This window comes from Miniopterus natalensis, chromosome 20 (assembly GCF_054644295.1).
Source record: "Miniopterus natalensis isolate mMinNat1 chromosome 20, mMinNat1.hap1, whole genome shotgun sequence".
Classification (NCBI taxonomy): Eukaryota; Metazoa; Chordata; class Mammalia; order Chiroptera; family Miniopteridae; genus Miniopterus; species Miniopterus natalensis.
Genome location: NC_142100.1, coordinates 4,062,924 through 4,206,569, shown reverse-complemented (window position 1 = coordinate 4,206,569; position 143,646 = coordinate 4,062,924). Strand labels below are relative to the sequence as shown.

Here is a 143,646-nt window from a genome sequence, read left to right as displayed (position 1 = left end):
TCTCCGCCAGCAGCGCAAGGCAAAGGAGTGTTTCCCTGTGAATGCTCCGGGAAGGTGCTGGAGGGGTGTGGGGAGAGGCCTTGCCTGCAGGGCTCCGTCCCTTCATTATTGCCCCTCCTTCCTGCCTACCCCACTCCAGTTTTGTCAAGGGCAGTCAAACCCCCCTCTTCTAACTGCCTGAGGAAGCTGCATTTATCACTCAGGTCTTTCAGTGCCAGGCCTGCCTTTCTCCTCCCTTTTTAGTGGCTAATGAGCCCTCCCCTAATTAATTCTATAGTCACCTAGAATTAGGCCCCACTTGTGCTTCTTTATTTTTTTAATTCTCACCCAAGGACATTTTTTCCATTGCTTTTCAGAGAGAGTGGAAGGGGGAGAGAGAGAGAGAGAGAGAAACATGGATGTCAGAGAGACACTTCGAGTGGTTGCCTCCCACGCGCCCGGCCATGGGGAGCCTGCAGCCGAGGTACATGCCCTGGGCCGGGGCTGAACCTTGGGCCCTTCCGTCCGAGGGCCAGCGCTCTAACCACTGAGCCAAACCAGCCGGGGCCCCCCACCTTTACTTTTGAATAAGCTACCATTAATCTGTTTCCCCTTGTAATTGGGGGCATGCGCCCAGGTGCGCCCACATATGGAGCGGCACAGGTGCGGACAGAGGGCAGAGGGGCTGGGCCGAAGGCGGGGGCGGGCCTGTGTGCAGGCTGGTTGGGTGGGCGCAGGCGGGTGTCTGTGAGTGCCGCCGGTGTCCACAGAAAACTGTTGCTAAGCTCCTATTATCTCTCACCAAAAAAAGGTATTTATTTTTAGTAGATATTACACTGACATACATTGAAATGGTACAAAAGGTATAGAGTAAAACAAGATCTCCCTCCAACCATCCATCCAGTTCTCTTCCCAAAAGGCAATCATTATTACCAGGAATATTGTATACCTATACAGTAGATATATATTGTATATAAATTTATCTTTATTATTGAAAGTATTACAGGTGTCCTCTTTCTTTCCCCGCTGACCCTTCCACCCCGCCCCCCCCCGGCCTTCACCACACCATTGTCTGTGTCCACGGCTGTGCATCTATGCGTGTAAGTTCTTAGGCTAATCTCACCCACCCACCTCCACCTTCCCCCTGAGATTCTTCAGTCTGTTCCATGTTTCTGGACCTATTTGGTTCATCAGTTTATTTTGTTCTTTAGAGTCCACATATGAGCAAGGTCATGTGATACTGGTCTTTCTCTGACTGGCTTGTTTTGCTTAGCACAATACTGTCCAGGTCCCTCCATGCTGTTGGCGCTGGGAAAATTGGACAGGTACATGCAAAAAATGAAACTAGACCACCAACTTACACCACAAAAATAAACTAAAATGGATAAAAGACTTAAATGTAAGTCGTGAGACCATAAGAATCCTAGGAGAAACCATAAGCAGCAAAATCTTAGGCATCTGTCGTAGCAACATGTTTGCCGATGCATCTCCCAGGGCAAGAGAAACAGAGGAGAAAATAAACAAACGGGGCTGCATCAAAATAAAAAGCCTCCGTGCAGCAAAAGAGACCACCGACAAAAGGAAAAGGGAGCCACTGTGTGGGAGAACGTATTTGCCAACGACACATCTGATAAAGGTTAATACCCGAAATATGTAAGGAACTCATACAACTTAACAAAATGAAGACAAGCAATCCAACTAAAAAATGGGCAGAGGGACTAAATAGACGCTTCTCTACAGTGTATGTTTACAAACACCTTTTTCATAACGGGAGAGCTGAGTGTATACTGCGTTGTTCTAAACCTTGCCCTTGTCTGTCATGATCTTGGTCGGTTCCACATCTATATAGTTTCCCCCTCTCTTTTTAATGACCCTATAGTATTTGTTTCCTACCATTATCACTTAATTAACAATACTCTTGTGAAGTAAATATGTGTCTCCCCATCTCAAAAAATACACTTTCCTCTCACCCTCCCCCTAAGGAAGCTCCGTTTGCCCTTAAGCTCGCTCACCCGAGCACCCGAGGAGGGGATTCCACCTACGGGCAGGCAGAGGGCCCGGGAGCTACAGGGTGTGCCTCGGGAGAGCAAGGCTGCCTGTGTGGTTTGGACTCGGCTGCCAGAGCTGAGAGGCCTGCCATGCACCGGCTTGGTTACAGTTCCCTAGGGTGGCCGAGCAGTCTGGAAACGCGCTGATCACTGGCCCTACTGGTGACACGTCGTGTGTAACAAACCACCCCAAACGCAGTGGCTCACAACAGTGGTAGCCACTACTTTTCTCATGTCTGTGAGTCAGGAATTAGAGGGCAGCTTGGTTGGGTGGTGCCGGCTCCAGATCTCTTGTGAGGCTGCAGTCAGCATGTTGGCCCAGGCTGTGTCTTTGGAAGGCTTGACTGGGGCTGAAGAGCCACTCCTGAGAGGCTCACCCACATGGTTGGCCTTTATTAGAGGCCTTCCTTCCTTTTCTTGTGAGTTTCTCTGCGGTGCTGGTTGAGTGCTTATATTTGTTTATTTTATTTCGTTTTTATTACTGCATAACTAATTACCACAAACCTAGTAGCTTAACATGACACTCATTTATTGTCTCATAGTTCTGTAGGCGAAAAGCCCAGGCAGACTCAACTGGGTTCTCTTAAGTTCTTATAAGTCAAAATCAAGGTGTCAGCTGTTCTGGGCTCTGATCTGGAGGCTCTGGGGAAGAACCTGCTTTCAAACTCATTCAGTTTTTTGGCAGAATTGTTCCCTGCAGTTACGTGGGGCTGAGCTTCCCATTTTCTTGCTGGCTGTCAGCTCAGGGGAGCTCTTGCTTCTAGAGGCCACTTCGAGACCCAGTTCAGTCAGCAACAATGCAGTGAGTTTTTTTCATGCTTTGAATATCTTTGACTCTCTTCTGCCACCAGCTGAGGAAACTCTGCTACTGAAGGGCTCATAGGATTAAACTGGACCCTCTCAGATAATTTCCCTATCCTAAGGTCAACTGATTAGTAACTGTCATTACATCTGCAAAAGCCCTCTTGCCGTGCAACGTAAGTTAATGATGGGAATACACTTGACGGCCAAGGTTACGGAGGCCAGCAGAGTATGAGAGTTGCTCCACATAGCCCTAGCACTTTTTTTCTTTTTAAAAAAATCTTCACCCAAGGACATGTTTTGTTTTGTTTTTAAGATTATTTTATTGATTTTTAGAGAGAGGAAGGGAGAGGGAGAGAGAGAAACATTGATGTGAGAGGGGAACATCGATCAGCTGCCTTCTGCACGCTTCCTACGGGGACTGAGCCCACAACCCAAGCACGTGCCCTGAGTGGGAATCAAACCAGCACCTTTCAGTGCACAGGACAATGTCCAATCAACTGAGACACACTGGCCAGGGCCAGAGGATATGTTTTTATTGATTATTTTTAGAGAAAGAGAGGAAGGGGGGACACTGATGTGAGAGGGAAACATCAACTGGTTGCCTCTCATACACACCCTGACTAGGGATCGAACCTGCAGCCTAGGTATGTGCCCTGACCAGGACTGGACATGAAACCGTTTGGTGTACTTGGCGATGCTCCAAGCAAATGAGCCACCCAGCCAGGGCTGTCTCTTTCATTTTCATTATTCTGGTTGGACATTTAATACTATTCATTCAGCAAGCATTTATCAAGTCCCCACCACAATGGATGGAATGTAGTGCTAAAATGCTGTCTAGCACAAAGTAGGCACTCAAGTATTTTTTAGCTGGTTTCCAGATGGCGGAGATACAAAACTCAATTAGATATGAAATTTTCCCAAAGGGGCTTAAAAATATATATGTAGAAAAAGATTGATGACCAATATGTAAGGTAACCATTCCACAAGAGGAAAAGCAATAAGAGCCATGAAGAGGGTGCATCAGAGTGCTAGAACAATTCAGAGGAGAGAGAAATGTTTTTTAACTTAGAGAGAGAAAAATCAAGGAAAACTTCCTGGAGTAGTTGGCATTTAAATGGGCTTTGTAAGAATGAATTGGGATTTAGACATGCAGAGGTGATGGAGAATAATGGTGACAGCTCATATTTCAAGCAGATAGACAAATCCGAGCCAATGACAGAGTAGTCACAGAAGAAATTCAAGAACTGGAAACAAGAAGCTGCCTGCACACATTCAATGCCCAGAGGTATTTTGTTTGGCCTACTCAAAGTTTTTTTAAAGTTGAAATTTGAATGCATTTTAGCAGGCAGGCCATGCACTTTCTAGTTCTAGTTTGGTCAACACCACTTGCTGTTGTCTTAAACCAGCTGTTCAACATCTCCATGGACTTACCTTATCCCCCTGGCTCCTGAGAGATTTGTGTTTGAGATCATGAAGTTCAACAATCCCTTCCCATTACACATAAGAAAACCGACGCCCAGGACAGCTAAGGGACCCCTCAAGGAGGAAATGGCATCTCTATATGAATTCCAGCCCCTTGGTGTTCCCTCTAAGCCTCCTTTGCAGAGAGACAGATGGACCTAGGAACTCAGTCCCACTTATTATGGAGACTCCGCATTGCGGCTGTCAACAAACTCATATCTTTGTTTTTCTTTGGAGCAAGTTTTAATGAATGAAAAAGGAAAGGAGACCAAGGTTTTGGGGGAAAGACAAAGACAAGAGACTAAATGTACTTCTTTTGTTATTTTACTGAGAGCTGAACTGAAGATTCAGTTCAGCAAAATTTTCCTTGACTAATTACAAAATGCAAATAGTATGTCTCTCCCCTTCTCAGAAATGCGATTGCTTGCTAAAGTCCATCTAACCACTGGAGAAGCTGACTTTATATATATATATATTTTAAATTAATTAATTAATTAATTTATTTATTTATTTTAATTTTTAATTTTTTTTTTAAGGTTAAATGAGACTGCAGTAGATTCGGAGGCGCCACCTGGTGGCCTCTTTCAACCCAAGAGAAAGGAAAAAGCATTGGAAAGACATTTGATCCAGGTAGGACCTGCTATTGGCAGAGAAAACGCCCCACGTGTGAAAGTGATATTTACCAAAAGGTTTTATCTGGGCTGAGGCTAAAGCAGTGGGGAGCTCAGTGCAGATGGGCTAGGTGGAAATTCAGGACTTTTAAAGCACTTGTGAGAGCTCCTTCCCAGAGCACTCACGGAAGAGGTGATACGGGAGCAGAGAAGGGTCCTGGGGAAAGGAGTAACCAGGGCTTGAATCTCCCTACAGCCTCTGGAATGCCTAGCCTAGGAATATTTCTCCAGGGTTTCTGGGTTCTGTGAGAGAGGAAGAGACTGTCCCATATACATGGTGTTTTTCAAAATATTTTTACAAATGTTATTTACTTTTAAAAACATGTATTGGCTTTATTACAAATTAATAACATAACCACAATAAAGGGTGTGAGGGGGAAAAAGGAATTAACCTCGGGAACTTTGGACAGTAATTTAAACTATATACTTTAAGGTTGAAGAGTACATAGTATTGTACTCTAATTAGTAAGTTTATTTTTCAAATAGGTTATAGGTTAGCAATTCTGAAACTGCTTTATGTGTAATCTAGGGTTGAGCAAATAAGTAAATACATTGTTAATAATAAGCACCAGGTGTTTTACTGTCAGAGGAAGGAATTATAAATGAAAAATGGAAAGATTGCAATGAACCCTGAGTGTTGGAATGGAATTCGATGCATCAGTATAAAGTCAAGGTTTTCGATAGATAGACAGATGTGGAAATAAATAGAGATGTGTGTGTATGTCACACATGCACATATTTCCTAGCTCTGTCACTGATTGAAGAAATGACACCTGGTAGCAGTGAGCACCTAGTGGTAACATTTCTGTTTCTAAATATTAGTCTCCAATAAAAAGGAACCAGGCCTACTTTAAAAGATGGCTGATTACATCAGTGGGGCAGGGAAAGTATGGAGTGAACTTAGAACAGCTTGTAGTACCAGCAAGTAAGGAAGTGTTCAAAAATGATGGGGACACATTGAAATAAAACAAGCTAACTTGATGGGGCTCCACGATCTGGGACAATTTGGGCAATGAAATAAAAAATGATAATAATTGCTTGGCTGGGCATGGTTCAGTGACTGAGCATCCTCCTATGATCCAGGAGATCACGGTTCGATACCCGGTCAGGTCTCATGCCCGGGTTTCGAGCTCGATCTCCAGCAGGGGGCGTGCAGGAGGCAGCTGATCAATGACTCTCTCATCATTGATGTTTCTATCTCTCTCTCCCTCTCCCTTCCTCTCTCTGAAATCAATAAAGATCTATTTTTTTTTAATGATAATAATGAATTGTAGTCCACAGAATAAAACAAATATTCAAGTGTCAATATTGATATAAATAAATGATTAAATAAATTAGTAAATAAATGGAAGAAAAGGAAAAGTCCTTTCTTACTGGAGTACTCTTATTAATAATGTATAAGGGATGATGGAAATAGAAAACCTTCATTACAAACACTACAATAATAATTGTTTTAAGGAAGCATTATCAATACATGCTAAAATTTGTGGGTAAAAATATGATCAGAAACAGGATATTTACATAGTCTCAAAGTATCTCTCCATGATATACTTATTAATTACCATAAGAAATATAATAGTCTACAGTCAAAAAGCCTGATAGATATCTCCTTAACCAAGTAGTCAAAGTTAATGTCACCAGTAATGAAATATACAATCATGTATGTGGTATCCTTACCAAACTGCATAACCAAAATTTAATCATGGGGAAACAGACAAACTCAAATAGAAGGGTCGTCTACAATTTAACTCAGTTTTAAAAAGACTAAGGAGACATGGCAAATAAATGCAATGTGTAATCCTGCATTGAATCCTGGACCATAAACAGGACATTAATGAGGCAGTTAATGAAAATCAAATCATATTTGTAATTAATTAATGTAATAATAGCAATGTTAATTCCTGGCTTTATCACTGTATTGTGGTTATGTAATATGTTAACATTTGGAGGAGTTAGATAAAGACTATATAGAAATTCTTCATAATTATTTTTATAATTTTTTAAAAATCTTACATTAATTCAAAATTAAAAGTTTAAAAATGAAACAAGGATTATTGATCAACTACTACATATAAGGCACTTTACCAGGACATCATTTCTCACAATGTGTAACCTGCAAGTTAGAGATCTTTCAACATAATATTAAATATCAGAGCATTGTTCTACCAGCTAGAAACCCTATAACTTTTTTCTTATCCATCTAACATGTCTGTATCTTAACTGTTTTATTCATTCTTGATTTTTTTATTTTTTAAATTTATCTTTATTGTTGACAGTATTATAGATGTTCTCTGTTTTCCCCCATTGATCCCTTCTACCCTGCACCCTCCCCCCCATATTCATTGATTTTTTTTTTAAATTAAAAGACTATGGGCTAAGCTTCACACTGGGAATACAACAATGAATAAGCCTAACATAATCCTTACTTTTAATGAACTAAAAATCACATGGAAATATAATTAAATAGTCAATTATAATGTATAAGAATTTGCAGGCAGCATAATTTGCAGTCAATTATAATGTATAAGAATTTGCAGGCACCAATATAGACTCTGGTGCTATATTGTTGATTCAAATACAGGCTCTACCACTAGCTTTGGGAAAGTTACTATGCCTCTCTGTGCCTCCATTGTCTCATTTGTACAATGGAAATATAATAATAGTATCTACATTTATGGTTTTTGTGAAATTTAAATGAGTTAATTTTATAAAGCACTTAGAATGGTGCCTGGCATCCAGTAAGCACTATAAAATAAATGGGAACACATGAGTAAATGGGACTCTAATCCAAATGTGTGGAGGAGAGTATTTAAAAAAAAAAAAAAGCCCCAGAGCAAGTGACATGTAAGCTGAGATTCAGAATGATCAGCCTTTGCAAAGGCCCAGAAATGAGGTTGAGCAAAGAGATTTGCAACACTGAAAAAATATATAAATATTTGGAATGGTGGCCGGTGAGTAGAGAGAAATGAGATTAGATAAGCAGGGCCTTTCAATCTGGGTTAAGTTTGCACTTTACATTTAAGACTCTGTGACCAATTTGCCTTTCAGAAAGATCTCCAAGGCAGCAGAATGGAGATTTTACAGAGGACCACATTGGAACCATAGTTAGGAAGTTTTTATAGTGCTCCAAATAGGACATATGGAAAAGTGAACAGATCTAAATGATATTTAGAAAGTTGAATCAATTTGCAGGTGGTGAAGGATGTGACGGCAGGAGTGAACCTGTATAGCAACTTGCACAATGTGGTGAGTCAAGCCTCACAGTCAGCTAGCCTAAGGGTTGATACCACACATGAATGGGCCAACAGCAATCAAGACCCAATTACTACAACAGGGCCCACATAATCCACACAAGAGACATTCATAGAGCATCCAGCTCATGAGATCAAGGAGACTGCACCACTGGGTCTCACAGGACGCTTACTACACAAGGCCACTCCACGAAGATTGGGAAGCATAGCAGTTCTACATAATATTTAGAAACAAACACAAAGAGACTGCTAAAATGAGGAGACAAAGAAACAACTCCCAATTGTAAGAAAGAGCTCTAGAAAAAGAGATAAATGAAATGGAGGCAAGCAATTTATCAGACATAGACTTCAAAGTAATGATTATAAGAATGCTCAAGAAACAGTGAGAATTACAAGACACTTAGCGGGAACTACAACAGCATGAAAAAGAAAATAGAAACCATGAACAAGAACCAGTCAGAAATGAATAACATATCTGACATCAAGAATACACTGGAAGGAATTAAAAGTAGGTTGAATGCAGTGGAGAATCAAATCCTTGACTTGGAAGACAAGGTAGAAAAAAACCATCCAATTAGAGCAGCAACAAGAAAAAAGAATTTAAAAGCAAGATAGTTTAAGGGAACTTTGGGATAACGTGAAATATAACTACATCCACATCATAGGGGTAACAGAAGGAGAAGAAAGTGAGCAAGGAATAGAGAACCTGTTTAAAGGAATAATGACAGAGAACTTCCCTAACCTGGCGAAGGAAAAAGTCACACAAGTTCAGGAAGCACAGAGAGTTCCAATGAAGATGAACACGAAGAGACCCACACCAAGGCACATCATAATTAAAATGACAAACATTAAATACAAAGAAAGAATCTTAAAGACATCAAGAGAGAGACAGAGGCTACCTACCAGGGAGTTTCCATTAGATTGTCAACTGATTTCTCATGAGAAACACTTCAGGCCAAAAGGAATTGGCATGAAGTATTCAAAGTAATGAAAAGCAAGAACCTGAATCAAAGACTACTGTATCCAGCAAGGCTATCATTTAAAATTGAAGGGGAAATAAAGAGCTTCCCAGACAAAAAAAAAAAAAGGCGAAAGCAGTACATTATCACCAAACCAGCATTGCAGGAAATGTTAAAGGGCCCGGCCAGGCATGACTCAGCGGTTGAGCATCAACCTAGGATCCAGGAGATTGAGGTTCAATTTCCAGTCAGGGCACATGCCCGGGTTGTGGGCTTGATCCCCAATCAGGAGCATGCAGGAGGCAGCCGATCAATGACAACTCTCTCATCATTGGTGTTTCTATCTCTCTCCCTCTCCCGTCCTCTCTGAAATCAATAAAGACATGTTTAAAAAAAAAAAAAAAAAGAAATGTTAAAGGAAATGTAAGAAGACAAAATTGAGAGAGAGGGAGGGAGAGAAAGGGGAACATAGGTATAAAAGGAAAAAATGGCAATAAATAAGTACCTATCAGTAATAACCTTAAATGTAAATGGATTAAATGTTCCAATCAAAAGACACAGGATAGCTGAATGGATAAGAAAATATAACCCATATATACGCTATCTACAAGAGACCCAGGTCAGAGCAAAAGACTCACAGGCTGAAAGTGAAAGGATGGAAAAAAATATTGCATGCAAATGGAAATGAAAAAAATATATATGGGGTAGCAATATATATACCTGACAAAATAGACTTCAAAACAAATGCCATCAAAGAGGCATAGAAGGTCATTACATAAAGGGATAGATCCAACAAGAAAATATAACCCTTGTAAACATGTACCTAATATAGGAGCATCTAAGCATAAAAAGAACTCTTGGAGGATTTTAAGGAAGAGACTGACAGCAATGCAGTCACAGTAGGGGACTTTAACACCCTATTGATATTACTGGATAGATCTTCCAGACAAAAAAACAACAAATTAACTAGGTCATCTTAAACAACACACTAGATCAGATGGATTTAATTGACATTTACAGAACATTTCACCGCAAAGCTGCAGAATATACATTCTTCTCAAGTGCACATGGAACATTCTCAAAGATAGACCACATGTTAGGACACAAAATAAGTCTTAACAAATTCAAGAAGATTGAAATCATATCAAGCATCTTTTGGGAGCACAATGGCATGAAACTAAAAATTAACTACAATTTAAAAACTCAAAATGATTCAAAACACATGGAGGCTAAACAGCATGTTAGTAAACAATCAGTGGGTTACCAATGAGGTCAAAGAAGAAATAAAAAACTTTCTGGAAACGAGGAACTGCCAGTCTCTTTTCTAAAGAGACTGCACCATTTTACATGCACATCAGCGGTGTAGGAGGGGTCCGATTTTCAACATCCTCATTGGTATGGAATGGTATCTTGTGTGGAGTTGCATTTTCCTGATGGCTAATGGTGTTGAACATCTTTTCACGTGTTTCTTGGCCATTTGTAAAGCTTCTTTGAGGAAATGTCTATTCGAATATTCTCCCTATATTTAAATTGGGTTATTTTCCTATTTATTATTGATTTGTAAAAGTTCCTTCTGTATTCTTGATACAAATCTCTTATCATATATATGATTTGAAAAATTTGTCTTCCACTCTTTTGGCTGCCTCTCACTTTCTTGTGATATCTTTTGACATATAAAAACTTAATTTTGATGATGTCCCATTTAAATTTTCTTTTGTTGCTTTTGTTTTTGGTGTTATATCTAAGAAACCACTAACCAAATCCAAAGCCACAAAGATTTACACCTATGTGTTCTTCTAGCAGTTTTCTAGTTTTAGCAATTACATTTATGTCTTTGATCAATTTTGAGTTAATTTTTGTAGACAGTGTTAGGTAGGGGGCCTAAATTCATTGTTGGCATGGGGATATCCAGCTGTACACCTTGATGGAATTTTGATATGAATTGTGTTGAAATTACTTTCAGAAAGAGTAGGGAATGGGATCTAGGAAAGAACCCTGAGCAACACTATTAGTTAAGGAACAGCACAGAAGTGCTGTTATGTTGAAGAGTTTGGAAAGTGTGCAGATAGAAAAGAGAAAACCCAGGGGAGTGTGGTGTCAGAGACTCCAAGGAAAGAAAAAGTTTTATAGAGGAGGGAGAGTTAACAATGTCAGAATTCTCAAAGGGTTCAAGCAAAATAAAAACTGAGATTATTCATTGAATTTAGTGACCAGGAGGTCACTGGTAACAGAGAGAGAGCAATGTTAGTAGGTAGAGGCAAGAGGGAAGGAGAGGAGCAGGCAGAAATGGCAAAAGTAGACAAATCTTTGGCCCGGCCAGAGTGGCTCAGTTGGTTGAGCGTTGTCCTGTGCACTGAAAAGTTGCTGGCACGTATGGAAGGCAACCGATAGGTGTTTCTCTCTCACATCGATGTTTCTCTCTCCCCCTTCCTTGGGTGACAACTTTTAAAAAAGGTAGGCAAACCTTTGAAGTTTTTTAACTCTGATGGATATTTTGAAAGTCTGAAGTAGAGCAACTCACATTTATCATGCATTCTTATGTGTCAAGAGCTCTCATAAGTATTACATCATTTATTCTCTTCAACCACCCTATTGTGTCAAGACTCACTGCGTATAGAGCACGTCCCTGTTTTATAACAATCAGAATGGAAATTATACCTCATTCTTTTTATTGGTGTTAATTCTCACCCAAAGATATTTTTCTATTGATTTTTAGAGAGAGTGGTATGTGTGTGTTTGTCTGTGTGTGTGAGAGAAACATTAATGTGAGAGACACACATTGATTGGTTCCCTCACACATATGCCCCAACTGGGGCCGGGGACTGAACCTGCAAACCCAGGTCCATGCCCTTGACTGGGAATCGAACCCGAGACCCTTTGGTCCGTGGGCTGACGCTCTAACCACTGAACCATGCTGGCCAGGGCTATCCTCATTCTTAGTTACCCACTATCATCTTTCAAAGTCTCAGAAAAACTTTTTTTCATGATTTATTCTAGAATTTTGCCATGATCAATTTCAAGATTACTGGTCTATATTTTCCAGAATTTACTTTTCCCCTTCCATATTTACCTATCATTTGCTTTCTGGCACCAAATTTTTTCATAATTCTTTAGCCAGGACTGACACTGTTCCTATGATTAAGTGGATTCAAGTGTATGGTTTCAGAAATACACAAGAAAGACCTAGAATAAATACCCCTATATCTTTCTTTGTTTCCCACCATCTATAAATTCACATCCCCTATTCCCCATTAGCTCAAAGAACACAAATGCCACTTCACACAACTCTTACAGAAGCCCCCCAACTTCTCCTTTCTAATATTCAACACAGCTGGACATGAAACCCAAACGAAAAGAAACAGGGAAAATGTTCCATTACCCACATCCCCATTTCCCCACTGACTGGGTTTTAAATGGCGCCATCTCTGATTAATTTTTGGCACATGGGGCCAAGACTGATTTCTTTTTTTAAATATTGTGAATTTTATTATAGCATTATAATTTGACTGTATAGAACTTAAGAGTTCTGAAACCTGTTAACATAAATCCCATAAGGACTTTAATCATTAACAGATGACTGATATACATAAAGTAATCTTAAATATTTCTAAGGGCTGATTTTCTGAACTTGTTTTCAGCACAATAGACCATCCTCATTTCAAACAAAAAATCCCATCATGCTTTCTTCACCTGCTCAAAGATGCAGCCACCATCCCCATCTCCCTAAAAGCTTTCTGCAGCCCACTAAAAATATCCAGTGTTGACAGATGCAGGCTATCAATACAGAGACTCAGATCCCAGGGTGAGAAGTGGCCAGAGGCAAAGTCTTGATAAACAGCTCAAAGTGGCTCTTACTCCACAGGTGACTCCTAGTTTATCTGGGTAATTGTAAAGGGCATTTTACAGCAAATCAATTAAATGAAAATCTTTTAAACCCTTTTTAAATGGGGGACAAGGGGGAGGGTGGAAAGGGCCAGCCTTTGTAAGCTAACAGGTGATTTTAATTGGAACCAGCAGAGTTACACCACGTTTTTGACCCATTTGATAAAGGCAGAAAAGGAAATCAATGAATTTCCATCAGCATTTGCCCTCCTGGAGCCTTATAAGTAGGATGGAGACACGAACCCCACTTAATGGCTTCATCAAGCACCTCACTGATTCTCTAACAGAATTAAATAGGTTGCAGGTCTCTCACCGTTCCCCTCAAAATGCCCCGGTGTGCTGGGTGCTGCTAGGTGAGACGTGGGTACCACCGTCCCCTTTATAAGCAGAGGCTCCCCTGCCCTCCCCAGGCCCAAGCATGGCAAAACCTCCTGAAGCAGTCCCGGGGCAGAGATGTGAATCCATGCGCTGATCCTTTGTGAGAAACAGAACACAAGAGCTTCAAGTCCACTCCTGGAAATAGATCCACCGAGAACCCACAGGGCCTAACAGGCAGGCAACTTGACTTCAGCCACAAATTAGCTGTGACCTTGAGTAAATTATTTAACCTCACTCTGCCATTTTCTCATCTTTATAAGAGGGAAAAATGATACCAACCCCCTGCCTCATTGGGTTGTTGTGAGATTAAAGGTTGTTGTATATCAAAATACTTAAAAGTCCATGCAAAGAATTGAACAGGCAGAAAAAACTAAAGTGGCAACCCAACACACGAGAAGATGTACTAACTCACGTTTAATAAAAGCAACGCAAACAAACTGTACTGAGATGCTACTTTTGATCTGTCAGATCGGCAGAAATCCCAAAGTTTGTGAGAGTCTTCTATTAATGAAGTTGTGGGAAAACAGACATTCATTCACTGGAGTTGGGGTTCAGAAAGGCAATGCCCTGTTAGAAGAGAATTCTTAAATATCCAGAAACATATGTGCATTTACTCTTTGACCCAGAAATCTCACTGCTAATAACCCATTCTAAAGATACACAAGCTGACATCCAAAAGGACCTACACACAAAGTTCATCTTTGCAGCATTAACTGCAATTACAAATTTTTGGAAACTATTCAGGTGCCCATCAATGACTAGTTGCGTAAGCAGGTCCCGGCCTGCAGTGGAGTGGCCCAAGCTGTGAGAGCAACGGACAGAGCTGTGCTCATGGACAGTGCTCTCCAGGACGTGCTAAGTGGAAAAAGCAAGAAGTGGAACATGTGTATAGAGAATATGTGTATATAAAAATAAAATAGGAAACAAGTGCGAATATACACATGTATTCGCTTGTATTTGCAAAACCAAACATTGGAAAACTAGATCAAAAGCTAAAAAAAGTGGGGGAGGATTGGCAGGATCATAGTGGAAAACAAGATTTCTTTAAATATACCTGTAATGATTTGATTTTAGGAACATAAATATTTTATATATTCAAAAACGATGTTATATAAAAACATAATCCCTACAAATTAAAAATGAACAAAATTAACTATAAATCGACTTGATAAATAAACACTCAGAGAAAATAATTATTTTTGTTGTTGAGAGCACTACAGATGTCCCCCATTTCCCCCCCTTGCACCTCTACACCCATCTCCCACTCCACCCCAGGCCCACACCTGTCCATTGTCTATGTTCATGGGCTGTTCATACAGAGAAAATAATTATTCCAAGCAATTTTAGACCACAGTAATAGAGGAGTATATTCTAACAAGAAAAGTTGGAGAGAAACTTTGAACTTCCTTTGGTAGTCTAATTATTAGTAATAATATTAGTTTGATTATTTTAAAACTATTTTATTTGTTGTAGAATAATGCTAGTTATTATACTAAAGTTTTCAGGAACCAAGATTTTCAATGTATGGGAAAAGGTGTAAAGAATACATTTTTAAAAGCTAGTTAAGATCTTGGCAAACAGAGATTATGCAATAAATTCTAATTTCAGCCTTTTTTGGGGCGGGGGGAGGCATCCTCCACCTGGGGGACAGGGTACATTGAGAGTCCTCCCGTTCCTTGGTGCGCTGAGTGTTCCTTACAAGCCACACAAATAGGCTCTGGCTGCCTTGAGGGGGAAAATGGCCTATTAGGAAAATAGTCAAAAGATCAAAATACTCCGGGGAGAGCCCCTTGAGCAGGGCAGCCTGGGGCTTAAAACAACCACGACGGATTATTTCTCACAATTTTATGGGTTGGCTGAAAATGATTCTGTTGGTTTCTCCTGAACTCACTCATGTGCCAACATTCAGCTGGTGGACGCACTGGGGGCTGGCAACATGTTCTGAGGGGTAGGATGCCAGGGAATCCTGGCTGCAGGTCTGAGCAAGGCCTTGCCCTTGCCCTTGCCCTTGCCCTCTTGGTGCACTGTCTTTGCCACGTGAAGAAGCCTGGTCTAGACACCAGGCGGAGGCAAGACTTCATGAAAAGAAAGCCACCACAGAGCTCGGCTCCGGTCAATGGGCCGCCTGAGTGCAGCTGCGCAAGGGGCCCAGGTGTCCCACCAGCTTACAGAGTCGTGGGAGATAATAAACTGTTGTTTTGGACACTGCCTTATGAGGTTGTCTGTCACACAGCAGTTGGTAGCTGCTGCGGGGCCTCTCTGCAGCAGAAGTGTGCAAAGTCATGAGCGTGACTGCTCCAAAGTCTGGTGCCCAGATCTCTGGGCTCCAAGTTTGAGGCAGGGGTCTACCCCTGAACCAACCACCTGTAGCAGGGATGTGAGGGGCCACGTGTCCTAGCACAGACGGGGGACCTAGGAGTCACCCAAGTTGGTGTCGCCTGTCACCTCTATGCTGTGTCCCAAGGAGTCTCTGCTTTTATATATATATATATATATATATATATATATATATATATATATATATGTTTTTACTGATTTCAGAGAGAGGGAGGGAGAGGGAGAGAGAGACAGAAACATCAATGATGAGAGAGAATCATGGATCAGCTGCCTCCTGCACGCCCCCTACTGGGGGTCAAGACTACAACCCCAGCATGAGAACCCTGGGAATCCAATCGTGACCGCCTGGTTCACGGGTCAATGCTCAACCACTGAGCCACACCGGCTGGGCACTAGCTCTGCTTTTAACCGTCAAACCCAAGCCCAGGTAGAATAATTCTCCTCCCTTGCTTCCCGTTAACAGAGCTGAGAAACTCCGAAACAAACAAACAAAAATTGCCAAAACCTCAGGAGGAACCAAAGAGACTTAAATAAGGAAAAACAATAATATAATAATCTGAACGACAAGGTGTGCATCCTCAGTCCTTGCCTCTTCCCACATGTTGAGAATGAGTTTGCGCCTGTTGCAGATACGGGAGCATATAAATGTCTTGACCACCCAGTACACGCGCATATTGAACACTGTTCTGAGAACTTTCCATTTGGAAATTCCAGGAGGGGAAGTTTTATTTGGGGGGACAGCACTGCACAGTGTTGACTATAATAATTAAAGAGTCAGGCAGACGAGTCTCTTCATTTGTAAAATGTAGATTATGGTGGGGATTACATGCAAAAACACACCTCTAGTATTTAGCACGGTTGGCAAATAGTAAGTGCTCAATAAATGTTAGCTGTTAATAGCAAGCTGACAGCAGCTTTGCGCACAGGGACATTCCTCCTCGTGCCCCCAGTCTGCCACGCTGTCCAGCATACATTAGGGGTTCAGGGAGCTCTGAATAAGTCGCTCTACCGGGGTTCAGGGAACATGAGGACACCAGCAATGAAGCCATTTGCCAAGGTCACCCTGCCACAGTGCCACTTCCAAGCAGAACTATAAATCTCTACTGTGTGGGTTTCCCTTTAAGTCTTTTTTCCTAAGTGTTCAGATTGTACCTGACTGAGCATAAGTCTTGGGGAGAAAGATTCAATCAAAGTTCCAAGTCTGACTTCTATTCTAGCCAGAGATGAGTGAGTGTCTGTCTCTGCTTTTCCCTGGGCCTGTGACAGTCTCAACAAATAGGCTTTTAAATTAAGTAGTGATTTGGAATGTAAGTGAATGCATTTAAGATGATAAGAGACAGAGAGATCCTAATGGCTGAAATATTTGTCATATCACAAGTAAACGGAGTGTTTCGGGGAGTCACTAATGTAACTAATTTTTTCCAAACCCTCCTCTGCTCTGCGTGAGATGAGGTCAGTGCGGGTTCAGCCAGCCCGCGGCGAGCAGCTACCGGGGGACTGAAGAGAATACTGATGGATGGCTGAGGCGCCCGGACTGTTTTCCTCAGGAAACCACAGCCCAATTGTTCAAATTAAGCTGTAGCTGCCCAACAACCAGAGGCAGGTTGCTGCAAATGAACAGGGGGAGAAATGAACGTGCAGCCCAGGCAGCGTTTCCCCAGGCAGCAGAGACGTGCGGTGGCCCGGTGCTGCGGGTGTCTGAGGAGAAGCTGGGAGCAACCTGAGGCAGCTCCCTCCTCCCTACTCCCACCCCCCAGTTTTGAATCTCCTCTGCAGCAAACCCAAATTGTCTTAGTCAAACCTCTTCTTGACTGCTCCCAGAGCCTGGGGTCTCACTACCCGAAGGCAGCCCATTTCGATCAGCATGCCCAGTGGAGGCCCGGCCTCCTGCACTGACCCGCTGCCTGTGTCAGCGGTGAACTGAAAGGCAGGCGCCCTGTCGGCCGGCTGGGTGCGTGGGGTGATCAGGCTTAAAGCCGAAACCGGACTCAAGTCTTGGCCCGACCATCAAATTTGCTCTCCTGTCTTCTGCCAGGAACAGCACCTGCTGAGACTCCGCTGCTTTGCAAGCACGGGAGTGCTGTCTGCCCCACGGCCCTTTACAATGGGAAGGGTTGGTGGGAAGGGAGAAAGTCCTTTCACCTGAACCTCACGTTAATGAAGGGCATCGAATCTCAAAATAAACATACACCAGCCACAGAGAAATACGAATGAGGTTGAAAGGAATGTCCATCATTCCATTTGAAATGTGCCATTTTTGGACCACACCTTCTGCAGTATACCTCGAGGAATTTTTATTTATTTATTTGTTTGTTTGTTTGTTTATATATTTTTAATAAACTCTTTTATATATATATCTTTTTATTGATTTCAGAAAGAAAGGGAGAGGGAGAGAGAGAGTTGAAACATCAATGATGAGAGTCATTGATCGGCTGCCTCCTGCACGCCCCCTGCTGGGGATGGAGCCGGCAACCCAGGCTTGTGCCCTGACCGGGGATCGAACCTCGATCTCCTGAATCCTAGGCTGATGCTCAACCTCTGAGCCACGCCAACCGGGCCATAAGGAATTTTTAAAAATAAATTTGTCTGAGGTGGCTCGCTTGAATTTTATTATTTAATAGATTCGAGGAGAAACCTGAGATGATCTTGTCTTCCTTCTAAGTTTTCCTTTAAGTTTTCTTTTGGAAATATGCTCTTAAAAAAAAAAAAAAGAAAAAAGAAAGAAGTGAAAAAAGTATAACAGTAAATGATGTAACTTTTAAAAAAAAATTTGGAAAAGTAGATGGCATTGCAGTTTTAAAGCACTCGCTCATTGGATTTAAAATTTTAAATGTGCCACAATTTTTGTAATCTCTGTTTGGCATTTCTTAGCATCTTGAGAGCCTTAAAAAAATGACAATGGTCCAGGTCCTCTCTGAGAGGCTCTGTCCTGCCTGCTTATATGATAATTGTTGCAATCAAATAAGACTAAGAATGTAAAATTGGCCCGGCCAGACGTGGCTCAGTGGTTGAGCATTGACCTGGGATCTAGGCGATCGGGGTTCGATTCCCGGTTGGGGCACATGCCCAGGTTGCGGGCTCGATCAATGACTCTCTCATCATTGATGTTTCTATCTCTCTCTCCATCTCCTTTCCTCTCTCTGAAATCAATAAAGATATTTAAAAAAAAAAAAAAAGAATGTAAAATTGGTTGGTTATAAAAGGTGTTATAGGTTATGTGAGGTATCTGGAGTAGTCTAACTTTTAGAAACAGAAAGAGGAATGGTGGTTGCCAGCAGTGGGGGGAGGGAAATGAGCAGTAGTTTTGTGAATATAGAGCTCCAGTTTCCAAGAGGAAGAAGTTCTGGAAATCAGTTGTACAATGATACAAAAAAACACTTAACACTACTAAACTCCACACTTAAAAACTGTTAGGATAGTAAATTTCATGTTATATGTGTTTACTACAAAGTTTTAATGTAAATATTAGTGCTGCTGCTACTCTTAATACTCCTAACAGTACTTACATCCTCAGGCTTTCTTTAAATGGCCTACTCTGCGCAGCGCCAGAAACTGTGCAAGGTACCACAGCGCTTTTAACCTTGGTGGTGAGTGAAGATAACAGAAGCCCACGAGGCAGACACAGGAGCCGTCAAAATGCAACGGAATTCGCACCTGAGTCCGGAAGGTGGGCTGACGGGACTCTGGTCCACAGCGGCAGTCGGTCCTGCCGTCCGGGTAGCAGGGAAAGGGTGCTAGAAAGAAGTAGGTTGGCCTAGACTCTAGGCTGGGCACTGCTGCTAGTTAAAAACAATACAGAGAAAGTGATTAAAAGTAGGAACTCAAGCCAGGAATCTTTGTCCAAATTTCAGCTCTGCAATTTACTACCTGTGTGACATTGGGCAAGTTACTTAACCTCTCTGTACCTCAGTTTCCTACTCTAGGAAAGGGGGAATAATTACAGTACCTACCTGAGAATGTTTTTATGACATTTAAGTGAGCTAATATTTATCGTAGTGTTCAGAACAGTGCCTTATATACAGGAAATGCTACGTATAAGTGTTAAATGAAATAGCATACTTTTTAGTGAGCCACTTAATTTTCTGGACTTTGGTAAAATAATGGGGTGCAAATAAATAAATAATTATTCTAAACACACTTTCAGTTCTATAAATTCTGTAATTCCAAATGTTTAGCAATGAAGACTTTGTAATCTCCCAAGTCATGTATTTAGTTTTTAATGAGTCTAATTGGTTGTAGTAAAGGCTTTCTTGATAGTAATTATGTTAGGATCCAATTAAGAAACCAGAAACCACACTAAGGGTCTCAATGGAGAGAAATTCCTATAAGAAAGTGGTTATTGATAACTGACAAAGCTAAAAGGGAAGACTGAGACAATAGCTTCTGGAATGGTCACCCCTTCTCAGGCTGGGGCACAAAGGGAAGGAGAGGGGCTATCAGAGCCTAAAACCGTAGCGTCTAAAACCATGAGGCTGGGGCCAGCTCTCTGAGGAAGTGCTGCTGCTTGGTTCTTGCCGATGCCTCAAAGCTTGGAAGAGAGCTTAATGGAGGTGGGATTCAGACCTCTGAGGAAGCAATTTCACCCAGCTCTGACAGCTCTGAAGGGGCACAATTATGTTCGTTCAGGATGTGCTGGAAAAAGCTAGAAACTAGAACCAATGGCCACAGTCCTGGTGGAGGGCCATTGCTGGTGATGCTGTCAGTAACAGTAAACAAGACGGAAGTCCCTTGTCCTTCCTCCTGCTTTCTAGTCTCCCTCTGATGCCCCCTCAGGGGAACTGAACAGGGACCCAGTGGCAAGGAGAAATGCAGCTCTCAGAATCCCAGGCGCATCCAGGGTGGGTGGCTCAGTTGGTCAGAGCGTCAATCCAATACACCAACGTTGTGTGTTCGATGCTGGGTCAGAGCATATACAAGAATCAATCAGTGAATTGATAAATAAGTGGAACAACAAATCGATCTCTCTCTCTCTCTCTCAAAATCAATAAATTAAAAAAATCAAAAAATAAAATTATATATATGCAGAGTCTAAAGGAATATGCTTGGAGCTAGAGACAATAACTTAATACCTGTCATAATGGCTCCAAAACTGCTTCCTGCCACTTCAATTCAGCTATGGATGCCAGCTCTGACCTCCAGACTAATACTGAATATATTCACATTCTTCAACTATTCAAAAACAGCTATTCTACTCTCCTCATGCTTTCCTTTTCCAACCTAACAGAGCCTTCTGTTGATTTCTTCACCATGGTCTCCTTAGGACAGGAAGTCTATGCCGCTCATCTCACCACTCTGGAGTCAGCATAAACCCATGAACGCGCCAGGTGCTTTCTCAGCATTGATGCGAATTGACAGATTGCTCTAAATGTTAGGAAATCGGTCTTTGTGTTGAGTTCAAATGAGCCTGCCCTCAAGCAAGGGGCCTATCCAATTCAGCAAATTACTTCACCCGCTCCTTGAGAGCCAGACACACAGACATCTCCAAGACGTTTGAAAAATGCTGCTGAAGATGCACATTGTATAGTGAGCACTGAGTGGGGGAGTCACCAACTTTGCCTAAGAGCTCTGGAGGAAAAAAAGATGTCAGTTGGCTTTTGAAAAGTGAATAGATTACAGGTAGACAGGAAAAAGAAAGTCACTCTAAACCCACAGGATTTTATTCTCTCTTGGCTCTACCCACCGCCCTCCTTCCCAGGCTATCTCGGATGACCACATCTTACAACACTTACTACTTGAGATTCGCGAGTTTCCTTTAAGGCGAGGCCCTTCTCCCAAGTTTATTTGCACTAGCCTTCTTCCCCAGCCCTGACTCTGCTGGCAGTTTTGTTAGGGGTAAGCTGCCACGCTCAACAAATTTATCCTTAATGTAAACACGATACCAAACCCAATCTATGGGTATTTATGAAAACCCAAAGTTAACATTATACTTAATGGTGAACTATTAAATGCTTTCTCCTGAGATTATAAGCAAGGCAAGGATGTCCATTCTCTCCATGCCCTCCAGCAGTCTACTGGAGACTCACCCAAAGCAGTGAGGAAAGAAAAAGAAGTAAGAGGTGTACAGACTGGAAAGGAAAAAATAAACCATCTTTACTCACAGGTAACATTATTGCTTATAGGGAAAACCTTAGGGAACTCCACAAAATCATTACTAGGATTAATAAATGAATTGAGCAAAATCACACAATTCATGGTCAGTATTTAAGTTCAATTGTATTCCTACAAAGTAGAAGCAATTAATTGTAAATAAAATTTAGAAAACAGTTCTATATACGATAGCATAAAAATGTAACTAGGAACCAATTTAACGAAAGATACAAGATTTCTTCATTCTAAACCTCAAAACATTGCTGATAGAAATTTTTAAAGACCTAAATAAATGAAGAGAAATATACCATGTTCATGGACTGATACTCAACATTATTAAGATGTCAACTTTACCCAATTTAGTCTATAGAGTCAATTAAAATCACAATTTTAATTGAAGCAGGCTATTTTTTTAAAAATTGAGATAATTTTTTAAATTTACATGGAAAAGCAAAAGATCTAGAAGACTCAAAACAAACTTTAAAAAGAAAAACAAAGTTGGGGGACTCATAGTACCTGGTTTTAAGACTCACTATAAAGTCATAGTAATCAAACTGACTCAAACACAAACTTAGCCAAATATAACTGTGTAACAAATCACCCTAAAATAGTAAATTAAAACAATAATAATCATTTATTTTGCTCTGGAACTGGGAGTTGACTGGTCTCAGCTGACCAGTTCTCACTCAAGGTCTCTCATACAGGGCAGCTGACGACTCGTACAGTGACTGTCCAGAGGGCCAGATGGAAGCATCATGGATTTAATAACCTAGACTTGGAAGTTACCCAGTGTTACTCACTGCACATTCTACCCAGTAGAAGTCAGCCCCTGAAAATGGCCCACATTCAAGGAGAGAAGAATAAGACTCCATACCTTGATGATAACAGTGTTAAGAAAAATTGTGAACGTGTTTTAAGACCCCCACACAAACCAAACAAGTGAAGGACCTGAGATAAAAATCACTTTTGGCCTAAAAGAAAGTAGAGTGGAAACAAGATTGCATGTGATAAAATGATGGGAAATGCCACATGGGACTGGGAGCTTACTAAGTCTCCTAATGAGATTCATCACAATGGCAGGTGGGTAGAAGATAAGAAACTGGGGCTGGGGAGAGACTGTTTTCCTCCTGGTACTTAACTAGATGAGGTCCCCCAGACTTCATGTGCCTTCTCTCTTTCACTTCCAGGCCTTTGAAAATGCTGTTCCCAGTGACGAGGGTGCCTTTCCTCTTTCCCGTGACTATTCCTACTCACTCTTCAGGTTCAGTTTAAAATCCATCCCTCCAGCCCGGCCGGTGTGGCTCATCGGCTGAGCATCGACCTAGGATGCCTGAGTTTGGGGCTCGATCCCCAGCAGGGGGCGTGCAGGAGGCAGTCGATCAATGACTCTCTCATCACGGAAATTTATCTCTCTCCCTCTCCCTTCCTCTCTCTGAAATCAATAAAGATATATTTAAAAAATAAATTGCCTCCCCAGGAAGCCCCTTCCATCAGTTGCCACCGCTCTCTGTACTTTGCCCCTTCTCAGTGCCCCTTAGTGTCTTCTTTCTACCTATTCACCTATCGATCCCTCTACCCCTTACGAGAGCTGAGGCGACCCAAAGGCACAAGGCTTTGTTTTGTACATCTTCATATGCACAGCCCTCCAGTAAGATTCATGAATGACTTAAGTGAAGGTGTGCAATACTCCTGAGCTATAACAGGACTCAAAGCCACACAAGGAAGTGGCTGCAAGATCTCTTGCTTTGTGCCAAGGTCCTGGGCATTGCCTCCTTGCACAGGAAACCAGAACTGGGCAGAGCAGATCTGACCGGGTGATTAGCGAGCCCCTTAGTGTGAGTAGCCAGCAGTGCAATCTGCTCAGCCGTGGCCTCCCCAAATCAGCCCACTGCCCCTCCCAGCTCCTCTCAGAGAGTAGATCGACCTGCTTCCCACTAAAACTATGGACACAATAATAGGAGGGGGAAAAAGGGTTGAGGGTAGGACAATTGGTGGCAACGAGATGAACACAGATTAATGACGCAGACCTTGCCCTGGCTACCCCAGCCTGGGATGGGGAAGGTTCATAGTTGATACCCATTAAAGGGCTTAATGAAATAATTACAATTCACACCCCAGAGCATCAAAGAATCAATACTGGGGAACTCTGGGCCACTCTGGTGGTGGCAGCCCACTGGCTTCACAGCTCAGCACAGCAGGTGGAGCTGGGGGAAGGAAATGCAGTTGACGTGGAAGTTGCATTTAAAAGGACAATAATAGATTGAAAGCCACCAGGATCCTGGTGACTGGCCGCTATCCTTTATTCCCTGCCTCGCCCCATTCTGCCCCCTTGATGCACTATTAGCCCAAATCGATAGGCTGTCAATTGACATCACCAGCTCCAGCATTAATGCGAGCTCACAAAGGAAGCCTGGCCCTGTATTATCGCTTCTCTCGCTTCCAAATTACCACATAATGCAGGCCGCGGGCAGCTTGTGACATGTTAATACTACACACGATTTGCTGGGATTGGACTAAACATTTCACAGCTAAAGATTTCACCAGAGACGTGATGACAGAAATAAACTGCTGCCCACGGGGAAATCACTGGAGATAATAGAATTAGGCATTGTTTGGGGATCTGGAGGGACAGCAGGCTGGTAAAGGGATAGAGGGGAACACTGCCCACAGCTGGTGGTCTGTGGTGGGACCTGCTTCAGGGAACGAGACTGTAATTAAAAGGCGTTTTTGTTGGCCCCTTGAAAGAACAGGTATTTTTGAATTTCGTCTAGGGCTTACTTTCTATTTTTGTGCAAAAGCTGGGGAGAGGATTTCTCTTCTGTGATAACAGGCAATGTGATGTTTTGGGTTGAATTGTGTCTCCACCCCCCAGAAGAGATAAAGTGAAGTACTAATCCCCACTATCACAATCTCACAATGATTTGACCTTATTTGGAAATAGGTTTTTACAGACATAATCAAATATAAAAATGAGGTCATTAGGGTGGGGCCTAATTCAATATGACTGGTGTACTTATAGAAATAAGGGAAATTTGGACACAGAAAGAGAAGTACAGAGTGGAAACAATGTGAAAATACATGTGAAGAAGACAGCCATGTGACTGGACTGATGCATCTATGAGCCAAGGCGCACCTGAGCTACGCGAAGCTAGGAGAGAGGCGGGAGACAGTTTCTGCCCTGTGCATTCAGAGAGGGCAGGTCCCACCAATGCCTTGATTTCAGGCTAGCCTCCAGAGCTGGGAGACAATACATTTCGATCATTTTAAGCCATACAGTTTTGGGTACTCTGTTTTTGCAGCCTTGGGAAATTTTAAAATTATTATTTAATAGTTAATAATTAATTGTTAATAACTTTTATTGAGCACTTATTCTATGAGTCAGGCACAGAGCTCAATGCTCCACATATACTGGCTCACTTACTCCTAATAACAAACCAAATGGTTGTGTACCAAATCCCATTTCATAGGTAAACAAACTCAGCTTCAGCTCTAGCCGGTTTGGCTCCGTGGTTATTAGAGCATCGGTCTGCAGACTGAAGGGTCCCCAGTTCAATTGTGGCCAAGGGCATGTACTTTGGTTGCAGGATCGAACCCCAGCCCCGGTTGGGGCAGGTGCAGGAGGCAACGAATCAATGTGTCTCTCTCACATAGATGTCTCTGCCTCTCTCCCCCCCCCCCCCTCCCATTCTCTCTGAAAAGCAATGGAAAAAATATTCTCAGGTGAGAATTAAAAAGAGAAACTCAGCTTCAGAAAGAATAATTCGTTTAAGGTCACACACCTAGTAAACAGCAGAGCAGGTCTCTGCTAGACGGAAATATGAAAAGCACTAAGTCAGCAAACAAGAGAAGAGATTTCTGGTGACTACTTCTAATGTCTTTCCAAGTGATCACTTGCCTGCAGCCTGCTTTCTTTTCAGTCCAATCTAATTTTTTCAATCCATAGATATAAAACCTGTATCACCTTGGTATGAGAGTTCAGTGTCTCAAATGACACAGATAATAACAGCACAGGGGTTGGGGAAAATGGGGGGATGTTGACCAACAGGTACAGACTTCCAGTTATAAGACAAATGAGTAACTCCTGAGGATCTAATGTACAGCATGGTGATTATTGTTAACCACACTGTATTATATTCTTGAATGTTTTCACCACAAAAAAGGAATGATAATTTGTGAGGTGACGGAGGTGTTAATTAACCCCACAGGGGTAATCATTTCACAATAGGTAAGTGTATCAAATAAAAACTAAACTTAATACAATATTATATGTCACTTATACGTCAGTCAAGCTGGGAAAGAGAAAACAAGCCACAATTACTTCACTCCTTGAGAGCAAGAATCTTGTATCTCATCTCACATTTCCACTGTCCCTCCTCCCCCGCCTTCCCAGTTAGCACTCTCTCATCTAATTTATATTCATTCTCCCCCCCCTTGGGGAAATCAGCTTTGCAGCCTTTTCTTTTCTTTTCTTGGCTTAAAAAAAATCATAACGCTGCTTCATTGAGAAATGTAATTCGCATATCACAAAATTCACCCATTTAAAGTGTACAATTCTATATTTTTGGTATAGTCACAGGATTGGGCAACCATTACTACAATCAATTTAGAATGATTTCATCCCAAAACAAAACCCCATACCCATTTGCAATAACAGCATTTCTCCCCAGCCCTTCTTTCTCCCAGCCCTAGACAACCACCAACCTACTTTCTGTCTCAAAAGACTTGTCTATTCTGGGTATTTCATATAAATATAATCATATATAATGCAGACTTTTGTGACTGCCCTGCTTTCAAAGATCATCCATGTTGTAGCATGTACCAGTACTTCATTCCTTTTTATGGCTAAATATTCCACTGTATGAATGTACTACATTTTATTCATGCATTCATCAGCTGATGGACGTTTGGGCTGTTGCAATAATACTGCTATGAACATTTGTGTACAAATGTTTGTGTGGACGTGTGTTTTCATTTCTCTTGGGTTACATAATAGGAGTAGAATGCCTGAGTCAAATACTAATTCTATGTTTAACTTTTTCAGGAACTGCCAGCTGTTTTCCAAAGTGGCTGAACCATTTTACATTCACATGTCAGTGTGTGAGGGTTCGTTTCTCCACATCCTGGTCAAGGTGACCTTGTCTTTTTTATTGTAGCCGTCCTAGTGGGTGTGAGGCTGTTTCTGTGATTTTGAGTTGCATTTCACTGATGACCAATGATTTTGAGCAGCATTTCATGCACTCATTCGTTCTTTGTATATCTCCTTTGAAGAGATACCTATTCAGACCTTTTGTCTATTTTAAAAATTGACTTGTCTTTTTTTATTATCAAATTGGTTTTGGTGTTTTCTTTAAATCCTCACCTGAGGATATGTTCTCAATGCTTTTTAGAGAGAGACAGGGAGAGAGAAACATCGATGTGAGAAACATTGATTGGTTATCTCCCATTCACGCCCTGGCCGGGGATCGAACCCACAACCTAGGTGTGTGCCCTGACCAGGAATCAAGCCTGAAATCTTTTGGTGTGTGGGACGATGCTCCAACCAACCAAACTACCTGGCTGGGGCTCAAAGTGTTTTTGATATACTCTGGATACCAGGCCTTATTAGATATATGACTTGCAAATACTTTCTCCAGTTCTGTGGCTTGTCTCTACTTTCTTGATGGTGTCCTTTGAAGCACAAACGTTTGTAATTTTATGAAGTCCAATATATCTATTTTTTTCTTTTGTTGCTTGTGCTTTTGGTGTCCTAGCTAAGAAACCTTTGTCTAATCCAAGGTCAAGAAGTTTTGCGGCCTTTTTCGTAGGGCTCTGGGGCTGGCATCCTCTGAACATTCTGAACTGTGGCCTAGCTTTAGGGCAGCCCCCACTCCTCCGGGCAGGCTCTGCTTGTCCTCTCATATCGCAAAAACTAGCTGCACTGCCTCTGCTCACCCCACTCACTCCACACACCACCCGTCTGGGGGTGGCAATCTAAAGACATCAGGTGGTCCTGTAGGTCCAAGATTTAGGCAGTGGTTATTGCCAACTTCCATTTGGCCAGTGCTGCACAAGCTTGATCCACTTACCCCTCATTTCATGCAACTGTAATGCTGGCTCCGCAAACCTGCAAGGAGCACCTCTAGCAAAGATCTGTAGAGAGTCCGAGTTCAGCCAGCCAGCCAGCCACCCTGTCACCACTCCAAGAGCCACGACCATAACGGATTCATTATAAAGCCCATTCTTAGGTGCCTGCTCTCAACCCAACAAATGAGTAAACACACTTTTTATTTGTTTGATAATATTATATGCCTGCTTATAATGTGCCAAGCACTGGGAATACAGGAGTTTGTGAATATTCTTATATTCTTGGGTTTAAGTTTGGTGGGGAATGCAAGTGCTTCACACAAGTGTGATGAGAGTCCCAAGAGTGGAAGTTCAAGGGTGATGAGGGAAGTAATGGGGGAGCTTAAACTAGCAAAGTGGATCAGGAAAGGTTATTTCTCTTCCCATGGAGCTTTACCTTTTTTCCCTCCATGTTTCAAAGCTATGCCTGTATCTCCTCCACCCACACACAATGCATTTGGGTATAAAAGTCATATTCTCCAAGCAGGGCACTTGCTCAACTTGGCTGGGAATGCCTGGAACTCAAATGTGAATATTTGGGGCTTTCTTCCTCAGTTTTTGCTATCCTTCAGTTAGGCAATGTGGGAAACACACAAAAAGCACAAACCTCGGGAGTGGGGCAGGTAGAAGTTGGTAAAGGGGGGATAAATGGTGATGGAAGGAGACTTGACTGGGGGGTGGGATGAACACACAATACAATACACAGTGGGGCAAAATTAGACTTACAGTTGTGAGTGCCCAAAACAGAGTTTATTTCTGTATTATTATTGTATTATTTTCCATAGGAACTGTAAACCTGCTTTTGCCTCACCCATATACAGATTACAGATAATGCATTATAGAACTGTACACTTACACCTACATAATTTTATTTACCAGTGTCACCCCAATAAATTCAATGAAAATTTGAAGAAAAAAAGCACAAACTGTACTGGGGAAAAAAATGGTCCAGCAACTTCTCCCATCTGCCCTGGTAGTTGTTTTATAAACAGCTACTGCCATCTGGTGCACAAAGGTGTCCTTACACCCATATACAGACTTCCCAGCACTTTCCTATGTATGCCTCAGCAGTCACTCCATTCTATCTTCACAAAATCCAAAACGTTATTTTTGACTATGAAACCACAGGTCCTTGACCACTATAGGTACTCAATAAAAACTGTTTGAGAAAAGGATTGTGTAAAAGCATTATCATTAGTTCTTTACATTTTAAGTACATAAATATTACAGTAATATTGTTAGGGCTAAATGTGTTGCTGTGGCTTTAAAGATAAGTTATTTCCTGCCCTGGCTGGTGCTGCCAAGTGGTTAGCGTGTCAGCCTGTGCACCACCAAAGGGTCTCGGGTTTGGTTCCCGGAGGTCAAGGGCACGTATGTGGGTTGTAGGTTTGATCCCCCGCCCTGGTCAGGGAGTGTGCAGGAGGTAACCAATTGATGTCTCTCTTTCACATCAATGTTTCTCTCCTCTCTGCCTTCCTCCCTCCCTTCTACTCTATAAAAAAAGCAATGGAAAAAATATCCTCCGATGAGGGTTAACAGCTATTTTCTTAGTAGCTTAAAAGTGTAACAATTACTATTTAGTAAAACAAGTTATGGTACTAAAAACAGGTTAAAAGACAACCATGTTATTGCTAACTCTTAAAGCTGGACATGGAGGTTGAGGGATAGTGAAGTTTTTGCTTTCTTCCCAGCCCAGTAGTGCCCTGTGCAAATTTCAGAACCAGCCGTCTAGGCCAGGACATTCCCTTACAACCACCTCCTTACAAGAATTCATGCAAAAGTAAAATGGTTCTGTTCATGCCGCCCTACACAGACTTACGCAAGCAGAGCTAGACTATCCAGCCCATCTTCCCACGTTAAGGTTGTTAGAATCAAAAGTGGAAGCCATTTGTTAACACTAAAGTGAACGGAAAAGGGTAGATGCTGGTATTCCTATGGCCACCTTGCCTGCATCTTCAAGTTTTCGCCAATAAATTTATATAATACTCTCCAGGGACTTCCCACAATAATTAGACTATTTAATGCATCCTAATATCACTTTGTAATTGTCCTCAATTCATCTTGTGTATGTCAGTCTCTCCTGCTACCCTGTAGATATTTATGAGTGGAACATCTCTTTACTAGCTTTGTGTCTACTCCCTCAGCCAGGGCTCAGCCCACAGCAGAAACCTGATTAAAAGCAAAACAAAACGAAGTAAAAGACAAAAATTGATTTGAATCATTGGGATCCTCAAAACCCAATTGCTTAGACTTCTACTTGCAAAGGTAAACCTGCAATTGTGGATACCCAAAGCAGTGGGGAAAACACAATGGGAACGCAAACTCAACAGGACCAAACTAAGCACGTCATTGCGTGTGTACTTGACTTCCAATCGCAGATAAAAACAGGTTTTGGAGTAAATCTCTCAATTGAGATGAGCTGACACTTCACAATTCACTATACTATGTAGGAACAAAAATACAGGTTTTAGAGTCAAGTTTACCAGAATTTGAATGCCTGGATCTCCTCCCCCAGTTTGAAGTTACTCAACTTCTCTGAACCTGTGTCACCTGTAAACACATTCTTGTTCAGATTAACTGAAAATACAGCATACAGTTCCCACCCTTCTCCCAAACTCCAATTATTTTCTATTACACAGGCCCAGCAATGTGTTTTCCCCCATCCACATAAAGTGCCATTTTTCTGTAACTTCTCACTGATCAAACTTAATAATTATTAGCTGCAGCTGTTCTATGAATGGCAGCCTCTTGGTTATGTTCACTGAACTAGGCTAATGCTGAGAATTGTGGTTACTGGAGACTGTTTTTATGAAATCAGATTGTAGTCCATGAAATACCACTTGGATTTTACTCAAGAACCATGAGGGCGAGTGAGGAGGGTTCTCTAAGCCTTAATTGTGACACTATAATTCTAAACTGACCACCAGGGATGTTTGCTAGATCTACACATGGCCAGGTGGTGCAATTACCTTGGTTCAGGCTTGAGGAAATGGAAGCACATCAGGACAAAGTGACTCACAAGATTCTTTGCTAACATAACCCAGCAATAAGTGAACCATTAAGGCCTTTGCGCCTATGCAGTTACCTAAAAGCTGTCCACTAGTTAGAACACATTACCCACTATCAGCTTCTGCTTCTCTAGCCTACTTATTTTGTGGGTGAGGCTGTGATTATCACCAATTACTTGGGGTGGTTAACACACAATACAACATGTAAATTATAGAATTGTGCACCTGAGACCTATAGAACTTCAATTATCACCCAATAAATTCAAATGAGGAAAAATGGAACCTTTAGGATTTGTTCAGGGAGGTGAAGCATTTGAACTTTGGTGTCAGTTCACCTTCCTTCCACACAAGTACTCCATCTTGAAAAGCATTAATTATGGTATCTGTAGTTCAATTTTAGGGCTAATAGTGACTGCTATTATTAACAAGCCTAGAGAGGTCCAAACTAAATTTCTCCGATTTCCTTTCACTCAAAACCTTCCTGAGGAGTGTGCTGACGTATAGCAATCTGTATTTGACAACCCAAATACTGCTGTAGAAGTATTTAGGTGAGGGGAAATCCAACCCCAGGAACTTAATGCTGCCCTCATCAAACATGGAGTCAGACAAGTGTATGGTGCCAATTTCAAATAGTTTTATTTATGATGTTGCATTTTCCACTTTACAATACAGTGTTATAAAGTGCTTTATTTTTTCTCCCTGTGCACATAATCCATATTCAAGTATCAAGAATGCCCAGTTATTTACCAATACAGAAGCTCAACTTTTAAAACTGCCACGGAATTTGCTACAAATTTGGGTCCTTCAGTTATTTTGTGTGGAACAATGCTAAATCTACGCTCAAAGACGGCTTAATCAACCTCTTCAATGGTGGGCCCAGAGGACGCACCACCAGATGGAGGAGCTCCACCACCAGGGAAGCCTCCAGGCATTCCTCCTGGCATGCCTCCTGCGCTCTGGTACAGCTTGGTAATGATGGGGTTGCAGACTTTTTCCAACTCTTTCTGCTGATGTTCAAACTCTTCTTTTTCTGCAGTCTGAGAAGGGTAACAAAATGTTTTACTACCAAAATCCAGCTTTACACACCTGATGCAATCCGCTAAGACATTAGACACTACTGTCACCGTAACAAAGCCTATGTATGAAATCTCTGGTCACTCAGACATCCAAGGAAGGAAGCTAATTACCATCACAACTAATTCTGGTGGAAACCGCGAATGTTTGGACCATTCATCATTGTGACCCTATGAATTTGTAAACCCAATGAAGCATTTACTAAAGCCCTACACCCACCCACTACTCTCAATTTTAAAGAATTTACATACCTGGTTCTTATCAAGCCAGTTGATGATTTCATTGCACTTGTCAAGAATCTTCTGTTTGTCATCATCATTGATCTTGCCTTGAAGTTTTTCATCTTCAACAGTTGCTTTCATGTTGAACGCATAGGACTCAAGGGAATTCTTTGAGGACACCTTGTCCCGCTGCTTCTCATCTTCAGCTTTGTACTTCTCAGCTTCCTGGACCATGCGCTCAATGTCCTCCTTGCTCAGACGACCTGTGGAGTTATTTAGGCATGGCCTATTAAATGTTTGAAACCTACAACCCCCCATCTTGGCTAAATGCCCTGGGCAAGGGGCAGCAGAAATATTTCGAGCATGCAACCATGAAGACCCAAAGCATATCTAAGTCCAGATGGCATTGACACACTCAAAATTGTGCTTCCGCTTACCCTTGTCGTTAGTGATGGTGATCTTGTTCTCTTTTCCTGTGCTCTTATCCACAGCAGAGACATTGAGGATGCCGTTGGCATCAATATCAAAAGTGACTTCAATCTGAGGAACACCACGAGGTGCAGGAGGTATGCCTGTGAGTTCAAACTTGCCAAGCAGGTTGTTATCCTTGGTCATGGCACGCTCACCTTCATAAACCTTGGTAGAAAATAGAAATTACTATGAAATTACAAGATTTCTGTGCTAGTTTTTAGTATTAAGAGCTCAATTAGGGAAGACTGACCGCTCAGACATCCAAGGAAGGAATTGGCCAACACGAGACTTCTGGTGGAAACTACGAATGGTTTTGGAATCCATCATCATAGCGGACTAGTTTCCCCCCGTTTTATAGGGCCTCTCAGAATGTCAGCAAGATAAGAGAGAAACATACCTGAATGAGCACACCAGGCTGATTGTCAGAGTAGGTAGTGAAGGTCTGTGTCTGCTTGGTAGGAATGGTAGTATTGCGCTTGATGAGGACAGTCATGACTCCACCAGCAGTCTCAATCCCAAGGGAAAGAGGAGTGACATCCAACAGCAGCAAATCTTGAACATTTTCAGATTTGTCTCCAGAAAGAATGGCTGCCTGGACAGCTGGATTAAAAAGCAGTTAGTTTAAAAAAAAAAAGTGCCACACAACTCATTTTTTCACTAACAAGTTTCAATCGCTCAGACATCCAAGGAAGTTAGACCATCATTAGCTAAGCTTTTAGTGGAAACTACGAATGTTTAAGAATCACTCATCACAGCGAGTCAAGTTCAAGCCTCTCAGAACCATTCCAGCTAGGATAGTGGGATTACCTGCACCGTAAGCAACAGCCTCGTCAGGGTTGATGCTCTTATTCAACTCTTTGCCATTGAAGAAGTCCTGCAGGAGTTTCTGAATCTTGGGGATACGAGTAGAACCACCCACCAGGACAATATCATGGATCTGGGACTTGTCAAGCTTGGCATCCCGAAGAGCTTTCTCTACAGGGTCCAGGGTGCCACGGAAAAGGTCAGCATTCAATTCTTCAAATCGGGCACGGGTGATAGAGGTATAGAAGTCGATTCCTTCATAGAGCGAATCAATCTCAATACTGGCCTGGGTACTGGAAGAGAGAGTACGCTTAGCACGTTCACAAGCAGTACGAAGGCGCCGGACAGCCCTCTTGTTCTCACTGATGTCCTTCTTATGCTTGCGCTTGAACTCTGCAATGAAATGGTTGACCATTCTGTTGTCAAAGTCTTCTCCACCTAAGTGGGTGTCCCCAGCTGTAGATTTGACCTCAAAGATTCCATCTTCAATTGTGAGGATTGACACATCAAAAGTGCCACCTCCCAAGTCAAAGATCAGCACATTTCTTTCAGCTCCAACCTGCCATTAAAATAAAGATTACTTGTTATCTAAGTTCCTGATGACTCAACTTATTTTTACTAAGGTTCAAATTTAATGTTAAAGCAATGCAGGGTATGCCACACAAATGGTACATACCTTTTTGTCTAAGCCATAAGCAATAGCAGCAGCAGTTGGCTCATTGATGATTCTAAGTACATTGAGACCAGCAATAGTTCCAGCATCTTTGGTAGCCTGACGCTGAGAGTCATTGAAATATGCAGGTACTGTGACAACAGCATTGGTAACAGTCTAGAAATAGGGGGAAAAAAAGTAACTATTGTAGCCCAGAAGCACACTAGTCCCATGAGCACCTATTGCACCTGCACTCAGAATAGAACAAATTACAGAAAATATTCTGGTGAAAATAAATGGGCCAACTCCTGATAACTACAATTCTGTATATTCTTGGTCAGTTAAAACCCAAGTTATCCACTCGCCAGAAAACCTAAATATTTGGTGTTCTAATCTCCAGCTATACCTTATCCCTCTAACACTACATTACTCACCTTCCCAAGGTAGGCTTCTGCGATTTCCTTCATCTTTGTCAAAACCATAGACGACACCTCTTCTGGATAGAAACTTTTGGTCTCTCCCTTGTATTCTACTTGGACCTTGGGCCTGCCAGCATCATTCACCACCATGAAGGGCCAATGCTTCATATCAGATTGGACAACGGCATCATCAAATCTACGTCCAATCAAGCGCTTGGCATCTACAAAAAACATCAAATGGAAATCCTGATCAATTTACTTCTACTTTTTCAAATACCCTAGCTTTCCATTATTCAAGCACTAAGGCAGATGCCTACCAACTAAAGTTCATTTGACTTCAACTTCTACAAAGGCCAGCACATTTCATCCATGTTTTCCTGATATCCTAAGATACCTCAAAATTCAGCCTAAGTAAGCAACTATCTAAAGATTGTGGCTCAAGTTGATTTCATTTAAGCTTTTTGATTTTTCTAATTCTCAGGTTTTTCCTGGCTGCCACACTTAAATTTAAACTCGAGGCTCTCAAAGAGCATGCTTCCTAGTCTAGTTTAATTCATGCCATAATTTTTATTTGAAATTAGGAACTTACCAAAAACCGTGTTGGTAGGATTCATTGCAACTTGATTCTTTGCAGCATCACCGATCAATCGTTCGGTATCAGTAAAGGCAACATAACTTGGAGTGGTTCGGTTGCCCTGATCGTTGGCAATTATTTCCACTTTTCCATGCTGGAAGACACCCACACAAGAGTAGGTGGTGCCAAGATCAATGCCGACTGCAGGTCCCTTAGACATGGCTGCTGGAAAAAGAAAAGTTTAAGCACTTAGAAACGTTCCCTTTGTTAAATGTGAAGTCAGCCTTTTAGCTGTGACCACTTAGTAATGAGCCCCCCCAAAAAGGCCCTTGCGGGCGGTAACCACGTGCGAGGGTTGATGGCACCGCTGCAGTACAGGTTGCCTGTGGCCCACACGCGGCAGAGCCCGCCCCTGGCTTAAGCACCCGCCTGGAGGGTCTGACACTGGCGACCACGTGGTCCCGGGCCCGACCTTGTGTCCCTCCACTGCACTTCCCCACAACCCAGCTCCCGGAGGCCGCACGGCCCGCATTCAGAGCGCTCTCGGAAGGGCCCTCCCCCACCTTGGCCGCATGCCAACGACGGCTGCCTCTGAGAGCCTAGGAGGAACTTATCTAACCAGGGTGTCAGGGAACGAACGGGCGGCTGGAAGGCGCCCCACTTCCCGTGCCCGGAAATCGGATGCGGCCCCCTCCTCTCCCCCTCCGCGCAGGCCGGTCGCTGCCTGCTTCCCGAGGGTGCCGGGCCTGCGCCCCCGCCCGCTCCTCCACCGGGCCTGCGCCCCCCGCCCGCTCCTCCACCGGGCCTGCGCCCCCCGCCCGCTCCTCCACCGGGCCTGAGCCCCCCGCCCGCTCCTCCACCGGGCCTGAGCCCCCCGCCCGCTCGGCCACCGGGCCTGAGCCCCCCGCCCGCTCCTCCACCGGGCCTGCGCCCCCGCCCGCTCGCCTCCCCGCCTGAACCAACCTCCCCGCCTGGGCGGAAGGCTCGCCGCACAAGGCGCACAGGAGCCGCTGGGACCCCTCCGGCCGCCGCAAATCCGCTCAGCCTCGGCCCCGCCGGGTCCCCCGTTTCTCTGCCAAACTACCAAAGGCTCGAAAGACAGAGGCCTCGCCCTTACCTTGAGTGTACGCCCGGCTTGCACAGACCCGACCTAGGCAGCTGCTCCCGCGTTCAATGAGACCGGCTTCCGCCGCCACCCTGGCTCTTATACCCTCTCTCAGAACCTTCCAGAAGGCTCCCTCCCTGCCGGCTGCCCATCAAGGCTGCCTCGGCCAATGGGCGCGCAGCCGCCTACACCAGCCCCAATGACTAACGCGCCTCTGCCCCTGGGCCTCGCCCCCTCCAGTCCGCCTCGCGATGACGCACTCACCGCAGGGTTCTGGAACTTTCATTCTCGCCCCCACTCTCCGAACAGCCCCGGGGAAAGGGCGGGTGGGGCCGCGGAGCCCGCGCGCGGGAGTCCTCGGTCACCCGGGCGGGGGAAGGGCGCGTCCGCTTCTGCGCGTGCGCCCCGCCAGCGCGGGCGGGGGGGCGGGCGGGGGAGGAGGGAGAAGGCGGGCGCACGTGCGACCAGCCAATGACGGGGGCCCGGGCCGCGCCCCGGAGCGGGCGGCACCGAGGGAGCGCGCGGGCGCGCGGGGAGGGCTCGGAGGGCCGCGGGAGAAGACGGAAATCGGGCTAGGACAAAATGGCCGCGAAGGTTGTCGCGCCCCTCCCCCCCCGGGCCCTGCGGACACCCCAGACCCTCCCCCATCCAGAACCCCCCCGGGCCCTAGGGACACCCCAGACCCTCCCCCACCCGGACCCTGCGGACACCCCAGGCCCTCCCCCACCCGGAACCCCCACCCCAGCCCTGCGGACACCCCGGACCCTCCCCCACCCGGGCCCTGTGGACGCCCCAGACCCCCCCCCCGGGCCCTAGGGACACCCCAGACCCTCCCCTCCCTTACCCTGCGGACTCCCCAGACCCTCCCCCCTCCCGGGCCCTGCGGACACCCCAGACCCTCCCCTCCCTTACCCTGCGGACTCCCCAGACCCTCCCCCCTCCCGGGCCCTGCGGACACCCCAGACCCTCCCCCACCCGGACCCTGCGGACACCCCAGGTCCTCACCGCCCCCCGGCCCTACGGACACCCCAGACCCTCCCCACCCGGAACCCCGGCCCGGGCACTGCAGCACCCCGAGACCCTCCCAGGTGCCCCGGACCCACGTTTTGTGGCCGGGGTGCGTCGGGCTAGCGCTGGCCCCAAGGCACCGGGTGAAGGCTCCGGGCCCTGGGCGCTCCTAGGACGACTTATCCAGGGGCACCCAGCCTGCGGTTTGGGGTCCCGCCTGCGCGGGGTGCGACCGGCTAGACAGGCAGACCCACCACCGTCGTCCCACGAGGGCACTGGGGGCTCGCGCCCCGGGCGGAGCTCCGGGGGGCCTGCTCAGACCCCGGGGGAGCCCGGGCCCGCTGCCCTGCCCACCCCCGCCGGGACACCGGCTTCTCGGCTCAGCCCCTCCGCTCGCCCGCGCCCTCAACCTCGCGGTTATGGGGGAGAGGAGGTTCGCGCTTTTTGCCTGCAGGCCAACCGGCGCTGGGGGCCTCGGTTTGTGGGCGCCGTGCCCTTGCGTTAGACGTTGGGCCTCTAGGTGAGGTCGTACCTCCCCTGCTCTGACTTTCCAAAATCTCAGCGGGACGCGGCGCAGAGGCGCTGCGAGGCCTCGGGGAGGGCACGAGGCGGCGCCGAGCGTACCGGGCGCGCGGGGGCTGCCCGCGGGTCATTCGGGGCCTTGGCGCCCCGACCGCCCCCAGCGGGCGCCTCCGGCGGCGGGCGCCTCGGCCCGGGGCCGGCGCAGCCCGGAGACGCTCCAACAGATTCTCTTTCTCTATTTGCCTTTTGGGGGGAACGATCGCTTGATTCCGTGGAGCACCGCTCAGGAAGTTAAACTTACATGATGCTTTGACACGGTAATGCTTTCGTTTGTTACCTCATTTAATCAAAACAGTTTTCTGAGATATTTATCAGTCACTCCTGTTAGGAGAAAAATGAGGTTGAGATGTTATTTGTGGGAAGTAAACAACTAGCTGAGCTACAGTCAAACGTAGCTCATTGATTCCAGATTCTTTGGTCTTTTTTTTTTAGTTACGCTGTAAATTATTTCCTTTCTAGAAACACCCTAACTCCGACTCCCGAAAGAGGAAGGTGCGCGCTGGCAGGCGCCTTTCTTGGTGTCTGCAGTCTTCCTTTCCCCACCCGGTTTATTAAGTACAGCCTCTGAGCTACACCCTGTCTTTTGCAGTTTTTGTAATCCCTGAACTGCCTACGACGTTTTAGCCACTGAGCCAGGGGAAAACAGAACTGGGGCCCAACTCCACTGGTTTGGGGTAGTCCGTGGAATCACAGTGATTTTGAAAGCAGAACAGATAAACTCTGTTTCTGGTCACTCAAAATGCGTTCTAGGACGGACTGTGTTCTTATGAAATAGAATGATTCCGAATCTATATATTTAAAGTTCAGGATATGATTAATGTCTTGTCACCACCTCTAAATGCACAGGGTTTCAAACACGGTGTCTGCACTGACGGGGGCGGCGGTGCAGGGGTCTGAGGCCTGGGGTTGCTGACTGGGAAGAGGGTTATGATTAACGTTTTTGAATGCCTGTCACGTGCCAAGCGCTTTTCTCAGTGCTTTGTCTGTATTGTATTACCTCATATAATTCTGTGACTTTTTCAGAATTATTTGACTCCCTTAGTGTTTACTTTTCTGTTTGTACTTTACCTTGCATAAAATATTTGCATAGTAAATATTGGTGGTTATTTTGATAAAGTCGTAAGGGCGGGCTCGAGCATGAACTCCATCATCACTTGGTTATCTCCAGTACTATTTAGCATCTTACCTTGTGAGAAAAACGTGCTTGGTATATCTGTGACTGAAATCAATAAATAATAGACCATACTCAGTCTGAGTTCTTCTGTTCTTCAGTTGGCAGAAAGCTAATAAATTCCCAGTGTAGGTTATATGAGCTTCAGCCTCTCCTACAGTATCACCTTTACTTACTTATTTTTTAATTGCCCGTACAAATGCATCTGTAATAAATACTTGTTTTTTGTGATCAAAGTCCCAATTACAAGGCAACTTAGAAGTTAAGGTTAAAGTATAAATGGCTTAACAGAAATAAAGCAAAATTATTGTCTTTTTGCAACAGCAATTCTGAAATTGTTTTTATACAGTGTAACAACAAAGGCATCAGCTTTATTATATTACAGTTTTAAGTTTGGTTTATATATTTTATTGAAATGGTTATTCTCTAAATATTCACATCATTCTGTATCTTCCTCCTAACATATTTTTCTTCTCTCGTTTAGTGATTTTATCCTTTTTGTTTCATGTTCAAGAATCAAATTTATTTGACTTGCAAAGTTAATGGAATGTGGTTTGAAAACAGTAGTGGCTCAAAATGTATCTTAAGCCCAGAGCCTGACATAGAACCCAAAAGCCTGACTCAGAGAAGTACACTATCGTTGCTAAGGCATCACCACAAGCCCTAGAATTTCTCAGGTTTTAGGTAGTTACCAGTTTTGTGACTTTTTTGTAGATTTCCAGTGTGAATAGATTTCCAAAAGAATCTGTATTTAACTGGTATTTCAGTCTTCTGATAACTACATGTTTAAATAACCTAAACATCCTTTTCATGCAAAGGGGACTGATTCCTACTTTCAAAGGCGTGGGCATGAAACCTTACTTTCAAAGGTAGGAAATAATGATCAGAGCAAAACTGCTAGTGATGGTAGAGCAGCAGCCTCCACCATGCCCCCTTTTGGCTCAGGTACTCTGGGAATGAGAATTCTCAGTATTACATAGCAGAAATGATACAAAGCTGGATACCACCACCAGAAGAATGAAAAAGTAAAGTGAGGGATTTTATATCTTACAATGAGGCAGTATCAGTACAAGAAACATTCCAAATTTGGTAGCCCTCTTAAACTAACACCAGACATTCTTTACACTACTTCCTTAATGTCTCTTACTTCTTAACTTTTTTAGAGTAAGACAACGCAGATGAAAACTTTCACCCAAGGATAAACCCCTATTTCTTTTGTTGTTGTTTTGTTAATTTTCACCTAAGGATATTTCTTCCATTGATTTATAGAGAGTGGAAGGAAGGGGGGCGGGGAGAGAGAGAGAACATCGATATGTCACATTGATTGGTTGCTGCTATTGGGGCCAGGGATCAAACCTGCAACCCAGGTATGTACCCTTGACTGGGAATTGAACCCACTACCCTTCAGTGTGTGGGCCAACACTCTAACCACTGAGCCACGCTGACCAGGGCAAACACGTTTCTTAAAGGGCTTTAGAAAGAATGCATTTGCAGTATGTGAGGACACTTGTGAGAGTTAAATGTAGGAATGAAAAACCAGAGAAATGGGGCACAATCCTAGATCAACCTTTTCCCTTTAAACTGATTTAGAAGCAGTGCTTTCATCACCATGTTCAGCATTACTTTTTCTTTTCTGTAGCCTGTTGCCCTTCTAATAATAAATCTTTTGCTCTACTAGTGATCTGTTGACATTTGCACTAGGGTCCTCGAAGGGCTATTTCAGGTTTTGAATTCTTGCATAGGATGAATTTGAGTAGCATAGTAGTCAAAACTATTAAACGGGCAAGTTATTTTATTGGAGGCTGCTGTTTGTTTTTTTAATTTTTCAGACCTCTTTCTTTTCCCATGGACCAGCTCTTTTGAGAGCTATCCCGGTGAACCATTTCTGCTAAGCCTTTCCAAGATGCCAATAATCAATGTTAACTGGCATTAACCCAGACCTCTCTTGCCACTCACTAGAAATCCTTACCATCTCTTCCCTAAATGTTAATTCCATTTTCCTATAGCCCAGAGCTAGACTTCTTAGAGACTAAGCTGGTAAAAGACTGAACTTTTCTCTCTCCACTTCTCAGGCAGGAATGATTTTGACATATTTGCAGTGCCATTAGGAAATGTTGGCAACCCCTGATCTTTCTGGTAATTGAAGGCCTAGAATCATCAGAAGTCCCAGGTTCACATCCCTTTTCTAAAATGAAACAAATAGAGAATGCTCCAAGTTTGGTGCAATTCTAAACTTCCTGATGCCATTTTATGACATTAAGAAAATTGATGTAATCTTCCTTTCTAGTCCAGTCTTGAAATTCTGGTTTTGTATGTTCTCAGAAAGACTATAATAGTACGTCAGATGATCTTTCAGCATCTTTAAAAGATCTCTCTTTTGCTGTAAGACTTCTTTCTAAGGACCTTGGTAAATGACATGTAATGAATGTTTTCTTGTTCCAGAGAGGTCCAGCAGGGAAGTCCTTAGAGACATCTGATTTGAGGGAAAACCCACCGTTGTTCCAGTATACATTTCTGAATTGTCAGTGACCCTCTGAACATCATTCAGATGAAAAGTTTTTCAGTCCCTTGTCACACATTTTGGACACCTTTTTTAGTTCTCTAATGGTTCAATATAAGTAGAGGGAAATTAGTGCTGGACAGAGTGGGAGAAACTCAGTTGTTCTCCATCTCCCATTATTTCAATTCCCCTTGAGTTAATATCCAAATCTTAAGGTAAACGAGGTCAAGACAGATTAGGAGACGTTTCCTTTTTTGGAGTTTCTCAGAAGTGATAATCCCAGGACATGGTCCAGAGGTGTGATATAAGGCTGTGGGTTCTGCTTGACTCTCTGGGTGATAACAATAATCCAACAGGTTTGCAGAAAGGCATAGAAAATTTATGAGAAAACACTTCATTTCTTCTTGACAACTGTGACTTGAAGTGTTGATACAAAACATCTCAGGTGAGAAGTTTTACATGGGTTCACCTCCCCTTTCCTCAACCTTTCTCACGACCTGTCCTGGTCAACAAATACACAGACTTGGACCCCGGCTTCCCCCCACTCTTGTCTGAACCCTTTTGGGAGATGATCAGCTTACATTCTTTCTCGTTTCATGTCATGTAAGGAGAGTGCCCCTTTGAATCTGTTCCTTGCAGTGTCCCCTGCTACATAAGTGACCTCTCATGACCCAAGGGGATTGTGTGGCTGGTGACTGAACTACGGTGACTAGAAAAGTCCTAAGATTCCAAGGAAAGCATGGGAGTCAAAGTCCGCTGTAATTAGACAGTTTGGAGGGGTCTGCTCTGGCTGGGGATCGTGCTGGGTGCGGTTTCTGCTTTGGTCAGGGTAGCAAGGTGGACTTTCTTTGGTTCAGCACCTCTCGCCTCTGGCTCCACTAGTCTGTATACCCGAGTGGCCAGCCCTGGCTGGGGGGCTGCCTCGGTCGACAGTGTCTGCTGGCTGCGGGAGGCACTATTTGCTGTGGAACGAGTGGAGGAAGAGCCAGAGCGTGAGCTCTGGGAGCCTGAAGAAGAGGAACTCGGTTTCACAAGGCGGGCTTTCGGGGCCTCGGCATCTTCTCTGAAGAGAAAAAACAGCAAAGATAGAATTTAATACTGGTAAGACTGTGATAGTTTCCACCATGGTTGCTTCCTTCTGAGGGTTCCCAATAAACTCCTCAAGCTGGAAACCTCAAGTAATACCATTGGAAGGCAGTCATTGAGGCAAATGGGGACTTCCCCATTTTCTGAGGCTTAATGTTTGGCTTAGGCCTTTGTTAGCTCAGAGATCAACTCTGTTACTCTGGGAAAATACGCACTCCCCATTGAGATGGTCTAGACTGCACTCCCCTTGATTTGCGGTTTGTCTGTGCAAACCCTTTTGTGGCCCATAGGCTATGCCTGATGCCCTTTCTAAGCAGAAGTGAACCAGGAGTAATGTGAAGTTGAGCTCTTACGTCTCTGCTGAGGACAGATTGTTTCACTCTAACGTCCAGGTAAACCAGACCTTCTGCCCTAGGCTGAACTCCTTACCTGCCGAATAACCCTTTAAACAGATTCCTGGCTAAGAGGAAATAGAACATTTATGTGGGCTGGTCACTATGGAGCTGGCCTAGGAAGGAAGCCTAGTGGAAGAGGAGATTTTGGAGGGAGGCTTACCGAATTTCATTAGGTCTCTCTTCTTCCTCGTATCTCTTCTTGTCTTTCCTTCGGATTAGCAGCCACACCAAGAGGAAAATCAACAGGGCCCCAGCCACCATGCCTGTCACTGCTCCCGCAACCATGCCAATGCTTTGTACATCTGTTTTCTCAGAAACGAACGCAGAAATAAAATGAAACATAAGCTAGGAAATGCATGAACTTAAAAAAGCATAAACCCCAGACCGGATGAGTATCTCCAGATCTTTATAGCTATTTTCCCGAGTTCCTCATTTACCCACTCTTGGTGTATGACTATCCTGCTTGGTGTTGAAGGATAGTAGAACATGCCACCCCAAAACATGCCTCTTCGAGATTATTTTAAGCTGATTATTTTTGACAAACTGCAGATACAGGAAAAGCTTGGAAAACAAAAGTTACCCTTTTGTAAGGGAACTTTACATTTATAAAGGAAATCTCCACTTGGTCCCCTCCTGGATATAATGTTTCTTTAGGGAGCTGGTAAATTCACACAGAATTGTAAATACAGAGTTAACTACACTGCTGAATGGTCTTTGCAACTACTGAATTTATTTTAATGATAGCCATGTTCTTCTGGAAATAAAGATTTTTACCTTGACCTTACTCTCACTGGTGATTAAACATGTTTTACACTGAGCCACATGCAAAAAGAAAGAAAAACACAGCCTCGGACACTTACACTGCACAGTGACGCGCACCACGCAGCTCTCCTTCCCCGCCTCGTTGCCTGCTGTGCACCGGTAGAGCCCAGAGGAGGACATGGTGAGGTTCCGCAGCAGAAGGCGTCCCGGGTGGGTGTCGTCTACAGCAGCAGAAAGAGGGATGTGACTCCCCGAGTGGCAGGGTCTGTGCTTACTGTTTATTACATTAGTGACTAAGATTCTCTAATACAGTTCGGTAAGGATGAGACAGTTGATAGAATAGATCCCATTTTGGAACATGGGAAGAAAAGGGACCATTTTTTTAATTATAGCGAATCCTCAAAAGTTATAAAAGGTTGTGAACATTTAAGGGGTACAAACCAAGATAGATATAATGGATTTACATGGTACATTTCTTTCTAATGTCTTTTACCACTTAGACTACCCATTTGAGGAAAGAAAAGACAGTCCCAGTTTGTGGATAAAAAATGGAAGTTCAGAGATTCAGTAGTGTATTCGAGGTCACATGGTGAGTTGCTGTCCAGTTTAAAATTCTCGGATAGAGTGCTGTCCTGCTGTCTAGTGGACTGGTGGGAAGATGACTTACCAATCCTAGCCTTGGCAGGCAGATGCTCCTCCTCTCCCTCCTTCTCCGGGACTCGCTGCCAGGAATACATGATGGGCTTTGTCCCAGAGGCTGACTCACACTGCAGAGCTAGGTCACTGCCTTCTGTCAGGTCTCCTTCCAGCTCACACTTGGGCTTTGATGGTCTCACTGACAAAGAAAAAAGTACTGATTCAAAGATCCCCACACAGTAGGTTCAATGAAGAACTATGTCCTGCTGAGTTGTTTCCCCAGCCAGCCTTATGGTCAGCTTTTGAGTGGGGAGTCTAGCCTTTACCTGCTCACCTAGCCATGTGTTACATCGCCCCCAGAAATACGCCCACCTCTATCCCTTGTACACTCATATACCCACTTCCAGCTGCTGCCAGTGGTGCTGGTGTAATTTTCAGAGGCTGCCTCAGAAACTACACCATTGTCAAAAAACAAACACATTTAATTGGAAATTTTAGGAAAGTTGAGTGTGGTTTTTCTAATACTGAAACAGGGATAGAAGTTCATTAATTTGGAAGATATTAAATAGAAAGTAGCTCCTGCTATTAAAACAAATGGATTTAAATATCTGAGATATTTAAGTTAAATATAAGGAATCATTCAAATATTAGAGGATAGTTAATTTTTTTAATGGGCTACCAAAGAAAATTGTGATTATTTTTTCTTCTTTCATTATGGCTAAAATGCACATCTTCTGAGGGAACTGGACTAGGTGACATCCGAATGTATAATCCAAAGTACTGAACAACTTGGGTGGTAAACACACAATACATTATACAGATGATGGATTATAGAACTGTACAGCTGAAACCTATATAGTTTTATTAACCAATGTCCCTCCAATGAATTCAATAAAAAAAAGTACTGAACAAGAAGTTATGTAGCACCATGATACATTTGGCTATCCCTTGCCCAGACTTTATTAATAAGATGTAGGCATTTACCTTTACACTCTCTTACCTAAGACTTTTAAGATGACATAGTTCCACACATAGTGCCCTGAATTCTTCACCTTGCAGGTGTACAGACCCTCATCTCTGGGCTTCAGGGGCTCAATCTGCAGGGAAGCATCTCCTGTCAGGAAATTGGAAGCAAAGGCCACTCGGCCCTTCTGTTCCTCAGTCAAGTTATTGTAGACATGACGGCTGGAGTAGGTGATTACCTGTGGGACAGAGCAAGGCAGGGTCAGGCAGCATATCTCAGCCTTCCTCTCCTGCTGAGGTCAAGACGAGGAATGGGAATTCTCCCAACGGAACAAAGCAGTCAAGCTGGGCTGACTCTAAGGATCCAAGAGACTCTTTCTAAATAAAGCTAAAAACACAATGTTTGTCTAGGCCTTGCTTTTCCTTTTAAGAATAATAACACCTCATATTTGTGTAGCATGTTAATTACAACATAGTAATTATGGAGTGCTGAGAACCATTCCATTCTATAGGTGAGAATTTTAGATCTGAGTTACATCATTACAGCTAACTCGAGGAAAGAAGGAAACGCACAGTGAGTACACATAATGGCACTGAGAATCGACCCAGAGGATTGAGAGAACAAGGTAAGTTGGGGAGCAAGACTTACTTTCCCCTTTTTAACTTTTTGCATACCCCTGTTTTTTATGGATTGATTTTAGAGAGAGGAAGGGAGAGAGAAACGTCAATCGGCTGCCTCCTGCACACACTCCAACCGGGGATCAAACTGGAAACCTGGGCGCATAACCCCCCCCCCTTTTTTTGTTAATCCTCACCAGGGAATATTTTTTCCATTGCTTTTCAGAGAGAGAGGGAGGGACGGAGGGAGGGGAAGAGAAAGAGGGAAACATCGATGTGAGAGAGACATATCTACTGGTCGCCTCCCACACGCACCTTGGCCCCAGCTGGGAGGGAACCCCAAACCCAGGTATATGCGCTTGATGGGGAGCTGAACCCAGGACCCTTCAATGCACAGGGTGATGCTCTAACCACTGAGCCACACAGGCCAGCCCCCTTTTAAAGCTTTTGTGTAGGGAATTTTTTTAAAAAAATTTTTTTAACTTTATTTTTAGAGAGAGGAAGAGAGAGAGAAACATCGATTTGTTATTCCAGTCATTCATGCATTTATTGGTTGATTCTTGTGTGTGCCCTGCCTGGCCTGGGATCAAACCCACAACCTTGACATATCCGGTCTGGATGATGCTCTAGCCAACTGAGCTACCTGGCCAGGGCTTGCATACCCTTTTTAACTTCTGCATATTCTACCACTTGCATGCAATTTACTCAAAGTACACTACACTCCATGCGCTACGCGCTTTTCTGTCTAGTTTATTTCTCATGCAATTTTTCCAAGCAATCACTCCCCCCATTTCAGAGACAGGTAGCAGAGCCCGATTTAAACACATCCATCTAAAGCCATCCAGCTCATGGTTCTGTCCCAGTTACCTCTCCCTCCTTCCTTTCCTACCTGTATTCATTTCACTACACATTAACTGCTCCTTCAGAAAGTTGGGAAATGGAGAAAAAGTAAAACAAAAACGTCAATTTGTTTTATTCTTACAAAAGTTTAGAGTCCAGTTGAAGGGATTAGAGAGGTCAGGAGTAGAAGTTAAAGGTTAAAATTCAGGTCTGTATTGAATGTGAACTGTAACTGTCAAAAAAGATTGGGGGGGGTAAATGGTGATGGAAGGAGACTTGGTTTTGGGTAGTAAACAGTACAATATATAGATGTGATGTATTATAAAATTGTACACTTAAAATTTATATAATCTTAGTAACCAATGTCACCCCAATAAATTCAACAAAAATTTAAAACAAAATCCAGATCTGATACTGAGGGCTTCGTTGTTTGGCTTTCCGTTTTTTATTTCACTGTGGATTAGTAAATTAGGTGGGGAAAAATTGTGTCCTTTCCTTCCATAAAATACACATGAGCTTCAGGTCTGTTTTCCCAGGTGGGGAAACCAAAGTTTAGCTTTCCCCGGCAGAAAAATTAATCTTGATTTGTGCTGAATTTTCGTCTGTCTGCATCACCCCCTCTGGTTCTTGAGCCCTTTTCTGACTCTCGTGGCCCTCCGGTCACCAGCCCCAGGCCCATCCAGGCGGAGGCCTCCAGCGCCCCCGTTTCCTCCCCTGCCACTGGCAGTCACATTCTTAGACTCCGCGAACATTTGCGGGATGAGCGCTTCCCATCAGGGCAGGAGGAGGCTATTCAGACGTATAAACCCTCTTGTCTTCAAGTAATTTATAATCTAACAGGATTAACAAGGAGAGACATGCAAACATAGAGAAAGAAATGATTAACTTGAAATAGTGTCCGAGAGAATGTCCCAGAAAAGTTGGTGGCATCTGAGTTAGGCTTTGAAGGTGAGTAGACTGGAGGCCAGGGGAAGGGAGGTGGAAGGGGGCTCCAGGCACCCAGCAGGGCGCACGAGTGCCCGGGAATCTAGGGGGCGCATTCCGCCGCAGCTGCCTTATTTACTCTCCTCTTCTTTCCTCTGTCCCCGCCGGCTGGTCGCTCACGTCCCCCTGGGCGCAGGGCACACGGCTCGCGCGTGGGGGAGGCTGGCGCGGCCGGGCGGGGGGCGCGGCTGTGACCCCTTTGCGGGGCTCGGCCGCTGCGGTTGATACAGTGACAGCCCCGCTGCTTCGGCTGCGCCGCCGCCTGGTCCAGGGCTGGGTGCGGAGGGGGCTGGGGACCGGGGCGGGGCGGAGGGCGCTGGGGACCGGGGCAGGGCGGAGGGGCTGGGGACAGGGGCGGGGCCGAGGGCGATGGGGACCGGGGCGGGGCCGAGGGCGATGGGGACCGGGGCGGGGCCGAGGGGCGCTGGGGACCGGGGCGGGGCGGAGGGGCGCTGGGGACCGGGGCGGGGCGGAGGGGCGCTGGGGACCGGGGCGGGGCGGAGGGGCGCTGGGGACCGGGGCGGGGCGGAGGGGCGCTGGGGACCGGGGCGGGGCGGAGGGGGCTGGGGACCGGGGCGGGGCGGAGGGGGCTGGGGACCGGGGCGGGGCCGAGGGGCGATGGGGACCGGGGCGGGGCGGAGGGCGATGGGGACCGGGGCGGGGCGGAGGGGGCTGGGGACCGGGGCGGGGCCGAGGGGCGATGGGGACCGGGGCGGGGCCGAGGGGCGATGGGGACCGGGGCGGGGCCGAGGGGCGATGGGGACCGGGGCGGGGCGGAGGGCGATGGGGACCGGGGCGGGGCGGAGGGCGATGGGGACCGGGGCGGGGCGGAGGGGCGCTGGGCGCGCCCCGCAGGCCCAGGTGGGGGGCCGCGCAGGGTGGGCCGGCCCGGCTTCGCGGGGTGGCCGCCGGGCGGCTTCCCCGGGGCCCCCGAGCCCGGGCGCCGGCGACGCGCTGCCGGAGGCCGGGGAGGTTCCGCTGCTCTGGGGACTCCCACACTGTGGCCATGAACGCGAGTGACCAGGGTCGGCCTCGGGGAGACCGGGGGGTGGGGACGGCTTCCCCAGGGCACCCGGCACCTCCAGAGGCGCTGCTCCTGGAAGGGGGACCCAGGCGGCGCGGCAGTGTCGCGGGTGGCCTCGGCGAGCGCTGGGGGGGTGGGAACCTCGGCGGTGCCCCGGGCGGGCTGGGCGCGGGCACCGAGCCGGGCGCAGAGACCGCGGGGCGCCGCTCCGCCACCCAGACCCGCGGGGGCCTGTCTGTTTTTGTTAGTTTCTCTCTCCCCCCGTGTCCCCCTCCCCCCGTCTCTCTTCCCCCTCCCTCCCAGTCTCTCCCCCTCCCTCCCCCCATGTCCGCCTCCCTCCCTCCCGTCTCCCCCCTCCCTGGCAGCAGCAGCCTTAAATAGTTTCATTTCTGCTTAAACCCGTAACCCCCCCACGTGACGCTCTGCAGTCGTTAAGCGCTTTCCTAAAAGGTTTGACGCCGTGCGACAGAACGCCCGTCACTCCCCCTCCGTTAAGTCAAGCGCGCCTGTCTCCTGAGTTCTGCCCGCACCCCTCTCTGAAAAAAGCCTTTCCTTTCTCTGCGTGTTTTCTCCGGCTAATGTTCTGAGCACAGCCCGGGGAGCTGGACAACAGGAACAGCGCAGTTCCTGCCCCAGGACCCCACAGCCCGCGACGGGGGGGGGGGGGGGGGGGGACGCGGCGACCGCGCGCTGAGCTCTCCTGCGCCGATCGGCCCCGTCGCCACCAGCACCCCGCTGCCAGGGCCTCCCGCCGCCCTCACCCCATGCCCAGCGCGCTCTCCAGCTCCTGTTTCCCCTTTCCAGCTGCCTGGCTGCTGTGTATTTCTCTCCTCTCCGGCCCACCTCACATAATGGTGTAAGTTAATGTCGAGTTAGTATTAATGTTAGTAAAACTCACATTCCCTCTTTTCCAGCTCAAAAGCCTTGAATGGCTCCCCTGCACCTCTGAATGACGACCAGATTCAGGCTGGAGACCTCAAAGTGAACTCTGCTTTACCCCCCATCCTACTCCTGCCTAGTCCACCTACATACCTGAGTGCAATCAGGTTACATTATTTCCCTTTTTAAAGTACGAGTTGTGCTTTCTTTGTACTCACATGCCTTTGCCCACTGCATTTTTCCACTTAGAAACTCCCTTTTTGCCATCTCTCCACATAAACAATCCCTATTTTTAAAAAATCCAAAATCAGTGTTAACTCCTCATGAAATCTTCCCTGATATGACACTCAGACTAAGAATCGTTTTTTTCCTTTGCTTTCATCCATAGCATTTCTTTGCACCATTTTTATGTGAGGAGAAATTGTGAAAGACTTTGGACAAACCGGTTGCTGGTTGCCCTTTCTAAGATGCTGGGCCTTGTTCAGGAGCCCCCTCAGGTGTTCTGATTTTGTCTGTTGCCCTTGACGGGCTTTGGCTAGGCGGTTTCACAACCCTGCAGTCCTTTAGTCAATAAACATTTACTGAAAACATACTGTGCTGGCACCGTGCTAGAGATGATAATACAAAGAAATGAGTAGTTATAAGCATTGTTAGGGACCAGGACATGTCACCCCAAAATATGCCATTTTGCATATGCATAAGAATTAATTTCATCTGAAGGCATTTGAACTCTGGAAACACTTTACCGGCCTAAAATCTGAGCCTCACAAAAGAACTGAAGTCATAAATCCCTTCCCCCAGAGCAACTCTAATCTCTTCTGAGAAATCAGAAATCCGGCACCACACCCAGACTGAAAGGTCACAAACTAGCATATCTCCAATGTAGTCAGTCTTCTAAGGACTCACTAATTTTTCCAAAAAGCCATTTGCATTTCCATAAGTGCCCTTTCTCACCCTCCCTTTTCCCTACTAAGTTAGATATATGAGCCCAAATTCTACCACTTAAAAAATTTTTTAATGTTTTTTTAATTAAAAAATGTTTTTATTGACTTCAGAGAGAGGAAGGGAGAGGGAGAGACAGAAACATCAATGATGAGAGTCATTGATCAGCTGCCTCCTGCACGCCCCCTACTGGGGCTCAAGCCTGAAACCCCAGGCATGTGTCCTGACTGGAATTAAACCCTGACCTCCTGGTTCATGGGTCAGTGCTCAACCACTAAGCCACACCAGCCAGGCTATATGTTTTTTTATTGACTTTAGAGATAGGAAGGGAGGAGAGAGAGAGAAGCATCGATTTGAGAAACATCCCTGTGCACACTGAGCAAGTGAGAGGAGCATCTATGTTAGTGAGAAACATGGATGAATTGCCTCCCCTGTGCACCGATTGGGGATCGAACTTACAACCTGGGTATGTGCTCTGACCTGGAATCGAACCCTCCACCTTTTGATGTGCAGGATGACGCTCCGACCCACTGAGCCACACTGGCCAGGGCCTAACCACTCTCTGAGTTACTCATGTCTGTGTATCCCGCGTGTTACATAAGTCACACACAGATTAATAAACTCTTGTTTTTCTCTGTTTTGTTAACCTAATTGACAGTGCCTCAACCTAAGAACCTGGGAGAGGTTTGAGGGGAAAAGGTTATCTTTCTCCTCTACAGTTTTAAAGGGCAACTTTTTTTTTTTTTTTTAAAGGTAAAATCGCAACCTGGCCAGGTACTCAGTTGGTTAGAGCATTATCCTGATATGCCAAGGCTGCAGGCAGGTTCGATCCCCTGTCAGGGCACATACAGGAAGCAACCAATGAGTGCATAAACAAGTGGAACAACAAATTGATATCTCTGTCTTTTCCCCCCTTCCTCTCTCTAAAATTCAATCAAAAACATTTTTTAAAAAAGGTAAAATCTTGACATAAAAAAATGTACCCAGTATTTTATTAAACTCATTAATGGTGGAACTAGAGAGACGCTACGACAGGTTCAAATGAGAGATGGACTAAAAGAGATTCCTATTCTCCTTTGCACAAAATTCATTTGCAGCTCTATGAACAAAAACAATTTGTTTCCCTATGGATAGGACACAAGGCATCACGATCATCAGCATTCCACAAGTTATTTTCAATTTCTGTGGAAATTAATACATGAGGAAAATTACACCCTAATTGATTTCCATGGACTCTAAGCATGAAGATAATACTCAGGAGGCAGCTCTCTGTGGTGTATGTAGGGAGCAGGAGCAAGTTTTCAGATCTTCTATTGATGAGGGAAATTAGATCTCTTGAAGGCTACTCCCCCTAACCCCACTCCCTCACTGCCTCCTCCCTTAGCATGTGATTTCCCCGTGCAGTTTACTGAGTTTCTGCATTATAGTACCTGAAGGGCTACTGGGCAGAGCACAGGGGGGAGTGTTTCCTTCTGACTTGGAGAGGGTGGAGGGAAGATGGAGAATGGGGTATCTCAGGCTGCTCCCAGAAGCTAAAGTGAACTCTTAAAAGATGATGCTTTAACTGTAAGGGAAATGGGGGCCATTATAGGACTTTGAGCAGAAGAATGACTTATGTTTTGGGAATGGCTGTAGGAGGCCAATAGGAAATAGGAAAACCAGTCAAGAGGCTGTAGTGAAGATTCGGGCAAGAGCTGCACTGCCTCCAGGATGGCAGCAGTGGAAATGCTAAGAAGTGACCAGGTCCTGAATGTATTTTGAAGATAAGACCAAAGGGATTTTGCAGTAGACTGACCACTTCATTTAAATGTATATTGTGGTTATGAGAAAAAGAGGAGAGTCAAAGGGCTACTCCCAGATTTTTGGCATGAACCAGAAAGGAGAGAATTGCCATCAACAAAGAGGGAAAACTGAGCAGAGCAGGTTTGGGGGCAAAGTATAGGGTGGGGAGGGGGATCAGGAGTTTAATTTGAGATACTGGTTAGATACCCAAAGGGGGCAATGAGTAAGCAGTTACACACACAAACACATATATCTGATGTTCAGGGGTGAGATGTGGACTTACCCCTGAGATGTGGAAATATGCATTTGGGAATAAGTATGTAGATGACATTTAAAGCCATGAGACCAGATAAAGTAACTGAAGGCATGAAAACTGAGGCCAGGAAAAGAAGGTAAAATGAGGCTATCCAAATAGAGGATAGCAAAACACAGAGATGAGAGCTGTGGGAGAAAAAGGGGGTTCTAGGGAAAGCAACCTCGAGGGTGTGATCTGATCATAAATTCCTAACTGGGCAGGTCATGGTGGGTAGTCACGCCCCAGGCATATAACTTTGTAGTAAAGATTTATTATCTTTGACTTAAGCCCTGTCCATTGATTCTGTGCATCTAGGTTAACACACCTTTGAAACAGCCATAACCACCCTCAAGAGAGCACATAATCTTATTAACTATCCTGCAACCCAGTCCCGGCCTTGCTTTCTCCCACCTTCCTATAATCTCCCTTATGTCTCTCCGTTTTTCTTTTTCTATAAGAGAAAGTTTCTTTAGAAAGTCAAGAGGTAGAAGAAATGGGCTCAGGAAGCATATTGCAGAGGCAGAAGATGGGCCTTGGAGCTTCGGTAACTTAACGGGGCCTGGTGGGAGTGGGGGAAGGAGGGGGACAGGAAAAGGGGCCCATAGGGAGAGCCCCAGTCCCCTCTTTAATTTCAAATGCATAAAAGAAATTGCCAACTTATTCTCTGAAGCTTTTATCTCAGTCTGTTGAGATCTTGCTTCCAGGTGTAGCCTCTTTTGGGTCCAAATAAATTTTTATAAAAATTCTTTGCACGTTTGGACGTTCTTACGTGGACAGAACTCGAGTGAAATACCATCAACCTCAGAGTCAAATAAATGACTGTCTTCTTGGACCTCTTTCGCTTAACATTCACGCCCAGCCTCTGTTCCCATTTGCAGCCTCACCTCTGGGTGACAGCTGCGTCCTCCTGGTCTCTTTTCTGGCCTCAGGCGGGTTGAAACTCGAAACCACACCTAAGGGGGGGGGGGGGGGGGGAGAAGGGCAGTGGGGGCGGGGGAGCGGCCTTCCAGAGGTCCAATTCCCCTCTCTCCGCTACCCCAGCCTGAAAACTTGCCCCACTCCCTACATGCACCACGAGAGCTGCCTCCTAAACGTTATCTTCATGCTGGGGAAAATTAGGGAAAGTACGAGGAGTGTATCCTTTCAGTCAGATGTTTGGTGTTTACTCCCAGACCGACATCTCGTCTTGAATTTCCGCCCTTTCAACAGGCGCTGCAAGTTATGAGGGGAGGGGAGGGGCGGGGGAAGGGAGGGGATTTGGCTGCAGAAGCCTTGGGCTCAGATCCCAGCCCTGAAACCCACTTCGGACAAGGGCCTTCACCTTTTGGGGTCGGAAAGGTTTAGGTTACACGGTTTTTTGGGAAAGGAAGTAAGGCCTGCTTCTGCTCATATATTATAAGAAAACGAGTAGGATAATAACCCTTCTCCTGCAGGCTCCACAGGGTCATCGTGAGACTCTGGAGATGAAACCTGAAAGGGCCGCGCCCTCGCCCAGTGACCCCTCAGGGGCCAAGCACAGGGCTTGGCCCTGCGTTTAGGAATGTGAATTAGACTTGGAAGCAAAAACCCATCGACCCAACGCGGTGCATTCAGGCGGGGCTTTCTGTTTTTACTTAACCGGCACGGACGGGGTATTTCTTTTGTGCTAGGCACTGTTCTAAATACTTCACAGATGTTAACTCCTTGTATTCAAGAAGGGAGAAAAGGCGCAGCCACAGCGAAAAGTTAAAGACAGGATTAGGGAGGTTCAGGAGTCCCTGCAGTAAATGGCTTAGATTAAAGGTCATGCCTTTGTTTAATAAGTATTTGTAGAGTGCCTTCATCTTAATCTGAAACGGGCCCCGAAGTTCAGTCCTGCGAGAGGGGGCCGTTTTGGGGGGCTTTCCGGTACTCCCTAATTAAAGACTGCGTTGCCAGGGAGACTGGGCGTGCCAGGGAGATGTCCTCGGGCTAGGGAGAGGTTTCTATTCTATTTTTATCCTTAATACGCAGCCGAGCTTGAGGGCCAAGCTGTGGCCAGCACCATTTCTGAGTCATTTCTTAGTCCTGTAGCTAGGATCACCGCCCTCCTCCCAATACGGTGTTTAAATTGTGCGCAAGGCATTCGTGGCCCCACGTCTCCTGCACTCCACAGGACCCATACGTTTCTTGTGTGTGTGGGGGGGGTGTAGTTGGAAGAAGTGGCCACAGAAATGCCAAACCGGTGGGACAGTGGGGACAGGGTGAAATACATCAGCAAGAACAAACTGGAAGCTTTAGTTTATTTCCTAAGACTGAAAGTGGGAGCTGGTGTTTGAAGATAGAATAAAGCTTGGAACACTTAAAAGGAGCTAATTAATGTTATTTTCTTTCTCATATCCACGCACCTTGTAGGCGAATACCACCCATGAGGAAGTCAGTTTGTGCTCCCTATAAAAAAAAATGGACAGACTCTAAGTATAGAGTTCAGCGCAGACCTGGGTAATTTTTAGAAACTTTGAGGTTTCTTGGCTTTGGGAGGGTGGTGACCCTTTTTCGTCTGGGAGATTTCTTTCTTGTTCATTCTAATATTTGGACTAACATCAGGAAATACCTTTGTCTTGAAAGGTACATTTGGCTTTCGAGAGCCTTAGTGGGTGTGGCCTCTAGCTGCTTTATTTACTTATTTACTTATTTTTTATAAGAGAAAGTTTAAATAGAAAGTTACTGCCCTGGCTAGTGTGGCTTAGTTGGTAGAGTGGTGTCCTGTGCTCCTAAAGGTCTCGGGATCGATTCCCAGTCAGGGCACATGTCCAGGTTTTGGGTTCAGTCGGTCAGGGTGCATACAGGAGGCAACTGATCGATGTTTCTTTCTCTCTCTTCTCTCCCTCTCCCTTCCTCTCTCTCTCTCAAATCACTAAAAACATATTTTTTAAAAAAGAATGTTGCCCGGCCGGGCGTGGCTCAGTGGTTGAGCGGCAACCTGGGATCCAGTCGATCGGGGTTCGATTCCCGGTCAGGGCACATGCCCGGGTTGCGGGCTCGATCAATGACTCTCTCATCATTGATGTCTCTCTCCTCTCTCTCTCTCTCTCTCTCTCCCTCTCCTTTCCTTTCTCTGAAATCAATAAAGATATATTTTAAAAAAAATAAAAACAAAAAAATAGAAAAAAGAGGCAAAAGAAGGGCCCTTGGAGCTTAGGAGAGAGAAAGGTAAAGGCAAGGCACCTGGGGGAAGAGGAGGGGGAGAGGAAAGGCACCTGTGTGTTCCTGGGGGGGAGAATGTGCCTCGGACTGTACCTGCTTTAGACTGTTAGGGGTACACTACAGTTCCCTGGCTGGGTAGCTCAGTTGGTTAGAGTGTCATCCCGATACAACATGGTTGGGTTCGATCCCCGCTCAGGGCACATACAAGAATCAACCAATGAATGCATCAATAAGTGGAACACCAAGTGGATGTTTCTCTCTCTCCTTCTCTAAAAATCAATAAATAAAAACTTTTTAAAAGTACACCACAGTAGGAGCTTTTGAGCTTTCTGAAGTGACTCACATTAAGAAATACACTTTTCTTCATGAACCAGCACAGGCATATGTAACTGAAACAGACGTTTCATGGAATAGTGTATGTGCCATACGCTCCATATTTTCTAGTCTATGTTAAAACAAAAGGTCTGGTTGCTAGGGATCCACGACAGGGTCCTCATTTGGAAAAAAGCTGCGCCAGGGCAAGGTGGCAGAGCTGCCGGGAGGGCTAATAGACCATGTTCTAATGGGAGCTCCTCCACTTACAGCTGCGTACCGGGGCCATTAATCAACCTTTCTAGACCGTAAGGCCCTCAACTGTAAGGGACATGAGCTACTTCATAGCGTTTTTTGGAAATGAGACAGTAAGCACTCACGGTCACTTTCATTACTCTGATTCTGCATTCAGGAAGCCCCCAAGGTTTCCAAAATTGTTCAGCCCAGTACCCAAAGGGTATTCACCATTCCATACATTTGAATAGAAAACCTGCCCTGGCTAAAAGCTTCCAATCCTACCCCCTGGGCACACTGTAAAGTTTGGCCTCTGGAGGTGCCACCTGAAGCCAGTGAGCAGCCTGAGCCACACCTGCCCTCACCGTTCTGAAGAGGCCACTCCCTAAACCCACCGCCCCTTGATTCTAAGCAGTGTCCCTGAAGTGCCTTTGTCTTGCATCGGGCTGCCTTCTCCGCTTTTATTTTTGCTTGAACAGCACCTGCACAGGCCTCAAGCTCAAGAGTTACCCTCTGTGCATACAGGCTGTCCTGGTGATTGCTTCTCTCCCCTTTCTCCAAAATCCTGTCCTAACATTTAATGAAGAAAAGAGTGATAACTACATGTATTTCACATCTTTAGAAAGCAGAGATGATGCAACTCCAAAATAACCTTAACCCTTACTTAATATGAATTTCACTTTCACTTCTGACACGGATTGCAATTTGGTTCAGTTTTTTTCAGACAGACACTGAATCTCAGATGCGTGTGTCTGTTTTATTTTGGTTTTAGTTCTAGGAAATGTAGTGCTGAGACTAAGCCACTGATCAGGGTGTAATGGGAGAGCAATGAACATAATTTAATTCTTCAGCAAACACACACAAAATTAAATATCTGAATTATAGCTGTGGAGGGGCTGTTTGTCTTGTGATGTTTCTGGTGGGCCTGTTCCAGATGCATTTTTAGCGACGGAGGCAGGACAGTTTGCCAGGATTCCCGTGGAACAGATGGCGCAGCGTGGCTTCCTGGCAGTTGTCCTGCTAGCATTTGTCCCATGCCCTGCATAGCAAATGTGAAACTGCCTTGAGGGACAGGGATGCCAGCCCCTCTCTCTGTCTTAGATCAGGATTTTTATTGCTGCTGTAAAGGGAAAGGGGAAAGGGTGAAGGTGTGGCCAAGGGGCTTGGCACGGGGATTGGAACACCTCTGTCCTAATTTCTCCATCTGAAAAATAGAGGGGAAAGGTTTCTCTTGTGTGCTCCTGACTGACCCTGGGGGAGGCGGTCTCTCCTGCTTTGGAAATTCTACTGTGTTTCCATCCCTAGGACCAGGAGGACAGCTTTAGAGTTCTAATGGCCATCCTGTCCAGGCTGAAGTTCAACTATTCCTGAGCCTGCTTACTCACTCCCAACGTTCCCTGCATATCTGTGCATCCTAGACAAAGGGATGGAAACATTTCTGCTCAGATTAAAATGCAAAGCTAGACTTGGGATCTAGGCCACTGCTTAGCCTATTTTAAGCACCACATCCATTCCAACCCTTCCTGTATTTTCTTTCTCAGTCACCCCACTCTCATTCCCAAGCCCCTGGCAAATAAAAAGCTTGGCAACTTTACTTACTAACTTTTGATTAACTTCTTCTTTATATCCCAACTATCCATGACTGTGGTTTCAGCCCTTACTGTATAGCCTGAAATTGTTTAACTGATATTGCTTCTACTTGAGCCCCCCTTCAATCAGTGCGCCACACGGTGCCATAGTGATTGCTTTAAAATGCAAAGATGTCCCTTCACTCTTAAAATCCTTCAAGAACTCCATGACATTGTGGGAGAAATCCTAAGCTCCCTAGTATGGCACACAGGACCTTTCACGTTCTGGTCCTGCGACTTCTGCACTTACGCTAGCTGCCTGTGATTCCCAGATCTCCAGACTTTATGTCCATGCTCGGTGATCTCCTCAGAGCAGTGCCTTCTACCAGCACTCACATGTGCCTTTTTTTTTCCTTCTTTTTTATTTTACATTTTTTTGTTTATATGTACCTTCTTACCTGAAGCTCTTGTTGGTCTCTCCCCTCCTCCAACTACTCTTGGCCAATAGCTCCTCCTTTGTGTTAATCTAGAACAATCATCTTATCTCTGTCCTGATACGTGCTTCTTCACCTCGCTCCTTCAGATAGAGTGCCTGTGTAGTGGGAATCCCTATTTATTAAATTGAATCAAATAGGTTTTTAAACTAGATTTTGATTGAGGTAACATTGCTTTATACCAAATTGACTTTTAATCTTTTAGAGCTTCCATAGTTCCAAGCTTTTTCCAGCACCAGGGTCTTTGCATAATTAGTTCTGTTCGGAATAGTTTTCTCCTTGCATTCTCCTTATTTCGGACATAGCACAGAATCATTTCAAATTATTTGTAAAGGGAATATAGCTAGTGGTTAACACCCCAGGTGCTGACGTCAGAGGGCCTAGTTTCAAAATGCAAAACGGTTGACCTTAAGCAGCTTTCCCACTCTGCGCACCGGCTTCAGCTCCTCCTTGTAAAATGGGACTAAGGATCCGGGGAGCGTTAAGTTAAAATACATAATATGTGCTAAATGACTTGTACCTGGCATGTAGCTAATACCTATTGTGCTCTACTTAAACATATATCTATTAATTACTGAATGCTGTTTCACTGTAAACTCCAAGAAGCCAGGGGTTCCGATGTCTCTTCACCCCTGTACCCCACTGCCTAGCATGGCATACTAGTAAGTGCAAAATCAATTTGTGTAACCTGAATGACTGAATAAGTGACGATCCTTTAGAATTGACTGAAGATAAGGAGGGAGCTGTGACTGCTTATCAGAGTGATATCAAAAGCAGGCCGGTGGCCTTCATTAATCACTAATTGACTTCCTAACCGTCCTGTTCACTTGGCTACATAACCAAGCAACTCTTTTTTTTCTTTAGTTTAAAGAAAAGCATTTGGGTAAAAGTTAGATGAGTGGAGTCATTCTTGGATTTTTGTTAGAGGAAACTGTGCTCTTATTTACTTCATTCAGAGCTGGGACTAAGAATAAACATGGAATAAACACGCTCAGGTTAAGGTGACCTTGCTCTACAGAGAACAGAGTCTTAGGGCAACTCGCTGTGCGGACAAAGTGACAAGCAGCGTCAAAGCAACACAGTGACAGAGGCAGCTTGTTAAGCAGATTAAACTCCAACAGGGATCCTGTAATTTATTTTTAGTGAGAACCTTAGCTTCTGCTTGTAAAAACCATCTTATAAAATTAGTGGTATAGAAAGTGGAAAGGAAACACTTTTCACTTTTTAGTAGGGAGAGAAGTAAAGTTCTGTAAAAGAAGGAAAATCTAAGGTCAGCTTTCGTAGGTTATAGATTTTTTTTTTTAAATCACAAAACTTTCAACAAAAAAATAAAAAAAATAAGTCAATGGGTAAAGGGAGTGAGAATAGTTATTCTAGAAAACGTAGGCTGAGGAGAGGCCCAGTGGCTGAATGCAGCCAGGGCAGAAAGGGTAAGAACAGTAGGTTACTTGGTTCTCAGTCTCTAATAAAGGCCAGCCCAGGGACCCTCAGGAACAGGGCACTGCAGGTCCTGTCCACACTGCCAAAAGTTTGTAAACCAACGGCCATCACGGCAGCCCTATGGCCCTGTGCATCCTGGACACTGAAGACCCACGGCAGCTCCTTTATTCTCTAGCTACAGAATCGGCGTCAATTCAGCTGGCAGTTAAATGTGTGTTAAACATTTCCATTCGTGTCCTGCCCCGGCGCCACAGTATCGTGTTTACATGACACACTCTTAGGGGTCAGAAGTCATGACTTTGCAAAGGTGAAGCGCAGGCAGGTGGTAATGGTTTCAGGGGAGAAGCAGGAGCCAGCTTCCTGCCGTAGGTGTAGTCCTGGCCCCTCGGCGAGACAATCAAGCCTGCACTTCCCTTCCCTTCTTAGGAGAGACGTTAATGGTGCAGATGCCCTTTTGGGGCAGACGACAGAGGACTTTCCAGTAGCTCTTGCTTCCCCAAAGAAAGACTCTCTTATCCTCACAGCCCAAATACCCCTTCTCCTTTATAGTTTCGTATGTAGAGCCTTTGATCTATCAGCCAGATTTAAAAAAAAAAAAAAAAAGCAATGCTAGCCCTGGCCAGGTGGCTCGGTTGGTTGGAGCATCGTCCGTACACCAAAAGGTTGTGAGTTTGATTCCCCGTCAAAGCACATACCCTACGCTGCGTGTTTGATCCCTGGTGGGGCCACGTACAGGAGGCAACCAATCGATGTTTCTCTCCCTTCCCTTCTCTCTAAAGATCAATAAAAACATATCCTCAGACGAGGATTTTAAAAAAAGAAAAAAGCAATTCTAGCCCTTTCTGACCCAATGAGAAAGACGGGAGGACTGAGGAAGGCAGGGGGGTAAGCCAGGAGAGTGGGGGGGGCTCCGGCCGGCTGCACTTACCGCTTTTTGGTTCCCTTCCTTGTCGGTGAGCAGCCATTCGATATCCAGGGTGTCTTTTTCTGGAAGCCCCAGCTGATGATTACAGGGTAGAGTGACTTTTTCCTCTGCCACTTTCTTGATCTCAATGTGAACCCCCAAGGTTCCAACATAGTAGGAAACTGAAAGAGGAAAACCTTTCATGAGTAACACAGAACCTGCAAGGCAATGTGCGCAAGCAAACGTTACAGCTCATCACTGGATGTTCCTGTGCACAAGGGGCAAGTCAAGGTGTTGAAAGGATCCTGACCCAGCTGGTGCGGCTCAGTGACTGAGCGTCGACCCATGAGCCAGGCGGTGACGATGCGATTCCCGGTCAGGGCACGTGCCCGGGTTGCGGCCTCGATCCCCAGTTGGGGGTGTGCAGGAGGCAGCCGATCAGTGACTCTCTCATCATTGATGTTTCTATCTCTCTCTCCTTCTCCCTTCCTCTCTCTGAAATCAATAAAAAGAAAAAAATTATAAAAAAAAAAAAGAAAGAATCCTAGACCAGAAGTGCTAGAAGCCCCAGGATCTTGCGCTGGCTCCTCCGTTAACTGAATTAATCATATCTTCCTTAACCGCAGCCTCCCCTCTCGAATTACACTTCTGCTAATGCCTGTCTTTCCCACCTTTTAGGGTTTTTATAATGGAATCACTCCGGTCAACGACCGTGTTCTTTTGATTTTTCTCTCCCTTACTATAAGCAGAGGCTTCCAACACGACAGAAACCAAAAGGGAAGGCCGAGGTTAGCATGGTCCCCAGAACAGGCTCCAGACACCAGCTCAGTCCTTCGAGCCTTCCTGGAGACTGGCTACCCGCAGGGCCCTGAGGAGGTGCAGGGGGCCTCGGGCAGCAAGTGCTCTCCTAGGGCAGCTCCTGCTTCCCTCAGAAACGCTCCTCCTCTTAGCCTCCCAACTCCTGTCTTCTAGTCTAGTTTCTTATCCTGCGGCTTCAACCCTTTCTATCCAAAGCAAAATTCTGAGTTACCACATTTGGATGCTGTCCCTCCTTGACCCAATACCCATTTAGCCAACAGGAACTCAGTTGCACTTTTGGCTTTCTTTCCCTCTGATGTTCATCTTTTTCTAGGAATGATGTCCTGTCAGAGACTTTGGCCTCCAAGCTCACCTCTCCTTCCTATTAATCGGCTCTTAGCCTCTGGCTAAGGCTTTGACATTGTTGACTATTAAATCTACAGCACTGGCGACGGATGAATTGCTAGGTGAAACCCCACCTAGATTCTCAGTATGGCATGCCTGGCATTATCTTCCCTTATCTCCTTACTCAGTAACAAAGAAGCGCAGCGTGAAAAATGATCTCTTTCAAGCCATTCACAACACAATATTATACAACCTCCAAGTTAAAAGAGCCCCAAGTGCCAGGGCTTGTGCGAAGTCCTTGCTCCCGGAGCATAATCACTCTGTCACCTCAGAAGGGTTTTAAACACTAAAGGCCAAGGATCATGACTAACAGAAGCAGATAAACTACCTCTTTCACTCCCTGTTCATTTCCCAAAACTATGAGCAGCAAATATGTGGCGAGGAGAAGGGCCTGTATTTTTGCCTGCAGGAAAATGAACGGAGGAAAAAGGGGGCAGGGAGACCGTGTTTCTCTCCCCAGGGGCCTGATTGGGTTAGAGCCCTCACAGGCACCCACCCTAAGAGCAGCAGCAGGTGGGTTCCCAAGCTCCAGGGCAAAGAAAGGAGCCGGCAGAATTATGCTGAGCATAAAGAAGCAGCCTTCAGAACCAACGGGGCAAGTCCCTTGCAGGGTCTTATTGACACTCTCAACAGTGTTCCTGTTCTTTCTGTTTAGAACCTGACACTGCAATGGGCGTGCCTCCAGAATGAGCACTCACACCTATGAAGAAGGGATTCCTCTCCACACTGATGGAGGAAATGTAAAGAGGGAGTTAGCAACTTGCCCAGTGTCACAGAGCAGGGCCTCCGCCCAGGTGTGTCTCACTGCAAAGCTCACGTTCGGACAGCCATGCCATGCACGTGTGTCCTATGTTTTACGTGGCTTCCTGGATGTCTGCTTCTCCCATAGCCAATAAGCTCCTTGAAATTAAGTACCATTCACCACTGCGTTCCCATAGCCCCCAGCCCCGGGTCTCACACACTGCAGGTGCTTAATAAACATCTGTTGAATTGATTTGAATCTAAGCCATGCACTCATTTTACCAATGAACAAACTGAGGCCAGGGATAAAGCAGTCAGCCCAACATCCTCAACTCATTTCTTGGTAGGAAAAACCCATATAAAACCCATCCTCCCTCAGGCCCCATAAAGCAGCTCTATAGCAGCAGGGAAATTAGCTGGCTTGCACTGGACCAAGCTAAGCTTCTAAGGAGGAGTTGTGGCTCCTATTCCTGATCACTGCCCACTAGACACAGGAGTGCTCAAATTAAACCAGTACCCCACACCCTGACAAAGCTAAAGCACCCAGCACCAACTGGGTGCACACAGTGGGCACTTCCTATACACTGGATAAATAAATGCAAAAATCAGCTGTGAAAGTTGCCGATTTGAGCCACTAGAGGGAATCAAAGTCTCAGGTTTGGTTGATATCCCAAAAGGAAAGGAACATAGTGGTGGGTGGTGTGCTTTGCCAGAGAGCCAGGTTCTATTTATACCATACCCAGAATTAAATAAAGCAGCGCAGGAAGGGGGCCTCTCAGTGAACACAAATGACTTCACCCAGACAGGGGGCCTCAATATCAGCGTATGCACCTCCCGTCTTCCCTGAGCCTCAGCTCCTCCGACTCAAGGAGGCCACTGAGATCCCTGCAGATTTCTCAGGTCCTACTGCGCTTTTTAACCCACAGCCCTGGTCTGCAGCCTAAATGGACAGAGTCCCAGCTTGGCAATGCTTGCGGGGGCTCCTGAGCATGGGTCTGCTGCCTGGTGGGTGAGCGGGAAGGGCCAATCTGAACACCCAGCGGCCAGCCTTGGGCTCCCCAGGCATTCAGGTACTCATCTTCACTAGGAAAGACCTTAGAGATCATCAAGATTTAATTTACCAGGAAACTACAGCCTGGAGAATTGAAATGTCGAGGCACAAAGCTAGTTAGTGGCAGAACCACAAGTAAGGGAATAATCTCCACTGGGCGTCACTGACTCTTGCCGCACTGGACGGTGGGCGAGGTGCTGAAAGATGGCAGTGCACAGGCCTGTGTGTAGCAAGCGCAGTCCGTTGTGGAGCTGTGGGCGCTCCCTAAGTGGAGGCTTCTTTGTGCAACTCGGGGGCTCAACAAAGGACCTTCAGGAGCTTGGGAGAACCACCCTCTCTGGGCCTTAGTGTTCTCATCTGCAAAGCGGGAATCAAACAAAAGGCGGAGGTAAGGCACCTGGTGAGGCACACAGGCATCTCCCGCTACAAGGCTCCTCCCTACTAGAAGAGCATTTCTCAGGTGACTGCTGCCTACAGTCGGTTAAGATTAATCGAAGGTTTTATTCTCTAACGAGCATTTTACTTTTATTAAAGATTCTTGTGAACCTTCAAGACCCCCTTCAAAGAGAAGGGGGCAGAAGTAACTTTTTTTCAAGATGAATACCTTTATATAACTGAGCCACATATTTTGAAGATGGATCCATTGAGAAGATAATAGTAAGTTATTAAAAGGTGATTTCTCTAACCAGTTGACTATTTCAGTCACATTAAAACACTCGTAAGTGAAGTATTTTTAAAAGTTTTTGTGTACAAAGAGCTAGGCTAGCATTGCTTTTGTGGTCAGATAGGTGTCCTGGACAACCCTTTTAAGGAAGTTCATGTAGCCCAACCTAAGGAAGCGTACAGCTTTCACGTACCGTGGACACTGGTTCCATTACACAGGGAGGCCGTATTTACGTGTCAGACCATGTGGGTTTTAGCAGATGTGGCAGCAGGGAGAACACTGGCCAAATTTTCTCAGCCACTGGTGACCCATGTTGCTTTCATGGATGCAGTGAGGAAAAAGGCCAGGGTAACTTTTAATAGAAATTAGGATGCTGCATCCAAAATACCTGTATCTCTCTTATTTCCTTAACGGAGAATTCTTCTATTTCTCAAATACTTATTGACCTACAGGGCACAAGCTGCTTGGGATCACAGCTAAGTCTGCATGCCTAACTCTTTCCAAAGAACGCACTGTCCAGTGCTGCCATAATCCACAGCGCCCGGCGTCCCCCAGGGTCCCATCTAGGGGAGGCCACAGTGCTTGGCGCACAGGCTGAGAACTGAGTTGCTGTTTGCCAGGCTGTGTAGATGGCCAGTTTACAAGTCGCAAAGCTAGAGAGCACAGTGGCTGCAGTTCCATGCCAGGTGCGGCTATGCTATCCACACTATTTAACGTAGAGCAGAGCACCCACTCATGGGCGACTGAGTTGTGCAAGCACCTTCCTCCCCTCGGTGACTGCACTTTCCTTTCTTTCTTTCAAATCCTCACCCGGGGATATTTTTTTACATTGATAGTTTTAGAGAGAGTAGAGGAGAGGGGGGAAGACAGAGAGAGGGAAACATCGATGTGAGACAGACACATCGACTGGTTGCCTCCTGCACACGCCCAGGACTGGGGCCAGGGATCGAGCCTGCAGCCGAGGTACGTGCCCTTGACCAGGAATCAGGCCCGATACCCTTTGGGCCGAGGACTCACGCTCTAACCACTGAGCCAAACCAGCCAGGGCAATTGCACTCTTTTCTCTTTTCATTTTTTCTTTTTTAAAATATGTCTTTATTGATTTCAGAGAGAGGAAGGGAGAGGGAGAGAGACAGAAACATCAATGATGAGAGAGTCATTGATCGGCTGCCTCCCGAACGCCCCCACTGGGGATCGAGCCCGAAACCCGGGCATGTGCCCTGACTGGGAATCGAACCGAGCTCTCCTGGGTCACAGGTTGACGCTCAACAGCTGAGCCACGCCAGCTGGGCTGCACTTTTCTTAATGGCCTGTTCATTTATCTGAATGGGAAGAGAATTTTCTAGTGTTTTGCTTTACATGAAATATTTGAGAAAGCCTCAGGAAAATCAAAATCATCAAATGTCAGAAAAATAAAAAGGACTTTGGAAATTTTAAAATCAACTTCTCTCACTCTATAGATTAAGAAATTGAGGCTTAGCCCTGGCTGGTGTGGCTCAGTTGGTTGACAGTCATCCTGTGCACCAAAAAGCTGCTGGTTCGATTCCTGGTCAGGGCACATGCCAAGGTTGCAGGCTCAGTCCCTGGTAGGGGGCATGCAGGAGGCAGCCGGCCCATGTTCCACTTTCACATCGATGTTTCTCTTTCTCCCTCTCCCTCACTCTCTAAAAATCTATAAAAAGATATTTTTAAAAAGAAATTGAGGCTTAGGGAGAAGTGAGTCACCTGACTTATACCCTAATATAGATAAAAGTCTTTAGGTGTGTGTGGAACACTGGACGCAATTCAAGGTCCAGCCTAATGCAACAGAAGGAGCATGAGCTTTGGAGTTAGGTGGATGTGACTTTAGGTAGTGGCCGAAGGCCGATGACTTCCCTGACCACTCTAAGTCCTTTTTCTCCTTGGTGAAATGAGTATAAAAACATCCACTGTGAAAGATTGTTGTAAGCTTGTACGTAAAATGTCTGGCACTGGCACATGGTATACAGTATGTACTCAAGAAATGGTAGTTATTATTGATAATAATTGTACAAACTGTACTTTGAAAAACAAGAAAAACCAGAAAATGCTTCACCTGAGGAGGTGAAGCAGGATTGTGAGTTCAAAATGCATTTTGCTTGATAACTGGTAATATTTGGGCATATTGCTTTATCTCTCTCTGCATATATATATCTGTGTGTGTGTATATGTGTGTGTATATGTGTGTATACATGCATGTGTGTATAGATATGTGTGTGTATATATGTGTATGTATACATGTGTATAGACAAGTATATATGTGTGTGTATCTCTGTGCGTATACATGTGTGTATATGTGTATCTGTGTGTATATATGTGTATATTATGTTTACGTGTCTATATGTGTATGCATGTGTATATGTGTGTGTGCGCGTGTGTATGTCTGTGTGAATATGTTTCTACGTGTGTGCATATGTGTATATGTGTGTGTGTGTGTATGTGTGTGTATATTTATACATTGCTGCATCAGCTGGATGCAACACTTTACCTCTAAAGGTTTCATCAGGCACCTCCTGAAAGTAAGGCTGCTCCTCTCCACAATCACAGAGCCATTACACCTAAGAAAATTAACAATATTGTACAGAAGATCATTTCTGACCAGGTGTTAAGGAAGACTCCAGTGTGAAACTGAGCCAGTGCTGGAAAGATTACAGATTTTTCCTGCGCAGATGTGAGGGAAGGAAATATTCTTGGTGATGAGAGCAGCTGGAGGAGATGGGCAGCATTTGTCTTCTCCGGTCGGCTTCCCGCACCGTGAACTAGGGATGTTCCTCTTCTACATCTTTGCTTCCCAGCCAACCCCAGAATCTCTCTAGTTTTCTCTCTGAAGACTTTATGAAGTTTTCAGAAAAGAAAAACCACATTCAGCCCTGGCTGGTGTGGCTCAATTGTTTGGAGCATCGTTCTGTGCACGAAAAGACTGTGGGTTCGATCCCTGGTCGGGGCGTGTGTAAGAGGCAACTGATCAGTGTTTCTCTGTCACATCGATGTTTCTCTTTCCCCCGCCTCATTCCTCTCTCTAAAAAAAAATAATAAAATTAAAAAAAAAAGAAAATTCAGTATGAGCTGCTAAAGGACATACATTTGAATGTCTTCTCAAATAAATATATATTTGATATTTAGAGAAAGGCCTGTTGATTACCGGGGGACTTTCAGACATCCGGGAGTCAGTGTGGTGGCTTGTTATTCCCGCCCCCCAGGAGGTGAGTATTTGTTCCTGGAGCCCCCAAAGTTAATGGTGGCTCCAAGGCCCAAGGCGGCAGCCTGAGCTTCCCGCTTCGGTGCAGCTGTGGTGGGTGGGAGCAGATTCTGAGCCTCCCCCCATTCCCTGCAGAAGGAGAGGGAAACGGGAGAGCCCTGCACCGAGAGAAGTGCTGAAGTTTTTAGACGAAACACAGGCTCATTAGAAATGATCAGCTCCCTTTCCTTCCTCTCTGTGAAAAGCTGTCTCCCTGGGTGCTTTCTGTGTAGTTATCCCATTACCAACCTGGCCTGAGCTCCTCACCTGTTAGGGGGGTGCTGGGAGACCCCGGGGGAGCAGCTCTCCTCCCTCGAGCCACCTGAGAGCTGATGCTGGCAACGCGTTACCTCTGCTCAGCTGGGCTCGGTCAGGCCCATCATCGCATCGTGAGCCCAGGAGCTCAGCTCTGCTTTAGAGGAGACAAAACAGGACCACGCAGCTGCGGCCACAGGGCCGAGGGGGCACTGTGGGGACACGAGCTCGCCTCCAATTTTTATTCTGACCTCTTCCCTGCACCAAAGGTCGTTGCCTTTGGAACTGGCTGCTTGCAGACACGTAGATCATGTGGATTAACGTGGACCACACGGAGCTAAGTAGCAGAGCTGGTCTGACGGGGCACCCTGGAGACCTTGCTAGCTGGAACCGGACCCAAGGGCAAGACGAAACTTCCAGAGGCACATGTTCAACGTTACAGCGACGCGCAAGCCTAGGGTGGGACAGGGCTGGACACCCTGCGGGACTACCCGGTTTACAGGGCCCAGCAGTGCGATATGGCCACTGAAGAAGCCCATGGAGTCTGAGGGGCATCAAAAGAGGTTTGATGTCCCAAACCTGGGGCGTGACAACTTCACTGTGCTCTGTAGCAGCAAAGCAAGCACACCCAGAGCATGGTGCTCAGCTGTAGACGTCGCGCACCGAGAGGGACGCTGACACAGAAGCCGACATCCAGAAGGCCGTGACTAGGAGATGAGATCCAAACCCGTCATGTGAGGAAGAGTTGACACAATTACGGTGAAATGTCAGGAAGATGGAAGACTCAGGGGCAGCATGGCAGTTACCCCCCAATGTTGAAAAAGCTACAAAACAAGGGATAGGCCGACTGGGCGTTGCTCCAGATGGTTAGGTCCAGATGCCATAACAGCTTCACCCATAAAATGACAGACCGGGAGGTCTCCAACACCTCTTTCCGGTCCTGAAATAAGGTGATTCTCTTACAAAAGGCTTTTCCCACTTGGGCTTAATATGTTGACAGGCTTTCTAGCAGTCCGCCTGATACGAGAATGAGCTGCATCATTTAGCGCATTTTTCACTATTGGAGTCATTCGAGTAGGGGTATGTCAAGGACCGCGAAGGATTCTTACATGTGGATGCTGAACTCCATAGTCACTGTCCTTCCTAATGGAAGTATTCTGTGAAATAGTTATTAACGCTTCGTATATCCCAGGCACCGCCCTAGCAGAAAGGAATGAAAGTATAAGGCCCATACATACTGCTGACTGTCCGTCTGCCGTCAGCATCCAGCGGTTTTCACATAATCCAGACAAACAGTCCAGCTCTGTTCCGTTGTCAACATTCCTTAAACATTTTATTTTATTTTAAAAATATATTTTTTTAATTGATTTTTTCAGAGAGATTGGAAGGGAGAGGGAGAGAGAGAAACACTGATGTGAGAAACACCGACTGGCTGCCTCCTACATGCCTCTTACCGGGGATGGAGCCCACAGCCCGGCATGTGCCCTGACTGGGAATCGAACCGGCAATCTTTTGGTGCACCGGACGACACCCAACCCACTGAGCCACACCAGCCAGGGCATACTTTTTTATTGATTGATTTTAGGTAGAAAGAGAAAGAATCAATTTGTTGTTCCACTTATTTATGTATTCACTGGTTGACTCTTGTATGTGCCCTGACTGGGGACTGAATCCACGACCTTGGCGTATCAGGATGACGCGCTAACCAACTGAGCTACTCGGCCAGGGTGTCAACATTGCTTTTTAACATTGTCGAGGGGCTCTTTGAAAGAACTAAAAGGAACTGGCCCCTGCGACTGCAGTGTGCTTCCCTATCTGTGGATGTTTTAATCCACAAGGGGGCAGGGTTTACCCAGAGAGGATTAAGCACATCTGACTTAAAATGTCCCGGTGGCTCAGAGGCGCTGAGGAATCAGCTAAAGAACGCTTAAGGTCCCTTGTATCTTTTAAAACATTTTTTAAATTTAATTTAATTTTTTGTTTAAAATATTACAAGGTCCCTTGTATCTTGAAGTTTACTCTTTGTTCTAGGCCTGTAACCACCGGGATTACAAAATCCTGAATGCTCTGGTTATATGTAGTCTAGACTCTAAAGCTTGGGAAGGTTTGCAGAAGGTCATTGTCTACTTTCAGGGAAATTTCATTTTTAAAACTAGTCTGCTGAAATTTATGAAATTATTCATAGTCTCTTGTCATCACTGATAATCTGAAATCACAGTAAAACCGTTCAATCTTGACAGGTCTGTTGGTATCGACTTAATTTTATTTTGTTATAGTATGTCACAGGATATTCAAGGATATGGATTTCTGTAGAATTTCCTTAAACACCTTTTCTCAGTGCTTCAGATTCTAGGAACCACAAACAGGAACGAACACTGACCAAACGGCTGGCACCCACCCAGGGGAGTAATCAGGAGTGTACATTTGTTCAATGAATACGAGGGGCTCTCATGTCCTGTTACCATGCGAGGTGCTGCTGGGGACATAAAGAGGGATGGATGGCATTGTCTTTTGTCTATGAAGAGATCACAGTAACAAACAAAACAGCGATCCAGCAAACCCAGTGCAAGGCAGCGTGTGATCAGCTTCGGTGTGAGGGTCAGAAAGTGCTGTAGGAACTGAGAGGAAACGATCGCCATGGTGACCAGGGATGGCGCCATAGAAAGTACTTAACCTGGGCCTTGGGAAGCAGGTTGGCATTTTAGCAGCTATAAATGAGGTGACCACGATGCAAAGGCTGGGAAGGCGGCCTGACTGCCTAGGAAACCAGTAGCTAAGCGACCTCCGCACGTGACAGACTGGAACATCACCGTGGACCCTCAGTCCTGGCGGGTCTCATAGACTGGTCCATAATGTCACATAAGCATGTCAGCTGTGTCACTGTCCTACTGTCTTGGAGTAATGTTTCTTGTTTTAAATACTCACCTGAGGGTATGCTTATTGATTTTAGAGAGAGAGGAGGGGGGAGACATTAATATGAAAGAGCAACATCCATCGGTTGCCTCCCGTAGGCGCCCCCACTGGGGACTGAACCCTTAACCTAGGTATGTGCCCTGAACCTGCAACCTTCTGGTGTATGGGACAACACTCTAAACAACTGAGCCACCGGCCAGGGCTGGACTAATGTTTTATCCTAGTATCTCCAGTAATAACTGTCAGGGGAAGGGTCCTGATCTGCTACTCAGAAATTCACCACTTACGCCTCAGAATTCTGTCCTCAGTAATATGCTAGCACATGTTCCATGCATGTATCCATGTCTACATACATAGGAAAACATACACACAGCTGTCTAGAGATGCTTACAAGCATGTCTGTGTCAGTGCATGGATGAGACAAGAATGTGCCTTCGAAGCTGAGACTCAGAGAGCCAGGCCCCCACTAACCTGTTTCACTGACGTGTCAATTTATAGCCTCTATCTCCTTCCGAATGCCAAGTCGCTTTTTAAGTCTAAATCTTTTATTACCTCCTGCAGAGAGATTTGAACAGAAATTAAAAATGGACACAGACTTACTACTGAGAGGGCAACAGTCTGTTTTTCGGGATTCATGGCAATGGAAAATTGAGATTTCACTGGTAATTAAAGTCCACCAATAAATTAAAGCTTCCTGTCAACCTTAACTTTATACTCCCCCTTCCCCTTCCCTTCAAAGCTAATAACCAAGAGATGGCTGGTCTGAAACAAACAAAATGACACATAGTACAAATGCATCCAATACATCTTACCCACCCCTCTCCCATGTGGAAACATTTACTGATAATAGGTAACAATTGTTGAACACCTATTCTACTATAATTAGAATAAGTCTACTTGACTTAGATTCATTTCCATTTTTAATCTTCTCAACAACTGTGCGAGGTAAACACTATTATTATTCTCATTCTACAGGCAAAGACATCGAGGTGCAGAGATTAACTCGCCCCAGATCGCAGTTAGCAAGGAGTGGAGCCGTGATTCTAACCAGCCACTCTAACATTCGTGCCCTTAGCAGTATATTACACTGACTCTCTCTACATCTATTTAACAAAAAATTACTGATCTAGCGTTATGCTGGTATTTTGTGAGTTCCTCAGAGCTTTTCCCATCTTTTTTACTCTTGGTCCTACACAGAGAAGCTGCTGAAAGTCCAGACGGTGGTTACTGGTGAAGGGGTGGAAGTGGAAGGAACACGGGGAGGCTCCTAATGGTCTGGCTATGTTCTCTTTCTAGATGAGGGTGCTTATTATCTTATTACTTATGTATGTTAATTTTGTGAAATTCATCAAGCTGTACACTTATAATTGTGCCTTTTTCTGTGTGTATATTGTACTACTTATTAGTTATATATTGCTGCATAATAAACTGTCCCCAAAACTTAGCATCTCAAAACAAAAATGTATTTTTCATGTGTACCTTGTTAGCAATTTATTTTTTCACTTCTATAAAAAATATTTTTCTTGTTTTTCAGTTTGACATTTTTATAAATTTTTAAAACTAAATTTATTGGGGTGACTTGGTTAATAAACTTATATAGGTTTCAGGGGTACAATTTTATAATACATCATATGTATATGTCTTATGTGTTCACCACCCCAAGTCAAGTTTCCTTCCATCACCATTTATTCCCCCTTTACTCTCTCTTACCTCCCCTCACCTCACCCCCAAATGGTATCTTATCCCATAGTTTCTGTGGGTGAGGAATCTAAGCACAGCTTCGCTGGGTAGCTCTGGCTGAGGGTCTCTCATGAGGTGCAATAAAACTGTTGGCTGGGGCTGTGGTCTTATCTGAAGGCTTAACTGAGGTGTGAAGAGTCCATGTCCACGCTTACACGTGTGGTTGCTGGCAGGTGTGAATCCCTCAGCACATGGGCCTCTCCATGAGGCTGCCTCACCCTACGGCAGCTGGCTCTCCCCAGGTGAGTAATCCAAGAGCGAGCACAAGAAAGTGCTTAAGATGGAAACTCAGAGTTAACATCTCACCACTGTTGCCATATTCTATTTGTTATAAGCAATTATATAATTCTAGCTCACACTCGAGGAGAGTGGGACACTAGGAGGCAGGAATCACTGGAGACCAATGTAGAAGCTGCCTATCACACACTTCAATAGAAGTTAAAAGAGTTATATCTTGCTCAGCCGGCGTGGCTCAGTGGTTAAGCGTTGACCCAGGAACCAAGGGATCACTGTTCGATTCCCAGTCAGGGCACATGCCCGGGTTGCGGGCTCGATCCCCAGTAAGAGGCGTGCAGGAGGCAGCTGATCAATGACTCTCACCATTGATGTTTCTATCTCTCTCTTCCTCTCCCTTCTTCTCTCTGAAATCAATACAAATTAAAAATTAAAAAAATTATACATTAACCTCCTCTGCCTCGCCACTCAAAGTGATAATCATTGTCTTAGAGAATTAAAAATGCTTTAACCAGCCTAGCCGGCGTGGCTCACCAGTTGAGCAGGAGATTGCTGTTTGATTCCCAGTCAGGGCACATGCCCTGGTTGCAGGCTCGTTCCTGGGGACTGTGCAGGAGGCAGCCGCTCAGTGACTGTCTCATCACTGATGTTTCTCTCTCTCTCTCCCTTCCTCTCTCTTGAAATCAATAAATACATGTATATATACATATATTTTAATATATCTTTATTGATTTCAGAGAGAGGAAAGGAGAGGGAGAGGAAAAAAACACCAATGATGAGCGAGTCATCGATCGGCTGCCTCCTGCACGCCCCGACTGGGGATGGAGCCCGCAACCCGGGCATGTGCCCTGACTGGGAATCAAACCCCGATCGCCTGGATCCTAGGTCGATGCTCAAGCCATGCCCAGACAGGCAACACATATTTTTAAAAACTGCTATAACTAGTTCACTAGTTTTTTTGTAATCACAATATTCCTTAAGAGTAGATTCTGACATGAATTTTTTTCTGTTGTATAGAAATGTAATAATAAGCTGAATACTACCACTTTTATATTTGCACAGCACTTTTCAGATTTCACAATTCTTTCCATACGTACTTTGAGTTTTGTTATGTAGAGTAAGTAGGAATTGTAGTTTAGTGTTAGTTTATCTGAAAGTTACAAAAATGCTTAATATTATTTAGCACTTATTGAGTGCTTACTATATGCCAATTACCGTATGTTAAGGGATATATAGATATTTATTATATGTACATACAATTCCACATAATTACCTAACCCCATTAGGCAGGGTTTTGCCTCATTTTACAGAGCAAAACCTAAGACTCAGAGAGGTTAAGTAATTTGCTAAGATCTAAGAGCTAACGACTGGTGGAGCCAACATTTCAACTTAAACAATCTGACTTCAGACCTTCTATGCTCTACAAATGATGTAAACTACAATTTTCACACCACTCTGGTAGCACGTTTTCCTGGAATGTCATGGGGAAATTTTTTCAAACACTGTGCCATCTCCATGTTGGGGAGGGGGAGGATCACCTTCAACGACTCTGGCAGGCAGAGTGCGAAGAGCAGTGACCCCCGTATGGCATTTGTATCCAACATTAAAGAATACGGAGTCTTTCTTCAGAAGGCCGATGCTATTGACCCACTACATTTGGGTAAAGTGCTGGAATATATTCTTCCTAATATGTTCATGAAACGATGACCATATTTATCATACGACACAATTAACACAGGCTCTTTTAAAAGGGCTTTTAAAACCTAGTATGTTAGAGAAGTTCTTAAGGACTTCAAGAGCTCAATATGCTTCTCACATCAAGCGTGTGAGCAGAACTATAATCGGGCTCAGCTCATATTTCATAGGCACCTCTCAGAGCTTCTCTTCCCCAGAGACAAATGAGGCAGCTCAGAACCTGGACCTGATCATTACGCTCCTTAACGACAGTGCGCAGACAAATCGCTCACCCAACTCCAGCTTCTCCCATGAAGGTGCCAAGGAGAGGCCCAGGAAACCATTTGGCTTCCTCCACACAGTGCACAGCCCTGCAGAAAACGTCAGGTCTCAGCAGGGGCGGATTTGCGATGCCAAGTCATTTCCCCAACTTTACTTTCTTCCTGCCATTCACCCACACCCAAATGACTCAAGCGGCTGCGCCCTGCTCCTTTCTTCATCTACACTGGTGCAATTATTCAAATGACCTAAGGATGAGTCTGGCTTCCCAGAGGACTGGCTTCCAGATGATCCAGCTTTTCACCCGTGCAGCATCCCCACCCCAAGCTACGGGGGGCAGTGCTGAACAGAATCGCCCAAGCGCTGGGTTACGTAAGATGGTTGATTCCCAAATCCAGTTAATTATTAGCACACTTGAAAAGCTTTAAAAACAGTTTTGAATAACGTGCTATCAGCATATGGTAAGCGTTCAAACAGAACCAAATGGCACACAGTGAAAAGTCAGTCTCTCCCCTGCGCTGGGGCGGTTTCCCTGCTCCAGGCAGCATTTCAGTCCCGTCCGCCCTGTTGCTACATCTCACACTCGACTCAGGGTTCACCTGGGGAATAGGCTGTTCGGCTGGATGCAGTTTTGACTCCAGTTTCAGACAGCATCGCTCCACTGACGTCCAGCTTCCAGAATCACTATTGAGAAGTCTGGTGCCACTTTTAATTCCAGCCTTTTAAAATGACCTCTTGTTTCTCTCCGGGCATTTTTAGGGTCTTATCTTCATTCATAGAGTTGTAAAATTTTACTATCATGGATTTTTGGTGTAGGTCATTTTGTCTCCATTAGTTTATCATTAGGTCATTTAATCGGAAAACTCATTTCATTTAAATGTCAGGAAATGTTATTATGCTATTTAAAAACAATTCCTTCCATGTTCTCTTCTTCTTTGTAGGCATATGTGTCGGATGTTGAGCCTCCTAGATTGACCTTCTAATTTTTTAACGTTTTTTCTCATGTTGTTTGATTGAGTTGTTTTAAAAGCTTTTTCAAAGGACCTCTTAGGAAGCACTACATGGTAGCTGTTCAGATCAGGGATTCGAGCCCATGCAGTAAACATTCCTCTATAGTTCTACAGCTTTGGCAAGTTCCTTATGCTCTGTGCCTCAGTTCTCTCATCTGGAACACGGGGAAAGAACTGTACCCAGTCCACGGGCATTAAGTGAGGACTGAAGCATGTTACGAAGAGGAAGTCGGTCTTAACCCCGACTGGCACGTGGAAGTGTGCAGTGAGTATTGCTGTTACCACCGCTTCCTTGGCATAGCAGTCCACAATTTCATCCCTTACATCCCGAGGATATGAGTCACAGGGCGCCTCGCACAGTCTGTTCCCGTTTGCCTTTCTCTCTTCTCAAATGTCGCGTGTTGGACAGAGAGTTCCTAAAAAGCTGCTTGGGAGCTCTGTGAGGGTCTCTTACAGGGGCCTTCCCGTAGGCTATTTTGGGTGGAATTCCCAGATGTCAGGGCCTCTGAGCGGTTCTGCTCCTCCAGAGAGGAATCATTACATCGCCACCTGCCAGCGGGAGGCGGGCAGGCTAATGACCCCTGAGGGGGTGCGGGGCCAGGTGGCCTGCTCCAGAGGGTAACCGAACAGCCTCGGAGACGGCCTGCGGACCCCACTTTGGGGACCTCCAAGCGATCACGGCTTGACCCTCTGCCCTTCGCAGTGTCTAATGCCCGGGCCTCCCAAATCCCGCCCGTGGGGCAGGGAGGAGCTGGGGCTTCCCCGCGGGGGTGCGGAGGGGAAACACGAGTCTCACTGCGCTTGGTAAAGACCTTCCCCGGCTCCCGCTCCTCAGCGCAGCTTCTCGCTGGGCCGCGCCGTGCCGGGTTGGAGCCCCTTGGCCCGCCTGGCCCTCCTGCACCCCAACCCCTGCCCACGCCCTCGCACCTCTATGCCCCCCTCGCTCTCTCCTCCTGGTGCATTTGTGTGTTTGCTCCCTTACCTTCACCTCAGTGGGATTTGGTGAGCAAACAGAGAAAAACGCCTGTGTTCAGTCCACCACGTCAACTAAAATACCCGAAGTGACTGGCAGTGGGGGGAGGTAGGGGGGCAGCTACTGTCTTCCACGCATGTTTTTCTGCTCCACTTTTGGGAACTAAAATGATAACAGCCGCGGCTCTTGTCCTCCTGCTTCCCCTGTTTAACAGTCATCTTTGCAGGGAGGTACCCCTCGACCGTGACACTGTTGTCTAAACCTGCGCCTGGCAGGACAGTCCTTCAGGGACGGAGCTGCTTGTCCTTGTCACCAGGACGCTCATGTTGGGACAGGTGGTCACAGTCCGGCTGGAGAGCATTTCTGATGCAATACAACCTTGCTCAGCAGGAGAGAAAAAGGGAACGCAAGCTTCCGGGTCCCAGCAGTCTTCTCCACACGACCTTGGCCGAGAGAAGGGTGCCAGGAAGATGTGAAAGCGAGTCTCATTTAGGAAATAGTCATTTTGCTAATTTTTACCAGAGAGAAAAAGTGTGTGGGAATTTTTTAAATGCTTCCTTTTTTCCTTCCTTCCTTCCTTCCTTCCTTCCTTCCTTCCTTCCTTCCTTCCTTCCTTCCTTCCTTCCTTTTTTCCTTCCTTCCTTCCTTCCTTCCTTCCTTCCTTCCTTCCTTCCTTCCTTCCTTCCTTCCTTCCTTCCTTCCTTCCTTCCCTCCCTCCCTCCTTCCTTCCTTCCTTCCTTCCTTCCTTCCTTCCTTCCTTCCTTCCTTCCTTCCTTCCTTCCTTCCTCCCTCGCTCCCTCGCTCCCTCGCTCCCTCGCTCCCTCGCTCCCTCGCTCCCTCGCTTCCTTCCTTCCTTCTTGCCTGCCTGCCTCCCTTCTTGCTTGCCAGGCATGTTGTATTTAAACTATTGGGTTCAGACTGGGAGAAAATGAACCAAGGTTTTCAGTAAAGTACAGAAATCCTAGGGCTGAAGCCGCCATGTGCAATGTAAATGAAGCCCCACTCTGCCTGGCAGAGCTCTTTCCTCACCCCCATCTCTTTTGCTGTGTTTGCAGTTTGGAAGCCCTACCAGAGTCTGAGGCCTCCTAGGAAAAATATTTGTTTAAAGTCTTCAATTTTCTCTGTGTCTTTAAAGGCCACTGTGGCTTTTGGTCCTGGAATCAGCTTTTCTAGGCATATCACATTGGACTCCAGCTGTGACCTTTCTGGGGGCATGAACTTTACAGAACTCTAGCAGAGATCTGAGGATTCTTGTTCAAGAGAAATTGGTGGCAAGCCCTGAGTGGAGCTGCAAGGGGCCTGCAGGCAGATTTCCTTGACTTCTAGCTCCCCTGTCAACAATGAACCAACAACGTGACCACGTGTGATGTTCCAGCATTGCACAGAGATTCTGTGGAAGATATGAAAGTAGGATTAACACAGGAGTCCTGGTCTCTGCCCCCAGGGAGCATTCAATATGCTCAATGAAAGAATCACAGAATACTAAGACAGCAAAGTTGGCACAACCTGCGAAAACACAGGAGTTCAGAGGAGATGGCAACCAGTAGATGATGGAAATCAGTGAAGGAAATAAGACTTCCAGCCTGAAGAATCACAGCATTTCAGCAGGCAGCACAGGTGACAGGTGGAGGGGCTTTGTCAAGACAGAAAGGCAGGACTGAGTGCCAGGTGTTTGAGCAGGAGTGAACTGATGACTCAAGGTTGCACTGTAAGGGAAAGGGAAGAGGGACAGAGAGGAAGTGAGAGCATTGTAATTAGCTAGTTACTAATAATAAGAAAGGAGCGGAGGGAAGGCCAGGCCTGAAAGGCAGGTCATTTGGGCAGCTTCACCAGAAAGCTGCAGCTTTGCACTCCCCAAGGAGCCACCAGCCTACTCCCTGCAAAATACTGGGGGGAGGGCCTGGACAAAGGGAAGGTAGATGCATGCCAGTAAAGTTGGGGTGACATAGGGAAGGTACTCGCTGCCAGTCAAACCTGGGGACAGAGATCATTGGCCAGAATGGGCATGGCCACTGCAAGCGCATGAAAATTTGGGAATACATAATCTCCTAAACAAAGGAGTTTGCTCTCTTGACGCTTGCTGCTCTTGTTGCTCTTGGTGTGCTTGGCTCATGACTCTTGTTATGCTTGACTCTTGTTATGCTTGACTCTTGGCTTGAGGGGCTCTTTTGCTCCTATGGCCCATGGCCATGTGGACCCCACATGCAATGGACTGATGAGCTGCAGCAGGAAACAAGCTAAGCTGGCCTGGTCTGGATTGGATTTGACTCCAAGATGGAATGAAAACTCTGGACACTAGCTCTGATTTTAGCTCTACTGAAACCCCAGCTACACTTCTTCTATGACTGGACTAAGGGAAGTGGGACTTTGGAAACACAGGGGTGTAATTTCATGGAAATAAAGCTTTCTAAGACACCACATTCTCCTGTGGGGGTCTCTGGAAATGCTTATTCCAGCAGTACCCCCAAAAACCCCACTTCCATGAGCAATCAGGGGAGACAGGACCCTGTCCCCTTCATTAACAGAAGGAGTGAGTCATTTGAGGTGAGATTTAGGAGAGGGAAGCTTCTAGAGAAAAAGCTTACAGAACAGCTTCAATTTTTGTTGTTGTTATTGCTTTTAGTTTAACAACAGTCGATGTTTTGATCTACAATTTTCCCTCTGAGTGGTTTACCATTCTTTGAGATTAATCCAGAGGTAGGCTGAGACTTACTTTTGCTCCCCACCTACCCAACCTCTCTTCAGTCTCCAAGCTTTCAGTGGGCTGTGGTGTCAAGTGTGAGATAAGGGTTTATTTCATTTAGCATAGGCCTGTCTGGCAGCCGGGGCCTGAAGTGCCAAATCCACTCTAGCCTGTGCCTCTCACACAATCTAACAGCCATCTGCCCACGTCACTTTTTAGAATATCTGGTCCTGTCGTGTCATTCGATGTCCATCATTCATTCATTTAATAAATACTTACTGAGCACCTGCTAAGTGTCAGGCACTGTTTAAGGTGCTGGAGACACAGCCGTGAACAAAGTGGATATTCTTCTCCAGAAGAGGTGCTCACCTCCCTGGGGGTTAAAGGCACTGTGACAAGGCCACAGAGAGTTACAGAATAATCACAGAATTTCTTGGAGTGTTATTTTACTAAATGGTAAGTAATTGAAAACAATGCTTTGTATTTTAAAAATATATGGAGTGGAATATAAAATTCATATACATCTTTTTTTTCCCTTTAAAATATATCTTTATTGATTTCAGAGAGAGGAGAGGGAGAGAGATAGAAACATCAATGATTAGTCATTGATCGGCTGCCTCCTGCACGCCCCTGACTGGGGATCGACCCCACAACCCAGGCATGTGGATCCTAGGTTGACGCTCAACTGCTGAGCCACACGCCTGGCCGGGCCATATACATCTTTTTAAAACATTTCTTTTTTTTTTTAAATATGTCTTTATTGATTTCAGAGTGAGGAAGAGAGAGGGAGGGAGAAACATCAATGATGAGAGAGTTATTAATCGGCTGCCTCCTGCACCCCCCCACTGGGGATTGAGCCTGCAACCTGGGCATGTGCCCTCACTGGGAACTGAACCATGATCTCCTGGGTCATAGGTCAAAGCTCAACCACTGAGCCTCGCGGCCCAGCCAAAATTCATATACATTTTTAAGCTAAAGCAAGACTTTAAAGAAATGCTGTTGTGGCAGCTTGTTCTGGGCTGTGTTCCCAAGTCCCCAGAGGTGCACATACTGATCCTCTGCCCTTAGGAGCACTTTGGTGGAAAAGTTTGCAGAGCACTGTCCTACTGAACAACTTCTGGTGGTCTCACTGTCTGCAAGGTCAAGTGAAAACTTCGTGGGCACTCAAGGTTCTTCCAGACTTGGTCTGAGACCATTTTTTCTGGTACTCACCTCGCTTCCTCCGCCCTCTTTCTCCAGCAGGAGTGACCATTTCCTAAACATCCCAATTACTGACTGTGCTGAGCGTCCACTAGGCGGTGGGGGGGGAGGGTTTGTATATGAAAGACACAGTCCAGTTCATGACCCACAAAGAGCAAACCAGGAAGAAAGGGAATGTCTTAAAAAATTAAAACAGAAAACCAAATCAAAGTAGAGCTCCAAGTTAAAAAGTAAAAAAACAATAAAATATTTAATTATCGCCCTGGTAGGTGTGGCTCAGTTGTTTGAGCGTGCACCAAGCGGTTGCTGGTTTGATTCCCCTTTAGGGCATATGCCCAGATTGCAGGTTCGATCCCCGGTGGTCAGGGTGCCTTTGGGAGGCAACCAATGTTTCTCTATCACATCAATGTTCCTCTCTCTCTCCCTCTCCCTTCTTTACTCTCTAAAATCAATAAAAACATATTAAAAATTTAATTATCAATTACCTTTTTTCAAATCAAGTCCTAAAATATATAGAGGTATAGGAGGAGCCCTGTGGAACTTCTATGCTAATCACTAATTTTGTTGAGCACTTGCTAAGAGCTCTATGAGCACTGTCTTATTTAAACCTTACAACCACTCTATCAAATAGGTACAGTTTTTATTCCCATTTTACAGATGATGAAACTGAGACTTGGAGAAATCAAATAAACTGTCTGAGGAAGAACAACTAGTGAATGGCACAGCCACTTTTGAACCACAGGTTTGTCATCTGGAGTTTGTGTCTTAACCATTGCCCAGCACTGCTTCTCATTTAGCTACGTTACCTTATAAATTAGCAACTGAGTGTTTGGTTGCACTGATGCAAGGTAATGGCAAGCTGGGGCTAGAACCCAGGCTTATGACACCCAGGGCACTGTGTTACTTTCACATCTAATCCACCCACCCGTCCTTTTCAACAAAACACTCATTTTTCCTTGTTGGGAGCTCCAGGCTCAAAATACTAGAGGAATAAATATAATTTAGAGAGCCAAGCATTGAATTTCATCTCCCACTCCATTTAGCAGTCAAAACCGCTAAGCCACACCGAGAACGCTGCCCACAGTCGGGAAGAGCATGTTAAAGCAGGTCGAGGGGGGCCCCCCTTCCCAGGAATGCGGATGGCCAGAAGGAAGAGCATTAACGGGAAAGGGAGGTAAGGAAAGTTCGGTGGGGGTAGAGAACACTGCACAGTGTCCATTGCTTGCAGATCCAAAACTCTGGGGCCTGACCAGGGGACTGCAACGGATGTAAATGCCCAGGAAGCCTGGACAGAGGTGGGTCCCCACCTTCACAGGCGCCAGGCCTCCTAGCACAATGAGAGGTGCTGGGAAGTGGCCCCGGGCACCAAGGCTCAGGAGCTTCGCTCTGCCTTGGAAAGACTTGGTGAAGTTAAAAAGAAGAGCAAATTCTTCACAAGCCGGGCAGTGTGAATTAAGAGGAAAAACGGTGTGGGCTGGACGGCGTCCACCAGGGCAGGAGGGAGAACAGTCTCAGCTGCAGCGGCCGGAATCCCCTAAGCCAGGCTCCCACCCAGACGGAGGCCCCGCTTTCCCCGGCAGGCGGTCTCTTCCCATTGTGACAGCACCGTTCCTGGGTCTTGCACCATGAGGGAGAGTGGAGAGCAAGCATTTTGAAAACGGTTGAAATAAAAATAGTTCAGAAGTTAGAAAGGAGTTTATAAACCTAGACCTTGGTTGCACGTTGCTTCGAAATGCCACCACGGTACACATACGCGTGTGATGCTGAAGAACAGCAGAAATGTGCTAAGTCTGCACGGCCTTTGTTTTTCTTCCTCAAATGGATTTTAGGCAGAATATACTGTAGTCATCTCTCCGTACCCGGTATCCGAGGGGCACTGGTTCGAGGACCCCTCAGATATCATCAGAGCCTTACATAAAATGGTGCATACCCTACCCACATCCCCCTACATGCTTTAAATCATCTCTAGGTTGCTTCTAATCCCTTTGCAATGTAAACGCTATGTAGTAGTTGTTATACTGTATTGTTTAGGGACTGAAGATGAGAAAAAAGTCAGTACAGACCTAACAATTTTAAGCCTAATTACTACCTTTTTTCAAATTGAGTCATAAAATGTAGGAGGGACCCTGTGGGGCTTCTATGCTAATCGATAATTTTATTGAGCACTTGCTAAGAACTCTATGAGCACTATCTTATTTAAACCTTGCAACCACTCTATAAAATGGGTATGGTTTTTATTCCCATTTCACAGATGATGAAACTGAGGCTTGGAGAAAGCAAATAAACTGCCTACGGAAATACAACTAGTGAATGACACAGCCAGTATTTGAACTATAGGTTTGTCATAACAGCAACAGTGTAACAATTTCCCCCTAATATTTTCCATCTGTGGGTGTGTGAGTCTGGATGCAGAGCTCGTGGATACAGGGGGCCAACTGTACAACATTCCAAAATAGGGTGTAGATGATATTTTTCCTTCCCTGAAAATAATTTCATCATTTAGTTTTAGCTCTTTGTTCTCTCCCTCAAATATTGAGGGTATAGATATTTCAGTGTTCCGTTAAGAAATATTTTCTGGTAACCACAGAGGTTAGAACATAAATTTGAAAAAGAATACTTTGAGTCTTGGAGGACATTCTTAACTCCTCTTAGTTTAATGTATTTAAGGTTAGGAGCAAGACAAAACAAACACATGGAAAATAACAAAACCAGAGCAAAACTTACCTCCTCCAAACTCTTAGAATAGTAGCTGTAAAAACAGTGTAGAGAATGGTCACCTGAGTGGGCTTGGGCCAGATTGGCGCTCTAATACTGCCAGTTCCTTACTATGTGGCCTTAAGTAAGATCCTTAACTTTTCCAAACCTAGTTTTGTTCTCTGTAAAATGCATAATAGTCCTCATTTCCCAGAGCTAGTGTAGGGTTAAACACAGGCATGCTTGTCGTCAAGCACGGCACAGAGTATGAACTGTATCTTAGCTGTTGTAAGGGGTACAAATGCAGAAAGAGAGTAAACAGCGCAGGGGAAGCCTCTCGGGAAGGAGCAGGCCCACCCCAGGCGCTGAGGCAGGGCCTCTGCTGGCACAAACAGCGCCTCTTCTGAGCACATGGCAGGCACTTACATCTTCCAGGGCCGAGTCTGTCCCACGCCAGGGCGCCCAGCCGGTGAGTGGGCAGAGGCCCTGAAGGGACTCATTAAAGGAATGATTACTTTGGGGAAACAGCAAAGACAAATACTGTACGATTCCACTTATATGTGGAACAGGGGAAGCTGTTGGAGGGTCAACATGAACGCTATTTTCTAAGTAACAGTTATCCCAACATTTCCTATTTCTCTGTGCTTTGAGGTTAATACTGCCCGCTAAGAAGTTCCAGAGCTGTGGGGATGACCTGGAGATATGTGCAGGGAAAGATGAGAAATTTATAGTGACTTCAGTATAGAACTGACAGGACCTAATGACTGGAAATGAGCTGGAGAAGTTGGCTAGGGGCAGACAGGAAAAGTATGCCTGATGCAGTAAGGAGATTAGTTTATCCTTGATGCACAGGCAATGGGGAGCCAAAGGCATTTTTTAAGGAGGGCTGTTTCATGCTCAGATTTACACTCTAGTATTGATACAGTGGTAATTAACTTAGTTATTAATAACAGGAAGGGAGCAAGGGGAAGGCCAGACATTATAGGCACGTTCCCTGCAAAACACTGGGGGAAGGGGACTGGACAAAGAAAAGGTAGACGCATGGCCGGTAAAGTTGGGATGAGTAGGGGAGATGCTTGCCTGTCAACCACACCTGGGGACGGAGATGGCTGGCCAGGATGGGCATGGCCACTGCAAGCCCACGAAGATTTGGATATTTAATTCCCTAAACAAAGGAGTTTGCTCTCTTATGCTCTTGGTTCCTCTGGGCACGCTTGGTTCAAGGCTCACGCCTGGCTTCCTGGCATCCACCCACATGGCCCACGGCCATGTGGACCCCACACAAGGAACTAATGGACTGTAACTAGCTTGATGCTGTACTGGACCCAGCAAGGAAACTCGGGACACTGGTTCCGCTTCTGGCTCTGCTGAAGCCCCAGCTATACTTCTTCGATGACTGGACTAAGGGAAATGGGACTTCACAAACACAGGGATTTAACGCCATGCAGATAAAAATTCCTCATCCTCCCGTGCCAGCCTCAGAAAATTCCTAAGAAGTCCACCCCCAGCAGCACCCCGTGGGAAGGAGCACCCCCACTCGGCCCGGTGTCAGCAGGAGACGTCTGTAGGCAGTGTGCCCATGGGCTGCAGGGCAGGCCGGGCGCCCCGGCTGCAATACATCAGGAGCAGCCATAAGCAGGTTAACTGTTTCATCCTGTGACGTTTTCCTTTTCCCCTTTTCACCCTGAAACACCGGAGCACCCAAAAGAGCTGTCAAACATCCTTGGGGTTTGTGCGGACGCTCTGAGAAGTGCAGCGCTTCTGTGCCGACGGCGATCCCAGGGGCCCAGAAGCTCTGCACGGATGGTCCAGGCTCGGGCCTGGCACTGGGCGGCCCAAGAAATAGCAGCGAGAAAGTCCTGAATGTCCCTTATCGGTACTTTTCCTGGTTGTCTAAAGTAAGATGAGTGCCCACAGGCTTTTATTTTCAGGGTCACATTTCGTGGCTGGAACCTGATGATTATTTTTAAGCAATACCTTCTGGCATAAAGTACAACGTTAACACGCGGAGCCCAAGAGCCTTGGGTTTCAGACGTGAGAAGCCGCCCGCACCGGCGACAGGCGAGCCCTGGGACCCCCGCCCAGCTCCCGCAGCTCCCTCTAGAAAATCAACGCGCCCTTCCGCGCTGAAACGTGGCCTTCCCTTCGCCACCCCGTTCTCAAAGCTCCCGGCGGGGTGTCAGATTCAGCGGAAGCCCGGCCGGGAGGGGAAGGCGCGGAGGGAGGGGAGGGAGAGCCGGCCCGCCGGGCCCCGGGGGCGCGGCCTCCGGGAGCGACCGACCTCGGCGGGCGCGGGACGTGTGCGCGCCGTTTGCTTTGGCCGCCGCGCGCCGGGAGGCCTCAGGGTCACGCTCCCCGGGGATCCCGCGGCCTGTCCCCTGCGCTGCCCCGCGTTTCCGGGCGCAAAGGGGCGCCGGCCCGGCCCGAGGGCGCCCCGCTCCCCGCGGGGTCCACTTGGGCGCGCCCTCCCCGCGGGGTCCGGCCGGGCGCCCCCTCCCCGCGGGGTCCACTTGGGCGCCCCCTCCCCGCGGGGTCCGGCCGGGCGCCCCCTCCCCGCGGGGTCCACTTGGGCGCCCCCTCCCCGCGGGGCCCACTTGGGCGCCCCCTCCCCGCGGGGTCCGGCCGGGCGCCCCCTCCCCGCGGGGTCCACTTGGGCGCCCCCTCCCCGCGGGGTCCGGCCGGGCGCCCCCTCCCCGCGGGGTCCACTTGGGCGCCCCCTCCCCGCGGGGTCCACTTGGGCGCCCCCTCCCCGCGGGGTCCGGCCGGGCGCCCCCTCCCCGGGCTCCGCGCAGGGCAGGCGCCGGCGCGGCGACTGAAACCACAGGCGCGCGGCCTCCAGAGCGCGAGCCGGGCCCCAGGGAACCGGCTCCGACCTCCGCGTCCCCGCAGGGCCCCAGACCGCAGGACCCGGCAGGGGCAGCCCTTGCTTTCTCTTTGTTCTGTGTGTGTGTGTGTTTATTTTTGTTTCACATATTACAGAGGACCCTTTTTCTCCCCAGTGACCCATCCCACCCCTTCTACCCCCCTCCCCAGCCCCTCTCCACACCGTTGTCCGTGTCCTTGGGTGGTTGTTTTGTTCTGTTTTTAAGGAAAGGGCATCTCCGCGAACCCCAGTAACAGAAAATACCTAGAAACCCTCAAGGCCCCGGGCTCTGCCCCCACAGCCCCCTGCCTGCAGAGCCCCCTGCCCTCAGAGCCCTCTGTCCCCCTGTCCCCACAGCCCCCTGCCCTCAGAGCCCTCTGTCCCCACAGCCCCCTGCCCTCAGAGCCCTCTGTCCCCACAGCCCCCTGCCTGCAGAGCCCCCCGCCCCCACAGCCTCCTGCCCCCACAGCCTCCTGCCCCCACAGCCCCGTCCCCCTGTCCCCACAGGCCCCTGCCCCCACAAGACCACTGCCCCCTGCCCCCAGAGCCCCCCGCCCCCACAGCCTCCTGCCCCCACAGCCCTGTCCCCCTGTCCCCACAGCCCCCTGCCTGCAGAGCCCCCCGCCCCCACAGCCTCCTGCCCCCACAGCCCCGTCCCCCTGTCCCCACAGGCCCCTGCCCCCACAAGACCACTGCCCCCTGCCCCCAGAGCCCCCTGCCCCCACAGACTCCTGCCCCCACAGACCCTTGCCCCCACTGTCCCCACTGCCCCCTGCCCCCACAGCCTCCTCCTTAGGCTCCCAGGCTCCCTTAGACAGGACGGCAAGAAGCGGTGGAGTTTTGATGGGGGCGAGGGGGTAGTGAGGCATATTTATCAAACTAGTGTAAGATACACATGAACTCTTTTTAAATTTAAAACTTTATGAAGTTCCCGGGCTAATGCATAAATATATTCTCATTATAAAACGTGGAAACTTTCAAGGCCCCATGACCTGTTCTCTTCAACCCTACCCCCCCCTCAAGCCATCTCTGTTAAGTTTATGAATATTCTTCTAGATTTTCCTCTGTGTTGTTATGTGTACAGAAATAGAAAGCTTTGTTTTATCTAGAACAAAAACAAGATTTTCTTGTACGTGTTGTTTGTAACTTATTTTCAGTAGGCCTTGAAAGGGTTTCTTTGCTAGCACGCAGAGCTCTGCCTTCGCCTCCCAAAGCTGGTCTCTAACTGCACAAGGAGAGGGCGAGAGGGGGCTCGGTTTCCCTAGGCTCCCAGAGCTCTGCCTGGGGGCCAGTCCAGCAACACTCCCACTTCTTGTTCCCCTTCCCCCACCTTTTGTATGGTCTGCTGCTAAAAATGGGTTTTAAATGTTTAAATGGTTGAAAGAAATAAAAGAATAATGTTCTGTGACACATGAAACTTAAATTTAGTGTCCATAAATAAGTTTTATTGGGACAGGCTACACTCATTCATTTCCGTATTGTCTATGGCTGCAATTCATACCACAAGACAAGAGCACAGGACATATTTGGGACAGAAGTCACATGGCTTACAAAACCTAAAATATTTACTCTCTGTCCTTTACAGAAAGACTTGGCAGACCTCTGATCTAAGCAATAGTTTCAACTCAGTAGGATGCAAAATGTTCAGAAAGTTATTGCACTCTTAGACATTAAAAATAAAGCCGAGCACAGAGGATGGCCCCGGTTCTACAGCAGTCCCGCTGTGCACCACTGTGGCCTTTGGCCATCCCTTCCCTCTCTAGGGGTCAGCTTCCACATCTGTAGTGCAAAGGGCTAGACTAGATCTCTAAGCATCCTTTCAGCAGTAACACTTTAACATTCTACATTTGTAATTTTTACATGTTATTGCTGACCATCCATATGTCAGAAGATGAGATGTCATTAGTGGGCAAAGTGAACCCTCTGGATCAGAGTGTGTGGTGGTGGCCTGGTGTCTCTATTGTCCCTCCATCTGCTTCCGGTCTATACCCTTCCCCATCACCAGACCCTCACTCATCAATCTTGCTAAAAGGCCTCTTCTCCAACTGGAGACCAGAGTTTTTTGCCTTCAGCTCTGTTGACATTTGGGGCAAGAGAACTCTGTTGGTGGGGGCTGTCCTGTGCACTGTGGCGTGTATAGCAGCACCACTGGCCTCTATCCACTCTGTGCTAATCGCACCCACTCCATAACCCCGGCTTCCCCTTGGGTTGTGACAGTCAAAAATATTTTCAGGCATTGCCAAATGTTTCCTAGTAAACAAAATTGCTCCCACTGAGAACCACTGCCCTAAACCTAGGTCTCTTTCTAAGTCTGGCTCAAGTTGCCAGATTCTGCTCCCCAGCTGTGCAATGCTAAGGCACCTGCCCTGTACCCATAGCTTATAACTGAACCATACAAACTATTGCTGAATTAATTGTAATAATTTTTTATGAGGTGGCTTATATTATCTTGTATTCATCATTTACAATGTGCATATTTCATTCCCCAAAACATAGTGAATGCATTTTGAAGACAGGGACTGTGTTTTATAACTGCTTTGATTTTGCATGTGAGTGCACACACAGATTCAATCATACTTGTTCATTCAAATTTCCTTGTCTCCATTGTGGCCCAGCAGATGGGCTGCTGTCTCTGGTAGAGCCAGAAAGAGAGAATTAAGCTGATCTAGTCAAAGTTCTTCAGGTTTGACCGTGATCCTGGGTGTCAGGGGTAGGATGGGGGAGGCAATGGGAGATCTGATTATCTGGGCACTCCCCCTAGTGATACTATAATGATCTTAAAAGTTGTTGAAATGTGAGCCTAAGATTAGAGGGTGACTTTTTAGGCAAGTTTCCATGGCAGCTGGCAGAGTAAGTGCTTTGGACTTCAGAGTCCCACAGTCAAAGTCCTAATGGGAAAAGAAAACTGGGGGTTAGGGATTCCTGGTGTAAAATCACCTAGAAAAAGCTGTGGATGAGGTTCTTGGCTGAATAGGATTTTTTAAAATAGGTGATTTCTAATCTCCAGGCCAAAATCCACATCTCATCTCTGGTATCTCTGACTGGTCCAGGGAGGGACACATCAAGAACCCACGGCAGGTTCCTGATTGCCTAATCCCTGGGCCAAGCCTCTGGCCTGTGTGGGGGTATGGCAGAGTACTGGGTAGCCTTATTTCTAGCTCCCCATCCCAATTAAAAAAAAAATCTTTGTTGATTTCAGAGAGAAGGGAGCGGGAGAGAGAGAGAAACATCAATGATGAGAGAGTCATTGATTGGCTGCCTCCTGTATGCTACCCACTGGGGATCGAGCCCACAACCCAGGCATGTGCCCTGACAGGGAACTGAACCTCGATCTCCTGGATCCTAGGTCAATGCTCAGCTGCTGAGCCATGCCCGGCTGGGCAGTGTCCCAATTTTTTTAATAGGAAGCCCAAGGGCAGGATCCATGTGTTCCACTATCCTTGTGTGGTGGAAGGAACACTGGCCATGGAATCAGAACACGTGGACCTTAGTCCCCTACAAGTGAATGACTATTGCCAGTGGCTCTCCCTGACTGTCGCTGCCCATTTATGCTGTAGAGGGCAATGCTCCTGAAGTGGACAGGCCCTATGGTAGCCCTCATGATTCCTACCTCTTAGTATTCATGTTTTTGTGAATAAAACACCTGGCTCTTGAGTGTAGGTGGGACCCATGACTTGCTTCTAACCAACAGAACATGGCCAATGTGATGTGATGGGCTGTCACTCCCATGACTACGTTAAATTGCATAAAACTCCCTCCAGCAGACTGGAGTTAGAAGGAGTAAGAAGCGCTCCTGCTGGCCTTTAAGAAGTGAGCTGTCAGGCTGCAAACTGCCACATGGCAGGGCCACATGGCAGGGAACTGGGGGTGCTCTCTAATCAATAGCCAGTGAAAACCAGAAACTCTCAGTCTATAACCACAAAAAACAGTGCTGCCAATAGCCCCGTGAATGGGGAGGCGTGTCCTTCCCCAGCTGAGCATCCAGATGAGAAACCAGCACTGGCCAAGACCTGCTGCAGTCTCGGGAGCCTGGAAGCAGAGGCTCCAGCTAAGCCACGCGTGGACTCCCGTCCCATGGAAACCATGAGATTAAAAATGCCTGTCGTTCTAAGCTGCCAGGCCTGTGGTAATTTGTCACACAGCAACAGATAATAAATACACACATCCATTTGGTCTGTGTGTGGAGGGCCTTGTGGCCTGCAGTACACTGTATGTGCACAGGGCATTACTGGGTCCAACACCTGGCACGGTGTCAAGTACCCTGCACTCCCAGTAACTGTGTGGGGTGATGCTCCTGCAAAATTAGGATAAAATGGGCATGAAGGTGAGCAGCACAACAGAAAAGAACAGGACAAGGGACAACCTATAAAGCAACACGCTGACTTTTTTAAGTGCAGGGAGGGCCTTCACCTGGCAGACCTATGGGCTGATTGCACGTGGACTCAGGTTCCCAGCTGGTGGATCCCTTTCTTCCCCATCTCTCTAACTGGGGGGGTCTGTCCCATCCCACTGCCCGGCTGTGTGATGGGGCCCTGACCATTGCTGCTGTCCCAGCCCCTCAGCCACACGTGGCCTTGAGATGCACCTTAAGTATAAAATATACACTGGACTTTGAAGACAGTGCAATAGAAAGAGAATAAAATATGTTATTAACTTTTTATATTGGCCACAAGCTGAAATAATAATATTCTGTATTTTTAGGGTTAAATATATTATTAAAATTAACTTAGCCCGTACCTCTTGCTTGTTTTGAAATGACTACTAGAAAATTTTAAATTGCACGTGGCCTTGTTCTCCTGTGTCTGCCAGACAGCCCTGTCCTAGGGTAACATTCAAGGGTCAGCTTTGTGCTTTGATCTACTGTCGTGACAACTAACTGTGCCTGGCTGGTTGAGAGCTGCTGGTCAAGGTGAGGGCTCTACCAGGTCGGGGCCAAGGGACGCTGAGATGAGAGGACCCCTCACTGGCGCTCTGCTCCGGTGTCAGCCTGCCGAGAGCGGTGCTCCCCGGCCTTGGTGAACTTGGCGAGCGCCCAGGAAACACACCTACTGTATTGCCCGTCACTTGGCGCAGCTCCCCTCGCCCCCCAGCTCGCACCTGTAGCCCTCCCTGGAGGAGAAGACTCACGACCAGCACACGTGGTCCTGGGCTGAGCGCAGGCAACGCCCCGGGCAGGAGTCCCCCCCACTCATAACTGCTGGGGTCTCGGTGCGCAATGCCACGCACAGGAGAGGCTTCAGTCCCACCTCAGCACCATTTCCTCTCCGTTCTAACAGCGATGCTATAATCCCATCAGGTGGGCGTTCATAAAGGCTTCAGGATGGTTTTCTCTGGTGAAATCCAGATGCCCCTGGGAGGAGTAATCAATTCAGCTGATAGCTTTCATTTGTTTGAGTGGCTAAAAGTGAGGGTGCTGGAGTCTGCCTGAACCTGAAATCAAGCCCCACTACCTAATAGCTGTGTGAATCTGAACATGTTACTTAACCTCTCTGTGCCTCACTCTCATCCCCACATGCAGGTAAGAGGACCATGTAGTTTTTTTTTTATTGCGGTAAGAACATTTTTCATGAGATCTACCCTCTTAATACATTTCTAAAGTGCACATGCGATAGTGTTGTTACCTACAGGCACAGTGTTGTACAGCGGAGCTCCAGAACTCATTTATTTCGCTTACCCGAAACCATGCTTGTGACTAGCAACTCCCATACCCCCCTCCCAGTTCCTGGCAACCACCATTCCATGCTCTGACTCCATGAACTGGACAGTTTTAGAGACCTCATATAAGTGGAATCATGCAGTATTTGTCCTTCTGTGGCTGGCTTATTTCTCTTAGCACAATATCCTCCAGATTCACCTGTGCTGTCTCAGGTTGCAGAATTTCCTTCCTTTTTAAGGCTGAATAATATTTCATAAAAAAAGAAGAGCATGTACCCAATAGTGTGGTTGTTAGAATTAAGTGAAATTATTCACACAAAGTGTTCAGTGCTTGGCACATGTATGCACTCAATAAATGTTTTTTAAAAATTATTTCTGTATTCCTCTTGTATTAAAGGCCTGCTGTTTGAGGAAAACAGACGAATTAGGCACAACCCTGTCTCACTCACAGTCCTGGTGGGGAGTTAGTTGTGTGGACAAGTGCAAGCAGGCCCAACCTTTGGCTCTGGGACCTGTCCTCAGTTAAAACTCTGACCTTAGCTCGCGTGACAGCCTCTTCTCAAGGGTTTCCTCCTTCCTGGTCCCTGTCATTGGTTCTTCTTTCTCCTGGTATGTCCTGTGAATACTGGAATATTGGCGCTGCCTGACATTCCATCTTCGGCTCTCTTTCGTCTCTCCCTCCACACAACCCCCTGGTCTTCTTGTCACCTCCAGAGCTTCCATGCACCTAAGCGCTGATAACTTCCAAACCTAGGTTCACCACCCAGCCCTCTTCCCCTGAGACCTGCAGATATAGCTCAAGTAGCCCTCCTTGGATGTCTCACAGGCACCTGAACTTGGAGGGCCCCAAGCTCAGCGCTATGCCTCCCCAATTCCTTATCTGATTGAACGGTGCCATCCCCGACTTGCTGAACCGCACCTAGGGAGTCACACTTGCTCCCTCGCCTTTGCTTACGTTCACTCTGCCCCGGTTCTCCCAGGTCCTGTAGATTCTGCTTCCTGAATGCCTTGACTTTGACCCTGCCCATCCTTGCTGCTCTGCTGGAATGCAGGCCCACAGGGCTTTCACCAAGTTACCACCAAAACGGACTGCGTGCCTTCCGTTTTATACTTTCATATTCCTCACTAGTTGCTTTCTAAAATGCTATTTTTTCCAGGTCCAACTTCAAGTCAGTATGGTAAAAGGACCCTTGGAGCTCTGACTTTGTTTGGCTCACCGGCCCCATCCCTTAGGATTGTCCCACTCATGCTGTACTCCGGCTGCACTGAATTGCTTTCTGTCCCCACAGGGACTGTTACGCCTCTGTCTTTGTGCTGTTACACCTGTCTTTGACCTCCTCCCTCTCGGGCACCCTTCTCTGCCTTTTATCCTGCCCGTGGCCCCATAATCAACCTTCCACCAGTCACTTGAGACTTAGGGGTCATAGCCTCCAGCGCACCTCTCTTGATTGGCCCCCTTGTGTTCTCCTGTGTTCACCTCTACCCTAGCACTCTACTGTGATGCCTCTCCAGCTAGACTATCAGCACCCAAGGGTCAGAGCCACCCCCTTCCTACTGCTTCTTCAGCACCTTGTGCAGTGCTGCTACAGAGACAATGTTCAGGAAACGGTTTTTAAAGAAATGAATGGAAGTAATGTAACTGCCTTGTAGGGAGTCAGGATTGAGTAGTGGCCCAGTACATCGAATTTCAAGCCAGACTATAAATTCAAACCTTGGTTCTGCAGCTTACCTAGAGGCAAATTACTTCATCTTTCATGCCTCACTATCCTCATCGGTAAAATGGGGATAAGAATATACAAAGTCATGAGTTAGTGGTGAGAATTAGAGAAGTTAATAGCCACAGAACACACAGAGTAGAACCTGGCATGTTTTATGTGCTACACAAGGGTAGCTGCTATGCCTAGGGTTGCAGACCTTTTAAGTGGCTTTCATTTGACCCCGATCTATCTGACCTCAAAGCTTACACTGTTTCCACTATGCCACGCTACTGCAGGTTTGCATGAACTCTGCGTGAGGGCACTGGGATGCAATCTGAATAGAAAGGGAAACAGCATCAGTGGTCGGAAGTTCTGGCAGCTTAAAGCGTAGCATGCAAGGATGTGCCTGCTAAGGTGAAAGAATGGGTATAAAATTTGTCCCCATAACAGGAACATCCTAAATTTACAAGTTCATAAACCAAGTTGGTTCCTGTCCTACTTTCTATCAGTCATGTTACAGCCAAGATTGTCTGTTGACTTAGCTTAGCATGAAGGAAGGGTACTGATGTCCAGGACCGTTTCCTTGGGCGGTGGGGGATTTTCAGTCCCAGGCTTCAGGCCTTCTAAGAGATGAGAAGATCCTGCATTGGGGAACTCCAAGACAGAATGCCAAATTCCCTAAACTTCTGCCCTCATCCCCTAAGAGTCCTTTTTCTGTATTTCCCTGACCCAGTGGGAGAAGAGCCAATTTGGTGCATGGCCCTTGATAATACTAAAATTATCAAGACCTCTCCTTTGACAACTTACTGCCTCTAATGTTCCACAGAATAATCTAGAAGCTGAAGTCTAGGGCTTCAGCCTGATGTCTTCACCTTGGAACATAAGTCCCTTGTTAGAAGAGCAGATTAAGGGCAGCTTCCACCCTGTTGTGGCTGTATCCTCACATAGCACTCCCTCGTTGCTTTTCAAGGCAAAGGTTATATTTTACTGCCTGCATGCCCAAGCAAGGGGAGGCGAGCTAGGATGTGGTGAGGGTGAGTCAGATATCAGGAAGCAGATGTCTACGTGATCACCAGAGGATATGGTTCTAAAGTATTTGCCATAGCACGTGGCTCTGAGGAGCTCCCTGAGCCGTGATAAGAAGTGTTGTTTAGCTTCTCAAAGTCTTAGCACTTCTGCTACATGCATGAGAATGGGATTTGCTTAGTGTAGGAAGGGGACAGGAAAAATTCAACATCAACCAGGAAGACTCTGCACTTCCCGTGGACAGAATAAATCCCTGGAAGGCAGGAAAGTCTGTTACCCATCTTTGTAGCTTGCACAGAACCTACTTTCTGAAACAAACGGATTTAGGGGCCCGATTACAGTTATATCCCAGGGGAATAAAATACAGGCCAAGTGAGTCCAGCCCACCCAGGCTTCTGGGTGGATACCGTGAGAGGGGAACAAGTCACACACCATCTTATCTCGGCACCATCTGCAGCCAGCCCTGTTCATCCAACAGGTATTTTGGGAGCCCCGCCGCGTGCCAAGCGGAGACACAGCATGGGGACGGCCGCAGAAAGAAGACACAGACCCCTCGGGAGCTGATGGGAAAGGACCCTCGAGCACTAACAGGGTGAGGCCATGGACAGAAACCACTGCTTTCTGCCTAGAAACCTATTCTATGAAATGTTATTTCTCACCATCTTTCCAATTCCCCAGCAATAAAGTTTATATGTGAAGATGGCCTGCAGTGGCCTGGAGGTCAAAACCGCGTCCTTTGGTCTCACCGAGACTTCTTTCAGGCTGGGTGAACCTGCCTTGGGGACAGCTGTGAAGCTGCTCATATTCGTCCTCGAGCTCCTTTACGTCGCTTACTATGTTCCTTCCCTCCCGGGCTGCTTCCCACCAGCTCCCTCTCGTTCACCCATCACCCCAAAGGCATACGCTGCGCTTGCGACTGCTGAGGGGCCTTGCTGGGTGCTGGGTATACACGTGAGGGAAACACTGTCACTTTCCGGGGGAATCCTGGCCCCGTGGAGAGACAGATCTACGGATACAGGATTCGAGGGTCATATACTCGGTGCCTGAGGACCCACATGGGACCACAGCTGCGTTACGCTCCCCGCTCCTACTCACCGGTGGGAGGAATCTGTAAGCCGGTTCATGCTGACACGGAAGTCTGGTGACAAGCAAATGTGCTGCCTTCCCGGGGGGTTGCTTATTTCACAGCGTCTTTATTTTTAGCATGTTTATTAAAACCAACACAGGATGTCTGTTTAAATTTTTCTAGTTCTAGTACCACTCCTGTAATTCAGGCTTTCAGACCTCACTCCTGTTCTAATTTCTAACAGCCCCCTGCTCCCGCCTCTTTGCTCCCCAAGGCATTTTTCGCAGCCTGTAGCCCTCACATCTGCTGGTCAAGCCATCGAAAGCTCTCTCCACCTCAACCGCCTCATTCGTAGAATGGTTATAATGATGCGCTGCTCATTTTGTTAAATGTTTGTGCAAAGGAAATGGGGTCATGGAAACGCCTAAGGATTGTTCGGGGCTATACACAAACGTTATTTTCGCTATTACTCCACTTCCCTGTTGAAAAGCAGCCCCGCCCTCTGCACCCCAGCGCCAGTCAGCTTCTCAAGCTCTTCTCCTGTCCTCTCCCACAAAACGAGTGCCCCCGTCTCACAAGTTTGGTCAGTCAAATCCCCTGTCTTCTTAGAGCCCCACTCGACCATCTTCCAGGCTCTTCCTTCCGCCTGGATGCCCTCTCCTTCTCCCCACTCTGCCTTTGTCTAAATCTTACTTTCCTCTCTAGCTCCCCCAGTTCGCACCTCTCCAGCAGAGCCTTCTTCACGCCGCCCTGGTTCATGGCAGTTCTACGCCTCCGGAGTTCCTGTCCGCGGTCACACACCTGCAGGCAGCCAGCAGCCTCACTGATGGATCTATGTGACTGACTGTTCACATGGGTGTGGCTGTTCCTCCCCTAAACTAAATGCCCTTTGTTTGGGGCTGGATCGTGTCCCCCCCAACCCATATGTTGAAGGCCTAACCTCCAGAACCTCAGAATGTGACTCTATTTGGACATAGATCGTTAAAGAGGTAATTAAGTTAAAATGGTGCCAGTAGGGTGAAGCCCTAATGCAATATGACTGATGTCCCTGTAAGAGGAAATTGGGAAGCAGATAAAGACAGAGAGAGGGGAGACCATGTGAAGACAAGGGAGAAACGACGGTCCCCAGAAAGCCAAGGAGAGAGGCCTCAGGAGACACCAACACTGTGGACATCATGATCTTGGACTCCGAGCTCCCAGAATCGTGAAAAAACAAGTTTCTGCCATCTAAGTCACTGTCTGTTGTCCTCTGTGATGGTGGCCCAAGCAGACTAATACCTCGCTGTGGGGCAGCCACTTTTGATCAGATCTAAAGCTCAAGTTAGGGGCGTATTTGCCAAGCAGCTTGTCATTTTTTCTTTGCCTCCGTATTGCCCGGTGTCTTTTCATGCTGTATGTCATCTGTGTCCCAACCAGACTGTGCACTGTGAAGTGCAGGGCTGTGTCTTCTGTCGCATACACAGCAGGGCCGGTAAGGGGCTCCGCGCATCAAGGTTGTGTAAGAAATGCCTGAAGGGGACGCAGGCTGAAGAGTGTGCCAGCCACTGGGCTGAGACGGACTGCCCCAGAGGGAGTTCACTGAGGATATTTGTTCTTTTTTTCTAAAGGTTTTCTCTATAAAGCTAAATTTCTAGCCATGAAATGCATCCGGCTGAGAGAGTACAGAGCAATGACCCGAGATGCCACTGACATTAAGCATCTGCAGGCCTGCTGCGGACACAGCGCCCAGGGTTCCCCAGCGCAGCCAGAGCGACACTCAAGCTCGCCCCCCAGGACAGGGGCCGCCTCTCCTCTCCCCGGCACACTGCAGCCCCCCAGGACAGGGGCCGCCTCTCCTCTCCCCGGCACACTGCAGCCCCCCAGGACAGGGGCCGCCTCTCCTCTCCCCGGCACACTGCAGCCCCGGGGCTTGAGCAAACACGAGCTTCAGCTGTTTCTCTCTAGGGCCGAAGAAGGCACAACTGAAAACTTTCATCTGCTTGTTTTCTCTGAACTTCCTTTGCTCTCCTGCCAGCTTCTTTCCTTTGCATCCTATGGCCATGACCACATCTGTCCCCAGAGCTTTACCTCTCCCACATAAAACTTGGGCCCAAGTACGGGAAATACAAAGTGCTTTCTTCTTGTGCCCTTTAGTTAAGCAGAGGCAGGCTGGAACATTCAGAAGCAACTTTCCTGTGAACTAAATCGGAGCAGGCACTAACGTGCACAGAGCATAACTTTGAAGCATTTGTTTTTAAACAACTGGCCCACTTCGCTTGCTCAGAGGTATTGTTCCTTCAGCTTCTAGGCTGAGGAGATTCCTCTTTAATTCTTAGGCTTTTCTTCCTTTGATTCTTTTGTGATCTCTTTCAAAGAAGGCATTGGGACTGGACACCTGTCCTATCTGTCATATGCTGACCTTCTGCCAAAAGGTGGGTTCTGGCCAGTCCCGGATGACTGTGGAGCCCTTATAATTCTCAGCTCCCATTCTCCACGATAAGAAAAGCACATGCTGAACCCTGCCCTCACCCCTTCTCCACATAGGTAGTCTGTCCTCGCCCCTATCTTGACTGTGACTTCCATTTGCCAGTGAGAATCTAGTTTCTCTTTGTGATTAAATACGGGCCAGCAAACTTGAAGACACAAAACTAGCTCCCTAGCCCACCGCTCTCACCAAACAGCTCTAGAATTCACAGGTGCACTGTCTAGTGGGACAGCCCTCTGTGAGGCCGTGTAGGTATGGCCTGTGCTGTGGTACTTAAGGGTCCAAGTTTATGGCTTGGAGATCTTGCCCATTTGTGCTCTTCATACAACTGGGGCCTTGAGGCGGTGTTTATCCTGGAGGTTTACAGTGTTAGACTAGAAAAGACCTTAGATCTCTTATCATGTCAGACAGCATGAGGCATAGCATAGCACATCAAATAATAAGGTGGCCACTTAGAATTAGGAAATGATCACTGGTTTGGAACCAAAAAGTCCAGATTTGAGTCCTGGTTCTATCATTAACTTACCTGAATGACCTTGGGTAAATCCCTTTCATCTTTCTGGGCCTTTAAAATAATAGTTACTTTGCTTTCCACTGAAATTATCACAACTTGGTGTAGAAACACTGATGGCCTCTCATTGATCAGAAGTTCTGATAGGCAGTTATATATCCCTTTGATGAATATAATGGGGAATGAAATATGTAGTTCATGTAGTTTGGTAATCAAAAGTATTTCAAAATATGGGGCTCACAGGGAGAAAAACAATAGAAAGAGCCTCAGTGGTTAAAAACGTTGAGGACTATTAGACTGGATGATTCAGATGTTCTGCTGACATTCTAGAATTCTTGCCTTGTCATTGCACACGGGGAGCACCTGTAAAGCCTAGGCAAGCAGTGCAGGCGGGAACAGCATGGTGGTGAGAGACTAGGGAACGTCGGGGATGGAAAGACTGCTTGCGTGATGACCGTTTGCAACACAGCAAATCTGTTCGCTCATGTAGTATTTCTATCCTATGAGGAAGGTATTATTCTATTGATGGGGCAACAGGCCCAGGGAGTTTACTTTTTGCATAACTTCCAAGTGGTGGAGCTAGGATTTGACTCCAGCTCCAGGTATGCTGGTTTTCAAAACATATGTCTTTTCGTGCAGAGATGTGGTAGCCAGTCCCCCAGATGGCCCAAGGACTCTTGCCTCCTGGCATTATATAGTTCCTTCCTACACTGACTATGACTGACCTTTGTAATTAATAGGATTTTGCAGAAATGACGGTGTGTGACTTCTGAAGCTAGATCATAAAATTATTGTGGCTTCTATCTTGCTCTCTTGGATAGCTCTCTCCTGGTGACGCCAGGCACTCTGGCATGAGGGTGATAAAGCAGCTCATGGAGAGGCCTACACGGCGAGGAACTGAGGTCTCCTGCCAACAGCCAGCACCAGGTAAGAATGCCACATTGGAAGCTGTGGGGGCTGAATCTGTTGGTACCTTGCTCATGGACTCGTAGCCTCCAGAACTGTGAGAAAATAATGTCTATGATATGCCATGTTTTATGGCAGCCCAGGCAGACAAATACAGGGAAGCAGGTTCTTCAGCCCAGGCAAGCCTTCAGATGACTGTAGCCCCAGACTGACTGAAAACTCAGGGGCAATCCTGAGCCAGAACCATAGAAACTATGAAATAAGAAATGTTTTGTTTCCTTAGGCACTCAGTTGGCGGTGGGTGGGTAATTTCTTATGAGGCAGTAGACAGAAGTGAGGGAGAAGGCCATTTATCCCAAGGCAGTGTACACCATGGGGCACTTCACGTAGCTGGAGGAAGGAAGCAGCATGTGTGAGACTCTACCATGGGATGAAGTCTACACCCTACAGGTAAAGTCTACATCTTACAGGTAAAAAGTCTCAGAGATGCTCCAGCTATGCAACATACGGTGGAGAGATGTGGCAGAGAGATGCCCGGCTATGCTCCATCACACAGATAACGTCTCCCAAATGATGCTTCCTTCCTCCCAGGAAGGTGTGCTAAGCATCCCCAGCACGGTGCACACGGCTCCAGGAAAAATCTCCAAGGGCATCATCACATGGATACTTTCTTCCTAGGACTCTCACTTGGGCAAAAATTATTTTGATTACTATTTCTACTGAATGCTGAGACTGACGACCAAATTGACGTTGAGCAGTTTCAGGAGCAGAAACACTAAGGAATACAGTTACTCCCAGGACAATGGAGGAATCAGAGAAGTAAAACACTTAGGACCCATCTACCAGCTGGCCCTGCATTCCAAAATAAAATGCAGAGGAACCTGCAGAGGTGACTGTCACAGCAGTAGAATATTCTGAGTGGCTTTGGGACATCAGGCCTAACCTCCTGAATGTCAGAGATAGACTTACTTTAGAAATCACACAAGACGTCTCTAGATTTCATGAATAAAGAAAAAATAAAGGCCAGAGGTTGAGTCACTAGCCCAAGTGTAAGTGATGTGCATGTAGATGACAGAGCAGGGACTGGAACTCTGGCCTCTGGATTTGAGGAGCACTGCCCCGTCACCCTCAGGGCTGGGAGGAGTGTGGAGGTTTGAGGAGCACTGTCCTGCCGCCCTCCAGGGCTGGGAGGAAAGTGTGACGTGCCTGCCTTCTTCTGAAGGAGGCCTGGCCCTGGCTCAGCACCGCACCACTGCATCCCTGCAGCCCTTTCTTTATTAAACTCAATTTCTGCACCTTTCTCCATAGCCCCTCTTGCACAAAACCCCCAGGCTTGGTCTCACAGGCTTCTTCATGCAGATCACTCAGCTCACCTAGAAAGCAGTACTGTAGCTTCTCTGCTCAAACTCTGATGCCCAGCAGGCTTCTGTCAGGGTAGGGAGACAGTGGGAAGGAAAGTGTCGGGGACGGCAGGACTAGGCGATTGGGGCTCTAATATCAGCCACCTAAGATCCACTCTGGGATCGCAGCCTTGAAGTGCCCTTCCAGTTATAGCCTGCCACCTCATCAATCAGAGAAAGCAATCCCATTAGTGAGCGAGCTGGCCCGCTCCCAGCAGGCCGGGGTAATATAACCATGCGATCTTGTAAGTGCCTCTCCCCGGAGAAGACCACTTAAGAACAAGCCCAATGAAGGAGAATTCGGGCCCTGTGGACAGCTGAAGCACTGGCCTCCATGCTAGAAATCAGACTCGGGGACTTCGGGGCCAGTGAGAGCGTGGCTGCTGGTCCCGGTGGCCCGCTCTCCTTGCTGGGCCTCACCAGCTCCCTCTTGAAAAGGCACTGCTGGTTGTTTTCTCATACATGTGTGCCTGTTGGGTGTATTATTTTAGCAATGAGCAGTTGCTAAATGCAATGTAGAGTTTAGCAATGAATTACTAAGCCAGTAGATTGCTTGAACATTCACAGTCCCCAAAATCAAGGGTAATTCAACTGCTGTCCTCATATTGTGCTGTGTTACACATAGGGGCCCTTAAACTAGACAGACGTGGGTTCATATCTGCTTCATCACTTCCTGGCTGTTGGACTTGGGCAAGTCACTCCACCTCTCTGAGCCTCGGCTGTTCCCATCTACAAAGTGTGCTGCTAGCAGCGCATGCCTCGCAGGGTGGTTGTGAGGAGTAATAAGATGATCACATGGGGACTTGAGAGTGTGGCCCTGACGAAATGTTCAGCGGATGTCAGCTATGACTCTTGCTATTCTATAGCTGATTCCTTAGCCCGCTGTATGTGCCAGGAGTTGTGCTGGGCACTGGGATTCAGATATAAAAGACAGTCATTCCCTTGAGACATCCATGAAGCAGTTGCTATGCAGGCCCGGTTCTAAGACATTTGGAAAATGTGGGGAAGACCAATGATTTGTCAAAGCATTAAAGAAATGAACATGCTTAAATATGGATGTGGGTATGTTATTTTAAAAAGTGACTAAAACAATGTCTGGAAAGCCCAGCAAAATCCCAGCCTCTCCCGGGAACCATTTAACAGCTACTTTCAGTGAGAAGCTATCAGGCTATGACCCTTCCAGACGGCGCTCCTAGCGGGTTACTGTGAAGACGGCTACGTGGCCCGTCATGGGGATGAGCTGGGTGTGAGAGGGAGGCGGAGAACAGACACCCGTGGGCGAGAAGAGTAAATAGTGTCCCCTTGTGTCTCATGTGGGCCCTACGCTGCAGGCGACAAATGAGGCTCGGCAAGTAGGCATGGACTCGTCTGAGTGTGTGTAACATCTGCATGTATAGCTGCTGCATGGAGCCACAAATGCTGACAACTGTGTGCTGTGTTGGTTTCTATGCTAGCTTCCTCTGTGGCTTCAATCTTGGGACAGCTGTCTCACGCTTAACAGAAGAGGGGATGGTCAATTGACAGATTATAAGGCAGTGAGGTAAGTGAGGTAATGCTGTTATGGTGAAGAGATGCCAAGCTGTGCTGGGGCCACCTAGGAGGGCAGCTCCCTGGGCCCGGGTGATGCCCTAGTCTGCCAGAGTGAGTAGGTGTTTCCCATAATTCTCTGTAAATACTCTCAGTTGATTAAGAATTGTTGCTTTAAAAAGTTCTTTTCAGTTTTTAGCCCAAAAGGGAAAAAATGAGGAATTCATTCATTTTTTACATCTACCATGTTTGTTATAAGGACCTCCTGCCTGATGATGATTTTATTTTTTATAACAAGCTAGTAAATACTCTAAGAACCACAGAATAGACCCTGATGATAAGAATTTATTTCAATAATCCAACTACATTCTCATGAACTTAATTTTTTTCCTGAGAAGATAAATAATTACTGACATTTTGGGAAGGACAGTCCTTAGAAGCATGTTTTGCTGATGGCTTCTCTGTGGGTTTTAATGACTTCCTAATGCTGGCTCACAGACACACTGACTGTTAATTTTAAGAAAAAACCGGAGAGCACAGCAGATATGTAACATAAGAACCTTGGGGGCAGGAACTTTTGAATCATGCTGGATTATCTGAGATGGTTCAGGTTAGGGACAGGTTTCCGATTTTCTGCTTTCTCAAGATGTATAGAATGAATGGTGAGGGCCTCCTCCCCTGTAAACATCTCAGGGACAAATGCTTCAGAGAAGTTGACGAGGAACCTGCCCTCAACTTTCGGTTTCCTTGGCTTTCCTCTGGTAGTGACACTGAAGGGGGGTAGGACTTGTCTAAAGTATGGACTGAGCACAGACTTGGTGCCCAGCCCTGGGCTCTGCCAGATGAGATTTGCAAGAGAAGTAGTCTAAGACTCAGCCTCCAGCTGCAAGTTACTTATAATCTATGTGGGGAGCTAGAACTAAGATAGATGGAGCGAATCATTTAATCCATTAAGAATTTATCACGCCCTTTCCAGTCACACTCAGCCTGCCTGTGAGAAGCACTGTGGTTGCTTTTCTTTACACAGAGAATGGCTGGGCCTCATGGTCCTCTAAGAGCCATTTCAGACCAGCATCAACATCTGGAAACTTGTTACAGAAACCGATTCTTGCTTCCATCCCACAGCCCCTGGGGTGGGGCCAGCACTGTGTTTTAACAAGCCCTCCAGGTACACATACACTCACATTTGGGAAGCATCTGATTCAACAGGCCTGGCGTGGGCGTGGAGATTGGGGCTCCTGAATATTTCCAAAATTGCAGAGACCTCGATGTGTGGCTGGGACTGGGAGCCACTGCGCTTATGTAGCCCGAGAGACGCAGGGATGCAGAGAGCATGCCCTGGATGCGAAGGAGCTCACAGTCGAGTGGACTGGATACCACAGAATAGCTCTGTATGGGGGTGAGTCCTGGGGGGCTGGCTTGCACCCTGCGTCTGAAAATGGAGCAGGATTCCAAAGAACTGCAGGAGGGCCTTTTAGAGAGATGTGAGCAAAGGGGCCAGAGGCAGGACGGAGTGGGAAGAGCACACAGCAGCCTGCCCTTCACTCGGCTCGGAGGAAAGCTTCCATTTAGTTAGTTAACAAATATTCCTGAATGTCTACTCTTGCAGCTATTATTGATGATGTATAGCTTACTGATTTCCTAAAAGGATTTGAGGTGGCTTATAATGTTAGAACACATTTAACACAGGAACATAAATAATGCAAAGAGAGCAGAGTCCATTAAAGGAACCGGGAAACAGATCTTTCAGGCACCTGGGATGAATTAATTGAGGGTTTACTGGGAGCAAAGCCCTGCGAGAGGTCCTACGGGGTTTGCTGAGAGAGATGAAACTTAGAGTCCACAGGGAAGATAAACGTGCATATAAGTAACCATGTTTGGACAAAGACCTATGGCAGTTTCACGCTCCTTTCCAGCTGTGGAAGTGGGTGCCTGTGCCTTGAAGGAGGGAGGCGGTCTGGGTGCTGAGGTTAGGGCCACATCTGGAAGCAGGAAGAAGCATCAGTGGAAGGATGAGTCCCCACAAAGACCCCAAGGCAAAGAGGCGATGGAGATAAAGCAAAGGATAAATCAGTGGGAATCGTGAGATTTCTCACACTGAAAAAGCTGAGGCTAAATCTCAGAGGGTCTTAACTTCAGCTGGAGAAACCTGTGTCCAGTTTCTAGTCAGTGGGGAGTCACCAAAGGTGTTACAGCAGGTGAGTAATACGAGGGGAGTTATATTTTGGGAAGATGAATTTAGCAGAATCATGCAGGATGGAGAAGGGAGACCCCTTAGGAGCTTGGGTCTAGACTGAAGAAGTGAGGACGGCCTGAGCTGGGGATCGCAAGAGCAAGGAAGGAAGGTAGCTGGGGAGCACTTTGGGGTTATAATGGACAGCTCACTATTCAAAGTGTGGTCCTGAGACCACGAGCACCAGCATCATCTGGGGCTTGTTTGAAATGCAGGCCCCTGGACCCCATTTCAGGCCCCCACCGAATCAGACCTGCACTTGAGTAAGAGCCCCTGGTGGTCTCCATCCACAGCCAAGTCAGAGGAGCACTGGTTGCTGGAACTTGACAACTTACTGGAGGTTAGGAGGAAGAGGAGGAGATTCTAAGATCCTGTCAGAAGGTTTAAGGGTTGGATCATAAGGGGTTGGAGGTAGAGTCAGAATAAGTTTGCACTGAGGCTGAGAAGATCAGACTGTTGGCCAGCTCATGGGCTGAGGGGCCCAGAGGTAGAGGGATATTTTGGGAGCCAGAGTACCTGCTTAACTTTTGTATCTCTACCCCAAATCATTGTATGGTGGAACCACTTAAGTCACACTGTGTACAGATTTTCTCTATAAAATTGAGAAATAACAATATTGCCCAGATTTTATAAGAAAAAGTCCAAATTAATTAATCAAATGGTTGCCAACAACAATAATAGTCATGATAATAACAATATATACCTCCATTTATTGAGTGTTTGCTCTTTACCAGATAAAGTAATAAATAATTTACTTCTGGGCAAATCGATGATTTTTTTGCCTACCAAAAATTGCCCTTATTTGTTATAGAGTTTTGCCCCCTTTCTATCATATAACTTATCTACTATTATCTGTCTCCCCTAGATTCTTCTCAAGTTTTCCCTTCTCAAAGACCCTTACGATGAACTGTTGTTTTTTTTTTTGTTGTTATTTTTTAATGAATGAAAAAACAATTGAGTGACAGCAGGTATCTGTACGGTGCTTTAAACATAATGATGTTTTGGTATATATTACATTGCACTTGTTTATGTATCTGCCTCGTGTAGAAAGAGTCAAGTTTAGTTATTCCCCTGATCCCAGTATTGAATCCAGTGTCAGGCATATAGTGAGTGCTCAACAAATCTGGATGAATGAATTTGTACTAACAGGTTTTAAAAATGTGATAATAAACTCCTAAAGTTAGTAAAAGGGACCCCAGAATCCTCAGAATTGAAACTAATCAAAGAATGTTGTAGCATAAGCAAGTATATTTCTATTTGGCCAAGGAAGAAAGGATGTCATAACAGAAGGGTCATGATCTCTACAAAGTTCTAGAAAAATTAATCAGGAAAATGAGACTTTGACAGTGTCATTCCACACCGTACAGGAAACAGGCTGTTCTTCTAATAAAAACAGGCACCTCTTCAAACTGGAGCCAGCTTCTCTAGTTATACCAGCCTGGAGGGGGGATCCTCATACCCGCTGTAGCACTTCTAGTCTGTCATCTGGCTTCCTGAGGACATGTAACCCCCACCCCACCCCCAGGGGAGTATTCTGAACAAGCAACTAACCTCGGTAGCTGTTAAAAATAACCTGAGAGAGCAGAGTAAAAAGGTTCAGATCCTAGTTCTACCACATGGTAAGTCTGAAACCTTGAGGAAGTTACTCAGCCTCTATGAGCCTTAGGTTCTCCACCTGTAAAATAAGAAGGAAACTAACCCCTCAAGGCCATGAACACTGAATAATAAAAGTTTGCATAAAGCTCGTGACCTAGTGTCTGGAACCCAGCACAATAATATCATCACTCCGTGTCCATCCCCTGCCTCTGTCCCCTCGCTCCACCTGCCCCGAGACGCCTGCGTGGTTAACAGGGCACCCTTCTTCTGCACCCTCCCACGGGCACGCAGGCCCTTGGTGACCACCTCAAAGTACCATTTTCCTGTGGCCTCAGCAGCCAGCAACCTTCTCCTTTTAATGATCATTATTTGCAGGTTCCTGACTTGCTAGCTGGCGCGGAGGACGATGTTCTTTTTACCTAACCCTGAATCAGCAGGCGAGCCTATTTTCAAACCCTCCTCTTAATCTTTCATCGTCCTAGGAGCTGAAGAGAGCACCCGGTCTACCCAGGACCCAGGCACTGCAGTGCGCGCTCTCCACGCAACCATGGAAATCACAGTGACGCAGAGGCAGGACCGGCCACAGTTCCAGTGACCAGACTGCACCGTGGGAGCTCTTAGGCCATCGTTCCCTTTCCCAAGGCCTGGTAAAGGATTCCTACTTCCAAAACTCATGAAAGGGTCTGGAATTACACTTCAAGGGAAGATAAAATAAAAATTCAGAAGTGCACAGGGGCTGAATTCGTGATTTGCGGCCACCACTCTCCACGTCTTCTGCCCTCCAGTCTCCTTCGGCGCTGGTTTGCTCCTACAGCCCAGGCCTGACGGGGGAGCAGCTGAGCCCACGTTCTGGGAAACCCTAGCTTTGGCGGTAGGGAGCTTTCGAGCAGTGACCACAGCTTCCCAAGGCCAGGTGCCTCTCCTCCAGCGTCATCACTTACACCCAACCCCAGGGCGACACCACTTCTTCGGAGGGATTGACTATAAATGGTCATCAGGGGGAAGCGGCCAGGATGCCAAGAGCTACAAGCCTGACAGAGCTTGTGTATCAGCCTGACAGCTTCAATAGCCCAGAGTCCACATGGAATCCCAAACAGCCCTTGTTTCTTCCTCCCCAACCACAGGCCATGGCCGGCCCCCTTGGACTTGTTTAAACAAGACGAGAGCAGGCTGTGTTTGGACTTGGTGACATTTCCCGGGTGCGGGAGAGCAGGTCAGCAAACCACCGCTGAGTGTGAGCTGCTCTCCTGCTTTTAGGACATCCTGGTGTCCAGAAACTGGGGACCAAATTTCATCATCTCAGGGGGCTGCTGCAAAGGTGAGATGTGGCCACGACGGGAGCCGATGGTTGGGTCTACGTGTAGGAATAATTACAGCAAGCGCGACCATGTGCCAGTCACAGCACTGGGTACGCTGGGGAGATGTGCACACGCGCACAGCAGGACATGCACGGGACACGTGGGAAGGACTCAGTAAGTGATGACTGTTATAGATTATCTTATAGGTCAACCTATGAAGAGGTATTATTATCACCTTTTCCTTTCTGTCTCTCGTCTTTTGGCACCTGAGGAAAAGATGCTCAGAGAAGTTCAACAACTTCAAGGTTTCACCGCTGTCAAGTCAGAAAGACGGAGTGTGAAGCTGGGTCAGTCTGGTTGCGGGGACTGTGCTGTAGCCTCCATTCTGTGTCACCTCCTCCCACAGTCACAAGGAGATGGCCACGGATTGCAGCCGGCTCTGAACAGGTCACCTCCTCACCCTGGGCCCCCCAACACAATCTGCTGTGAATTCAAGTTGACGGCCGCAGGGGAGGGGGAGCTCCCCCCCAGCTGAGAAGTCTGCCTCCTTCCCGGGGCAGGACAAGGCTGTCGCAGATGGGAAAGATGCCTCCCGGAGAAGCAAGTGGAGGCTGGCCTTTCCCTCCAGGCTCAGGGAAGGAAGGCGGACAGGCGGCCTTGGGTGGAAGATGGGTGGGAAAGCAGAACGCCTGTTCTTGACGGGGGGAAGCCAGGCTGCCAAGCTCCGCAAAGGAGGTGGGACTGGAGAAACCTTTCCAAAGAATCTGAGCTGCAGATGCTGTCAGACGCTGGAAATCTGCCACCGCAGTTTCCTCTTTCCACTCATGCACTGCCCTCCTCTAGTGCCCTGAGAGAGATGTGCTTCCTTCACACGGCAGGCTGCAGGGGGAGGGCCGCGGGCCTGGCTGTGGCACCCCTCTGCCCCCGTGGCTGGGGCCAGGGCATTCCAGCGGCAGCCAGGCAGCGCCAGGGCACAGCCGCCACACTGGGCTCTCCCCACAGGCACCGGGGTTCAGTTCGCTTCATTCTGTGGCTTTACTCTGAAAGCCCTCCTTTCCCTCCAGACTTGGAAACAACTGCGGACGTTGGGCCAGTTACTTTGGCATGAGATGGGGCTGTTCTTGGGAGTCTGAGAACCTCGAGAGCTGCTTTGCTCCTGCCATTTCAAATGCCTCCGGGAGGGGGTAGGGCAGCTGTCCCTGCCTAACAGTATCCTTCCCAACGCTATCCATTTCCTGTCAAAATGCACCTCTTCCAAGAAGCCCTCTGAGATCGGATCCCCGGCACTCCCTTCTAATCCTGCCCCTCCCCGGAACTTGCCAGCTTTCTCTACTGCTCCTCATGAGCTCTTTCACATTTCTCTGAGGTTAGTGCTGTCTCAGGTTTCTACTTTGGGGTTTCTTCTCTATTTTGTATATTCCATTAGATTTGGAGTCCTTTAGGAACAAAAAGCCGGAGCGTCTCCTCTCTCTTATCCCTGGGTTTTGCAGCATCCGCCTGGGCTTTGCACGGGGCTCTGCTGCCTCCACGCAGCAGGTTCACTTTGCCTTTGAGTCCCCAGGACTGGGGCTATGGGAGAGAGAGTGGGGCTATGTGGGGAGGCCCTGGTCCTCAGAGACCCTGGATATGAAGGACCCCTATTGGGATAGGAGGGGCAGAACAGAGGGCCCAAAGGACCAATTATCTATTTTTGCATCCTGAAAGTGAGCTCTCAGGCCAGTGCTGAGGAAGAGCCTCAACCCTGGGCTCCCGGAGGCAGCTGGGCTCAGAAGGCCCAGGAGGAGATGCAAGGAGGGAGAGATTTTACTTTGGCTGTGAGGGCCTCTGGGACTCCCGGGGTGTCCGCAGCCCTCATATATATTTATATGAAGTCAAGATGCTAATGAGTGTTGTGGAGCCAAGAGCCCTGCTGGGCTTTGGGAGCAACTGGTCCTACTTTTAACACAGTCTTCTTTGTCTGCAGGGCTTTGGGTTCAAATTGCAGATTTGGGTTTGGCAATGCAGCTGACATGGAAACCTTCCCCAGGGCCTACAGCAGAACCACAGGGGGCTCTGGGAGCAAGTGGAGCTTCCCGCTGTTCCCTCGACAATGCACTGCAGCTGAGTCTGGCTGAGATCACCTTGTCCACCTTCTAGTCTCCAAGGACAGTGACCAACCCACCTTACACAGGGAGGTGTTTACTTCTATTTATTCTATTCTATTCTATTCTATTCTATTCTATTCTATTCTATTCTATTCTATTCTATTCTATTCTATTCATTATTATTCTAATGTATTTGCTCACCTAAGCATATTTTTTCCATTGCTTTTCAGAGACAGTGGAAGAGACAGAGAGAGGAACATCAATGTGAGAGAGACACATCGATTGGTTGCCTCCCACAGGGGCCCTGACCGGGCTGGGGATTTAACCTGCAACCAAGGTACATTCCCTTGGCCAGAACTGAACTTGGGACCCTTCAGTACACTGGCCGAGAATCTAACCGCTGAGCAAACCAGCCAGGGCATTTTTTTATCCAATTCTGAGGGCATCCCCTACTCCAGTCATTCATCCTGCGAGAGCAACTTGCGGAAGCTGTCCTTCTGGCAAACCTAAATCTGTTTTGCTGCACACAAAGCCTGTGTTTTCCCGCTGCTTTTAAGAATGAAGGTCAGTTTGCAGCTGTCTTATGAATGCTATCTGCTTGGCATGAGAACCCCTGGCTGCCTCCACTGTCCCAGCTCAGTCACCAGTCTCTTTACATTCATCACTGGGCAACTTCCCTGTGAAGGCACTGGCCATACCAAGCCGAATGAGCCTCAAACTTCATCCTCAAAATTGTATGATCTTATGTGGGGAGGGGTTGATCTTATGTGGGGATGAAGAGACATTAAAATACCTTTATTACAACAAATTATGATATTTGCTAAAACAGAGCTATGGGCAAATTCTTTGGAAGCAGAACCAACAGCAACAAACTTCGTTGGGGCCATTGGGTACAACTTCAGAGAGGGGCTCATATCTGAGCTTGGACTTGAAGGCTGAGTAAGCCTTTTCCAGGTAGAAAAGGAGGGAAAAGGGGGTTCTGAGCAAAAGGAAGACCATGCATGAAGATCGGAAGGTCTGAAAGAGTCTGGCCTGAGTGGGGAACCACAGCTCATACGGAGGAGTTTGAACCGTATCTTCTAGTCGGCGGCAACAGGTAGCCACAGCCGGTACTTGCTGGGCTGAGTCACAGAAGGGAACCCTGGAGACAGCGGAGGCTGGGCTGGGAAGGGAGTGGGGCAGGAGCTGGGAGAGCGGTAGGGAGGCTACTGTACTAACTCAAGCAAAAGAGAAAGCCATTTAAGTGGCACATAAAGTTAAGCAGTCTTTAAAGTAATATTTAAAACTAAAAGTTATACATAGTTATGCATTCATGCCGGGAAGGTTGGTGCTGGCATTAGTTAGAGCAGGAGAAACTGTCCGTGAGCCAGGACTGCCTTTCCTATGGCTGGAGCCACTGCCTAGCCTGGGTTTCTGGGAGACTCCCTGGTTCTGCCCTATGATCCCTAAGGCATTCTTATACCCGTCAGACAAAAGTATTGCTTATATCATAAAGCACTGCCTCGCATAAATGTGCTCATGGGCACACGCAGACGTGGGCTGGCACATCTGTTTATACACGCTGGATGGAAGAAGTCTGTGCTGAATAACCAATGGAATGAACGCACAGTGCCTGGCGCCTGGCTTATTACAAACATTTCAATGCATATGCTCTCATTTCAGTACGGTAAGAGAGCCCAGGCTTTGCAGTAAGATCTATATCAGGGCGTGACTTGGGCGAAGCTCCTGAATCTCAGAGCCTGACCTGACTCCTCTGTAAAATGGGAGTCAGTGTCCTCATTTTGCAGATAAGGAAACTGAGACTCAGAAATAAGTGACTTGTCTAACGTTATATAGCAGATAGAAAATGGAGCTATCCAGGGATCCCCACTGCCCCACCAGATTTTTAAAATTACAGCTCTATGGATTTATTCCTGGGATGCAAGTTGATTCAATATCTGCAAATCAATTAGTATTAGTATGATACACCACCTAAATAAAATGAAGGATAGAAATCATCTGATCATATCACTAGATGCAGAAAACCTATTTGACAAAATCCAGCACCCATTTATGATAAAAACTCGCAGCAAAGGGAAAATAGAGGGAACAAACCTCAACAAATAAAGGCCAATATGACAAACCCACAGCTAACATTGTACTCAATGGGGAAAAGCTAAAAGCATTTACCTTAAGATCAGGAACAAGACAGAAATATCCACCTTCACCACTCTTATTTAACATGGTACTGAAAATCCTACTCACAGCAGTCAGACAAGAAGAAGAAAGAAAAGTCATTCAAATTGGAAAGGAGGAAGTAAAACTGTCATGATTTTCAGATGACAAGACATTATATATAGAGAACCCTAAAGATCCCACCAAAGGACTACTAGAACTGATAGATGAACTCAGTAAAGCAGCAGGATAAAAAATTAATATTCAGAAAGTGATTGCATTTTTAGACACCAATAACAAACTATCAGAAAGAGAAATTCAAAAACCCATCCTACTTGGGGTGGTAAACACACAATACAATATACAGATGATGTATTACAGAATTCTATACCTGAAACCTGTATAATTTTATTAACCAATGTCACCCCAATAAATTCAATGAAATAAAAATAAAAAACAATCTCATTTACAATTGCATTAAAAAATACCTAGAAGCCCTGGCCAGTATGGCTCAGTTGGTTGAGCATCGGTCACAGGTTCCATTCCTGGTCAGGGCACATGCCCGGTGGCGGGCTCGATCCCCAGTACAGGATGAGCAGGAAGCAGCTGACCGATGTTTCCCTTTCACATTGATGTTTCTCTCTCTCTCCCTCTCCTTTCCTCTCTCTCTAAAATCAATAAAAACATATTTTTTAAAAATACCTAGGAATAAATTTAACCAGGGAGGTAAAAGACCTACACTTAGAAAATTATAAGACATTAAAGAAAGAAACTGAAGAAGATACGAATAAATGGAAGCATATATCATGCTCATGGACGGGAATAATTAACATTAAAATGTTGATACTACTCAAAGCCATCTACAGATTCAATTCAATCCCGATCAAAACACCAATGCCATTTTTCAAAGAACTGGAAAAAATAATCCAAAAATTTGTATGTAACCACAAAAGACCCTTAGTAGCCACAGCAATCTTGACAAAGAAGAACAAAGTTGGAGGGATCACGCTACCTGATATCAACCTATTCTACAAGGCCATAGTAACCAAAACAGCATGGTGCTGGTGTAAAAACAGACACAAAGACCAATGGAACAGCATAGAGAGCCCAGAAATAAACCCACACCTCTATGGTCAACAAATCTATGACAAAGGAAACAAGAACATACAAGGATATACAATGGGGTAAAGAGAGTCTCTTCAATAAATGGTGTTGGTAAAACTGGACAGATACATACAAAAAAATGAAACTATACCACCTTCTTACACCATATGCAAAAATAAACTCAAAATGAATTAAAATATAAGACTCAAATGAATTATAAATATAAGACTCAAAACCGTAAAATTCCTAGAAGAAAATAGAGATAGTAAACTCTGACATTTCTCTTAGCATTTTTTTTTTCTGATATACCTCCTCAGGCAAAGGAAACAAAAGAAAAAAACACAAATGGGACTATATCAAGCTAAAATGTTTTGCACAGCAATGGAAACATCAACAAAAAGACAACTTACTGATTAGGAGGACATATTCGCCAATAATATATTCAATAAGGGGTTAATATCTAAAATTTATAAAGAACTAAAAATTTATATACAACTCAACACCAAAAAAACAAACAATCCAATTAAAAAATGAGCAGAGGACCTAAACAGACCCTTCTCCAAAGAGGACACACAGATGCCAACAGACATACGAAAAGATGCTCAAGGTGACTAATCATCAGAGATGCAAAATAAAACCACAATGGGATATCACCTCACACCAGGCAGAATGGCTCCATCAATAAGTCACAGTCAACAAGTGTTGACAAGGATGTGGAGAAATGAGGACCCTTATGCACTGCCGGTAGGACTGCAAATTGGTGCCGCCACTACGGAGAGAAATGCCAGAACAGCCACCATCCATAAACCAACAAACAAATGTTGGTGAGAATGTGGAAAAAACGTAGCTACCTTCCGACCCAGCTACTCCACTTCTGGGTGTTTATCTGAAGAAATCCAAAATGTCAATTGGAGAAGATATATGCATCCCTTTGTGAACTGCAGCATTATTTACAACAGCCAAGACTTAGAAGCGATGCAAGTGCCCATCAATAGACTACTAGTGGGTAAAGAAGACACGGTGCATCTATACCCAGCCTTGCAAAAGAATGAAATCTTTTCATTTGCAACAACAGGGGCAGACCTAGAGGGAATGACGCTGAGTGAAATGAGTCAGACAGACAATCAAATGCCATATGATGTCACTTATATTTGGAATCTAAACAATAAAATAAATGAACAAACAAAACAGAGGCAGACTCATAGACACAGAGAACAGGCTGACAGCTGACAGATGGAAGGGCAGTTGGAGGACAGGGTGAAAAAGGCGAAGGGGTTAAGAAGTGCAAGTGGGTAGGTATGAAACTTTCAAGAGGATGTCAAGTACAGCCCAGGGAATACAGTCAATAATATTGTAATAACTATGTGTGGTGCCAGGTGGGTACTAGAATTATTGGGGGGAACACTTCATAAATTATATCACTGTCTAACCACTATGCTGTACAACTGAAACTAATATAAAATACTGAATGCCAACTGTAATTGAAAAATGAAATAAAATCACAGCCACATGAGCCTGAACTTTTACGAACCTTGTCCTTCAGAGTAAGCTCTTGTTACACTCACTTAAATGTTCTTTCTACTACGATATGCTCACTTGTATTTCCCTCCAAATCTAGTTATTTGGGAATAGAAAGTAGTTTGAAAATTTTTATTGTGTGCCTAATAGGACGTTCCGGTTGTGTCCTTCTTACCTGTTTAGGGAACCAAGATGGTTATGAGGAAGAAATGACACACGCAAAGACCAGCTGGCCTTACTTCACAGTCTATCCTAACCTGGCTCCTTTTCCCATCTGGCTACTAAAGCACTCTCTCCCGAAATGTCCCATTTCACAGCTACGCCTGACACTGGGGCTTCTTGAGCTGATTTGTTAAGCGCCAAAAATATAAATAACAGAGCCTCCCACTTGCTTCCTCCTTCTGAATACATGTCTGGTCTCAGGAGACTTCACAGAGGATGACCCTGCTGGCCTGTCCATGTTCTGAAAAAGGCCCTCTGTCCTAGAGGCCGCATGCCAAGGTCCTTTATGTTCTCTTTATACTTCAGGCCCCATGAATTTCCTTTAATTTAGAAATTAGAAAACTCTTAGTTTTTTTAAAACATGATTGTTTAAGACATTTAATTCATACTCTGTTACTCAACCCAGCATTTTTTCCCTTGGCTTAAGCCATGTGGTTTGTGTTCACTGTGAAACATGATAGTGTGATGTTAAACTTTTGAAAGTACAATTGGGATTGGGAAAAAAGGCTCTATCTTGCAAAAGTGGTAGTTTTCCCTTCATCTTTCATGACCCAAAAATGTAGCTGGAAGCATTTTGGTTTTGGCTCGATTATGATTTACTTGGGCCACTGCATTTGTTGATAAACCCTGCAAGCTTGTGAGTCTTAGTTGCAACTGGAAACAACTCAATGGATCCTAAATATCAAAGAAAACTACCGAGGAAGATGTTTGTCATCTGGATCCTTCAGATGAGTTTACTTAGCAGGAACATGTCCTGGTCTCTGCATCAGGCTGGGACTTCAAGGTTCATGGACGCTTGACCCCTAGGGATGTGAGGGACTAGAAAGTTCTCTCACCTAGAAACTCCCTAACTCTAGGGTACAGACTAGTGCTGCTGGCCCACGATTAAATTTTAGTAGATTCTTAGGGAAGTAAGAAAAAATATAGAGGATGTAAGATATACGGCGTAAAATGAGATAGCAGTAAAGTACTTAGGATGGTGCTTGACAAAGAGTTGGCCTTCAGTAAGTGCAGTTGCTGTAGACAGAGCTGTTTGTGCACAGCTGTCAACTGCTCTTTGTTATTATTGTTGTTGTTGAAATGCCATTTCTTTTTTCGGGATAATTTTAAGAGCAGGATGGTGGTTCGTATTTTTGTTTAATACCTATAGCCAGCAATATTTAAAAAGTGGGCCTCTGATTTTTTGCCCAAATTTATTTTTGAAATTTTACTGGTTCCTGAAATCTAGAAGTCTGAAAAACACTTCAAAACTGAAAACTAATGTAAGCATGCCTGTACTTCAAATAAAATTTTGTCCAATCCATAGATGGATTCCTTTCTAGGTGGCCTTGGGCCTTGCCTCATTTTTCCACAAGAGGCAGCTATCTCTGCACGTGAAACTGGACACACGGCCCACAGGCACCATACTTCATAGGCTTCGTCCAAATGGGAACTTAGTTGTTGAGACCCCCTTCACCTTGCTCAAAACAATTGTGTCTCATCCAACTACCTATCTTCTCCTGGCTCATCAGCACCTTCTAGAACCACTGGAGGCAGGAGCTATGTCTTCCCTGAGAGACAGCTTCATCGGCAGCAGCCGAGTGCCTTCCATAAGCCACATCTGTTAGCCACACCTCACCTTTGCTGAGTGAACAGTGTATGTAAAGACGACAGTGTGTGTATCTCCTGGGCCCCGTTTATAGCACACGCGAGAGAAGCAGCATTGTGGGTGTAACACACTGACGCTCCATGCTGACGCCTGGCGGGAGACACCGGCCTAATGCTACGTGCAGCTGAGTCCTGCTGGTTATAGAGCTGCACGGCTCTCCCGAGGCCCAGGACAGGGTGGGCCTTTTTGTTCAATAAGAACTGTTGTGTACTGCGTGTCAGGCACCGCAGGGGATGCAACGATGGGTCAAACCAGGATCACGCCTCAAGAGGGATTACCATCCAGAAAGTGAAAGAAGACGTGTTTGAATAATTATATTTCAAAGGGTAGAAGGTGGTTGGTGACATACGGAAAGTTTATGGGAGTTTGGAGCAAAGATTCCTTCAAGTGAGGGAAGAGAGGCAGGTCTCAAGGTAAGGATGCTATTTAAGCCATGTAGCTGTCTTAGAGCAAGCTTTAGTCTTTGCCTTTAGAGTCCTTTCTAGGAATCCTTACAACTTTGGGGTGCTTTTGTTGTCTTTAATGCAGTATGTATTTCGGGGAGGGGGTTCAGGAGGGAAAAAGGGCAGCTGGGAGGATGGAAGTGGACCCTGACCCTGCGCCTCCTCTCCCCTGGGTATCCTCTTAGAGACTCTGGTGAGTGACCGCATTCTTACTGAACTGAGAACCCTGAAAAGAGGGGTGTCTGAGCTGGAGGTCCAGCCCCATTTGATTCCATTTTACTTAATTTTTCATCCCTAAAAACCTGATGGTCAGTTTCTTCTTAAACCCAGATGCAGGGTTCATGGGAATCCAGAGAAGCCAACCAGGACTGAAAATATGGGCTCTGGCATCAAGATCGAAATGTATCAGAAAACTGCAAAGCAGTATGGAAGCCTAGAAGCAAAGGAAGGCTAAAGGGTCCTACAAACCTGGACTGTATCTGAGCCTCAATCTATATCTTCTCCAAGGCTTTCCAGGGGTTGGAAATGGGTTTCCACCTTCCATCCTGGGTCCTTCTACTGGCCCCTCCATGAAGACCAGAACCTCAAAAATTCATCACTAGGGATGCCATCCTTTTGGATTTGTGACTTATATTTAAAATATCGTGATTGTGGTGATGGGTTCATGGGTGTATACATATGCCGAAACTTAACAAATTGTGTACTTTATATATGTGCCATTTATTGTTAAAATGTCAATTATATCTCAGCAAAGCTTTTTATTTCTAAGTACTTGGAATTGGTGTCAAATAAACTCCTCCATGGCAATGCCCTCATAACTCAAGGCCCTCCTTTCCTGCACAGATTGGGCTCCCTGAGGCACTGTTTATGCTCACTTCTTCTGCTGGGGAAGCTAAGCCTGCCAACACAATAACAACGGTTAAAATGGAGAATATCCAAGTTTGTATCTCTTCTCACTCGATTCCCACTGTCCTCATTCCATCCCTTCACCCCAGCATTTTTCTCATTTTCACAGTCTAGGAAAACCAGGCTCAAATCCTCACTTTGTGTCACTTACTAATTGAGTGATATTAGACAAATTACTTCTCCAAGCTTCAGCATTTTGCTCATCTATAAAATGGAAATATTTTAGGGTTCTTACAGAGGTTAATTCAGTCTACCTATTGGGTGCTGGACACATACAGGACTTCACTTAATGATGGTCAGCCCAATTATGAAAATTGGGGGGAAAACTTTAAGGAAATAGGAGCGTTTAGTTTGTAAAAGAAAAGAGCAGGATGGGAGACAAACATGAGACTTTCCTTAAATCTTTTTCCCCAATTTTCATAATAATTGGGCTGACCATCATTAAGTGGAGTCCTGTTATGTATCCAGCACCTAATAGGTAGACTGAATTAATTTAAAGAGTTTTTGGATAGAAGGAGGATGTGTGGCTCTGATGTAGTAGAAACAACATGGTCTTCCTTTGAAGCTCACTGACCATCTGTCTTGGGGAAGGTCACTTAAATCCCTCCCTCTGAGCCTCAGTTCCTGTATTGTAAAATGGGGATCGACACTATGTACATCAGGGTGTGGTTGTGGACATTACATGAGCTGACATGTAGGTGAAATTGTCCAACACAGTAACCAGTCACAGATGAATGTTTTTAAAACATCACTTTATAAACTGGAGGGTCCTTTACTTGTATGGTGATTATGACATTTACTAATATTTGCCACCTTGGTGGCTGGCAGTTTCTGGGAAGGGTAATTTCAGCTCAGAGTGGAAAGTCGTTCTAGCTTCCTGTTGTTTGTTCAAATGTTGTTCAAATGAATGGCTATATTCCGGAAGGGGGTTGATGCTGGGTGCAAGTTGGAACAGATATACGTGTAAAAGTTTCCAGCAAATCTACATTTAATCTTCTGTGTCAAAAAGAACGAACCGGGGAAGGCTGGCGTAGGAGCTCCCCTGTAAGTAACTAACAGTTTTTCTCTTGCTGCTTTTAAAATTCTCTCTGTCTTTAACCATTTTTTCCCCCCACTCTCTGTGCTTTCTGGACTTGTATGTATATTTCCTCCACCAGGTAAGGGAAGTTTTCTATCATTATTTTCTCAAATAGGTTTTCAATTTCTTGCTCTCTTCTCCTTCTGGAACCCCCATGATGCAACTGTTTGTTGTATGCCTGAAGTTATCCCAGAGACTCGTTACACTATCCTTAATTTTTGGATTCTTTTTGCTGTTCTGATTGGGTGTTTTCTGTTTCCTTATCTCCCAAATTGTTCATTTGATCCTCTGCTTCATCTACTCTACTGTTGATTCCTTGTAATGTATTCTTCATCAGTTATTGTAATCTTTATTTCTGACTGGTTCTTTTTTATGTTTTCTATCTCCATTTTTGCTTCCTACCTCTTTGTTGGTGTTCTGAGTTCCTCTACTCTTCCCCTAAGTTCACTAAGCACCCTTATAACCAGTGTTTTGAACTCTGCATCTGGTAGATTGCTTGTCATCATTTTGTTTAGTGCTTTTTCTGGAGTTTTGTTCTGTTTTTTCATTTGGGACATGTTTCTTTATCTCTTCATTTTGGCTGCTTCCCTATGTTTGTTTCTATGTGTTAGGTAGAGCTGCTACGCCTCTCAGTCATGATAGAGTGGCCCTATGTAGTAGGTGTCCTATAGGGCTCAGTGGCTCAGCCTCTCTAGTCACCCGAGAGGGACACTCCAGGTTGTTCTCCCATGTGGGCTGTGTGTATCCTCCTGCTGCAGTTGAACCTTGACTGCTGTTGGCACCTCAATGGGAAGGATTTACTCCCAGATCAATGAGCTGTAAGGACTAGCTGTGACCACCATGGAGAATCAGCTGTGCAAGGGCTAACCCCCAGAGCAGAACGTGCTTCAGCAGGGCTCTGGTGCCCACAGAGTCTGTCCCTTGAGTATCTGTTGTGGTAGGTGGTTAAGTGGTGCTTCAGCATGGTCTGAAGCTGGCTCTGGGGCCTCTGGGGAGGTGCAGGCCAAGGTCAGCTGCAGCTGCAGTCTGTGTCCTTTCCAGGGTCACCCAACATGAGCTACAAAGCAATCTGAAGATGGCTGCTACTTGTGCTGAGCTTGGAGGTACCCAGGAGAGGCCAAGCTGTGAACCAAGGCTGCCAGGCCTGGGGCCACCTAGCAAGAGGTGCGGGGCTCACTGAGGCCAGATACTGCTTGAGAGATTTTAGGAAAGTCTGAAGCATGAGCCAAGACTAGCCATTTTCCATTATGGAAAAGCCACTGGAAGGGGTTTGGTTGGGGTGGGATCTTGGAATCACCAGGGCAGAGTGAGCAGTGTTAGCCAGGTTGATGGAGACTCTAATATGGCACTTGCCTGTCTGCTGTGTGTGTGTTGGGGGGGTAGTCTCAGAAAAGGCTCAATGGCCTCTGCCAGCACTTCTGTCTGGGAGAAAGCTGCTCCCTCAGCCTTATACCCTGATCATGGCATTTTATTTCCATGAGGCAGAGAGAGTGGTACTGGGTATGCTGGAGATCAGGTACCTAGATGGCTGAGTGAGTGTGCTAGGAAGAAGTTTGGAAATTCTTGGGGAACCACTTTTGTCTCTCAAAACAAGAACTGTCATGCCCTGTATGGGAAGCCCAGGGGCAAGCAAGTACCTTGGCCATGATGATCTGGGGGCATAGGCCAGTATCTTGGGCCCCTTTGCAATCCTTAATTCAGGCATCTATATTCTGGCAAGTGATCTTTGAAGGTATAAGTATGCTTTCTTTTTCTTTTAAATTGAATTTATAGGGTTGACATTGGTTAATAAAATGATATAAGTTTCTAAAGGTGTACTAGCCTATAATGTCATCTGTATATTGTATTGTGTGTTCACTACCCAGGTCAAGTCTCCTTCCGTCAATGTGTGTGCTTTAAAATGCTTGGGGTTGCTATACTGTTGAAAGAGCTTTGGGCTAGGAGCCAGGACACTAGGCTGGAGTCCCACATTAACTATCTATATGATCTAAGGAAAGCCACCTAATCTCTGTGAGCCTCAGTTTCTCTCCTTCTGTCTCTCCTTTCCTTCCTGAGAAGCATTTTTATGGGCCAGCAGCACTTGCTGGGAACTTGTTTGGAACACAGAATCTCAGGCCCCACTCCAGACCCACTAAATTCAGATCTGGCCTTTTAACAAGGTCTCCAGTGATTCATAAACACCTTAAAGTCTGAGAAGAACTGGGTTAGTGACTTCAATAGTATATTATCTTATGGTCCCAGCTTTGAAGTCAGACTGCCTGGGTTCAAATCCTGATTCTGCAGCTTACTAGCTGTGCATAGCCTTAAGGATTAATGAAATACTGCCTACAAAGAGCTTTGCACAGAATAAGGGCTCATTAAACAACTGTTTTCATTTATAAAATGTCTCTGTTGCTGCCTGCCATACAGGACAGGGAACACGTGTTTGTTTGTCGTATCATTATGGAGTATCTCTCTTTGTGTTAGGCACTGTTCTAAGCACAAAGGACACAGCAATCAATGATACAAATGCCAGACTCTTGTAGAAACAGACAATGGACAAGTACATGAACAGAGGTTAAAAAGAATATTTCAGACTGTGATAAGGGTTAAGAAAATATAACAGAGTAACGTAGGGTGACCAGGCAGAGGCTCTGGTTAGACTGGGAAGAGTGGGTGGAGCTCAGGAAAGGCCTCTCAGAGGCAATATTTGCACTGAAACCTGGAAGGCAAGGAGCCAGCCTTACAAAGATCAGGGGAAAGGATATCCCAGAGTGAGGGAGAAGCAAGTGCAAAGACCCTGAGACAGGAGCGAGTTTGGCATCTTCAGGGGCAGAGCTGGCACAGGGTTGGATGGTGGGTCTATTTTAAGTGCAAGGGAAGACACAGGGGCAGAGCCAGAGCAGCACAAGGAGCCTGGGGGAGCGGGGAGGAACTGGGGCACAGTGAGAGCAGCAGCTCACAGCCCGCCAGGAGAACAGGGAGCCCTCACCTTGTGGGTGCCCCCCTGCCCCGAATCTTCACAGCATCTGCCCTTGTGAAGGGTGAAAACTAAGGCCCAGTGAGTGAGTTGCCCAAAGTCATTTTTCAACACTGTCTGGGGTAGGTCCCCAAATTGGCCTGTAAACTGTGAATGTGTTATTTCCAGAATAACTATTTCACAACCATCTCCATCTCACGCTCAAGTGTCCCTCCCCGTTCCCCTTCCTACCTCCATGCTCCTGCCCCCTCAGCCACCCCTGACACAATGCCCTCAAGTGATTGCGTTACACATTACGCACATTCTTGCTCCACTGGTAGCCAAGAAAAATCTTATACGTAAGACTACCCTTTCCCCAAACTCCTATTCCACTTGCTGCCTGCACCAAACACTGTGGCATTTAATTACATCCTGTCTGACATCTTTCTCTACTTGCTTTTCCCTGTCAGTCTGGTCCCCAACCAGACTGTGATGAGCAGGGTCTTGGGTCACATAAGGCTCCACCCCACCCACAGTACCAAGCACACAGGAAGGAGCTGCTGGGTAACGGAAATCTGTATCTTCTAAAAACCACCTACACCAAGCCCTTTGAGATCCCAGGGCAAACAGGAGACACGGAGGCTGGGAATGCCACTTTCACAGCCTTAGTGTTCCTTGTTCAGGAAGTGCTGTGAGTCTGTGGTTTATTTGCCAAGCATGGCTCCACGATGTGCTCTGCCCTCTGCTTTCACTTCACGCGTCTGCATTCCCAGGCCCCAAGAGCATAGCCTGCTGCCGTCCTTGAACACACTCTGGTTGACTTGCTGTCCACCGCTGGCAGCTCCAGCCTCTCCCCAGCGAAAGGGAGAGCAAATGCAGGAAACTTCAGTGCCTTTGTAAGAACACCCTCGTTCAAGGACAGAAGAAAAGTGTGGCCATCAATTACTTCATGATCATACAGCATCATGATGCCCCCCCCCCCCCCCCCGGCGCTTCGCCACAAATGGGTCAAATGCAGGACTCTTCTAACCCTATAAATCTAAGTTTTTTGTGTCAGTATACACCCACTGAGGTTCTAGGACAGCTTTTCCCAGGTGGGAGTTCAGATCCGAGCCCTTCATTTCCCCAAATCCCATGAAAAGCGCTTTAGGCCCCGTTCTAGAGTTTCTCAGGTGGTTTTGACGTTCTGTGGGGATCTTGCAGATTCTGGTTCAGTGGGTCTGGGCAGGGCCTGAGGTTCTGCGTTTCTAAGAAGCTCCCTGGTGATGGCACCGCTGCTGGTCTGAGGAGCACTCTTCTGACAGTGAGATACTGTGCTCCGGGGCAAGCCTGTGAATGGTGTTCTCAGGGCTGTCCTGGTTTCGGGACGGAAGATCCCGTGTCTGTATCCTGAGAAGCCGCTCCGTCCTGGGCAAATCGGGAGGGCTGGTGACTGTACACATTAAATCTCCTGCCTTCCGGAAGCTCATCCCATGCCACTCAGTGCGATGATGCAGCGATGGGACAGCAGAGGACAAGCCAGTGGCCAGCCCCGCCGAGCGCTGAGAGCTGCTGCCACTCACAGGGGGCTTGTGGCCGAGTGCAGGAATGGGACACACGATGGTTCGGAAGCCCAAACACCTGGCTTCCTGCTTGGGTTCTGTTACTACTAGCTGTGGAACACCAGGAAAAATTCTTAACCTCTCTGACCCTTTTCTCTAAAATGGAGGCTGATACTATCTGCCTCACGAAGCTGTCATGAAGATTAAATGAGCTAACAGGTACAAGCACTAAGCCTGGAAAGAATACTTTTCAAGTCCCACCATCACTTTCTGTAATCGTTGACTGACCTGTGTTTCTTCTGCCTGCCTTGCCTGCGATACCCGGGCAGAGTTAGTGATGAGCAGGGAGAATCCACCAGGACAGAAGACAAAGAGAGAGGAAAAGGGCCTTCAGCTCCGTGTGCCAGGAAAGGGGTCCCTGCACTGGCTAAGCACCCACACACAAAGCCTGTCATGCACCCCCAGACGACCCACAAAGGACCAGGGAAGGAGCTGGTCAGCAGGGTCGGCCTTGTCCACTAATGAGGCTAAATTTAAGGATAATGCTGGGAAGAGAAGCCACATGCCCCCAAAATTATCACATGGAAAAGAAATCACCAAAGGGCTGAGCTGCTGCAGGCTTCCCATGACCAGATCTAAAACGAAGGGTCTGCAGGCTGCCGTGCCACCGCCCAGCCCTGGGCCTGCTCCCTTCACAGCTCTGACCGTCCCCTCCCAGTGACTGCGAGTCTGTCCCGTCGGGGAGCAACCACGTGTGGCTGCCCTCCCAGGAGGTGGGATTCTGAGGCACGCTCGACAGGCTGCTCGGCCCAGTGTCCCCACCGTCTTCTGTGCCTAAAATGACCACTTCCTCTTTTGGGTCTTTTTGGTGATAAAGATTCTCTATTAGAGACATTCTAGGGAAGTCCCAGCCAGGGCAATCAGATATAAGAAAGAAATAAAAGGCATCCAAATTGGGAATGAAGAAGTAAAATTGTCACTTTTTGCAGACAAAATGATTCTTTATACAGAAAACCCTAAAGACTTCACCAGAAAACTATTAGAAACAATGAACAAATACAGTAAAGTTGCAGGATACAAAAATCAATGTATGAAATTACATTGCATTCTGTATAATAGCAATGAAATCTCAAAAAAGGAAATGAAAAAAATAAATTCCTTTTGCCAAAAGAATAAAACACCAAAAAGAAAAGAAAGAAAGAAAGAAAGAAAGAAAGAAAGAAAGAAAGAAAGAAAGAAAGAAAGAAAGGAAGAAAGAAAGAAAGAAAGAAAGGAAGAAAGAAAGAAAAAGAAAGAAAGAGTAAATACCTAGGAATAAACTTAACAAAAGGTGTAAAGGACCTATGCACTGAAAACTATAAAACATTATTTTAAAATATTGAGAAAGACACAAAGAAATGGAAAAATATCCTGTGGCTACTGACTGGAAGAATCAACATGGTTAAAATGGTCATATTACCCAAAGCAATATACAGATTTACTGCATCCCCATCAAAATCCCACTGGCATTTTAAAAAGAAATAGAACAAAAAAAATCATCAGACTTACATGGAAACACAAAAGGCCCTGAAGAGCCAAAGCAATCCTGAGAAAATGAATAAAGCCAGAGGTATCATCCTACCTGACTTCAAATTATACTACAGAGCTACAATGATTAAATCAGCATGGTAGTGGCAAAAAAACCACAAACAGACACAGGAACAGAATTGAGAGCGCAGAAATAAACCCACATGCATATGAGCAAATACTGGGTGAGGAAATAGTAGGTTTACAGTTGTGAGTACGTGAGCACAGAGTTTATTCTTGTATTATTATGTATTAATTATTGTATTATTTTCCATATGAACAACTATAAACCTACTTTTGCCCAACCCTGTAATTTTTGTTAAAGGAAAAACATACAACACAGGGGAAAAAGCCTCTTCAATAAATGGTGCTGGGAAAATTGAAAAGCCACGTGCAAAAGAACGAAGCTAGACAACTATTTGTCACCACGTACAAAAATTAACTCAAAATGGATCAAAGACCTGAGACGATAAATTACAGAGAAAAAAACATAGGCACTAAACTTATGGACCTTGGTTTTAGAGAGGATTTTATAAACTTGACCTCAAAGGCAAGGGAAGTGAAAACAAAAATGAATGAAGGGGACTATATTAAACTAAAAAGCATCTGCACAGCAAAAAAAACTAACAAAACAAAAAGGCAACCAACCAAATGGGACAAGGTGTTTGCAAACACTGCCTCTGATAAGGGGTTAATATCCAAAATATACGAAGAACTCATACAACTCAACACCAACAAAAACAATCCAATTTAAAAAATGGGCAGAGGACCTGAGGAGATGCTCCTCCCAAGAAGACACACCAATGGCCCACAGATATATGAAAAGATGCTCACCTTCCCTCGCTATTAGGGAAATGCAGATCAAAACCACACTGAGATGCCGTCTCACACCTGTCAGAGTGGCTGCTGTCAACAAGACAGGCGATGACAAGTGTGGAGAGGCCGTGGAGAAAAGGGAGCCTCATTCCCTGAGTACAGCCACTGTGGAAAACAGTATGGAGGTTTCTCAGAAAATTCAGAATAGAGTTACCATACAATGGGGTAACTACCTGAAAAATCTGAAGACATTTATTTGCAAAGATATATGCACCCCTATGTTCACTGCAACATTATTCGTGGTGACCAAGACATAGAAACAACCAAAGCGTCCTTTGCTAGGTGGCTGGGTGAAGCAGCTGTGGTACATACGTACAGTGGAACACTACGCAGCCACAGATGAAAATACTGCCACTTGCGACAACAGGGATGGATCCTGAGATCATATGAAGTGAAATGAGTCAGACAGAAAAGTCAAGAGCCATATGACTTCCCTCATATGTGGGACATAAACCTGAAAGCAACAAATGAACAAACACTCATAGACACGGTCACTAGAGGGAAAGGGTACTCGGGGGAGGGAGAAGTGATGGGGCAAAAAGATGGTGAAGGAGGTTTGACTTGGGTGGAAAACAACACAACATGCAGATGATGTACCATAGACTTCCACACGTGGAACCTCTATAATTTTATTAGGCAATGTCACCCCAATACATTTAATTTTAAAAATGATATTCTAGGAAGAGGTAACAGGTACTAGGTACTCCAGTAAAGAGGTAATTTCTTTATTTTTATAAGCTTATGTTTTCTATTCACTGACTTGTTTGTTCATGTGTTGACTCTTTTTCCAAGTATCTGATGTGTGCCAACCCTACGCCTGGTGTTACAGACAACACGGCACTGTCCCCTGCTCACAATCACACGGGAAAGACAGAGAACCTGACTGTAATATAATGCGACACAAGCTGTCCCAAAGCTGTGACCGAGATGCTACGGGGTACGGACGGGTGAGCAGTGCTCTCCACCTGGGAGCGTCAGGGAAGCCTCTGCAGCTGAGATGCGAGGGGCCCGTGGGCTTGAAGGATGGGTGGGAGCTGGTCAGGGAGGAGTGGGGAAGAGGCAACCGGGAAAAAGGGAAATGCAGGCTCCTGGTATATAGGTGTTGAAAAGCAAGGTGTGAGGCCCGAGGGCAGCCCAGGGCGGTAGAGCATACCATCAGCAAAACCCTCCAGGAGGGAATTCTTTGTGGAGGTTGTAGGTGCGAATCTGGAGAAGAGCGGAAAGGAAATGAGGCAACACATGAAAACCGAGCTTCACAGGGCTCACACTCTTCTCTTCTCTGCCTTCGTGTGTTTCTGCCTCTCTTTCTGTCTCTGTCCCTCTCTATCTCCATCTCTCCCTCCCTCTGTGTGTGTGTGTCTCCCTCTGTGTCTCTTTCTGTCTGTCTCATTCAGTGCCAGATCTGAGAGGCCACCTTGGGCCCAGAGAGAGAAAGAGCAGTAGGAAGGCCGAGCTAAGGTGGCAGGCACGTGAGGGACTGTCACCTGGATTCCTCAGAGCTTGGGAAGCTGCAGGACTCCGGGAACAGAGAGTGAGAGGCAGTGGAGCAGAGAAGGTGGCTGCAGAGACATGGCCCCGTTTCCAGCCTCTCCTTCCTTGAGGGTGGAGAGGCCGGAGGCCGAAGGTTCTGCGCTTCCCTATTGGTGGGGGCGGGGGGGAGGGGAAACTCCAGCAGAGGAAAGCAGATGGAGACCAGGCCAGTGGAAATCCAGGCTCTACCTAGCCCAAGACTTCATTCTGAGCGGGAATTCTAGGTCTGCAGAAATCTGGGACATGCAGCGTAGCCCTTTTTAACAGAGAGGGAAATCATACTCTTTGCTGTTCAGGTCAGTGGGAAAAAACAAACATGTTTCTTCCGTGAGGTCCTCCTTTCCTCCCAAATCTTGAGTATGGGTGTTGGGCTCACTGGGGTCTAATTTTGGTCAAGACAAATGACCAGAAAGTTGGACCATGCAGGGACCTGCACCCCCTTACTAGGCCGAAGCCCCAGCCCAGGTGGCTCTCGGTCTCTGAGTGGCTACGTTGTCCATCTGTCTCTTCCCCAGCTCAGAGGTGAGGCAGAAGGCAACGTCCGCTCCAGGCTTCCGCTTTGCTATTTTCAAGCTGTACAGCCTAGGACAGGACATCTTAGCTCGGAGTCGCACTTTTCTGACTTACAAAATGCGTATCACAGTAGCCACCTCATGGGTCGCTCCGAGGATACCTGGAAGTCCTTCGCACAGCGCCTGGTACATAGTCGGTGCTTACTAAAGCATCACTCGGCAGCGAAAGCGGAAATGAGCCACCCGGGCTTTGCCCAGGTGGGGGCAGCCCACGCTGACACAGGGATTCGGAGCAGGTGGTAGAGGGGGCAGAGCCCAAGAGAAGGAAGCCCCACACTTCGATGGCCCCACACTGCAGACAGCAGGCTGAGTGTGTGTGGAGGGCACCTCCTGCCTCAGACTAAACCACACACGCGTTTCTCTTCCAGAGCAGTTGCAGGCAGTTGGGGCACAGATGGGCTCTATGCAGCTCTTGGGGTCCTCGAGCGGGGGACATTCCCTGAGGACACATTTGCAGGGGGGGCGAAGCAGCACTGGCTGAAGCCTGAAGGCTGGCCCTGCCCTGCAAACATGAGGCGGCGGCAACGGCAACAGACCCTCCAAACATCCGTGAGCTGAGCCTCTCAGCAGAAGGTGCAGCGACTCGTCCAAGGCCACGTGGTCATGAAGCGGCTGAGCCTGGCCCCAAAGCCAGGTCTGAGGCCCCGGGACCAGGCCCTGACAGAGGCTCCTGCACTGCGGGCCACGCGGAAGCCCCACGTGCCTTCTGCTCTCCCCCCGAAGAGCGACTGGAAATAACTGGAACTGTCACTGGAAGTAATGAGACGTGACAAAGGCCGGGTTTGAAGACCTACTGCTCCCAGTCTGAATGACCCCCACACACCCAAGCCTACATTTAAACAATGAAGTAACAAGCAATTTCCCTCTCTGGGATTTGACGCTCCCACTCCCCCTCCAAACAAAAGAGCGTAAGACTGTCAGGGGCTGAGTCTCTATTCAGGACAATGGGTTTCTCCCAGAACAGAAAATTCCTTCTTGGCTTGATCAATTTGCTTTCCACATGGACAAATATCATTAAAACCCTGCGTGAAAAGACCACCACTCTTAATAATTAAGAGCTACAAATTCATTGATATATCTCTTTCTCTCCCCCTTTTTTTTAACGTTGTAAGAGAGATGAGAAAACTGAAGCAGCTATTTAGCTGTCAGGCTGTGATGAACGAGACCATAGCTTTCAATAGGCAGGGCCAGCGGGAGGTTCAGTCCCTCCGGGAAACACCTGGCTGGATGCCAAGGCACACGCCACTCAGCTCTGGGTTCTGGTGACAACGGGGGTGATCCTCCAGCCACCCCACTAATGCGCAAGGGCCGTGGGGACGGAGGACTGTCAGGCACAGTCCTGAGGACCGAGGCCAGAAGCACCGCCCTGCCTCCACCAGAAAGCAGGAATGAAGTCCCTGCCTTGGGGCCCTAGAAGCCTTGGCACCTTCCCGTCCCAGCACTTGCGTGTCTCTGTGCCCCTTCTTTATGACTAGGTCACGTCCCCCGGTGCTCGCAGGTGGCAGAAACCCGGCCTGTGGTGTAATGGGAGCCTCAGGGCCTAGCACCGGGCCTGAACTACAGACGGCGGCTCCCTTCCCTACCAGTTTCGTGAGCAGGGGTGCAAGTGAAGCAGAAAGTGTCCCTGACACATGTGAGTGCTAAGGACACCTGCGAGCGCTAAGGACACCTGCGAGCGCTAAGGACACCTGCGAGCGCTAAGGACACCTGCGAGCGCTAAGGACACATGCGAGTGCTAAGGACACCTGCGAGTGCTAAGGACACCTGTGAGCGCTAAGGACACCTGCGAGTGCTAAGGACACCTGCGAGCGCTAAGGACACATGCGAGCGTTAAGGACGATGCTAAAGGTGAGCAGGAGCCGCCCTGAAGTCCAGGAGCTCAGACACCGCGGGGTGAGCGCCAGGTCAGTGGCTCCCGCTTAGCTTCTTCACCCTTTACTGCTGTTCCCCCGCTTCCTGCGGCTCTTACTCCCCCCCCCCCATGGCCTCCAGTGCCTGACCTTGCCAGGGCCCGTGACTGCCTGGCTTGGGGGAACCCAGATCCCACCGACTGGGGCACCGCCTGGAAGTGTGGGCCCACTTCTCTCCCCAGTGTGAGTGCAAAGCAGCGGCTCTCGGCCCCGGTTCCTCCTGAAGCACAGCAGCCTGTAGTCTTATCACCACCCGGCTATGGCCAAGGCTGCACACAGTGACCCCGCCAACTGTCACCAACCAAATAAAGGGCGTCTGGTTTCAGCATTCTTCCCCATTTTGGTCTATATGGTGCCAAAGGAAATAAACTTATTTTCCAGAATTCAGACAGTTAGGAAGCTCAGATAACCAACATTTTTATTTTTTGCTACAGTCTGCATTTGTGGGGTGGGGTGGGGTGTGGAGAAGTCAAAACTGCTGAGAACAGGAATTTAACTATAAAAAGCAACAGATACAGCAGTCAAACCCAATCACACACGGTCACCACCAGGACTGTATGTCAGTATAGGAGCTCAGGCCTCTGACTCCCATGAGGGCAAGGTCTCCACAATAACCTGAGAACTTCGAGAGTCTTCTGATTAATTAGAAGGAGCTAGTAATCCATAGACAATATATGTAGTCATCTGGGTTATAAACAAGTCACTCACCTAAACCATTTCTAACCATCTGGCTGACGTGGAAGGGGAGGGGGTGATAAATGTTCTGTTTTCCACTGTTGGATTTCTGTGGTGAAACCCTGTAAACCAAGCCTTGGCTTCAGCCTGCCCCTCTCTTCTTGGTAGCACAGAAACCTTAGTTTGAGAATAATTCTGTGCCTCCTGGGAAATGGAAAGCAAATGGTCTCGAAATCCAAAGTGCTGGTTGGTGTCCTAACTCAGCTGTTTATTACCAGGGTAATCTTGAGAAACTCACTTTATTTCTCTAAGTCTCAGTTTATTTATCTGTCAAGTGGCATAATAATGACATTTCCTCTCAAAGAGTGATTTTAGGATGAGATGAGGAATGTTAATATACTTTGTAAACTGCTAAACCTTGTGCAAATGTTAGAAATGAGTTCTACTGTCATAATAATCCATATATTCCTCTCTCAGGTGCTCCCAGTGAACCAACAATAAACAACCCACATTTCAAAGCCCACCTCAAGATCAAATCTATGCAAGGAACCCATTAAGCTGCATACTTAATGGGTATACATCATGATATATAAATTATACCCTAATTTTAAACATGGAAAACGTGCTTAATGCTTATAAATAGTTTCACACAATAGACGCTCTATGCAGAAGTCTATCCTGGGTGTGCATGCCCGGGGATATTTTGTAGGTAACTCTCTTCAGGACGAGGTCCGTTTTGCTATTTTAGCCACTAAGCTTCCTGGGCGGGGTGGGTCTTGGACCCTCCACCCTGATCTTAAGTGAGGTTCCCTGGCCTACAGTACAGTGCCACAGTGCAGTTCCAGGATGCCGCTCTCTTCAGTTAGGTACCAGTCCTTCTGGATTTACAGTCATATGTTACCAATTGCCATGGTGGACAAGTGCCTGAAAAATCAGATAAGTCTGGTGACATCCATGTGTCCCAGTCACAACCACATCTAGACCAGACCACAAATTCTCAGAATTAAAAAAAAATCAGAATGTTAGAGGTATAGGAAACGTAAAGAAAACCTTATGTTACATCAATAATCTTATTTACAAAAAAAGAAACTGAGGATCTAAGTAGTATGACTTGCCCAGAACAACCCAGCAAAAGTATGGAGGTGCTAGAGCTGAGTTTTCATTCTATTTCTTGTAGGCACACACCCACATCTTTGGGACTCTGGGTATCACCCTTTTTCCCTGAATACACAAGACATTATACAGGGCACTGCAGAAGTTTCCAGGATTTCCCAGTTATGAAGGCCAAACTGAAATGTTACGACATCTGCCCTATTTTTAAGGCAATTTCTCAACATAAAAGCCAATGCCAATTATTCAGCAGTTAGCTCATTTAATGAAGCTTCTGAAGAGCAACTGTGATCTTGGAGCTTAACTACATGAGCTGAAAAGGAGGGAAAGGCATTTTCTATTTCAGGAATGTGTGATTGGACATATCACGGAATTAAGGTTCTATCTTGGCTCTTTTACTAAGCTAGCTGTTTAACTTTAGCCAAATCTCTCTGAACCACTGATTTAGATAGTCTCCTAGCTTTTCCCCATTTCTGACAATCTTTGATTTTACCTTTTAAAATGTCTGTCTAGGTCATCACCACCAGCTACATTCATGAAACACAGTCATATGTACACTGCCTAGCTGAGCACAAGACAAAAATAGGATGAGACAAGAGACGTGCCTACTGGGAATCTATCATTATTATGACCATCATCATTAATGTGGGAAGATGAGGCAAGGACACAGGATCCTACTAAGACCTGTCATTAAACTACAAGCCTTCCTTAAACTCGCTCTTCTGGGAAAAAGCTCCTTCCCCACCCAGGCAGAAGTTTCAATGAGAAAGTCCACTGTTAATCTGGTGCTAACAGACTCAATATAACAAAGTAAGTTTGTATAACAAATGTGATATCTGGCCCCTGGTCATGTAATGCTCTATGTATAATTTAAAACACAGCCCTGATCCTATGTTTGCATAAATGGGCAAGGAAGCACAAAACAAGCTGAGTTAAAACTGGGTTCCTCACAACTGTGTCATCCCACAGAGTAATAATTCTCCAAATCTTTCGCCTCTCTTGACTTTAAGTGTTCCAAATGTTTCAAAAATCTGATTATCTTAACAAATAGTTCACAAGCGTTTAGTTTATGCAAGGTGCTGAAAGTGGAGTACAGGGGAGCGAGACACTGTCCCTGTCTACACGGACCTTACATTCTAACGGAGGTCTCAGATAAGCATTCGGATCGCTCTACTGCAAAAGTAGCAGAAGGGAAGAAAGTATATTCTGTTGGTGAAATCATGGATGGGTGTAAGGAGCAGGTGGTATTTGAGGTGAGACTTGGAGGGTAAACAAGATTTTGATCTGTAGGGGTGGAGAGTAACAGGGCATTTTTGGCAGAGAGATGATCATAAACGAAAGCACAGAACAGAAAGAAGCATGTTTAGGGCACCAGAAGTAATTGAGGTCCTCTGGAGAGCTGTCTGGGGGCAGGGAGGAGAGGAGAGGAATGACATTCTATAAACTCTTCAATATGAGAATGAAGTGTTTGTACTCAGTAATATAACAATGGAGACTAATAAAGGTTTATGGAAGAGGGGAGTAAAATAATAGAATTATAGAAAATTTGAACTCAAGCTCCCTCCACCTCCATTTTACAGACAAGAGAGTCAGAGCAAGAACCAAGAGAGCTTGCCAGATTCCTAATCCAAGTTCTTCACATTATTCCATCTGTTTTACAAGGCTACCCTGGTAGCAGTGTGCAGGGTGGAGAAGAGCGAATTCAGGCAGGAGATGGATGTGGCAGCTATTACAGAAGTCCAGGAGAAAAGTTCAGGTGGGCTAACCAGGACCTGAGCTTCAGGGATGGGTGGATGAAGGAGAGGTTGGGGTTTGGGGAATCCCTGAAGTCTCCCTTCCCTCTCCTCCACAGAGTTCAGGGTAGTAATTTTTCATTCACTTCAGGGAGGTGGGGCATTTGATTTGATTCACTGGCAGATCCAGAAAGCAAGGAGTCAACTGGTCCATCTTCGTTATGACTATGAACTCTTAGCACTCCCAACTCCCTTTCAATACTGTGCATTCTCTAGAAAAAAAAGAGGCCAGAAACCACGCCAGCAGTGACCAGCAGCAGCCCTGGAACTGTTCCTTTAAGGGGTCCGTAGATGATTTTAGGATTCAGGCAACTCTGAGGGTTTCTTTCTGGTTTTGCTAAGGGTGCCCAGGCATGCCATGGCCCAAAGCTAATTTGCAAATAAGGGTCATTCAGCCCACAGGAGTGCTTCCCCAAGGGCTCTGGCCCATGTAGGTTGTCAGCTGCAGAGGGGTTCCCTTAGTGTTGCTCCCTCAGATGCCTGTCTCTGGTTCACCAACCTCATCTCAGGTCTCCTGCCTTGTCCCTTGCCCTGACCTTCAGCTCCTCTCCTCTGTGACTTCTCACTTGAATAGTTTTATCAACTTAGAGCTGGGATGTCATGAGTCTGAGTATGTTTAACACAGACATAGATGTGGCAAAGCTTGATAGTAGGTGTGAATGCTGAGTTTCTAGCTGTGCAGAATTTTAAGGCAGCAGTCCACTTTTTCCCTTCAACATGGCTTTTAGTTTGTAACAATTTATTAAGACAGAACCAAGAAAGAAATCATGAGGGGTAGCTTCTATTATAAAGACAGAATATCAACCCAACAGATTATTTTCTCACCAGAGGAACGATTACACATAGTAGGCACCCAATAAGGAAGGGCAGTCATCAGTGGCATCTTTTGATTCATGTCTTGGTCAGTTCTTCTTTCTCATGAACTAAGAGGAGAACCATCATCAAGGCCAGCTGATTTCAACTGACCTTGTGGACCAAAGTCAGCTTTCACTTTCCACTATAACCTGTGCCCAAAGGTGCTTTGTTTCCCTTCCCCCAGACCCCTCCTACAGGGCAGGAGCACACCGACATCTCAAGCTCCGTGCAAGAGACTCAACTGGACTTCACTACAGAGAACATCTTTAAGAGTCCTTCTGTAGTTATGGAAGGTGGTTTCATGAGCAGTCTGTGGAGGCAGGCAAACTATATTCAAATCCCATCTCTGCTAATTATGAGCTTATGGCCCTGAGCAAGTTATCTGACCTCTTTCTACCTTGCTTTCTTCATCTGTAAAATGGGGGTAATAGAGTTGGCATAAAAATAAGTGAGTTAACAAGATAGTACATATAAAGTGCTTAGCATAAGTACTTAGGGAATTCCAGCTCTTTTTAATAAGGCAGCTCTGATGTTTGAGTCTGCTGAGCATCTTGTGACTGACAGCCCAGGGGTAGAGGTCAGTAAAGGTGACAAAGGTGCTCTCTAGATATGCCAGCTGTGCGCAGGAGCAGTATTGCAATACTTGGCCAATGTCTAAAGAGCTCAGAAAATAGTGGCTCCTCGCCTGCCGTACTTGAGCAATAGTTTTGGCTGGTCCACCTCCTTAGCCCTCTCACCTGGCCTAGACAGGCATGCATATGGCCTAGTTAGTTTGTAAGTTTTCAAAAAAACAAAAAAACACACAAAAGAGTGAGATAGGGAGCTTTCTAGAGCACTATCTCAGAGTGACTTTAGTGCCTCTTCACTTTTATTTGGAGGTTTTTCTAGACACCAGGCCTGTCAAACTCCTGCTGTTTCAGGCTGTTTAGGCTGTCAGACACACGAGGGACTTAGGAACCATCCAGTGGTCCTGTTTTGGAGCTAAGGAAACTGAAGCCCTGGGTAGTGAACAATTAGACTGTCCAGGGTCATCGAGCTCATCAGTTCAAAACCAGGGCTAGTTCCCTGGTGGCCTGGTGACCAGGTGGCGCTCATTCTACCGCAGCAGGCTGGCCCTTTGGCTTTCTGAATTCCGGCTCACGTTTGGTCCTGTCTGCAGGTGAAACCCCCACTCTGCTCACCCATTTCTCCATCTCAGCTTCCTGCCCGCTCTCCCTGCCCCTGGCATCTGGGATGTCCAGTGCCCCTCTCTCAGCTCTTGGTGCACACACCCTTGATGTGTACTGTCCTGCCTGGTCCTGCAAACCCGCCTGCTGCCAGCCCCGGACTGGGTCGTAGGGCCTCACAGGCCGCAGGAACCCTGCCTGGGTGACAAAGGGGCCCAGGAGGGCTCTTCTCTTTGCCCGCAACCTGCTTCTCTGTCCCTTCCACTCCATTTCCGCCGCCTCCCGCCCGCCCTCGCTGCCCGGCCTCCGTCTTGCTCTTCGGCTTCATGTTCCATCCTCCGCTGTCCTGCCCAGTCCTGGCCCTCGCCCCTCTTCTGCCCCTGGGCGGTTTCCGAGTTTGCACCGTCCTGTTCTCTGGGGCTCTGCCTTTCTCCTGCCCCCCCCCCCCATCTCTTCCCGCTTCCCTTCCTCTGACCCTGCAACACATCTGTTTCCAATCTGGGCCCTGGAGGCGCCTGTTTGAAACAAAAACCTCCCCCCACCCTCTGGAACCTGGCACAGAAATTCCTCAAGAAACCCTCCCTCCCCCAATTCTCCAGTTTCCCCAGACGCTCCTGGAACTAGCCCCCTCCCCTCGAGCCCTTCCCATCTCGCGGCTGCCAGCGAGCCGCCCGGGGACACCTCCCCCGGGCCGCCCGGGCCAGATGCGCCCTCCGCGGCCGGGCCGGCGCAGGAGTCGGCTCCCTCGGGGCCCAGGCACGACCGTCCGGGGCCCGCGCTCGTCCCCGGCGGGGTCTCCCGTCCCGGCCTCCCGCCCGCCCGCGGCACTCACCTAGCCAGACGAGGAGGGGGGTCATCCCGGAGCGGCGGGGACCTCCCGCTCAGCCGCTGCCCGGCTCCGGGGCGGCGGGGCGCAGCCGACGGGCCTCGGGCGAGCTGGGCGCGGCGCCTGCGGGTGCCCGCGGGGTGCCTGCGGCCATGTGCCGCCGCGGGAGCCGCCCCGCGCCCCGCGCTCCGCGCCTCGCGCCCTGGCCGCCGCGGGGCTCTCCGCGCGCCCACCAGACGGGAGCGGGGTCCGCGGGTCGCGAGCAAAAGCGAGGCTGAAAGACGCTACCGCTCGGGCAGCACTTTTCCCTGTTTGGAAAGAAAAAGGAGTGAAGAAGGAGGGGAAAAAAATAGAGTGAGCTGGAGCCACACGCGGCCTCCCGCAGCCCCTCCCTCCCCTCCCCCGCGCCCGCCCTCCCCGCGCCGGGTGCGCGCCGGGCCGGCCCACCTCGCGCCACGGGCTGGCGGCGCGGGCGGCGGCTGCGGGCTCGGCGCGGGGCTGATCCGCGACCGAGAAAGTCGGCGACACGCCAGCCCGCGGCCCCGGGACGAGGCCCGGTCCCGCGCCGCCCCGTCCTCGCCGCGCCGCCCGCGGCCGCTGGCATCCCGCTCCCGCTCCCCCGTCGCCCTCACCAATCTGCGCCCCTGCATTTACATTCTTCCTGCCTCTCCCCTCCCCCTCCCCCCTTCCCCTTCCCCTTCTCTCCTCTCCCTGGCTCCCAGTCTGGTTTTGTCCGCGTGAAACTACAGACTGACCACTGGCCGTACAGGCAGCTGGGCCTGAGTGACGGTCAGCACCGTCCGAGCGGTGTGGCCGCTGCCCTGGGCCACCTCCGCCTGGAGGCTTTCCTGCGGCCCTGCGCGTCCGCGCTTCCCGGGTCTGCGGTCAGTGTGCGCGCAGCCCACCCTCGGGTCCCGCGGGGCTGAGCCGGCCGCCCGGGGGCGGGGCTGGCCAACACCTGCACCCCCCGCCCCGCCCCCGACCCGCCCGAGAGGGGAGAGGACCGGGCGTGGCCCTCGCGGGCTCCAGGGACCTGCCCAGGAGGGGTTGGGTGGGAGGGCCCTTCTGGAGGGGACTGGAAGGGGGTGGGCAGTGACTGCAGCGTCCAGGTCTCAGCTGCCCAGAGCTCCCGCTCGTGCACATACCCGCGTCCTGGGGCTCTCTGACCCCAGCCTCTGGATGCCCCTGGGGCGGTGGCTTCCCCTTCAGCCCCACCCAGGAGCCGCTCACCTTCCACCTCGCCCGGGCCAGGGCGCGAGTAGCCGGCGGCTGTAGATCAGCTCCCCCGCGCCTGGCAGGCGGCTGGATCGCACGTTTGCCCCGGTTTTTCCAGTCCTCCCGCTAAGGGTCTTAGGTCACAGCATCTGTATAGCCCCCCCTAAGTAGCTAGTCCTTCTGGTTGTAATGAAAACCAGCCCATTTCATAGGCGAGGAAAGCAGAGGCCTGGAGAGGTTAAGGGACTCATGAAGTCACTGAGAAGGAATGGCAAAAGCGCGGCCGCTGGGATCACTGCAGAATTACTTTGTAGAATTGCAACACGATTCATGCCTCCCTCCCCCACCTCTTCAATAGCTATTCACTCAGCATCTGCTCTGCTCCATATGCTTTTTGGGAGTTGGGGACACGACACAGGGTGGAGAGAACTGGTTATCAACATTTTCTTAAACATTTGGAACTAGTATACCATGGCACCAACTATGAACCAGGAATTATATTAATTATTTAATATTTATCCTTTTATTGAATTCCTATGACAATGCTAAGGGATGGACATTTTTTATTCCATTTTTAAAGATGAGGGAACTATAACCTAGAGAGGTCCAATATCTTGCCCCAGGTAATATAATATTAAAACCCCTCTATTACCATATTAATATTCTAAAATATTATTTTATATTTTAAAATATTTAATAGTTCTCTTTGACTCTGGGTACTTCTATTTTCCAATTTATACTTTTTGTCTAATAGGAGAAATATTCATAAATATAATTTGTACATGAATGTGTTAAAATGTTAATTCTTTTTAAAGCTGAGGCAGGTGGGAGGAAAACTATATAGAGAAAGTGGCTTTTTGTTATTTTTCCTTTAACATTTTATTTAATATTCTGATATACTTTCAGATTTACAGAAAAGTTACAAAAATAATACAAAGAATTCTTGGAGCCCAGGCCGGAGTGGCTCAGTCGTTGGGCATCATCCAGTGCACCTGGGCATTGCTGGTTCGATTCCTGGTCAGGGCACATCCCTGGGGTTTCGGGCTTGATCTTCGGTGGGCGTTGTGCAGGAGGCAACCAATCAATGTTACACTCTCACATTGGTGTTTCTCTCTTTCTCCCCCTTTTCTCTCTTTCAAAATCAATTAAAAAATCTTCTAAAAAATAATTCTTGGATATTCTTTACCAGATTCCTTTTTTTCTTTCTCTCTAAAAGATGTATTTTTGCAGAAGTTTTAAAACCCATCTCAAGTCCTCCACTGCTGGTGGCCTTTCTCCTGAGTCTGGTAGCACCATTTATTGCTGGAGGGCAGTGTGCACATGAAGACAGAAGGTAACAAGAGGCAGTCAGCTCCAAGTTATTAGTCACCAGCACAGGAAATGGTGACTAGGCTGAGACTAGGTCATAAACATTTAGTTTTCCCAGGTCCAAAGTCCTATAGCCAGTAGATATCTGGCATATATTCCTTGGGGAAGAACCTTGGGCCCTAGAGATAGATGACCGTCCCTAAATTCGAAGCCTCTTTTCTGATATGGTGCATCTGTGGGTCAGAAGAGCAGAGTGCCTCTGGGGATGGCTCTGTAAGTCAGCAACCCACTGCTTACCTACACTGTGTCCCACAGTGGTTGGGCTGGGTGCCATAGGGACTCAAGGAGATATTTGGCAGTCCTTACCGTAAATGGACATCTCAGTCCAGTGGGAGAGAAAACATCAACATGTGAAAACTTTCAACAATACTTGAAAGTTACGTAGTTAAGTGGCAGAATAAATTATTCTGACAACAAGAAACACTGGGCATTCCAAGAACCAGTTTTTGAGCCAGGCCTTAGGGATGACTTTCATTAGATAAAGGACCTGAGGAGGAGCACTGTGGGGCCACTCCTGGACAAAGACATGGAGTTGGGTGTATTCAAAAGACATTGAATGAAATGAAATACATAAAATGAAAAATTGGTGTTGGGGCAAAATACCCTGGAACAGTTAGCCTGAAGTGAAATTGTGAAGTCCTGAACATGAGGCAAAGGATTCTGGAACTTTCCCAAACTCATTGAAAAAAATTTAGCAAAATGGACCTTGATGACAACCATGTTTTAAGAAATTGGCAGCTTTTGCCCAGAGATGACCCCAAGGGTTAGCCAAGGATGGAGAACTTTAGTACCCCTTTTATATCCATCAAGCTCCCTACCCCCATGCTTTAATGTGGACAGATGACACTTTCTCAACTTGTTGTAAAGTGACATGCATATGCAGCTTCAAAACAAGTCCCTTATCTTCGCCACTCTATGGTGCAAAGAGTGCCACCCTAAACCTATTCTCTAGAGGAATTCTAGGGCCACCTCAGGGTGTGCATAAAAGATTGGAAGAAAAATCTGAAGCAGAATAACTGGTTAGAATCTGTTTCTTTAAGTGGGGAGACGGCATGAGAGTGGTGAAACAAATACAGGTGATAATTGGAAGAGAGATTCAACAGGTTAAATATCCAACAGTCAAGGTGGGAGAGGAAGTAGAAGACAAAAGAGGCACCAAAGATAACTATAAATTATCTAACATGTTGTTACATGTGCTAAGATTAACAGCAGCCATCTACTGACCTCCTAGGATAGTCCTGGGGTTAGAAGCATTGTCGGTGAGCCTCACAATAGCATGTTGCAGGGAGGAAACTAAGGCTTGGAGAGATTAAACAAATTGCTTATCTTTCCGGGGCTAGTAGATGATTGAGGCAGGATTTAAAGTCAGAAGATTCAAGGCCCTTATAGCTCACTCTCTTTTGATGGTCCTGCTAACTGGGGAGTCAAGTAAGTTATCTTGTCAAGAAGGGAAAGATAAATTTAATTTGAGACATGGTAACTTTGAGGGGAGGATTCACCGTCATCCATCTATCAATTCATCCATCCATCCACCTTTGAATTGTTTTTTCACTCTATAGTTCAGTGAATCTTTGTAACGCACCTAGTATGTGCCAAGCGCTGGGCAATCGTTAGTTGCCCTCCAGGTGCTTATGGTGAGCTCAGGAAGATGGACAGCAAACAGTCACAGTGTGGAGTGAGAAAGGAGTTCTCTGAAAGGGAACCCCAGAGAGTGCTGAAGCTGAGAGCGGGGCCTGTCCCGAGCGTAAGGGGCGTCAGGGAAGGCCTGCGAGGCGCCGAGGTCCTGCGCGCTGAGGGGCAGGGCCTGCAGTGAGGAAGGGGGAGCTGCGGCCGCCTCACTGCGCAGGCCACCACGATCATGGACCTTGTCTTCCAGTCCCTTCGAGCTCCGGTCCCCAGGCCTGCCTGGTTGTCTCAGGTGGAGACACAGGCTCGCGAGGGCGTTTAGGAGGAGAGCTCTGGGCTCCGAGGCAGACAGTTTGGGCTCTTGGTGGCTCTGAGTAGGTCTCTAGCCTTCCTTCCCTCTTTTCCTCACTGTTATGAGGAAGAAATGAGCCTGTAATAAACGCGCCTACCACAGTGTTTAACACATAGGAGACTCAATAAATATTTGTTCCAACCCAAACTTGCGTTCATAGGATTCCATTCCCTAAAGTAAAAAGGAGCCAACTTCTGTCTCATTTCCCTTTCCTATTAAAACAGGATTATCTTTATATATTCTTTCCTGTCCCACAAGGACACTTATTGACTTGGCTTCAGCGTGCCGGTTCTTTTTACGGCTGGGCAGTGAGAGGTCCCAGCTGCCAGGGCCTTGACTGGACAACTTGGGTCGAGGCTGTGTCCGTGCTAACGGAGGCTAAGGAGCGAGAAGTTATCACCAAGGTAGGGAAAGCAGCTGTTCTCTTCTCAGGGGGCCTGGGAGTGGGGGGGAGGCGAGAACGGCTGGATCCTGCTCTGTCCCACACCGTGAGAGACAGTCCCCAGTTTTGATCTGTGTGGCCGGCGGGGAGGCAGGGATTTGGTGGGGCTAGTGTTTCCTGTAGGACATTTGTTAGAGAGGAAATGATCTCCACCTTCATTTACCTGCCAGGACCCAAGATGCATAGGCCCAGCCTTCAACCCCAGTGGAATTTTAAGGGGGCCAGTGGGAGAGTCAAGAGCCAAGATGGAAACAGAAGGTCTGCGTAGCTCCTGAGCCTCAGGCTTACAGTTGGAGTCTCTGCTCTTCACGCTCCCTTCTTTCCTGAGGTCAGGTAGATCTGGCCCCTAGCTCCTTCCCACATCCCATTTTCAATTCCTCCTAAAGTAACCCTCTCAGAGTTCAGGCGGGGGAGGAAGACTGGCCATTTTTTTGTTTTTTAATGAACAACAAATTTATTTCTCCCAGTTCTGGAGGAGGCTGAAAGTCCAAGGTCAGGGGCCAGCATGGTTGGTTCCTGCAAAGGTCCTCTTCTGAGTCGCACACTGCCGAGTTCCTGCAGTGCCCTCACTCAACCAAAGCGCAAGACAGGCCAGCTTTGAATTCCCATAGTCTCTCCCAGCCTGCATCACTTCATTAATAAGACTTCTGTTATGGTTGTTAAGAAGATTATGTGGGATTGCACAAAGTGAGACTAGGAAAAAAAAGAGACACTGAGCAAAACTTAAGTCCCTTCTCTGGTCCCCCTTAGTTAATGCAACAGTATCTGCCGTGACCCCAGGACATCTGTAACCGGCTCTGCAGAAGCTCCTTTCACCTCTCCAAGAAAGGGAAGAGAGCGTCTCCTTCCTTTAGGGGTGAATGGAAGTCTAGTTGCTTCCTTCGAAGCCCATTGCAAAAGGAGCAGTAAAAACTATTCCTGTGTTTTTTCCTTTCCTCACACCATTCCTCATCTCTGAATTGAGATAAAAATAGGAAGAAGGTGTTTCTTTGGTTAAAAAAACTCAGAATTGCCCAGCACACAGGGTGTCCTAAGGAAGCCATCAGAAAGGAGTAAGATGAGGCACTAACTTTCAAGTCATTAGATCGGGAGCCGAACCAGAGCCGTCTAACTTCCTTATTTTACTGAAAAGACCCAAACTTGTCTGGGGCCACTCAGCTCGTGGTGGCATGAAAGTTATAAATACCCTTGTCTGATTCCTAGTTCACTGCCCATGTCACTGGCTCCTAAGGGCCTGCTGTGATCCCATGGCTGACCAAACCCATGCCCACCTTCATTCTGCAGCCAGAGACAAGCGATTTTTCTGAGAATCCAGTCGCATGTTTCCCTCTGTGACATGAACCAGGGAACCAGAATACAGAAAGAGTTCATATCTTCCCAGCTGGGGATTGGCTACTTGCTGTCCCCAGCTCGCATGAGCTCTCAGGTACTTTTCATTCATTCAGCCCTAAAAGCTGAGTTCCAGCCTGTAAGCCTGCATTAGTTCCACCCCTGTGGCCGCGTCTCCACTGTCCAGTTGGATGGGTCCTTAGAGTTCTTCTCGGTTAACTTCCTCATTTGTAGACGGAGACCCAGCCAGGGGATGTGTTGTGTCAAGTTAGAGACAGGGTCAGGCGTGAGACCAGTTGCCTAGCAACCAGCCCATTCTCTTTCCAACAGTGTGAAAAATTATCACACAGAGTGGCTCTGTCTCTTCCTGAAAGGTCTGGAATGAGAACAGAAAACTCCATGGTGTCTGCTGGCAAAAATAGGTGTGGTAGGGTCCAGGGAAGAGCTGGGGTTTTTACCTAGAAATGGATGACGCTGTTGAAGCCATGGGATAAAATCGAGGCCAATATGTGCAAAGCCTGAATGTTCTACTGGTGTCCGGTGGGGAGCTCATGCTTTTGTGGGCTGTGATGCTGGAAACTGTCAGCAGCTGCTTGCAGCTGCTCAGTGATAAGACTGATGTCTGAGAAGATAGGAGGGGAGGAGAAATACTCTTCACCTTCAAACACAGGACACGAGCTCAGGCCACTGTCCCGAGTTCCCATTATCTCTCGTCTCTCCTGGCTATACTATTCCCGGAAGGTGGGATGAGGTACAGGACAGCTGTGGCCTGAAACCACTGTCTGAGAGGCAGTGGGGAGTGGTAGACAGAGCACAAGGTGTGGCATCAGGTGACAGGATTGAACCCTCCCTGGAACTGTCACTTATTGACTTACCTTGAACAAATCATTTTACCTCTCCAAGTATCAGTTGTCTAAAGAAAATGGGGATGCTAATGCTGTGTAAGCCAGTCTTTAGGAATGTAAGGTTAGTGTTATTAGGAATATAAGTTGTAGGAATTGGCATGATCTAGTTGAAGTGGTCATTCCTCTCCATTCCCCCCGTTTTCGAGTTGGGGTAGAGAATCCATCAGTCCAGTAGCATTTAATGTGTAACAGACACAGTGGGCCCAGAACC

General features: G+C 46.8%; 2 protein-coding genes and 2 non-coding genes across 5 annotated transcripts; all 4 read right to left on the bottom strand.

Moving 5' to 3' along the window:
* Nucleotides 1–31,579: 31,579 nt before the first annotated feature.
* On the bottom strand, nt 31,580–36,375 carry HSPA8 (heat shock protein family A (Hsp70) member 8). Its single transcript, XM_016217398.2, has 9 exons — nt 36,300–36,375; nt 35,198–35,407; nt 34,624–34,829; nt 34,214–34,366; nt 33,541–34,096; nt 33,131–33,333; nt 32,700–32,898; nt 32,293–32,525; nt 31,580–32,004 (listed from the first exon to the last, which is right to left on the bottom strand). Exons 2-9 carry the CDS (start codon nt 35,400–35,402, stop codon nt 31,819–31,821), a joined length of 1,941 nt encoding a protein of 646 aa, XP_016072884.1. The 5' UTR covers nt 35,403–35,407; nt 36,300–36,375; the 3' UTR covers nt 31,580–31,818.
* On the bottom strand, nt 32,983–33,068 carry LOC148090774 (small nucleolar RNA SNORD14). Its single transcript, XR_015716254.1, has one exon. It is a non-coding gene; the product is annotated as a small nucleolar RNA SNORD14 (small nucleolar RNA).
* On the bottom strand, nt 33,405–33,491 carry LOC148090773 (small nucleolar RNA SNORD14). Its single transcript, XR_015716263.1, has one exon. It is a non-coding gene; the product is annotated as a small nucleolar RNA SNORD14 (small nucleolar RNA).
* A 1,766-nt stretch (nt 36,376–38,141) lies between the features above and the next one.
* CLMP (CXADR like cell adhesion molecule) lies at nt 38,142–136,296 on the bottom strand. Of its 2 annotated transcripts, none has more exons than XM_087828569.1 (7): nt 136,205–136,296; nt 60,896–61,053; nt 45,428–45,629; nt 44,459–44,626; nt 43,890–44,012; nt 43,190–43,331; nt 38,142–42,611 (listed from the first exon to the last, which is right to left on the bottom strand). In XM_087828569.1, exons 1-7 carry the CDS (start codon nt 136,227–136,229, stop codon nt 42,311–42,313), a joined length of 1,119 nt encoding a protein of 372 aa, XP_087684695.1. In that variant the 5' UTR covers nt 136,230–136,296; the 3' UTR covers nt 38,142–42,310. The 2 variants fall into 2 exon arrangements, with proteins under 2 accessions (XP_087684695.1, XP_016072871.2); XM_016217385.2 differs by lacking the exon at nt 136,205–136,296 and adding an exon at nt 134,177–134,274.
* Between the last annotated feature and the right edge of the window lie 7,350 nt (nt 136,297–143,646).

Bases quoted from the DNA above. Each gene is read 5' to 3' on its own strand.
- HSPA8 (XM_016217398.2), bottom strand. From the start codon at position 35,402: ATGTCTAAGGGACCTGCAGTCGGCATTGATCTTGGCACCACCTACTCT. The intron at 32,899-33,130 runs GTATGTTTCTCT...TTTTCTACCAAG, and splicing joins AGCCTGGTGTGCTCATTCAG to GTTTATGAAGGTGAGCGTGC. The intron at 32,005-32,292 runs GTATGTAAATTC...TACCCTTCTCAG, and splicing joins ACTGGCTTGATAAGAACCAG to ACTGCAGAAAAAGAAGAGTT.
- CLMP (XM_016217385.2), bottom strand. From the start codon at position 134,246: ATGAATCAAAAGATGCCACTGATGACTGCCCTTCCTTATTGGGTGCCT. The intron at 61,054-134,176 runs GTGAGAAAATAA...TTCCTCTTTCAG, and splicing joins TATGTGTAATCGTTCCTCTG to TTTCCTACTATGTTGGAACC. The intron at 42,612-43,189 runs GTAAGCCTCCCT...TTTTCTCTTCAG, and splicing joins GAGAGACCTAATGAAATTCG to AGAAGATGCCGAGGCCCCGA.